The sequence below is a fragment of the Setaria viridis genome, chromosome 4, assembly GCF_005286985.2.
Source record: "Setaria viridis chromosome 4, Setaria_viridis_v4.0, whole genome shotgun sequence".
In the NCBI taxonomy this organism is placed as follows: Eukaryota; Viridiplantae; Streptophyta; class Magnoliopsida; order Poales; family Poaceae; genus Setaria; species Setaria viridis.
Window position 1 is genome coordinate 175,791 of NC_048266.2, and position 104,574 is coordinate 280,364.

General features: G+C 46.6%; 12 protein-coding genes across 16 annotated transcripts; 7 read left to right on the top strand and 5 right to left on the bottom strand.

The window, feature by feature from the left end:
• Window positions 1-33,660: 33,660 nt before the first annotated feature.
• Window positions 33,661-40,880, bottom strand: LOC117852531 (protein FERTILITY RESTORER RF2, mitochondrial). Of its 2 annotated transcripts, XM_034734650.2 has the most exons (8): window positions 40,765-40,880; window positions 40,559-40,666; window positions 39,870-40,465; window positions 36,558-36,578; window positions 36,379-36,467; window positions 35,164-35,237; window positions 34,478-34,556; window positions 33,661-34,331 (listed from the first exon to the last, which is right to left on the bottom strand). In XM_034734650.2, the coding sequence occupies exons 5-8, from the start codon at window positions 36,446-36,448 to the stop codon at window positions 34,099-34,101; spliced, it is 456 nt and encodes a 151-aa protein (XP_034590541.1). In that variant the 5' UTR covers window positions 36,449-36,467; window positions 36,558-36,578; window positions 39,870-40,465; window positions 40,559-40,666; window positions 40,765-40,880; the 3' UTR covers window positions 33,661-34,098. The 2 variants fall into 2 exon arrangements, with proteins under 2 accessions (XP_034590541.1, XP_034590542.1); XM_034734651.2 differs by lacking the exon at window positions 36,558-36,578.
• A 903-nt stretch (window positions 40,881-41,783) lies between these two features.
• Window positions 41,784-45,885, bottom strand: LOC117852529 (uncharacterized). Its single transcript, XM_034734648.2, has 3 exons — window positions 43,920-45,885; window positions 43,510-43,610; window positions 41,784-41,914 (listed from the first exon to the last, which is right to left on the bottom strand). The coding sequence occupies exon 1, from the start codon at window positions 45,689-45,691 to the stop codon at window positions 44,069-44,071; it is 1,623 nt and encodes a 540-aa protein (XP_034590539.1). The 5' UTR covers window positions 45,692-45,885; the 3' UTR covers window positions 41,784-41,914; window positions 43,510-43,610; window positions 43,920-44,068.
• A 2-nt stretch (window positions 45,886-45,887) lies between these two features.
• LOC117852528 (uncharacterized) lies at window positions 45,888-49,640 on the top strand. Of its 2 annotated transcripts, none has more exons than XM_034734646.2 (7): window positions 45,888-46,039; window positions 46,161-46,654; window positions 46,775-46,984; window positions 47,053-47,409; window positions 47,495-47,941; window positions 48,031-48,130; window positions 49,111-49,640. In XM_034734646.2, exons 1-7 carry the CDS (start codon window positions 46,018-46,020, stop codon window positions 49,341-49,343), a joined length of 1,863 nt encoding a protein of 620 aa, XP_034590537.1. In that variant the 5' UTR covers window positions 45,888-46,017; the 3' UTR covers window positions 49,344-49,640. The 2 variants fall into 2 exon arrangements, with proteins under 2 accessions (XP_034590537.1, XP_034590538.1); XM_034734647.2 differs by having other exon boundaries at window positions 47,056-47,409.
• A 183-nt stretch (window positions 49,641-49,823) lies between these two features.
• Window positions 49,824-51,124, bottom strand: LOC117852530 (bax inhibitor 1). The gene is made up of 4 exons (XM_034734649.2): window positions 50,872-51,124; window positions 50,360-50,788; window positions 50,119-50,274; window positions 49,824-50,035 (listed from the first exon to the last, which is right to left on the bottom strand). Exons 1-4 carry the CDS (start codon window positions 50,980-50,982, stop codon window positions 49,979-49,981), a joined length of 753 nt encoding a protein of 250 aa, XP_034590540.1. The 5' UTR covers window positions 50,983-51,124; the 3' UTR covers window positions 49,824-49,978.
• A 2,206-nt stretch (window positions 51,125-53,330) lies between these two features.
• Window positions 53,331-54,079, top strand: LOC117853145 (plastocyanin, chloroplastic). Its single transcript, XM_034735518.2, has one exon. The coding sequence runs from the start codon at window positions 53,414-53,416 to the stop codon at window positions 53,885-53,887; it is 474 nt and encodes a 157-aa protein (XP_034591409.1). The 5' UTR covers window positions 53,331-53,413; the 3' UTR covers window positions 53,888-54,079.
• Window positions 54,080-54,259: 180 nt separating this feature from the next.
• LOC117853143 (BTB/POZ domain-containing protein At2g30600) lies at window positions 54,260-59,343 on the bottom strand. Its single transcript, XM_034735516.2, has 13 exons — window positions 59,029-59,343; window positions 58,097-58,936; window positions 57,660-57,992; window positions 57,318-57,545; window positions 56,618-56,779; window positions 55,713-55,925; window positions 55,580-55,627; window positions 55,429-55,487; window positions 55,206-55,338; window positions 55,041-55,115; window positions 54,866-54,946; window positions 54,689-54,757; window positions 54,260-54,602 (listed from the first exon to the last, which is right to left on the bottom strand). The coding sequence occupies exons 2-13, from the start codon at window positions 58,877-58,879 to the stop codon at window positions 54,378-54,380; spliced, it is 2,409 nt and encodes an 802-aa protein (XP_034591407.1). The 5' UTR covers window positions 58,880-58,936; window positions 59,029-59,343; the 3' UTR covers window positions 54,260-54,377.
• Window positions 59,344-59,802: 459 nt separating this feature from the next.
• On the bottom strand, window positions 59,803-62,842 carry LOC117853144 (E3 ubiquitin-protein ligase RING1-like). The gene is made up of 2 exons (XM_034735517.2): window positions 61,569-62,842; window positions 59,803-60,095 (listed from the first exon to the last, which is right to left on the bottom strand). Exon 1 carries the CDS (start codon window positions 62,556-62,558, stop codon window positions 61,587-61,589), a length of 972 nt encoding a protein of 323 aa, XP_034591408.1. The 5' UTR covers window positions 62,559-62,842; the 3' UTR covers window positions 59,803-60,095; window positions 61,569-61,586.
• A 1,837-nt stretch (window positions 62,843-64,679) lies between these two features.
• On the top strand, window positions 64,680-71,303 carry LOC117852635 (uncharacterized). Its single transcript, XM_034734817.2, has 18 exons — window positions 64,680-65,878; window positions 66,261-66,332; window positions 66,410-66,614; window positions 66,721-66,832; window positions 67,090-67,173; window positions 67,245-67,320; window positions 67,407-67,466; window positions 67,556-67,608; window positions 67,684-67,850; window positions 67,953-68,157; window positions 68,632-68,689; window positions 69,054-69,110; window positions 69,261-69,506; window positions 70,052-70,116; window positions 70,195-70,263; window positions 70,334-70,427; window positions 70,534-70,674; window positions 70,759-71,303. The coding sequence occupies exons 1-18, from the start codon at window positions 64,832-64,834 to the stop codon at window positions 70,870-70,872; spliced, it is 2,925 nt and encodes a 974-aa protein (XP_034590708.1). The 5' UTR covers window positions 64,680-64,831; the 3' UTR covers window positions 70,873-71,303.
• Window positions 71,304-71,915: 612 nt separating this feature from the next.
• Window positions 71,916-74,595, top strand: LOC117852209 (U-box domain-containing protein 12). 2 transcript variants are annotated; one of them, XM_072292968.1, is made up of 5 exons: window positions 71,916-72,337; window positions 72,420-72,536; window positions 72,634-73,047; window positions 73,138-74,230; window positions 74,456-74,595. In XM_072292968.1, exons 1-4 carry the CDS (start codon window positions 72,128-72,130, stop codon window positions 74,197-74,199), a joined length of 1,803 nt encoding a protein of 600 aa, XP_072149069.1. In that variant the 5' UTR covers window positions 71,916-72,127; the 3' UTR covers window positions 74,200-74,230; window positions 74,456-74,595. The 2 variants fall into 2 exon arrangements, with proteins under 2 accessions (XP_072149069.1, XP_034590097.1); XM_034734206.2 differs by lacking the exon at window positions 74,456-74,595 and having other exon boundaries at window positions 73,138-74,443.
• On the top strand, window positions 74,477-82,485 carry LOC140222430 (uncharacterized). Of its 2 annotated transcripts, none has more exons than XM_072292970.1 (4): window positions 74,477-74,615; window positions 76,714-76,988; window positions 77,121-77,499; window positions 81,984-82,485. In XM_072292970.1, exons 2-4 carry the CDS (start codon window positions 76,779-76,781, stop codon window positions 82,001-82,003), a joined length of 609 nt encoding a protein of 202 aa, XP_072149071.1. In that variant the 5' UTR covers window positions 74,477-74,615; window positions 76,714-76,778; the 3' UTR covers window positions 82,004-82,485. The 2 variants fall into 2 exon arrangements, with proteins under 2 accessions (XP_072149071.1, XP_072149070.1); XM_072292969.1 differs by lacking the exon at window positions 81,984-82,485 and adding an exon at window positions 77,785-79,427.
• Window positions 82,486-84,989: 2,504 nt separating this feature from the next.
• On the top strand, window positions 84,990-99,822 carry LOC117852208 (uncharacterized). Its single transcript, XM_034734205.2, has 21 exons — window positions 84,990-85,249; window positions 85,434-86,001; window positions 86,438-86,679; window positions 87,289-87,380; window positions 87,499-87,556; window positions 87,672-87,811; window positions 89,187-89,356; window positions 89,435-89,583; window positions 89,690-89,977; window positions 90,371-90,526; window positions 90,775-91,026; window positions 91,194-91,334; window positions 91,408-91,725; window positions 91,884-92,057; window positions 92,694-93,696; window positions 93,771-93,859; window positions 95,629-95,733; window positions 95,816-96,919; window positions 97,712-98,281; window positions 98,370-98,565; window positions 98,781-99,822. Exons 2-21 carry the CDS (start codon window positions 85,458-85,460, stop codon window positions 99,572-99,574), a joined length of 6,585 nt encoding a protein of 2,194 aa, XP_034590096.1. The 5' UTR covers window positions 84,990-85,249; window positions 85,434-85,457; the 3' UTR covers window positions 99,575-99,822.
• A 509-nt stretch (window positions 99,823-100,331) lies between these two features.
• Window positions 100,332-101,852, top strand: LOC117852405 (uncharacterized). Its single transcript, XM_034734507.2, has 3 exons — window positions 100,332-101,133; window positions 101,233-101,473; window positions 101,559-101,852. The coding sequence occupies exons 1-2, from the start codon at window positions 100,424-100,426 to the stop codon at window positions 101,360-101,362; spliced, it is 840 nt and encodes a 279-aa protein (XP_034590398.1). The 5' UTR covers window positions 100,332-100,423; the 3' UTR covers window positions 101,363-101,473; window positions 101,559-101,852.
• Window positions 101,853-104,574: the final 2,722 nt, after the last annotated feature.

Sequence of the window (104,574 nt, forward strand, 5' to 3'; positions counted from 1 at the left end):
TCAGGCGCTTCGTTGACGACTTGCAGCTCAAAGACATCTTCTTACACGGTCGCCGCTACACGTGGAGCAATGAGAGAAACACTCCGACGATGGAAAAGTCCTTGTCACAGTTGATTGGGAGCTTAACTACCTGTTCTGCTATCTCCAGACATTTCAGACCACTGCCCTTTACTCCTCTCAACCAATGCTTCTTTCCACATTAAACGGCGCTTCCACTTTGAAAACTGGTGGATCAAAATCCCGGGGTACCTGGATGTGTGCAAGGAGGCTTTTGCCGACCCTCTTTGCAGGATTGACGCTAAACTTAAGAACATGGCAAAGCACCTCCAAAGCTGGAGCCAGTGTACTGTGGGGCAAATTAAGTGGCAGCTCCTTATTGCAAAAACAATCGTGTCATGGCTTGACAAGGCTCAAGAGGCAAGGCAACTCACGCAGGAAGAAATTCAGCTGCGGAAAGAGCTCAAACTGAAAGCTCTCGGTCTCTTCTCCTTAGAAAGAACAATGGCACGCTTACGCTCGCATATCTTATTCCTGAAGGACGGAGATGCCAACACGAAGCTATTTCACTTGCAGTCTAGCAACAGAACGAAGAAGAAGTTCATAGCCCATTTACACATAGAAGACAGCGTTGCAGTGACACAGCAGGAAAAAGAAGAGATGATGTTCCAGCACTTCACCAAAATCTGCATAAGAGTCTCGTTGCTCCGATTGCTTGCTCTCAATTGCAGATTGAAAGGATCACTAACATCCTATCGGCTCGGCTATCAGACTTCCCAATTCAGTACCTTGGCTTGCCATTGTCGACAGGGCGGCTGCGAAAGGTGCACTTTCAGCCTCTCGTGGACAAGATCTCACACAGCATGCCTGCCTGGAGAACGCCTCTTATGAACAAGGCAGGGAGGATCACCACTGTTAAGACTGTTATGACTTCAATTCTAATACACACCATCATCTCCCTAAAGCTGCCAGAATGGGTAATTCACGAAATAGACAAGCGTCGTCGGGGTTTCTTATGGGCGGGGAAACAAACTTGTCATGGAGGACATTGCGCGACAAGGTTTGGAGGTTTGGGGATCCAAGATCTTAAACTGGCTTCCTATGCACTACGCCTGCAACGAACCGACGCCAACAGGCCATGGAAATACCTGCAGGTGCAGTTTGCAGATGATCCCCTCCTTCGCCAGATGTTTCAGGCGTCAATCACTATACGTTTAGGGGATGGTAACCTAGCGCTGTTTTGGAAAGATAGATGCATCTGGCTATCAGTATATGGAATGGTGATGCTTCCCCATGCGACATTGCACCTGATCTCTGCAGGTTGGTAAGGCCAAAGTCACGAACGGTTGCTGACGCACTTCTGGACAGATGCTGGGTCTCTGATATTGTCGGACAGCCAACAGTACAAGCCTTGCTTCAGTATCTTCAGCTATGGCATTCTGTCGATTCAATTGCCCTTCAGTCGGGGGTCGAGGACATTGTCTCATGGAAATGGGAAGCAACAGGCACTTACTCGGCCAAATCAGCATATAGATTCTTATTCCTCGGAGCTACGGTTTTCCTGCAGCCAATGCAATTTGGAAGGCGTGGGCACCTTTGAAGATCAAGTTCTTCATGTGGTTAGCTGTCAAAAATCGATTATGGACTGCAGCAAGGAGGCACAACCGAGGTCTGCAAGCTAATCCAAATTGAAAATATATTGAAATAAAAGGTTGATCAAAGAACTCGTATAGTCGTATGTGAGGAAGAAGCCTTGTGCATTTACAGTTTTTTTTTATAAAATACTGTATTAGGAAATTCAAGCTTTTTCAAAAAAAAGATAAGATGAATCAATACACGTGAACAGCCTTTGTAGATCATGGTGAGATTGCCAGCATCTCTTCTCTGCATGTGAAAGGAAACAAAGGCCAAAGGGGAGAAGAAAAAAAAGGAAAGTGCACACGAAAGCAAGCACGCCGCTTTTGTCCATGGGTCCGGGCCAAAAGCTTGTTTTCTCGCAGCGCAGGCCATCTCTTTTCTGGCTTTTCCTCTCTTGATCGACTAGCTAGAGCTAGAGAGGCAGAGACAGGGGGGTAATGGTGCCTGCTGCCCGTCACCCGTCCCATCCATCCGTCGATCAGAGGTGAGGAGCCCTCTGCCCTCATCGCCTTTCGCATCAGGCCCTGTGCTGGCGGAAATGGTGGAGAGCATCCTACAGTATTCAATTTTCTCTTCTGAGCGCGCAGACACCGAACTCGCTGTCCTGGACTCCTGGGCGAGCTCCTCGTTATCCTGTCCACCAGCAAGAATCAAATGTGCCTCCAGCCCGAATCAATTCAACCATTTCTACATTCGGTTGTATAGTCCCGTACTCCATTTCTCTTTCCGAACTTACCAGAATCACAGAGATCCCCAACAAATTCTCCCCCATCGTTCATCCCCCTCTCCCCATTCCCATCGACGCAGCTCCACGTCCATGGCGACGGCGCCAGCGCTGCCTCCACCTGCATCCCGGATGAGCTCGTTGTTGCGCTTGACCGGGTATCCATTGGGAACCCCACCCGTCGCGTCAGGCGTCACCCCCGACTTCATCCGCGACGGCGCCCTGGTGGCGTTTCGCAGCGTCTCCACTGGGAGCCGTAGCCGTAGGGGCACCCCGCCCTCCGGCGGCGATGGCGCCTCCTCCGCCCGATCAGCTTGACCGCGCCTCCATGGGGAGCCGTAGCCGTAGGGGCACCCCGCCGTCCGGCGGCGATGGCACCTCCTCCGCCCGGATACCGATGACCTCCTCGCGCTCAGCCGCCTCTCCGCTACGAGCCGTACCGGTGGGGGCACCCCCTCGTCCGGCGACATCCCTGACGAGCTGGTCGTGGAGCTTGACCGCGCCTCCACTGTTGGGTAATCCTTGCCACACACAGTAGTTAGTTACAGTTTTCAGTTTAGCTCAGTAGGGTTTTGTTTTCAGAATGCATGCGCATGAGCTCCGAGCTTTGTGGACGCCATGCGCGCGTGTATGTGACCGTGGCGAGAATAGCTCGCGCACTACCGAGAGTGCCGAGGTTTCAGGGGCGTCGTTGAGCGTGGGGATGGACGCGCTCTTCCAGCGGCGTGTGGCCGGACTTGTAGGCCACTCGTTTGCATTGTAATCACCAATAAAAGGAGAATGAAAAAACAAGAAAAGGCTGCTGGTTGTTTGCAGCGCAATGTTCAAGTGTTCATCGCGTTTGCATGTGTATGTGTGTGTTCGAGCTCAAGTAGCTCTCAGGACCCTCGCCGGCATTCTTGTGCGCCACCTGAGGTCTAACAATTGGCATCAGAGCCGCTGTGCCATGGCCACGTCAAGGAGCGCGGTCGTTCCCAGGTACTGAAGACCACCAGCCCGTCGCAGCCGCCATTGAAGTCGTTCGAGAAAGGCGGTGGCTCAGGCAAGGATGAGGATGAGAAGACCTTGCAATGCACCCTGTCCCCGAGCCGCTCGCCATCGCGTCGTCCACGCGATCGTGACGGTCGTCGGCCGCACTTGTGTCGCCCACGGGAAGTTGTGGTGGAGCGCGTCATGCGCGAGTCCGACGGCGACGGAAATGGCCGCAACTGATGAAGATGAACTACGACACGTGGTCTCTCCTGATGAAGCTGAAGTTGGAGGCACGCTGTCTGTGGGACATCGTCGAGCAGTGACGCTGAGCGACACGACGACCGCACGGCGCTCGACGCCATCTGCTCCAGAGTCCCGTCGGACATGATTCCCACCCTGGCGACCAAGCCGTCTGCCATGGTAGCATGGGAAGCCATCTGCGCGATGCGCATCGGCGACGAGCGGGTGCGGAGCAAATTGTGTTCCGCGATGGTGAGTCAGTCGAGGATTTCGCCCTGCGTCTGACTAACATCGTGGAGCGTTTGGCGACCTCGGCGACCCGGAGCCGGAGCTGAAGGTCGTTGCCAAATACCTTCGCGTGGCACCCCCCCGGTTCAAGCAACTGGTGGTGTCCATTGAGACTCTACTCGACATCGAGGAGCTCTCAATTGAAGAGGTGATGGGGCAGCTCAAGGCGGCGAGTGATGACGACCCACCGCCGACGACGAATGCCGCCGGCAAGCTGCTACTCACCCAGGAGCAGTGGCTGGAGATGTACAAGCAGGGCGATGGAGGCAGTTGTAGCGGCTCCAACTCTGGCGGGCGCTGGAAGCCGAAAAACAGGGGATGCGGCCGCGGCCGTGGCTCCTGTGGTGGAGGAGATACACGGGCCGGAGGAGACTCCCGGGCTGCCAGCAACACAGCCCAGTCCAGCGACGACGAGGGCTGTAAATACTGCAGCAAGAGAGGCCACTGGGCCAGAGAATGTCGAAAGACGAAGCGCGATGAGGCAGCCCAGGCCCACTTGGCTCAAGACGACGAGCCTACCCTTCTTCTCGCGGTGAGTGACGAGCGGGATCTAAAAATCCAAAACTTTTCCCCTGTTTCCGCTCCACTGGCGGCCCCTCTAACGATTCCCTGCGACGGCGAGGTTCATCTCGTCGAGGACAAGCTCCTTGCGGCACTCGACAACGGCGGTGAACAGGACCTGAAGTGCTGGGTCCTAGACACCGGCGCATCCAACCATATGATGGGCGTGCACGCGGCGTTCTCCAACCTCGACGCCGGCATCACCGGCACTGTCCGCTTTGGGGATGGATCCGTCGCCAACATTGAAGGGATTGGCACCATCCTACTCGCCTACAAGAACAGCGAGCATCGACCCCTTGCCAACGTCTACAACCTCCCTCGACTCACTGCCAACATCATCTCTGTCGGGCAGCTCGACGAGAACGGCTACCAGGTGCTCATCGAGGATGGTGTGATGCGGGTGCGGGATGAAGAACAAAGGCTGCTCGCCAAGATCCACCAGAGCCCAGGCCGGCTCTACGTGCTCGACATCTACATCGCACGGCGTGGGTATGGCATGCCAGATTCGGCCACATCCACTTCGCCGCCCTGCGCAAGATGGCAAGGGACAGCCTTGTTCGTGGGCTGCCACAGCTGACTCAGGTGGAGCAGCTCTGCGACGCTTACCTCGCCGGCAAGCATCGGAGGGCGCCGTTCCCACAGCGCGCGCTGGGACGATCTACGGAGGTGCTGCAGCTACTCCACGGCAACATCTGTGGCCCTATCTCACCCCCAACACCGAGTGGCAATTGGTATTTCCTCTTGCTTGTCGATGATTTCTCACGTTATATGTGGCTCTGGCTCCTGCCCAGCAAGGACGCCGCTGCAACGGCGATCAAGTGTGTGCAGGCTGCCGCTGAGCAGAAGAGTGGTAGGAAGCTACTGGCGTTGTGCACCGATCACGGCGATGAGTTCACCACCAAGGACTTCATCGAGTACTGCGCCGAGCTCGGTGTTCACCGTCAACTCACGGCACCTTACACGCCTCAGCAAAATGGGGTCATGGAGCGGCGGAACCAGACCATGGTCAGCACGGCGCGTAGCATGCTCAAGGCAAAGCACCTCCCCGGCGAGTTCTGGGGCGAGGCGGTCACCACTGCTGTGTACTTGCTCAACCGCTCATCGTCGAAGAGCATCGGAGGCGAGATCCCGTACAAGCTCTAGACCAGCAGCGCTCTGAACGTTCAACACCTGCGCACATTCGGGTGTGTCGCGAACATGAAGGTGACCACTCTGCACCTGAAGAAGTTAGATGACCGGAGCAGGCGCACCATCTTTGTTGGCTACGAGCCCGGGTCCAAGGCCTATCGCCTGTACGATTCGGAGGCACGACGCGTCCACATCAGACGTGATGTCGCATTCCAGGAGCAGGAGGAGTGGTGCTAGGGCGAGGAGCAGCGCACCACAGCCAACGACTTCACCGTCAAACACATGGAGCCGCCTATCGTCATCACCACTACGACGACGACAAGCATGCCTGGAGCCTCTGCCAGTACATCGCCAACACCATCGAGCCGGTCTTCCCCGACAGCACCCGCGCTCACCACTCAAGTGCACAACGCTGTGAGCGCAGCGCCGGAGACAGGCCCACCCCAGAACACGGGCTCGCCCCTATTCGTGTCACCGCCCGGAGTAGGGGCCTCCGAGCTGTTGGATGCAGACCACGACGACGACGCGCCCCTTCGGTACCGCCACATCGACAATGTGCTCGGCCCGGCCACGCCGCCAGGGCTCGCAGCGCGTGAGCTGGAGGAGCAACTGATGCTCGCCAGCGAAGCTGAACCCACGTCATTCAGGGAGGCGATGGAGCATGAGAACTAGCGGCTGGCAATGCTCGATGAATTCACTTCAATTGAGGACAACAACACCTGGTTGCTCACTGATCCACCATCTAGAGTGAAGCCAATTGGGCTCAAGTGGGTGTACAAAACAAAGCGTGATGAATCCGGGATCGTCACCAAGTACAAGGCCAGGCTCGTCGCTAAGGGGTATGTACAGTGTCATGGTATTGATTTCGATGAAGTGTTTGCACCTGTTGCTCGACTTGAGACAGTTCGACTTCTACTAGCACATGCTGTTGGTGAGGGCTGGGCAGTACATCACATGGATGTGAAGTCTGCATTTCTGAATGGCGAGTTGCTGGAGGAAGTTTATGTTGAGCACCCACCAGGATTCGTGGTGAAGGGGTAGGAACACAGGGTCTTCATCTAGTGAAGGCACTCTATGGACTTCGACAAGCATCGCGGGCATGGTATTCCAAGTTAGATGAATCGCTTCTCAAGCTTGGTTTCTGCAGGAGCAAGTCTGAACATGCAGTTTACATGCGTGGCACTGGAGCAAGGCGTCTCATTGTGGGTGTGTATGTAGATGATCTTGTGATCACAGGAGCTGATGAGTCTGACATCGACAAGTTCAAGTCAGAGATGAAGCACACTTTTCAAATGAGTGATTTGGGTCTTCTCAAGTATTATCTTGGGTTGGAGGTGCACCAAGGTGAGGAAGGGATCACTATGTGCCAAAGAGCCTATGCTGCAAAGATCCTAGAGAGTGCAGGACTGATGGGATGCAACACCTACACACCAATGGAGCCAAGGCTGAAATTGAGCAAGGATAGCACTGCACTAGCTATTGATGCCACTCAATACAGGTCAATTGTTGGCTCACTCAGATACCTGGTGAATTCAAGGCCAGATATAGCCTATTCAGTGGGCTATGTCAGTAGATTCATGGAGAGCCCCACAACTGAACATCTACTGACAGTAAAGAGAGTGTTGCGCTATGTAGCTGGCGCACTCCACTTTGGCTGCCATTACAGAAGGGAGAAGGGGACAGAGCTGGAGGGATATAGTTATAGTGATCTAGCAGGTGGCATCGACACTAGAAAGAGCACTTCCGACATTTTATTCTTCCTTGGCAAGAACTTGATCACCTGGCAGTCTCAGAAATAGAAGGTGGTTGCACTTTCTTCATGTGAAGCAGAGTATATGGCTGCAACTACTGCTGTTTGCCAGGGGATTTGGTTGGCACGGCTGCTGGCTGAACTGAGAGGCAGCAGACCCAATGCCTTCAAGCTCAAGATCGACAGTTAGTCAGCCCTCCAATTGAGTAAGAACCCTGTTTTCCATGATCATAGTAAACACATTGATACAAGATTTCATTTTATCCGTGATTGCATCGAGGAGAAGAGGGTTGATATTGATTTGGTGGGGACAAAGCATCAGTTGGCTGACATTTTAACCAAAGCTCTAGGACGGGAGCAGTTCTGTGAACTTCGTTCAAGTATTGGTGTAGTCAATATTCAGAGTGTGCGCAAGGCTTAGGAGGAGATTTGTTGGGTGATCCTTGCCACACACTGTAGTTAGTTGCAGTTTTCAGTTTAGCTCAGTAGCGTTTTGTTTTCAGAATGCATGCACATGAGCTCCAAGCTTTGTGGACGCCATGCGCTCGTGTATGTGGTCGTGGCGAGAATAGCTCGCGCACTACCGAGAGTGCCGAGGTTCAAGCGGCGTCGTTGAGCGTGGGGATGGACGCGCTCTTCCAGCGGCATGCGACTGGACTTGTAGGCCACTCGTTTGCATTGTAATCACCAATAAAAGGAGAATGAAAAAACAAGAAAAGGCTGCTGGTTGTTCGCAGCGCAAACCACTGAGTTCGAGTGTTCATCACGTTTGCGTGTGTATGTTTGTGTTCGAGCTCAAGTAGCTCTCAGGACCCTCGCGGGCATTCTTGTGTGCCACCCGGGGTCTAACATCCACTAGGAACCGTACCCGTGGGGCCACCCCCGTGTCCAGTACCCTCAACACCGCTGCAGTCGCCACCTCGACGACTATCGGACCTCCCCGACCATCTCCTGCAGGACATTTTGAGGCTGCTGCCTGATTGGTCTTCAATCTTCAACGCGTTGTTCGTTTGCCATTCTTGGTGCAGGATTATCACTTCGCCCGCCAATTGGAGCTTCCTCGATGATTTTTTGGGCTCCCATCCGCCACCCCTCCTCAGGACCACCTGAGTACTTCAGGCATCCTCAAGGGGGTGACTTCCTTCTCGACCATGTTCCGAGACTACAGGAGGAGGAGGGACCCAACCCTGCAAGGTGGGAGGTCAAGGATAGTCGGGTTACTTGCTGTTGTCGTGGTCTGGGGAGCTGGCCGTCTATGAGCCCTTGAGCATGTCTGTTGCTTTTATTGAGACACCACAGTTCGTACATCATCATGCTCCTTATGGCCTGCATTTGGCTGTTCTGATGGAAGATCCAGTCCGTGTTGTTTGTGTCTGTCATATGGATGGGTCGATAGTGGAGATCTCCATGTGTGATGTTTCTGACATGCTCGGTTGGAGAAGAGTTGGAAGGGTCAACCCGAGGGGCAATAACATCACTTCTGCACGGCCGCGAGCCGTTTCACTTCGTGCCCACCCCTCCTCCCCCTTGAAGACTGCCTCCTTCCTAACATAGGGCACTTCACAGGTCACTTCGCGCCCTCCCCCTCCTTCTCCCTCGAAGCCTCCTGCCACTGCCAAGACGCACCCCCGCGTCGTCCGCACAAGGCGGCTCCTCGGCCGCGGCCCTAAGTATACTCGGGAAGCGTTGGGAAGAACAGAACAACTATGTGTAACAGAATGATAAACTTCATCTAAGCTGTTTCCGTGTTCCTACCTTCCTTCCGCCGAATCCTTGTTCTCCAAGTCCGGCTGCTAACATCCCCAGCGGGCGGCTGACAAACCCTAGGATAGCAGTCTTGCAGTTCCCTTGTTCATCGCCGCCGAGGAGCTCCTTGTGATGCCTGATCTGAACATCACTGATGAAGAAGCGAGGCCAGCCTGAAGATCATTGAAGAAGAAGCGACAACATCTCTGAAGTTGTGCGGGCAATGGTCTATAGCGGCATGTGCAGGTTAGTTATTTATTTATTTTTGTTTGAAAAGTAGCTTATAAAGTTTTATGCTCTGTTGCTTGTCAAACTAAATCTATCTTTTTTTCTTTGCAGAACTCTTTTGAGTGCCATTCTAAAGTGTTGTTGTTGGTTAATATCTGGACATGTATAGGTCGAACTCATACCTAAACAACATATTTGTGCTAGTTATAAATATTATCTATATTAGAGAAGGGAAGAATAACCAGACTGCTACCATTCTATTTAGTGTAGTTACAACTATACATAGTATGGGCCAACATGGGCCACAAAGGGAGAAACATAAATCTTACATATTAACAATCTATATATGGATTTTTTACATCTTGTAATTTATTTATTCACGAAAAGAGCATGTTGCATGAAGAAAATGAAGGACACGATGTTTTAGCATCCGCACACAAAATGTATGTTATAAATTTATTTTGGTGATAGACTAAAATTGAAACGAAATCTTGTTTTTTAATGTGTCTCAGCTGACTGTCTGGTCTTTATTAATTATACTACATTTTGCATGTATATGCTAATAATTGGTCTACTCACTGTTATTTAATGTGTCTCAGCTGACTGTCTGGTCTTTATTAATTATACTACGTTTTGCATGTATATGCTAATAATTGGCCTACTCATTGTTGAGAAATCGGCTAGGAGGGAGGGGAGCACCTCTATTTATAAGTGCTCATGATCATTATGGTGTTTCCATATGGCAATTTTCACATTTTTCAATACAAATATCCTAACTCTAGAACCCTCCTCATCTTTATCTATTTTCTTATATTTCTACCATGCTAAAATATTAGTTCTAAAATATTCTACATTTCACTATGAAACATGACAATTATGGCTCACGTATTCTCTCAAATTTTCTAGAACCTTCTTACCTTGCAATGATCTTATTCTTATACATGGTAAAGTTAGTCTCTTGAGATCTCCACAATCTTCTAGAATGTTCCAAGTATGCGTGAGGGACACCTCCAAAATATTTAAGAGATAAAAATACATATTTTCAATATTATTCCATAATTTTGTATATTATTCCAATATCTCAAGTCTCAAATATTGATGGATCCTTTCTTAGTTGTCTATTTGTTGCAATTTACAAAAGCAAAACCTTTAAATGCAGACCCTAACATTGCAATTTAAATGAATGAATCAGAATGTTGACCAAAGAAATTGAAACATTACATTATTACTTCAAACAAATTGGTTTGCACCCAAAACATTCGTGAGGAAATTAGTTGCATACCATTGAAATTTGGAGCAAAACAAGATTCCGTAAGGATGCTGTAGCGGAGAGAAAAAGAAAAGGAAACTTACGAGCAGCTTGAGGTCGTGGGCACCAATCTGGCGAGGAGGCGTGCTGCAGCAACCGGCGATGAGCGAATGATGCATCCCCATCTTTTGCAACTTGCAATTTGGAACTGGACGATGAAGTTTTTGTGTTTTGAGCAACCACAATTTCACGGGTGTCATTTTTTCAACTGGGACTAATTAGTCAGGACTAAAGGTCTCCATCTTAGTCGTGAATCTTTCACCGGGACTAAAAACCTTCTTTAGTCTAGGTTGGCGGACTACAAAATTTGGACCTAAGACTATCTTTAGTCCTGGTTCAAAAAATAACCGAGATTTTTGTTGAGGATGGAAGGTCGTTTTTCTACTAGTGCAACTCTTGCTCGTCATGCCCGCGGCACACTTGGCTTGTTAGCAAATAACTACTGGCCCGTCTGTGTGAGCTTTTTCTGATACAATAATTTGAACTACCCCGTTTGTTTATTGTGTTGTCCTGCATGCAAAGAAAGTATGCAAGCACAGCAAGTGTGGGCTGCTGGGCCAGATGGTGGTGCACGCATCGGAGTTCAGGGAGTGCACAAGTGGTGGAAATTAAATTCTAATCTCTGAAATTTATTTTTTCCCTAGTGCCTGTGCAGTCGGCAAGTCTAACTTAGCTTCGCCCCTGATTGTAGAACTAACGAGATGGGGAAGACCGGCAGATAGAAAGAAGATTGATTTCTGTACTTTCGATACATACGCAAGAAGAAATGAAGAATCCCACATTGGACGTAGTGGAGGCATTCCCCGTATGCTCCAGCCTGAACCCAACTTAGGGGTCGTTTGGGAGGGCTTCTCCCAAAACGGTTTCACCAGTGAAGTCAAAGCCGGTGAAACCAAAAAAACTGACTTCCCCTAGCTTTTAGTTCATTTTAGCCCCGGTTTACAAAATAACTTCACGCTACAGTGTCTCGATTTGCGCAAAATAGATGAAGCTAAAGTTAAAATGAGCCGTGCCAAAGAGGAACTGTCAGATATTTCTCCAGCTGCTCAAAGCTGAAAGCCTGAATCAGACAGGAGTCCGTTGCTTGATCATTTCGCAGACATTGGAATTCTAGAATGTCCTTTCATAGATAAAAGTATGTGCGCCATAGGGCCCGGCTGAATCAGGTAACAGAAGTTCTAATAACCGCATTTCTCCTGGCCTGGGGGTTGTTGGGGTTCGAAGAACCGAACCTGGCATCTCCCTTTGCATATCCGAACGACCTGCTTTCTCACTTGCATAGCACATCTTTCTTCAACTGCTTGCTTTGTGAACTGGGCCAAAAGGAAGCATAGAACTACAGCCTGTCCTGTCCAACTCGAAGAGTATTGGACGTGGTTCATGTTTTCTGGTTCACAAGCTGCTGATTCAGACTTTCAGAGATGTCACCTCTTGGTCTTCTTCCTTTAGCTTTTTGGCTGCAGTCGGAAGAAATGACGTCCTTCCAACGGTCATACCCACACCTCTCTTACGAGCAGCCCACGACCATTCTCCGTTCCGACCACAGGGTTCACCATCATCCTCCGCGTGCAGCTCACCGGAAACCAATCGCACAGAATCGAAGCTTCTCCGGTGGCCGGTGATCCATCCATGTCCAAAAGCAAAACGCATTGTTTTCAATTCTGAGCCCGTGCAGATCGCAGGCAGCCGTAGGCACGACAGCAACTCGCAACAAACGCAAGGCCACACCATCTTTGTCCACCGTGGCGCAGAAGGTCTCGAAAGTCATTGAACAGAGCTGTAGGCAATCCTTTTGTGGCGAATTGATGAGCACTTGGAACGTGATGAACGCGCAGTTCTCCAAGCGCTACCTTTTCACGTAAAAAATGTATGTGCTTGGTCCGCCGATGATGCACCAGGTTCTTTGACATGCACACCGATGAAATGTTGTTGTCGCAGTAGGCAATGGTTGCTTTCGGCGCGGAGCAGTGGAGTTCTCCAAGAAGATGCCGTCGCCAAGGCGTTGGCGATGGCCCTGTACTCCGCCTCCGCACTTGAACGTGACACAGTTGGTTGGCGCTTCGATGACCACGACACCAGCGAGTCGCCGATGAAGACGCAGAAGCCGGACGTTGACCGCATGGTATCCGGGCACCTGGCCCAGTCAGCGTCAGAGATCGTCGGGGACGCGGAGGACTCGCTTGAGCATGGCGGAGTGGCAATCGTGAGGCGCATGCATGTGTAGGCACAGCTGCTGGACGGCGGACATCGCGTGATGGTGAGGTATTGTAGAGCCCCGGCCATGCTCCGGTATGACGATGCGTCCTTCAGGGGTTGGCCGTCGGTGCTCGACGGCTTCGGCAGCGTGTCAATTTTGTCATGCCGGCGCGCTCAAGAAGGTCGACGTGTACTGACTCTAAGAGAGGAAGAAGCCGGCGCAGTCACGGCGAATGTCGATGCTGAGGAAGTAGTTCAGTGGCCCCATATCCTTGATGGCGAACGCCGTCTTCAGCCGTGCAATGATAGCTTGGAGAAGAGTTGTCGAGGAAGCCATGAGCACCATAGAGGAGGAGGTAGGCCATGTCCGTGCCATCTGTAGGATGAACAGCGATGAGCCCGATTGTGTCTGCCTGAAGCCAATGGAGGTGGCGAAGCTGGTGAACCAGGCTCGCGGAGCTTGCCATAGACCGTACAGGGATCGTGAGAGCAGGCACACATGACACAACGTCTGGTTGTTGAGGATCAACAAAGCCCGTCAGCTGTTGACAGAAGACTTGCTCTTTGGCGACGTCCAACTGCTTCGAGGCGACGATGGTGAGCACCGTCCGAATGGTCGCCGGCTTCACAACGGGCGTGAAAATTTCGGCAAAGTCGATGCCCGGACGTTGGTGAAACCACGCACAACCCACCTAGCCTTGTACCGCTCGAGTCTTCCATCAGAGTTGAAGCCATTTTCACATCTTCGGTCCACCCCCTACATTTTCGGTCCCGGTGGCTGGTGTCGCTATTTTTAAGGCTCCCGTGACCTATAGCACACGTTTTCATAGCCGAAAACGCGTCCGGAGGCCATTTTCACATCTTCAGTCCATCCCCCATGTTTTCGACCCAGGTGGCCGGTGTCACCGTTTTCAAGCTCCCATGACCTATACCACACGTTTCATGGCCGAAAACGCGTCCGAAGTCCATTTTCACGTCTTCGGTCCATCCCCCACGTTTTTGACCCCGGTGGTTGCTGTGACCGTTTTCGGGCTCCCGTTACCTATAGCACACGTTTTCTTGGCCGAAAACGCGTCCGGAGGCCATTTTCACGTCTTCGGTCCATCCCGCACGTTTTCGACCTAGGTGGCCGGTGTCACCGTTTTCATGCTCCTATGGCCTATAGCACACGTTTTCATGGCCGAAGACGCATCCGGAGGCCATTTTCACGTCTTCGGTCCATCCCCCACGGTGTCGACCCCGTTGGCCGGTGTCACTGTTTTCGGGCTCCCATGACCTATAGCACACATTTTCATGGTCGAGAACGGGCCCGGAGGTTATTTTCATGTCTTCGGTCCATCCCCACGTTTTCGACCCGGGTGGCTGGTGTGGCCGTTTTTTAACTCCCTCGTGACATATAGCACACGTTTTCTTAGCCAAAAACGCGTCTGGAGGCTATTTTCACGTCTTCGGTCCATCCCCCACGTTTTCGACCCAAGTGGCCAGTGTCACCATTTTCCGGCTCCTGTGACTTATAGCACACGTTTTCATGGCCGAAGACGCATCCAGAGGCCCTTTTCAAATCTTCAATCCATCCCCCACGGTGTCGACCCCATTGGCCGGTGTCGCTGTTTTCGGGCTCCCATGACCTATAGCACACATTTTCACGGTCGAGAACGGGCCCGGAGGTTATTTTCATGTCTTCGGTCCACCCCCCACGTTTTCGACCCGGGTGGCTGGTGTGGCCGTTTCTTAACTCCCTCGTGACATATAGCACACGTTTTCTTAGCCAAAAACGCGTCCGGAGGCTATTTTCACGTCTTCGGTCAATCCCCCACGTTTTTGACCCAAGTGGCCAGTGTCACCATTTTCCGGCTTCTGTGACCTATAGCACACGTTTTCATAGCCGAACACGCATCCAGAGGCCCTTTTCAAATCTTCAATCCATCCCCCATGGTGTCGACCCCATTGGCCGGTGTCACTGTTTTCGGGCTCCCATGACCTATAGCACACGTTTTCATGGCCGAGAATGGGTCCGGAGGTTATTTTCACGTCTTCGGTCCATCACCCACGTTTTCGTGCAAAAAATGCGTCTAGAGGCCATTTTCACATCTTCTGTCCACCCCCTACATTTTCGACCCCGGTGGCCGATGTCGCTGTTTTTCAGCCTCCCGTGACCTATAGCACCCGTTTTCATGGCCGAAAACGCGTCCGGAGGCCATTTTCACAACTTCGGTCCAGCCCCCACATTTTCAGCCCCGACAGCTGGTATCATTGTTTTCGAGCTCTCGTGACCTATAGCACACGTTTTCATGATCAAAAACGCGTCCGGAGGCTATTTTCACATCTTCGGTCCATCCCCCACATTTTTTACCCAGGTGGCCGGTGTCACCATTTTCGGGCTGCCGTGACCTATAGCACACGTTTCATGGCCGAAAACGCGTCCGGAGTCCGTTTTCACGTCTTCGGTCCATCCCCCACGTTTTCGACCCAGGTGGCAGGTGTCACCATTTTCCGGCTCCTGTGACCTATGGCACACGTTTTCATGGCCAAAAACTCATCCGGAGGCCATTTTCACGTCTTCTATCCATCCCCCACGGTTTCGACCCCGTTGGTCGGTGTCGCTATTTTCGGTCTCCTGTGACCAATAGCACACGTTTTCTTGGCCGAGAACGGCTCTGGAGGTTATTTTCTCATCTTCGGTCCATCACCCACATTTTCGGTGTCGCTATTTTCAGGCACCCGTGACCTATATCACACGTTTTCGTGGCAAAAAATGCATCCGGAGGCCATTTTCACATCTTCGGTCCACCCCCCACATTTTCGACCCCGATGGCCCGTGTCGCTGTTTTTCGGGCTCCCGTGACCTATAGCACACCTTTTCATGGCCGGAAACGCGTCCATAGGCCGTTTTCACGACTTCGATCCAGCCCCCATGTTTTCAGCCCCGACGGCCGGTATCGTTGTTTTTGGGCTCTCATGATCTATAGCACACGTTTTCATGGCCAAAAACGCGTCCGTAGGCCATTTTCACGACTTCGGTCCAAGCCCCACGTTTTCAACCCCAGGGGCCGGTATCGTTGTTTTCGGGCTCTCGTGGCCTATACCACACGTTTTCATGTCCAAAAATGGGTCTGGAGCTTATTTTCACGTCTTCGGACCATCACCCACATTTTCGACCCCGGTGGCCAGTGTCGCTATATTCAAGCTCTCGTGACCCACGTCTTCATGGCCGAAAACGCGTTCGGAGGCCATTTTCACGTCTTCGGTCCATTCCCCACATTTTCGACCCAGGTGGCCGGTGTCACCGTTTTCTAGCTCCCGTGACCTATAGCACACGTTTCATGGCCGAAAATGCATCCGGAGGCCATTTTCACGTCTTCGGTCCACCCCCACGGTTTCGACCCCGGTGGCCGGTGTGGCCGTTTTCGGGCTCCCGTGACCTATAGCACACGTTTTCTTGGCCAAAAATGCGCCCAGAGGCCATTTTCACGTCTTCGGTCCATCCCCCACGTTTTCGACCCGGGTGGCTGGTGTGGCCGTTTTCAGGCTCCCGTGACCTATAGCAGACGTTTTCTTTGCCGAAAACGCGTCCGGAGGCCATTTTCACGCATTTTTTCCATCTCCCACGTTTTCGACCAAGGTGGCCGGTGTCACCGTTTTCCGGCTCCCATGACATATAGCACACGTTTCATGGCCGAAAACGCGTCCGGAGTCCATTTTCGCATCTTCGGAGGTTATTTTCAAGCCCGGTGTCGCTGTTTTCGGGCTCCCATGACCTATAGCACACGTTTTCATTGCTAAGAATGGGTCTGGAGGTTATTTTCACATCTTTCGTCCATCACCCACGTTTTCGACCCTAGTGGCCGGTGTCGCTATTTTCAGGCTCCTGTGACCTATAACACACATTTACGTGGCCAAAAATGCGTCCGGAGGCCATTTTCACGTCTTCGGTCCGCCCCCTACATTTTCGACCCCGGTGGCCCTTGTCGCTGTTTTTCAGGCTCCCGTGACCTATAGAACACGTTTTCATAGCGGAAAACGAGTCTGGAGGCCATTTTCATGACTTTGGTCCAGCCCCCACGTTTTCTGCCTCGATGGCCAGTATCGTTATTTTCGGGTTCTCGTGACCTATAGCACACGTTTTCATGTCTGGAAACGGATCCGGAGCTTATTTTCACGTCTTCGGTCCATCACCCACATTTTCGACCCTGGTGGCTGGTGTCGCTATTTTCGGGGTCCCGTGACCTATAGCACATGTTTTCATGGCTGAAAACGCGTCCGGAGTCCAGTTTCACGTCTTCGGTCCATCCCCACGTTTTTGTCCCAGGTGGCCGGTGTCGCTATTTTTAGGCTCCCGTGACCTATAACACACGTTTTCTTGGCCGAGAACGGGTCCAGAGCTTATTTTCACGTGTTCGGTCCATCCCCCACGTTTTCGACCCCGGTGGCCGTTCTCGCCATTTTCGGGCTCCCGTGACCTATAGCACACGTTTTCTTGGCCGAAAACGCAGCTGGATGCCATTTTCACGTGTTTGGTCCATTCCCCACGTTTTTGACCCCGGTGGCTGTTATGGCCGTTTTCAGGCTCCTGTGACCTCTACCACCCGTTTTCAAGGCCGAAAACGCATTCGGAGTGGCTGTTTTCAGGCTTCCGTGACCTATAGCACACGTTTTCATGTCTAAAAACGGGTCCGGAGGTTATTTTCACATCTTCGATGCACCCCCCATGTTTTCGACACCAATGGTCGGAGTCACTAGTTTTGGGCTCCCGTGACCTGCACACGGTTCGGCGGCAATTTTCACTTGTTCGGTCCACCCCCTACATTTTCATCACGGTGGCCATTTTTGGCCTCCCATGACATAGAGGACACGTTTTCATTGCCGAAAACGCGTTCGGAGACCATTTTCACGACTTTGATCCATCCCCCACGTTTTCGACCCCATTGGCCGGTGTCGCTTTTTTCAGGCTCCCGTGACCTATAACACACATTTTCATGGCTGAACACATGTTCGGATGCAAATTTCACTTGTTCGGTCCAGCCCCTACATTTTAGTCCTCGATGGTCGGTGTGGCCGTTTTCGGCCTCCCGTGACCTAGTGCATAGGTTTTCATGGCGAAAACGTGTCCGGAGGCCATTTTCACGTCTTTAGTACATCCCCCACATTTTTTACCCTGGTGGCCAGTGTCGCTATTTTCGGGCTCCCGTGACCTATAACACACGTTTTCACTTGTTCAATCCAGCCCCTACAGTTTAGTCCTCGGTGGCCGGTGTGGCAATTTTCGGGCTCCTGACCTATAGCACATGTTTTGTTGACGAAAATGTGACCGGAGGCTATTTTCATGTCTTCGATCCATCCCCCATGTTTTCAACCACGGTGGCTGGTGTTGCTGTTTTCAGGCTCCTATGACCTTTAACAGATGTTTCCGTGGCTAAACACACGTTCGAAGGTAATTTTCACTTGTTAGGTCCAGCCCCTACATTTTAGTTCATGGTGGCCTGTGTGGCCATTTTGGGCCTCCCGTGACCTAAAGTACACGTTTTCATGGCCGAAAACACGTCCGTAGGCCATTTTCACGACTTTGGTCCAACGCCCAGGTTTTCGACCCCAGTGGCTAGAGTCGCTTTTTTCAGGCTCCCTTGACCTATAACACACATTTTCATGGCTGAACACGCGTTCGGAGGCAATTTTCACTTGTTCGGTCATGCCCCTACATTTTAGTCCGTCATGGCCGGTGTGGCCGTTTTTGAGCTCCTGTGACTTATTGCACACTTTTTTAAGGCCGAAAACTCGTTCGGATGCCATTTTCACATCTTCGATACATCCCCCATGTTTCCGACCCTGGTGGCCGGTGTCACTGTTTTCAGGCTCCCGTCACCTATAACACACGTTTTCATGGCCAAACACGCGTTTGGAGGCCATTTTCACGTATTCGATCCATCCCCCACGTCTCTGACCCCGGTGGCCAGGGTCGCTGTTTTCGGGCTCCCGTGATCTATATCACACGTTTTCCTGGCCAAACACACGTTCGGAGGTAATTTTCACTTGTTCCGTCTAGCCCCTACATTTTAGTCTTCAATGGCCGGTGTGGCCAGTTTCTGGCTCCCGTGACCTATAGCACACTTTTTCATGGCCAAAAACTCGTCCGGAGGCCATTTTCACGTCTTCGGCCCATCCCCCACGTTTCCGACCCCGGTGGCCGGTGTCGCTGTTTTCGGGCTCCCGTGACCTATAACACACATTTTCGTGGACGAACACGTGTTCGGAGGCAATTTTCACTTGTTCAGTCCAGCCCCTACATTTTTGTCCTCGGTGGGCGGTGTGGCCATTCTCGGGCTCCCGACCTATAGCACACGTTTTCATGGTTGAAAACGCATCCGAGGGCCATTTTCACATCTTCGATCCATACCCCATGTTTTCGACCACAGTGGCCGATGTTGCTGTTTTCAGGCTCCTGTGACCTTTAACACATGTTTTCATGGCTAAACACACGTTCGAAGGTAATTTTCACTTGTTCGGTCCAGGCCCTACATTTTAGTTCACGGTGGCCTCTGTGGCCGTTTGTGGCCTCCCGTGACCTAGAGCCCACGTTTTCATGTCCGAAAACGCGTCCGGAGGCCATTTTCACAGCTTTGGTCCAACCCCCACGTTTTCGACCCCAGTGGCCGGTGTCGTGGTTTTCGGTCTCCCGTGACCTATTACACATGTTCTTATGGTCGAACACGCGTTCGTAGGCCATTTTCACTTGTTCAGTCCAGCCCCTACATTTTCATCATGGTGGCTTGTGTGGCCATTTTTGGGCTCTCGTGACCTATAGCACACGTTATCATGGTCGAAAACACGTCCGGAGACCATTTTCACGACTTCGGTCCATCCCCACGTTTTAGTCCGCGGTGGCCAGTGTTGTTGTTTTCGGGCTACCGCGACCTATGCAACACATTTTCATGGCCGAACACAAGTCCAGAGGTCATTTTCACGTGTTCGGTCCAACCCCTACATGTTTAGTCCTCAATTGCCGGTGTGCCCATTTTCGGGCTCCCGTGACCTAGAGCACATATTTTCATGGCCGAAAACGTGTCCAGAGGCCATTTTAACATCTACGGTCCATCCCCCACGCTTTCGACCCCGGTGGCCGGTGTCGCTGTTTTTGGGCTCCCGTGACCTATAACACACGTTTTCATGGCTGAACACGCGTTCGGAGTCAATTTTTAGTTGTTTGGTCCAGCCCTTACATTTTAGTCCTCGGTGGCCGGTGTGGCCGTTTTCGGGCTCCCGTGACTTATAGAACACGTTGTTATGGCCGAAGACGCGTTCGGAGGCTATTTTCACATCCTCGGTCAATCCCCCACGTTTTCGACCCCGGTGGCCGGTGTCGCTTTTTTCGGGCTCGCTGACCTATAACACACGTTTTCATGGCCGGACACATGTTCGAAGGCTACAGTTTTAGTCCTCAGTGGCTGATGTGGCTATTTTCATGCTCCCGTGAGCTATAGCACACGTTTTAATGGCTGAAAATGCATCCAAAGGCCATTTTCACGTCTTAAGTCCATCCCCCACAATTTCGACCGCAACGACCAATGTCTCTGTTTTCGGTCTCGTGAACAATAACACACGTTTTCATGGCCGAACACGCATTCAGAGGCCATTTAAACTTCTTCGGTCCAGCCCCTAAATTTTCGTCACGGTGGCCCGTGTGGCCTTTTTCGGGCTCCCGTGACCTATAGCACACTTTTACATGGCCGAAAACGCGTCCCGAGGCTATTTTCACATCTACAGTCCATTCCTCATGTTTTCAACCACGATAGCCGGTGTCGCTGTTTACGAGCTCCTATGACTGATAACACACGTTTTCATGGCTGAACACGCGTTCGTAGGCAATTTTCATTTGTTCAGTCTAGCCCCTACATTTTAGTCCTCGGTAGCCGATGTGGCCGTTTTCGGTCTCCCGTGACTTAGAGCACACGTTTTCATAGCCGAAAACGCGTTCGGAGGCCATTTTCACGTCTTCGGTCCATCATCCACGTTTTCGACTCCGGTGGCCGGTGTCATTGTTTTCAGACTCCCGTGACATATGTAACACACGTTTTCATGGCTGAACACGCATTCGGAGGCAATTCCTAGTTGTTCAATCCAACCCCTACATTTTAGTCCCGGCTGGCCTGTGCGGCCATTTTTGGGCTCCTGTGACCTATAGCCCACGTTTTCATGTCCTAAAATGCGTTCGGAGGCCATTTTCACGTCAAAGGTCCATCCCCCCATGTTTCCGACCCCGGTGGCCGGTGTCGCTATTTTTGGGCTTCCGTGACATATAACACACATTTTCATAGATGAACACTCATTCGGGGGCAATTTTCATTTGTTCGGTCCAACCCCTACATTTTAGTCCTAGCTGGCCGGTGTGGCCGTTTTCGGGCTCCCATGACCTATAGCACACGTTTTCACGATCGAAAACTCGTTCGGAGGCTATTTTCACGTCTTCGGTCCATCCCCCACGTCTCCGACCCCTGTGGCTGGTGTCGCTGTTTTCACAGGCTCCCATGATCTATCACATGTTTTCATGGCTGAACACACGTTCGGAGGCAATTTTCACTTGTTCGGTCCAGCCCCTACATTTTAATCCTCAGCGGCTGTTGTGGCAATTTTCTGGCTCCCGTGACCTATAGCACACTTTTTCATGGCCGAAAACTCGTCTGGAGGCAATTTCACATGTTCGGTCCATCCCCCACATTTTCGTCCTCGGTGGCCGGTGTCGCTGTTTTCGGGCTCCCGCGACCTTTAACACACGTTTTCATAGCTAAACACGCGTTCAGAGATAATTTTCACTTGTTTGGTCCATCCCCTACATTTTTAGTCCTCGGTGGCCGGTGTGGCGGTTTTTGGGTTCCCGTGAACTATAGCACTTGTTTTCATGGCTAAAAATGTGTCTCGAGGCCATTTTAACATCTTCGGTCTACCCCCACGTTTTCAACCCCGGTGGCCGGTGTCGCTTCAGGCTCCCGTGACCTGTAACACATGTTTTCACGGCCGAACAAGCGTTCGGAGGCAATTTTCAAATGTTCGGTCCAGCCCCAACATTTTTATCACGGTGGCCGGTGTGGCCATTTTCGGCATCCTGTGACCTAGAGCCCACGTTTTCATGGCCGAAAACTCGTCCGGAGGACATTTTCATGTCTTCGGCCCATCCCCGCCATTTTCGACTCAGGTGGCCGGTGTCGTTGTTTTCTGGTTCCCGTGACCTAAAACACACGTTTTCATGGCCGAACACGCATTCGAAGGCAATTTTTACTTGTTCGGTCCAGCCCCTACCTTTTGGTCCTCGGTGGCCGGTGTGGCTGTTTTCGGGCTCCCGTGAGCTATAGCACACTTTTTCATGGCCGAAAATGCGTCCGGAGGCCATTTTTCACGTCTTCAGTCCATCCCCCACGTTTTCGACCCCAGTGACCGGTGTCGCTGTTTTCGGGCTCCCGTGACCTATAACTCACGTTTTCGTGATTGAACACGCGTTCTGAGCCAATTTTCACTTGTTCGGTCCAACCTCTACATTTTAGTCCTTGGTGGTCGGTGTGGCCGTTTTTGGACTCCCGAAACGTATAGCACAAGTTTTCATGGCCAAATGTGCCTCGGCGGCCATTTTCACGTCTTCGGTCCATCTTCCAGATTTTCGACCACGGTTGGTTGTGTTGTTTTTTTCTGCCTCCCGTGACCTATAACACACGTTTTCATGGCCGAACACGCATTTGGAGGTCATTTTCACTTGTGCGGTCCAGCCCCAACATTTTTGTCCTCGTGGCTGGTGTGGACGTTTTCGGGCTCCCGTGACCTATAGCACACGTTTTCATGGCCGAAAACGCTTCTGGTGGTCCTTTTCACGTCTTCGGTCCATCCCCCACGTTTTCGACCCTGGTGGCCGGCGTGGCCGTTTTCGGGGTCCCGTGACTTATAGCAGATGTTTTCATGGTCGAAAACGCGTCCAGAGGTCATTTTCACATCTTTGGTCCATCCCCCACGTTTTTGACGCCGGTGGCCGGTTTCGCTGTTTTCGGGCTCCCGTGATCTATATCACACGGTTTCATGACCGAACACACGTTCAGAGGCAATTTTCACTTGTTCAATCCAGCCCCTGCATTTTAGTCCTCAATGGCCGATGTGGCCGATTTGAGTGCCCGTGCCTATAGCACACTTTTCATGGCCGAAAACTCATCTAGAGGAAATTTTCACATCTTCAGTCCATCCCCCACGTTTTCGACCCCAGTAGCCAATGTTGCTGTTTTCGAGCTCCCGCGACCTATAACACACACCTTTTCATGGCCGAAGATAAGTTCGGTGGCAATTTTGAGTTGTTCAGGCCAGCCTCTACATTTTAGTCCTCGATGGCTGGTGTGGCCGTTTTCGGGCTCCCGTGAGCTATACCACACGTTTTCATGACCGAAAACGCATCCAGAGGCCATTTTCACGTCTTCGGTCCATCCCCCACGTTTTCGACCCCGGTGGCCAGTGTCGCTGTTTTCCGGTTGCCGTGACCTATAGCACACATTTTCATGGCCGAACATGTGTTCGGAGGCAATTTTCACTTATTCGGCCCAGCCCCTACATTTTAGTCCTCGGTGGCATGTGTGGCTGTTTTTGGGCTCCCGTGTCCTATAGCACACTTTTTCATGGTCGAAATCCCATCCGAAGACCATTTTCATGTCTTCGGTCCGTCCCCCACATTTTCGACCCGGGTGGCCGGTGTCGCTATTTTTGTGCTCCCGCGACCTATAACACACCTTTTCATGACCGATCACAAGTCCAGAGGCAAACTTTAGTTCCGGTTTAGCCCCTACATTTTAGTCTTTGGTGGCCGGTGTGGCTGTTTTTCGGCTCCCGTGACCTATAGCACACGTTTTCTTGGCCGAAAACGTGTACGGAGGTTATTTTCACGTCTTCGGTCCATCCCCCACTTTTTTTACCCCGGAGGCCAGTGTCGCTGTTTTCAGGCTCACGTGACCAATAACATACGTTTTCATGGCCGAACACGTGTTCGGAGGTAATTTTCACTTGTTCAGTCCAGCCCCTACATTTTTAGTCCTCGGTGGCCGGTGTGGCCATTTTTGGGTTCCCGTGAGCTATAGCACTTGTTTTCATGGCCGAAAATGTGTCTGGAGGTCATTTTCACGCCTTCGATCTATCCCCCACGTTTTCGATCCCGGTGGCCGGTGTCGCTGTTTTCAGGCTCCCGTGACCTAGAACATATGTTTTCACGGCCGAAGAAGCGTTCGGAGCCAATTTTCAAATATTCAGTCTAGCCCCTACATTTTCATCACGATGGCCGGTGTGGCCGTTTTCGGCCTCCTATGACCTAGAGCCCACGTTTTCATGGTCGAAAACTCGTCCGGTGGCCATTTTCATGTCTTCGGTCCATCCCCACCGTTTTTGACTATGGTGGACGGTGCCGCTGTTTTCGGGTTCCTATGACCTATAACACACGTTTTCATGGCCGAACACGCGTTCGAAGGCAATTTTCACTTGTTCGGTCCAGCCCCTACCTTTTGGTCCTCGGTGGCTGGTGTGGCCATTTTCAGGCTACCGTCAGCTATAGCACACCTTTTTCATGGCCGAAAATGCGTCCGGAGGCCATTTTTCACGTCTTCAGTCCATCCCCCACGTTTTTGACCCCAGTGGCAAGTGTCGCTGTTTTTGGGCTCCCGTGACCTACAACACATGTTTTCGTTGTTGAACACGCATTCGGAGGAAATTTTTGCATGTTCAGTCCAGCCTCTACATTTTAGTCCTCGGTGGTCGGTGTGGCCGTTTTTGGACTCCCGAAACCTATAGCACAAGTTTTCATGGCCGAAAGTGCGTCCGGCGGCCATTTTCACGTCTTTGGTCCATCCCCCAGATTTTCGACCCCAGTGGGCAGTGTCGTTGTTTTCTAGCTCCCGTGACCAATAACACACGTTTTCATGGCCAAACTCACGTTCCGAGGTCATTTTCACTTGTTCGGTCCAGCCCCAACATTTTTGTCCTCACGGCCGGTGTGGCCGTTTTCGGGCTCCCGTGACCTATAGCACATGTTTTCATGGCCGAAAATGCTTCCGGTGGTCTTTTTCACATCTTCGGTCCATCCCCCACTTTTAGACCCTGGTGGCCGGCGCGGCCGTTTTCAGGGTCCCGTGACTTATAGCATACGTTTTCGTGGTCAAAAATGCGTCCGGGGGCCACTTTCACATTTTGGGTCCATCCCCCACGTTTTCGACCTCAGTGGCCGGTGTCGCTGTTTTCGGGCACCCGTGACCTATAACACACGTTTTCATGATTGAACACTCGTTCGGAGGCAATTTTCACTTGTTCGATTTAGCCTCCTACATTTTAGTCCTCGGTGGACAGTGTGACTATTTTCTGACTCCTGTGACCTATTGCACACGTTTTCATAGCTGAAAACTCGTCCAGACGTCATTTTCACGTCTTCGGTCCATCCCCATGTTTCCGACCCCGGTGGCCAGTGTCATTGTTTTCGGGGTCCTACGACCTATAACACACGTTTTCATTGCTGAACACGCGTTCGGAGGCAATTTTCACTTCTTCGGTCCAGACCCTACATTCTAGTCCTCAGTGGCCGATGTGGCTATTTTCGGGCTCCCGTGACCTATAGCACACGTTTTCATGCCCGAAAACTCGTCCGGAGGCCATTTTCATGTCTTCCGTCCATCCCCCACGTTTTAGTCACCAGTGGCCGTTGTCGCTATTTTCGGGCTCCTGCGACCTATAAAACATGTTTTCATGGCCGAACACGTGTTCGGAGGCAATTTTCACTTGTTCGGTCCAGCCCCTACATTTTAGTCCTCAGTGGCCGGTGTGGTCGTTTTCGTGCTCCCGTGACCTATAGCACACGTGCGACCTATAAAACATGTTTTCATGGCCGAACACGTGTTCGGAGGCAATTTTCACTTGTTCGGTCCAGCCCCTACATTTTAGTCCTCAGTGGCCGGTGTGGTCGTTTTCGTGCTCCCGTGACCTATAGCACACGTTTTCATGGCCGAAAACTCGTTCGGAGGCCATTTTCACGTCTGTAGTCCATCCCCCACATTCTCGACCCCAGTGGTCGATGTCAATTTTTTCGGGCTCCCGTGACCCACAACACATGTTTTCATGGCTAAACATGTGTTCGGAGGCAATTTTCACTTGTTCGGTCCAACCCCTACCTTTTAGTCATGGATGGCCGGTGTGGCCATTTTTGGGCTCCTATAACCTATAGCACACGTTTTCATTGCCGAAAACACGTTCGGAGGCTATTTTTACGTCTTCGGTCAATCCCCCACGTTTTTTACCCCAATGGCCGGTGTCGATGTTTTTTGATCCTGCGACCAATAACACATATTTTCGTGCCCGAACCTGTGTTTGGAGGTCATTTTCACTTGTTTGTTCCACTCCCTAAATTTTAGTCCTTGGTGGCCGGTGTGGCCGTTTTCGGGCTCCCATGACCTAGCACAATCTTTCATGCCCGAAAACGCGTCCGGAAGCAATTTTTATGTCTCCAGTCCATCCCCCACGTTTTTGTCCTCGGTGGTCGGTGTTGCTGTTTTCGGGCTCCCGTGACCTATAGCACATTTTTTTCGTGGCCGAAAAGTTGTCCGGAGGCCATTTTCACGTCTTCGGTCCATCCCCCACGTTTTTGACCCCGGTGGCTGGTGTCGCTGTTTTTAGACTTTCGTGATCTATATCACACGGTTTCACGGCCGAACACACGTTCGGAGGCAATTTTCACTTGTTCAGTCCAGCCCCTACATTTTAGTCCTCAGTGGACGGTGTGGCCATTTCAAGCTCCCGTGCCTATAGCACACTTTTTCATGGCCGAAAACTCATCTGGAGGAAATTTTCACGTCTTCGGTCCATCCCCCACGTTGTCGACCCCAGTGGCCGGTATCGCTGTTTTTGGGCTCCCACGACCTATAACACACACCTTTTCATGGCCGAACATAAGTTCGTTTGCAATTTTCAGTTGTTCAGGCCAGCCCCTACATTTAGTCCTCGGTGGATGGTGTGTCCGTTTTCGGGCTCCCGTGAGCTATAGCACACGTTTTCATGACCGAAAACACGTCCGAAGGCCATTATCACGTCTTCGGTCCATCCCCGACGTTTTCGACCCCAGTGGCCGGTGTCGCTGTTTTCTGGCTCCCGTGACCTATAGACACGTTTTCATGGCCGAACATGTGTTTGGAGGCAATTTTCACTTATTCAGCCTAGCCCCTACATTTTAGTCCTTGGTCACCGGTGTGGCCATTTTTTTGGGCACCCGTGATCTATAGCACAACTTTTCCTGGCCGAAAACACGCCCGGAGGCCATTTTCACGTCTTTGGTCCATCCCCCACATTTTCAACCCCGGTGGCCGGTGTCACAGTTATCGGGCTCCCGTGACCTATAACACACGTTTTGATGGCTGGACACGCGTTCGGAGGCAATTTTCACTTGTTTGGTCCAGCCCCTACATTTTAGTCCTCGGTGGCCGGAGTGGTTGTTTTTGGGCTCCCGTGACCTATAGCACACTTTTTCATGGTCGAAATCCCATTCGGAGACCATTTTCAAGTCTTCGGTCCATCCCCCACGTTTTCGACCCTGGTGGCCGGTGTCGCTATTTTCGTGCTCTCGCGACCTATAACACATCTTTTCATGGCTGATCACAAGATCCGAGGCAATTTTCAGTTGTTCAGTCTAGCCCCTACAATTTAGTCCATGGTGGCCGGTGTGGCCGGTGTGGCCGTTTTTGGGCTCCCGTGAGCTATAGCCCACGTTTTCATGGTCAAAAACTCGTCCGGAGGTCATTTTCACGTCTTCAGTCCATCCCCACCGTTTTCGACTATGATGGACGGTGTCGCTATTTTCAGGTTCCCGTGACCTATAATACACGTTTTCATGGCCGAACACGCGTTTGGAGGCAATTTTCACTGGTTCAGTCCAGCCCCTACCTTTTGATCCTCGGTAGCCGGTGTGGCCATTTTCGGGATCCCGTGAGCTATAGCACATCTTTTCATGGCCGAAAATGCGTCCGGAGGCCGTTTTTCACGTCTCCAGTCCATCCCCCACGTTTTTGACCCCGGTGGCCAGTGTCGCTATTTTCGGGCTCTCGTGACCTATAACACACGTTTTCATTGTTGAACATGCGTTCGGAGGAAATTTTCGCATGTTCGGTCCAGCCTCTACATTTTAGTCCTTGGTGATCGGTGTGGCCGTTTTTGGGCTCCCGAAACCTATAGCACAAGTTTTCATGGCCGAAAGTGCGTCCGGCGGCCATTTTCATGTCTTCGGTCCATCCCCCAGATTTTCGACCTCGGTGGGCAGTGTCGTTGTTTTCTAGCTCCTGTGACCTATAACACACGTTTTCATGGCCGAACTCGCGTTCAGAGGTCATTTTCACTTCTTTGGTCCAGCCACAACATTTTTGTCCTCACGGCCGGTGTGGCCGTTTTTGGGCTCCCGTGACCCATAGCACATGTTTTCATGGCCGAAAACGGTTCCGATGGTCTTTTTCACGTCTTTAGTCAATCCCCCACGTTTTAGACCCTGGTGGCCGGCGTGGCCATTTTCAGGGTCACGTGACTTATAGCAGACGTTTTCATGGTCGAAAACGCGTCCGGAGGCCACTTTCACATCTTCGGTCCATCCCCCATGTTTTCGACCCCGGTGGCCGGTGTCGTTGTTTTCGGGCTCTCGTGATCTATATCACACGGTGTCATGGCCAAACACACGTTCGGAGGCAATTTTCACGTGTTCGGTCCAACCCCTACATTTTAGTCCTCAGTGGCCATTGTGGCTGTTTCGTGCTCCCGTGCCTATAGCACACTTTTTCATGGTCGAAAACTCATCTGGAGGAAATTTTCACGTCTTCGGTCCATCCCCCCACGTTTTTTACCCTAGTGGACGGTATCGCTATTTTCGGGCTCCCGCGACCTATAACACACACCTTTTCATGGCCGAACATAAGTTCGGTGGCAATTTTCAGTTGTTCAGGCCAGCCCCTACATTTTAGTCCTCGGTGGCCGGTGTGGCTATTTTCGAGCTCCCGTGACCTGTAGCACACTTTTTCATGGTCGAAATCTCATCCGGAGACCATTTTCATGTCTTCGGTCCATCCCCACATTTTCGACCCTAGTGGCCGGTGTCGCTGTTTTCGGGCTCGCATGACCTATAACATATGTTTTCATGGCCGAACACGTGTTCGGAGGCAATTTTCACTTGTTCTGTCCAACCCCTACATTTTTAGTCCTCGGTGGCTGGTGTGGCTGTTTTCGGGCTCCCGTGACCTATAGCACACTTTTTCATGGTCGAAATCTCATCCAGAGACCATTTTCATGTCTTCGGTCCATCCCCACATTTTCGACCCTGGTGGCCGGTGTCGCTGTTTTCGGGCTCGTGTGACCTATAACATACGTTTTCATAGCCGAACACGTGTTCGAAGGCAATTTTCACTTGTTCTGTCCAGTCCCTACATTTTTAGTCCTCGGTGGCCGGTGTGGCCGTTTTCGGCCTCCCATAAGCAATAGCACTTGTTTTCATGGCCGAAAACTCGTCCAGAGGCCATTTTCACATCTTCGGTCCATCCCCACCGTTTTCGACTCTGGTGGCCGGTGTCGCTGTTTTCGGGTTCCCGTGACCTATAACACATGTTTTCACGGCTGAACAAGCGTTCGTAGGCAATTTTCAAATGTTCGGTCTAGCCCCTACATTTTCATCACGGTGGCTGGTGTGGCTGTTTTCGGCCTCCTGTAATCTAGAGCCCACGTTTTCATGGCCGAAAACTCGTCCGAAGGCCATTTTCATGTCTTCGGTCCATCCCCACCGTTTTCGACTCTGGTGGCCGGTGTCGCTGTTTTCGGGTTCCCGTGACCTATAAGACATGTTTTCACGGCTGAACAAGCGTTCGTAGGCAATTTTCAAATGTTCGGTCCAGCCCCTACATTTTCATCACGGTGGCTGGGGTGGCCGTTTTCGGCCTCCTGTAATCTAGAGCCCACGTTTTCATGGCCGAAAACTCGTCCGAAGGCCATTTTCATGTCTTCGGTTCATCCCCACCGTTTTCGACTTCGGTGGCCGATGTTGCTCTTTTCGGGTTCCCGTAACCTATAACGCACATTTTCATGGCCGAACACGCGTTCGAAGGCAATTTTCACTTGTTCGGTCTAGCCCCTACCTTTTAGTCCTTGGTGGCCGGTGTGGCCATTTTCAGCTCCCGTGAGCTATAGCACACCTTTTCATGGCCGAAAATGCATCCAGAGGCCATTTTTCACGTCTTCAGGCCATCCCCACGTTTTCGACCCCAGTGTCCGGTGTCGCTGTTTTCAGGCTCCCGTGACCTATAACACACGTTTTCGTGGTTGAACACGCGTTCGGAGGCAATTTTCACTTGTTCGGTCCAGCCTCTACATTTTAGTCCTCGGTGGTCGGTGTGGCCATTTTTGGACGTAAGATTCAAAATATTATTTAAAATATATTCTTAATACGTGTCATTCTTTCACTTAATTTATTTTTGTACAACAGCGACTGTCGTGTCGGCTACGCCATGCGGCTGCTCGTTGTGGTTGCAGGACAGCCATGACGCGAGACGTGCACATTCCTTCCTCATGCCGAGGAGGCGTAGGTTCGTCTGGCCAAGGCCCGTCAGGGTCCAAAGCAATTGCGTACGAGGATGACGACGACACGGACTTGAGGCACGAGGAGCTTGGTCCGTCTCAGCTCCAGGACGCTCCCTTGACGCTGCCTACACAACCTATAGGTACTAGGCGACATCGTCCACCTTCCCCTTACACTCCAGGCACCGACGCTCTTGGTCACAAGGGCAAAGGTAAGACTAGAAGGCAGTGAGGGTTTGTGGTAGATGTTAGTGTACAATTGTGTATATGGACTTCCATTATGAACAATTGAGAATATGAATTAATGTGAACTTTCATTATAAACTATTGTGGACTTCGATTATGGACTTTGTGAACTTTCATTTTGCACTTTGCATGTTTTAACATGTTGTGGACTTTCATTATAAACTATTGTGGACTTTCATTATGGACTATTGTGGCATATATTTGTATGTTTGAACATGTTGTACTGAGGTTAAATATTGATCTTATTTTTGTGTATGGATTGTATCAAAAATAGGGGAAACTTTGCTGAAATTTCACTAAAGAATACCCTTTTCATTTTCTGCTGAAATTTCACTAAAGAGTACAACTTTAAAGCATGTGCTGCTTACAAAATTTGAAGCACGTGCGTTTAATTTATCGATGCCAACGCAACCTGTTTGCGTTTATTTGATCGATCCATCGCTTCCCCAAGTAAGCTAGCCACGTTTAGTTTACTTTGTGCTCCGTTGCGTGCATATCATGCCTTTTCTTCCCTACCGCAGTGGCATCGCCAGGCAACAAATAAAATGAAAAGGGATGGGCTAATTCTGTGCTAAAGCGTTTCACCACTTTAATTCGTGTTTCTTTTGGAAAGTGAAAGTAAAAAACATAAAAATAAAAGATCGTCATCAAAAATGCCTCACCATAAACAGACATCGTCTACCACTTGCATACACATACTTAAAGTGCATTACATGACAAGGCAATAAAAAGTCCAACAGTAAACAACATTGTTCATGAATAAACCATAGAACTAGAGAGTAATGGAGACTACTGAGTGCAACGAGGCCACTTTCCCTTCCTCAAGGCATCGGGATTCTCCTCAATCGCTGCTTTCGCTCGGCGTGCACGCTCAAGCTTCTTCTCCCTCTCCTTCCTGTCCGCAGAAACACACCTCCTTTCCTCCTCTTCCTCGTGCTCCTTTTCTGCAGCCTCCTCTCTGCGTCTCTTCTCCATCATCTCCTTCCTCTCTGGCTCCCACCACAACATTTCCTGCATCTCAAAATCATAGAGCAGTGGAGGGGTCTGCAACAAATGCAGTTGTTACAAAACAAAAAAAATCATGCAAAATGTTATATGACAAAAAATAATTATTACACAGCATCAATTCCTCACCATCTTATTAATGCGGCGCTGACGAAGTGTAGGCTCAGACTCAAAATTAGAACACATCCAATACCTCTACCTATACGTGTCCTCTGCATCGGACTTAGCTACCTTGCAAGGATTGCTACAAAAGCACATAGGCACTGGAACACCACTAGGTAGAGGCAATGGGTCGAAGGCATTTCCGGTCAGTTTGGCGCCATAACTACAATTTAGTTAATTTCCTTATAAAAACCGAAAGCAACTAACATTAAACCTACACCTAGGGTTTCCCATTCGATCAACAACAATGAACCCATAACATAACAACATGGGCTCACATTATCTTGGTTTCCTAGCTTTTCCACGCCTTGGCATCCTACGGTTGCATGAAATCCTAAATTCAAAAATCCGACTAATATATAGCGAATCGATGTGAAAAAAAAAACTAGGAGGGAGAGAGGATACCTTGCTCTCGAAGATTCACGGATCAAATCAAAGTCTCTAAGGTCCAATATGCCGATTTGTGGTGTAGGGCGACGTGGGGAGAGGAAAAACCCAAGAGGGAGGAGAAAGAAGATGAACAAGCCTCGGGCAGAAAGAAGGGGCGCGGCCTTATGTCTTCAGGCTTGGCGCCAGCCATCCTGGCGCCAAGCCCCCGCCACGTTCGCATCCACGTCAGCTTCTGCGTGAAGACCTTGGCGCCATAGATCTTGGCGCCGAGACATGTAAGCTTGGCGCCAGCAGGCGCCAATCCTGATGCTAAGCTATGGGTCCAGATTTTGAAATAGTTCTGCTAGGGGCGTATTTGTGAGAATCTTTCAGAAAAAGGGCTAAAAAACAAAAAAAGTCAGGCGGGGGCCACCAAGGTGAGGCTACCGAGCCACCGGCCGGGGTCCAGGGACAGCCGGCCGCGACGCCCGCACGTGCCTCGGGGAGGTGACGGAGGGTCGTGGGAGAAGTGGCGGGGGAGGCGGCGGAGGGCGTAGGAGAAGTGGCAGGGGAGGTGGCGGCGGAACGAAGGACAGGAAGTGAGAAAGGTATGGTTTGGGGGTGGGGACTTTTATATGCGGGCCGAGCAGGCTTTAACAGGCTGGGCCGCCCACTTAATCCTGACGGGCCTAATGGGCCAGGCCGTGCCGGGCCAGTACGCGGGCTGAGATAGCGGCCTAGGCACAGCCCGTGGTGTGGGTCGAGCCAGCACAAGCACGACGCCACCGTGCCGGGCCGTGCCTGGACCGGGCCAAAATCCCGTGCCGTGGGCCAACCCACGGGCCATGGGCTAACCCACGGGCCATGGGCCATATGGCCAACTATACTTGCAGGTGGTCGGCGGTCCACCGGCCACACTAGTGCGGAAGCGCGGCACTGCGTGCACACCGATTGCACTTTTTTTTTCTTTTTCAATTTTTTCCATTTGATTATTTCTTTTTTATATCATTATTTTTACTCAAGTTAGTATCGTTTACATGTATAAGTTAGGTAGATAAGTTATTTAACTGTCTGTAAAAGTTGTGATACACGTTATGCGTATAAATTGTTTGTATCATGAAAATTATATACAAAACGGGGCCCAGGGAAATCACGGGGTAGAAGATGCAGTGGAAAGAGAGAAGACCAAGACGACAGACCTCATGACCTTCAGGTCAAGTCCACCAAATTCATACGAGCAACAAAGCCATTATGAAACTGCATCGGAATGAAAACCCAGTTGCATACCGAACGACCGGGCCAACTTGGGGCTGCGTGGTTCTGTCGACCGGTCATGGCTGGTTCAGGTTCGGCTTTCACAAAACACATGTTGGTGATTGCAACTTCTGCACTCGCTTTCACAAAACACTGGATGTTGACTCACCACAGAAATTTCCCCGTAAACCAACCAGAAATGATACACAACTTGCTCTGCCAGCTTACACCTCAATTTCGACAGTCACAAACCTCAGCGAATAGGAAAGCAAAAGTCACCGTAGAGAACGGCGGCCAAATTTCCAGTCAACTGATTCTACATTTCAGTCGGCAAGCGTTCCACACCAATGACGATAGGATTACATCTGAAACAGGCACGCTACGTTACACTAGATTCATATCTCCAGCTCAGCAGCCTACTTGAAGGAACTTTCGGCATCTCCGACGCAGTCCTGTAATTTGAGTCTCAAGTCCGACATGATCTTTCTCAGAACTCCATCAGAAAGTCAACATAAACTACCCACAGTCCTGTAATTTGAGTCTCAAGTCCAACATGATCTTTCTCAGAAGTCCATCAGAAAGAGAACATAAACTACCATGACAGTCACATGTTATGTTCCAAATGGCAGCCACAACCAGAAGCCTTCTTCATTACAACAGAAACGAGTAGCTAGTGCTAGTGAGACTGGCGAAGGGTGATCATGGTTGTAGCAGCCCGTTGCTGGCGTCGTCTCCACCTCGGTGCTTCCGAGTAAGCAGGTACTTCTCAAACTCCTTCAGGTAATCCAGGAGCAACACACAGGAGAAGAGAAGGAATCCGCCGAAGTAGTTGCTGCCACCCCCGCCACCTCCACCACCGCCCCCACCTTTGCCGAAGCGGAACGGAGGGAACCCACCACTTCCATCGTCCAGCTTCGGCCCTTGAACTTTCCCTGGAACAGTTGTAAATCATCATACATGTGAATTTAAGCAAATGTGGTGAGTTTGCCTGCTTTCTTTGAGCAACTTCAGTTACATCCTTCAAAGACAAATGAAATTGAGTTCAATTATATGCAGCATGATAATTCTAAATTCCAACCTTTCTTATCACGTTGAACAGTTGCACTTGAAGATTTCTTTTGGACGCTTTGGGTTTGAGTAGCTTTACACCTCATACTCTGTAGCAAAGAGTGGTCACAGGAAAGGTAGTCAAACAAGGGATCTGACAGTGAAGTAAATCATAGACAAGATAAGCAGGTTAACATTTTTGTATTCAATTTTTGAATTTCACAAGTTCAGATTTACTATGTACTTAACAACTCACACAGTTAACGCTTTAGTAATCATTCCTGGTATGATGGTATCTAAGAAATTATGCCCATCACAGACAAGTGATTCACCAAAAAGCATTGCAAATCCATGATCCATTCATAATTGAACTAAGCCATTTTGAACATGCAAACTTTTTATAATACACACTCCTTTCAACCTAGGCAAAAGTTAGAATGAGGTCCCCCATTGGCACATTTATCTCAAAGTAGCAGTGGGTTTATCTAACATAATTACCATAGCTAACGATTTAGAAAATTTAAAATTACAATATGGAGACAATAACAAAATGCTTTTAAGATACACTGATGTTCCACTATGCAATAGTTTGTAAAATGTACAAATCTTAGAATGTATAGTTTGATACAAGGCCTGATTTCTGATTAGTTTTTAATCCCATAAACTTCAGTCTACACGTAGTAAGATCAAAATAGACAACAACTCATTAATACGTACTCTCAATGTTGTTTTAGCAGACACTTTCTGTTCAAATGAGATGCGATTAACCTTAGGTTGCTGAAATTGTGAACCTGCCAAACAGCAAGACAATAATGAGAATTATTCAGCAATACATAGTATAAGCATTGATGTGCAAAAGAGGAACAGCAATGCCAAAAATCAGAAGAATGGTGATTCATGAATCACAAAACCCAAGATCAATCCTCAATTAAGAGTTGGAGACTTTTCGGCCCACTTGTACAAATCCATAGAATTCTCAAGCTTACAGATGTGCGCAATTTTGGGGACCTACTGTGCAATTTACTTTTTAACATAATATAATGAAACATTTTAATTGGAAACAACCAGTTACTCTATTTATCTATAGAGAGAATTTACACATGAACTTAATGAATATCTCATATAAAGGGACTGCGATATGACAGATACTCTTTAAACTAATAAAAAGATATACATGGAAACAACCAGTTTGTTCTTTTTATCTTTTTTCAGATAATGGAAAATTCTATTATTCAAAAAGAGTATTTGTACATACTTTTTCTATTCATCTAGAAAGAGTATTTACACATGAACATAATGTCCGTCTTGTAAAAAGGGAAAGTGTGCTATCATAGATTATCCATGATGTATCTAAATTGCATCTGCATGGGATTCATCAGTTTTCCTGGCTTAGGTTGAGCAGTGGTGAATCTCCAGAGCAAAAGACAAGCTGGTAAGAACTATGCTACCATTGAAATTCTTTACTTGCACCTCTACAGTAGACCAAATACGGACACCACCACTGCTTTCTTTTGGTTTTCAATGCATTTATAAGGCAACAAGTTTTAAGGATAATTATAAAAAACTAATATAGATTTAATAGTACTAGTACTACTATGCTGACAATGAGTACAGGAGACAAAAAAAATGTTCAGAGTTATAGGATAGTTTCAGTACAGCCTTGGAAAACATAATGGCTGAGTGGCTAGCTTTTGCAAGAGGTCCAGCGATTTCATGATCTGTCTTGATTCTAGATGTATCGAGACAAATCTACTTGTTTGCACCTGCCAACACTTTGTTATTGTATTTGAGGCTCAGATTAACCTTTTATTTCCAACTGCACCTTAAATCCCACAAGATTTTTATGTATGATGACAAAAGGACACAACCCTGATCAAAAATGAAAAAAAAAACAAAAATAAAAACATACAGAAACTTGAATCCAATAATTACCTCCAAACCTCCTAGTTGAAGTGCCATAGATTGCAGCTCCAGGCAATGAACATGTTCCAAGTTGGGACATTGTGGATGCAACTCAATGCCTACGAAGCCGAATATATATCACAAAATCAGTACACATAAAAAAATGAAACACCTCACTGAATGATTCGAAATGGAATATGCCTCCCTACCTGCTGCATAGTTCATAATACCTGAAACAATTTATTTGGATTAGCTATCTAAAGACATAAAAATGCAACAAGGATGGTACTATATCATACAAATAAGAAGTACAAGATAAGCCCGCAATGCAGGTGTACCCATGTATGTATATACTGAAATATAAAGCACGATAGATAAAAGCAAAATATCCTATTACAACACAACTCTACTTACAAACAGTGGACATGAGTTTGAAACAAATAATTTCGCAAAAGAATTAACCATTTGGAAAGGGCATCGCGGACTGGAATTTGTACCAGATGACTGCAACAGGTTTCATTCTCCCATGATCCCAGCGGATCGCAATAATATCAACCGAATTTGCACACGGAGCAAAACGAATGGAACCCTAGAACAGATAAGAATTAAGTTTGCGTGTTCTTGACGCACCTATCTCCTCGACAGGTGAACCCCCAAACTTTTGAAAAGTAAATAGCCGTTCGCGATGAAATCCACAACAAAATGGATGGACAGATTGAAGAACACATCCCAGGAATGAAGATATGGATTTGATCTCACAGAGGAAAAAAAGCAACCCGGCAAAACAGGAATCAGGCTCATAACAATCCATCCAGACGCACCAGGGATCCCTTACCAGCCAAAGCTAAGTCGATCAGGGAGACACGGCACAGGAAGGACCGAAGGAGACCCAGGCAGAGCGCGGCGCGCTTCGATCCGGCGCGGGGGCACTCGCCCGGCGGCCGTCAGGGTCAAGCGAGGAAAGGGATCGGAATTGCTAAACAATGCTTGGCTATTTAATTATTCGCAATTCCTAAGGTGGTGTTTGGATAGGGTATGGGAAAGGGAAAGGGAAAGGGAAATCAGATTGGTGTTTGGATCTTTAGTCCGGACTAAAATTCCTATCACATCGAATATTCGGAGGCTAATTAGGAGGACTAAACATGAATTAATTATAAAACTAATTACACAGATGGAGGCTATTTCACGAGACGAATCTATTAAGCTAATTTAATCCATCATTAGCACATGTTATTGTAGCATCACGCTGTTAAATCATGGACTAATTAGGCTTAATAGATTCGTCTTGCAAATTAGCCTCCATCTGTGCAATTGGTTTTGTAATTAGTCTATGTTTAATACTCCTAATTAGTATCTAAACATTCGATGTGACAGGAATTTTAGGAGGTACTAAACAACCAAACGGGCCCCTTTCCTTTGTTTGTTTTTTCTTTGGTTTGAGCAAGCAAATAAAAACAAGAATGTCTTCCATGCCCTCCTAGCTCCTGGCACCCAACTCCATCCGCCTATCGATTGCTTGCTAAGTCAAAATCTCAGATGAAATGAAAAAAATGGTCATCTAATCCAATCGGGTTCAGATCCCCTCAAGTGGCTAGATTATGCATGGCAAGCGGCAGCTCTGAACCCCCACACGCGTGGGCATGGCGGTTTGCGATTCAAGTGGCAGCTCTGAGCCTTTGCGTGGCAACGGCTTGCGATTCGTGTGGCGGCTCTGGTGACTTGTGCAACTAGGCAAGTTAGGAACTTACGAGGAGTCGCAAGATGATCCTCTTGTTCCCGCTAGGGCCGATGCCGGCAGCGTTTCACCCGTTCGCACGACAGATGCCACCATTCCCAAGCGGCCACGGCAAGCGATGAGGACACGACGAGCAGTAGTAGCCGTCGATGGAGATCGGCAAGAAGGCGATCCGTGCCCGACGGTCTGCTCTGAGAAGATAAATAATAAGTCAGATTCACCCCTCCTTGTTTCCCAGCCAAAACCCACCCCTCCTGCTGGGTATGTAGCGGTGGGAAATAATCTCATTTTATCCCTATCACATACCCATTCTTTTCCCATTCCATAAATCCGAACAAGGGATATGTTATCCTTCTTCCCTTATTTCCCTATCCCATTCTCATTTCCCAGTTCCCAAACGCCACCTTCTTGACATTGCCAAACGTGTCAACTCCCCATTTACCAAGTCCATCCGATAAAGCACCCAGTTTGCTTTTAACATCTCCAACAATTGTGGCCACCATAGTATGCCAACACGTTGCAACGGTAGGCTTTAGCTCCGGGTGCCTGTCCTACATGGCTTCGTAACGGAACTGTCGACGCGCACCGTTTTGTTCTAACTCATCATCAGTTAGTTTTAGCAGCAACCCACGATGATCAGACATTGCTGCGTTGATATGGCACACATTTGCAAAGGGAAACTGCGCACTCCATTCAGCTGAACCAAGGGCTCGATCCAGTCTGACTTGAGTATAAGTACCCCCTGCCACCTTCTTCTCCCAGGTCCAGAAGCTACCACTATAACCGAGATCAATGAGGCTGCATACATCAACCATGTCGCGAAATCCCTGCATCTGCGATAGCGCGCGGTGTCCCACTCGAAGGTGCTCCTCAGGTCGCAATACTTCATTGAAACCTCCTAGGCAAAGCCAAGGTAAGGTGCTAGTACCACATATGTTCTTTAGAGTATCCCAAGTTTGAGATCTCAGGTTAGTCTGGGCCTCTCCATAAACTGTTGTGATTCTCCAAGGTAACTCACCGATACCCATAACTGAAGCATCAATGTGATACTTAGAATGACCCAAAATATTGATATCCAAATCATTATTCCAGAAAATACAAAGACCACCACTCCTGCCTTCACTACCAACCGCAAAGGCTCTATCAAAACCCAGCGTACCGGCTAGCTATGCAGCACGGATACGGATACGCGTATCGGTATCGGAAGGATACGGATACACGGATACGGCAATTTCTTAAACAACCCGATACGCGGATACGTTTTAACTATTTTTTTAATAAATAAATAACAATGCATATTAAATTGCAAAATAGATGTTCAAATTCAACATAGAGACATTTAAGGTCTATTACACTGAGAATAACATGATAGCAGGTTCTAATTTAGGAGAGGATGGGAGCCTGGGACTGCAATCAATCAATATAAACTCATATCCAGATTCTGGAGATTGGCCAATTATCATCACGACCTCCTACTTGCAATCTATATGGTACTATTCTCCAAGCAATTGTATTTGAACCAGTTAAGTATTGAAAAGAAAGGATAATCAACAACTGTGCAATAGCCAACATTATAAAGATCACACTGCCCCTGAACTTAATCCACCATCCATGCTTGCATGGGCCCTTATTCTGTAGACTATGGATTATACTTCCAAATTGCCTGGATACACTACACAGAAAATGTAAATCTCTATGCACTTTACGGATGCTATGCTACCATTACTGGGAGGAACTCACGGTTCACGGGAGGCCTGCACTACCACTATCAGAGGAAGTCACGCACCTGAACAGGGGCTGGGGCTCCTTACGCCGGAGGCCGACGGGAGTAATCACGGGCGGACGGAGGCCGACGGGAGGCAGCCTGCGGCCGGCGGGAGGCGGACGGCGGCTGGCAGGAGGCGGCCTCACGGACGGCGGCCAGCGGACGACGGCCGACGAGAGGCGGAGGCGCTGCGTCAGCCGTCAGGTCGAGCGGGAGAATGCGACGATGCGCTGCGTGAGGCGGCTGCGCGTGGGAGAGCCGACGCCCGACGGGTCACGGGAGTAGGGCAGGAGGTGGGATGTGCTGTGATGTTGGGCCGCCTGGGCCGAATCCAGGCGCGGAAACGTTTCCGATCCGAAGTTTTCAGCCCATTTAATCGGGGATACGTGGATACACCACGGATATGTATCCGGGGCGTATCCGTATCCGATACGGGATACGGTCCCCAGGTGGAGTATCCGTGTTTCGTAGACCTACATGTTCAACATTCAAGTACTGCAACTTTTTCTCAAGTCCAGTTATTTTCTCAGATATGGCAAGCTCCTTTCTCTGCAACTCCCTGGGAGACCCAAGCTCTGACATTTCAGATTCCAGCTGATTTTTTTTCTTCTTCAAAGCTGCAACACAAATTGCATGAAGAGCCAGTAAGACATTAGCACATAGCACACATCAGTTTATATGATGTAATAAGATGATAGGGCAATACAGACATTCTATTCTGCTATCATCCCATTTGTTTGATCTTGCTTCCATTCTCCCACTTATTCCACCAGTCATAGTGCCAGATTTAGTCAGCAGAATCCCATCAACGGTAACAACTAAATGCAACACAAGATAGCACAAATAAGCATAAAAATAGCCAAACAATGAAACAAGAAAAAAATGATGCTTCTTAATAAGCAGAAGATATCCTTACCTTTATACCTTTCACCACTCCAACTTAAGGTTTTAGCTTCATCAAGTTTATCACAGACAAGTGTATTTCCAACAGCATACAGAACTGCTTTCTCCAAAGCTCGGTCAAACGTACAATGTTAAGACACAAAATATAGCATGACAAAAAAAATAGTACAGTTTAAAGAGCAATTAACTTTTCTCCACGAACTATTATTGCAAAAATGGCAACGTGAGCAGGCAAGCATGCACGGCGAAATTAAAAAGCAGGCAAGACTTAGTGAATGGCTGCAATCATGTCCTTTCACCCAAAAAAAACGGATGTTTATCTAGGAGGCAAAAGACAGAGAGTGCATTTGATGGAAGTGACCAGGTGGGAAGTAAAATGTGGCAACAGCTTTCTATCTCTATCATACTTATCATGCCAAGAGATTGATTCACAATAGTATGATAATACATTTCATGCAATAGTAGGGAATAATGTACATGCTTGAAGGATTGCACAAACACACATGTCTCTGGTGACAGATGCATCTACTTCTTTTTACGGAAACAGCAGAGGACCTTTATCTACAAAGAGGGGGTGGAGGTGGGGGGTAGGGAGTATAGATGGCCAAAAGATGGATAGCACATCTAATGGAATGACCAAGTCGGGGGCTAAAAACAGTAGCGCTTTTTTAATAATTGGGCTTATGCTTGCAATGCTGAGAGATTGATTCACAACAGCATTACTATTTTAGGCAGTGGTAGTGGTAGGGGAACAACTTAATGTTTGAAGGGTTGCATGGAAACACAACTGTGTACCTACTGTCGGACATGCACCATTGAGCATGAGCATGTGTATATGAATTTCTTGATGATATTAAATATAATCTACTAAACAAAAGAAAAAATAAGATGCATAGCTTTAAGACTGCAGCATATAATCTATTGCACATAAATGTATGTACATATCAAAGTTAAACAAGATTTGACCAATCGAAAGAAATCATCTGCAGAATTAAATAAATAAAATAATTTGTGTGGGGCAAGAAGACAAAAGGATATTGAATGACATCAAAAACCAACTGCGCAGATCCACCAAGGGTTCGCAGCTTCTCAATTATTGGCTTCACGCGAACTGATTGCAAGGGAATAAATGTCTGAGGAGGAAGCCGCTGCTCCTTCAGGTACTGTGGCACAGAAAAGAAAAGGTTACTTTGCCTATTCCAATAGATAATGTGGAAACTAAAGAACCAGATCACATGAGTACCATTATAATTTAACCAACATAAGTTGCATAATGTGATCAAAGCTCCAAAAGCATGCCTTGTCGAAAAGACATAACCAAACTAATAACTGCAAAACAGCAGGTGGAAGAAGGAAAAGAAAAAAGGAGATAGAATAAGGGGGACGTAGCCCAGCCCACATGCCAGACCATATAGCCTCCCCTCCCTCCCTCCCTCCCTCCCTCCCTCCCTCCAGATGTGCTGCTGCCGCCCGCAACCACTCCTCCCTGCCCTTCTCTTTCCTCACTGCTCAGCGCCCTCAGATTGACTGCTGCTGCAACCCCCCCTTCCATATCAACCATGCCACAACTGACCAGAGCAAGTCCTGCACCAGCCACCAGCGCCAGAGCCAGCGAGGACGGCAGCAGATGCAGGTTCTTAGCCTTGCTGGCCAGCTCCCCACACGTTCTCCCTCTCTTCTCCCTCCCTAACTCTCTTTTGCTGGTTTTTTGGTTGTGGCGGCCGGGACCCCCAGAATCCCAGCACGCCTCATCACCTAGGTTACGCCTTCAAAACCATGTCTGATCCAAATGGATATGAAGATGCATGCCAGCACAGCAGGAGGAAGCGACGCGAAGAGGTGGCCACTGGCCAGGACGCCAGGGCATAGGGGCGCAGGCTCTGCAGAGACACAGTCAGCAGGTCTCCAAGCTAAGGATTATTTTATTTGATTATTTTGAATTTGGGATATTGTTCTGTAGTAGAGGCTATTGGTCTATTGGAGCAGCTCCTGCTGCACTCACAATTCTACGAGCAGCTCTCCACAGATACGTAATCGTTGGTTTGACCATATGAGTGACTTCTGACAATTCTTAAATCTTACGTTTGCTAATACTATCAGTGTTTCCCTATTTTGCAATTGCAATATTCTTTCTGTTATCAGGCTACAAAGTCTTGTATCCTTGATATTGTTTACTTTAACCTGACAAATTCACAATATATCATTTAGATATCAGGTCACCATTGATTGACAGCCATGAATTCATAATTGACTGGGCTTGATTTTTCGCATTTGCTATTATATTGTTAGCTATGCAAGTTTTTAACTTATTTGTTGAACTAAAGATATTATAAGATCCTTTTACTTGCATACCGAATTGAATGAAAAATTTCATTATCGTATACCGAATTGCTTGGTGAGTTTTATAGTTGTATATCGAATTGTATATTCGAGTATTGATTCAGCATAACCTATGTTGAAATCCTAGCTCCGTCACTGGTTGGGGCGTTTGGGATCTGGGATGGACAATTTATATAGTTTGGGGGACCCAAGAAAGCATTTTAGAAGTTTAGGGACCTTGTTAACCCAATAGAAAAAGTTTGAGGACCTTTTGTGTATTTTACTTAATAAAAAATGATACAACTAGCATTAGCATTGAATTTTGCAGATGTCATGTATACCCTCCATGTCGAGATACGCCAGATAACAGATATGGAACTGTCTGCTTCGATGTAAAATTTTGAGTTCAAGTAAAAAAGATATAGGATAAGATGCTAACCTTCTCAGATACAGGGTGCTACTTCCTCTGCAACATCCCGCGGGGCCCAAGTTCTCAAAATTCAGGTTCCAGCTGTTTTTTTCCTTTTAAATTTAGAGCTCCTGCAGTTTCAAATCACGCAATGTAAGAAACAACCAAATTCAGTGCACATTTGTTATGGTAAAAAAAACCATTCTATTTTACTAATGCTCTGCTTTTCCCATAAGTCATCTTGTATGCATACGCATAGAAACCATCAACAACAATATCTTAATATCTCCTAGAGAGCCACTAGATCATCACATTCGGACCTGACAGGTAGGTTGAATGCATTACTCATGACTGAGACACAAGCTGGAGATGTACATACATAGTAGCATTGCTTAAAAATAGTCAAACATGTCCCAGAAAACCTGAAGCAAAATACTTACCCTTGAACCGTTCACCATGGTTATTTAGAGTTTTAGCTTCATCACAGTTGTGACAGAAAGGCATATGAAGCTATCTGCCTCTCACCAGTCACCAGCAAGCGGAATAGCAAAGATCCACCATTCAAATACAAACTTATTATGCTCAGAATTCAGGAATGCCAACCATTAGCACGACAATAATTGCGTGAGTTAGTAAGTGCTCGTGCCTCTTTGACTTTCTTGAACAGATTATATGCAGTCTCAACTTTGTCCATTTCCAACAGTTTGTTGTTCAGTTTGCTGTAAACAATTCTCCCAAGACAGAAGCCATTCCGAAGTGATTCCTCCATCACAGACACAGCTGCATCAACCTTGCCCACATTGCAAAGCCCATTTACAATAAACTCATAAATATCTTTATCGGGTTGATATCCACACTCTTGCATCTCTTCCCATATGTTCAAAACAATTCCGCTCTTCCCAAATTTAGCAAGCCTATCGAGCAAAAGCTTGTAAGCTTTCAAGGATATTACACAACCAGCCTTCCTACTCTTTTTGTAAATCATCAAAGCAGCATGAGGCGGTCCAAATGTACACAATGGCTCGATAAATGATGTTATCACCCCAGTATTTGGCAGAACGCCTCGAGCCAGCATATTCTCAAACATTTGAAGTGCATCAGCCACCCTGCGCTCTTTCAGAAAGGCTTTAATTATCTTGAAGTATGTGTTGATGTTTGGCGGACAATTCTTGTCCAACATATCTTTGTAGTACTTGATGCACCTGTCCAAATCCCCAGTAGAGATAAAATTGAAAATAAGTGCATTGTAAGTCATCGTAGTTGGACCCAATCTCTCACTTGCCATATTCTCAAACACCCTGAGTGCATCTTCAGTCCGCCCTGCTCTACCCAACGCCTCAATTAGATGGCAATGTGAAACCTCATCTGGCACCAGACCATCCTCCTGCATCTTTGTCCAAACCTCCTGCATCTTGTCAACACTCCCAAGCCTCGCCCAGCCACCCATCACATCATTGTACACATGGTTATCAAGACCAAGCAACTCCTTTCGAGCAGCCTGCAAGAGCGAATTGGCAAGGCCTACATGTGACCTCCGGCAAAGGCAACCGATGAGGATAGCAAATGCTTCCTTTCTGTGGCAAGCTTTCCCAATTCCAAACCCAAATTGGTCAGTACTAAGCACTTCAACAGCCCTGCTGACATGCCTGGCGGCAACTAGGCTATCCACGATGATCTCCAGCGTGGTCAGGTCTGGAAAGACGTTGTTTCTCCGCATGATCTGCAGGGCGTCGTCAAGGAAATCGAAGAATTTCTTCCTCCCTAATGCCTTGATGACGATGTTGCAGGTGTGGATAGACGGCGGCGGATCAGAGTTGGTGACCGCCCAGTCGAAGAAGGCGACGGTGGCAGCGCCGCCGAGGTCGCCAGCGTTGACGACATCGGCGAGTACCTCCGGCGAGAGCGCGGTGGTGGCATCAAGGCCCGTGGAGGAGAGCGCCCGGTGGAGCGTGGCGCGACCCAGGGGCTTGCGGAGGAATACCCCACGGAGGCGGTCGGCGGCGGAGAGGAGCAGGGCGGTAGGCGGCGGCGGAGGTGGGGGATGGGGCCCGGGAGTGGGGTAGATACATTGGGGACGAGTGGGGGGTGGAGGTGGGTTGGCAAGGGGAGTGGAAGGGAGACGGCGGAGGGAGGAGATGACCATGTCCTCGGCGGCGGGGAAGGCGGAGGCGGAGTAGCAGCGAGCGTGGAGGAGGAGGACGCGGGCCGCCATCCGCGCGCCTCCCCTCCTCCTCGACCGTGCCGAGCTGGAGTGGGATACCCAGTCCGCCGGAGCTTCCCGCGGGATCACAACCACAACTCGGGTGCGCCTCGTCGTCCTCGACGACGACCTGGTCGGAGCTAGGAACCGAAACCAACGGGGGCGACTGCGGGCTGGGGGTGGAGGTTTGGCAGAGGGAGAGACGAGACGGGAGAGTCGGAGATGATGATGAATTGATGATTGTAGGGAAGAGGTGGAAGGGGAATCACACTTGCGCCCAGTGGGCTATTGCCCTGTGAGCATAAGAAATATCATGTTGTTCCCTTCACATTGTTGGAATGGCAGCTGCACAAGCACACGGTAACTTGCGGCCCATCAGGCCCATCATATCTTCTCCTCACTCAGGCCCACGGGCTGCCGTCGTATCAGGCCTACGCGCCCAAGGGAGCCCATAATTCATCCCCTGTCCTCTCTCTGCCAGCGCAGGCGCAGCGCCGCGGGGAAAGGAAAGCGATGCCGTCTCCTCCTCCTCCTCCGCCGCCGCCCGGGGCTCTGCCGGTGGGCTTCCGCTTCCGCCCGACGGACGAGGAGCTGGTGTGCCACTACCTCAAGCCCAAGATCGCCGGCCGCGTGCACCCGGACCTGCTCCTCATCCCCGACGTCGACCTCTCCGCATGCGAGCCCTGGGAGCTGCCCGCCAAGGCGCTCATCAGGTCCGACGACCCCGAGTGGTTCTTCTTCGCGCCCCTCGACCGCAAGTACCCCGGCGGCCACCGCTCCAACCGCTCCACCGCCGCCGGCTACTGGAAGGCCACGGGCAAGGACCGCCTCATCCGCTCGCGCCCAGCAGGCACCCTCATCGGCATCAAGAAGACGCTCGTCTTCCACAGAGGCAGGGCGCCGCGAGGCCACCGCACCTCCTGGATCATGCACGAGTACCGCACGGCCGAGCCCCAGCTCCAGCAAGGCCAAAACGTACCTATTCTATTTCACTCCTCTTCCTCTTCCTCCTGCTACCTTCTCTGCCCCTGGGTAGGCTGCTTACAATCCTTCCCTCTTTCTCTCTACTTTATCATATGTATGATAATCCACCAGGGTAGCTTCGTTCTCTACCGCCTGTTCGACAAGCACGAGGAGGAGGAACCGGAAGCCGCAGACGCCGCCGATTCACCGTCCACATCGTCTGCCGCCGACCCGCCACCCATCGCGCCAGCAGTGAAAGCTGAGAATTTGTGCCAACCCGCTTCTGCGAAAATGGCTCATCTTCTTACAACTCTCAGTAACAATGAGCCAACAGCCGCCCAGGTGCACTAGAGTATTCTTGGTCCAATTCTAAATGCACGCTGTGTATTGATTCGTGGTGTGCCATATAGCAGGAAGGCGATCCTCTTCTGGATGTGTTAGCCCAGCTTCCAGACCTACAGCCTGAGCAAACATACGATGGATTCCCTACCATCACCTCTCCGATGCGTCCTTACACTGACCATCCTTTTCTTGGCAATGTTGGTGGGCAAGATCTTTCGGCGTATATAGATAGCATCATTGCTCATCAGGATCTGGAAGACTTGTTGGTCAACCCTTCTTTGGCGAAGACGGTGGAGCACCCCACTGGAAATTTTGAGCCCATTCCTACTTCTCTACTTGTTCCAAGCAGCAGCTCCTCAAACAACAACAGATCACCTGAAAATAGCTGGGCAAACCTTGATACAGAAAGGTTGCTCCTAATCCAGGTTAGAATCATTTTGTCTTTAGCTTTTTATCCATTGTGAAACTCGCGTCTCAACTTATGTTCCTCGTTTCCTTTTCCAAACAAAGGGTGCAGATGGCACAGATGCTGCTGCTTGCTGTTCTTCTGCAACCAAAATACTACAATTTGATACAGGTGATGCTAATCATGACACGGGACCTCAAACTGACTCGGCCTCTGGTGTGTCAGCTGAAGCATCCCACTTATACAACCAATATCAACTTCAATCTGCATCCATTCCTCAAATGGAGCTGGCCAGGAGTGACATGACAGATTCAGACGCCTTTAATGGTCTTGAAGGTTCGGCACCAGAACCTTTGATGCAGCAATTATCAGTTTCAAACTTCACGGATCCACACCAAGGGACTGCGTTAAGAAGGATCCGCCTTGTGCACTCTATTCAGAGGGCGTCAGTCACTGAGCCTGTACTAACTTCAAATTCGGAGGGTGAAGATGAAGAACGGTCATGTTATAGCACAGACAATTCATCAACCAACAACGAGGATTATGCCAATGTGATCTCCCAAACTATAGTTTGACTCAAGCTTCCCATAATTCTATTTACTGACGCTAGTATTAACTGGATTAATATGGTCTTGATCAGGCTGGAGGAGCAATGCATAGTCAAGGTGGAGGGGTGATACCTACTCAAGTAGTTTCTTCGACGGAAGTTACAGGAGAGCTACAGGATTTCATATTTGATGGTACTAAAATGAAATTTCCATTTAAATCAGTTCTAGTGCTCCCTGGTGTTAGTATATAATATTAATCATAAAAACTATGATTAAAGTAGTGAGGTGAAAAATTCTATGTATATTCCATGGAGCTGTCATTCACACCTTGGGGTGGCATTTTCCTCTCATTTATTTTTCTGCCAATCACAAAACTGTAGGTCTTATCAGTTGCTTATCTTAGACAGTTTGGGCAGTGGGATCGCTTCTGTTTAGCAAAATTTCAGTTGGTCGCCTCTTCATACCATAGAGTCAAAAGGTTAACTTTTCCGTGGTTCACTAATACTGATGGGCATGTGACCCAACATGGATCTGCCCATCAATCTGTGTTGCGCTATTAACACCAACTTCATGAAGCCTGCCCTTGTCTAAAGAATTTAAAGTTGGCTCCCACGTGCTAAATTTTAGCACCTGTCACATCGGATGTTTGGATACTAATTAGGAGTATTAAACATAGTCTAATTACAAAACTAATTACACAGATGGAGGTTAATTCGTGAGACGAATCTATTAAGCCTAATTAGTCCATGATTTGACAATGTGGTGCTACAATAACCATTTTCTAATGATGGATTAATTAGGCGTAGTAGATTCGTCTCGCGAATTAGCCTAGGGGTTCTGCAATTAATTTTATAATTAACTCATGTTTAGTCCTCCTAATTAGCATTCGTATGCAAACAGCCCCAAATGTACAAGGGAGGTATGCTTGTATTGAGTGCCCTGAAATAGTGGCGGCAAAGGCTGAATGCAGGTGTTTGTTTGGTACATGTTCACTTTAGAATGTAGTGTCTTAGTATTTGAATTTTCCTACTGTATGCCCAACAGAGGCGAATGCGGATGTTTGTCTAGGATAACTATGCGTTAGTAGTGTTGAGCCATAATTTGTTGGAGCAGATGAACATTGCACCTGCATCCTGAGCTGTCTTTGAGGTTTTGACGATTTTGTTGTGCAGAAGGTGCATCGTCGCTCCATGGTGTGGTGCGTCATGGAGGCAATCTCAAGCGGAGGCTCAAAGAGGAATATATGGAAACCAATCAGGATGCCGGTGAGATCCTGCAGCACAGCATCCGTGTACCTAGAGAGCCATCCCTGAGGAGACGACAACGGATCAGTTCAGTTGTGCGGGTGCTTTGCCTGGCTCTGGTGGTCATTCTCGTATTTGTTGGCCTATGGAAATGTATCTAGCTAGTCTAGCTTACATAAGTCACTGCCTGCATTATTAGGTACGACGAGCTATTATTCAGTGTGGTGACTGCATCAGTAGATATTTGGCTGGCTTAACAAAAGGTTGGTTAGAAAACCTTGAAGAGTTGTGAGCCCGTTGATAGAGATAGAATGAAGCTAGCGTGTGTAGCTGAGTTAGGTTCCATAGAAGGAAAGTTATGATGTTTGACATGGTTGTGTATATTTAGTAGGTAATTCCGTTGCTGCTTGTGGTCAGTTATATGGATCAAGCATATATCCCAGTCGTCTGTTTATGTACATATTTCGTGAAGTAGCTGGTGGTATGAAGAGAAGTAGTAGATGAGTTTGATGCAGCCCCTGGCCGGCTTTCCTGCCTTGCATGTCGTCTAAGGGTACGGGATGACCTTCCTTTTCCTTGGGGATCATGGCAGATGATGTTGCCCTGCCAGCACGGCGCCAAGCAGGAACGAGACAAGATGGTTGCAAAAACAGATGCTCTAGCATTTGCAACTCAAGATACAGCAAGCAATTTCATCGTCGACAGCAAATCAACAACCAAGCATTCACTTACTTACAACATACATCGAAACAGAGTAGCAGTAGAGTAGTACATAGTGGTAGAGAGAGTTGATAGCTCAGCGCTTCTTCCTCTTCTTCTCCTCCTCTTCAGATCTCTCCTGCGCATTCTTCAGCTGCGACACCAGCAGCCACGCATAATATATCATCATCATATATCATACAAGACGGACGGCAACAACAAGGAGTGGCAACTCACCATGATGACAAGGACTCGAACAAGAACGGCAACAAAGTCGGTGAAGAGGGTGAGCGCGTGCTTGATGTAGTCCATGTCCCCCTGGTGTGCCCTCTCGATGATCTCCTGGGTGTCAAACACCATGTACCCCAGGAAAACCAGGAGGCCAAAGTAGAGCTGCAGAGCACCATCCATGGCGGTTTAATTTGCTTTGCTTTGCTGCAGGCCAGTAGTATTAGGTAGTAAGAAGATATCATATTACCTCAAACGTGAAGGTGGCGCTGGAGTGTCCAAAGATGGATGCAGCAAACTGCAGCCAGAGAAGAATGGAGAGTGCAGACGAGAGCAAGCCCCCGAGGTACAGGTACTCCCTGCGCTTGGCGATGATGGCGGCGCCCGAGAAGCATCCAAAAGCAATTGCGGTTCCGACGAACGCCGTCACCAGGATCCTCGGATCGAAGTGAAGAACCAGGTCGACGAGCGGTCCTACGGAGGCCCCCTGTAGGAACGCGGCGGACATGAGCAAAGCGAAGCGGTTCCTCTGCTGATCCTGGGAGGGCGGCAGGGAGATTAGGAAGGCGATGGCGGCCAGGCATCCGACGGTGGTGAGGGTGCCGCCGACGTTGAGGAGGATGTGGAGGTAGACGCCGAGCGCGGAGAAGGCGAGGGCGAAGCACAGGGTGAGGTACACCTGCAACCAAGAAATTGGAGGTGAGGTGAGATGGGAGATGGAACTTGGAAGCAAGGGAGGGATCGGAGCAGGGGGGGACTTGCGTGCTTGAGGTGCGACTGCACGGCGGGGGAGATGTGGCCCAGACGCTTGAGCGAGTCGAAGCCGCCCGTCCTCCTCCTATGCTGCGATTGGAAGCCGAAGAGGGACTCCATGGCCCGCTCCTCCGATTGAAGGTAGAGTAGGATGAAATCGATTGCTGAGAAGGAAACCCTAGCCCTAGCCAATCGATCGATCCCCAAATACTTATTCCCTTCCCGAGACCGGAGGAGAGGGGAGGTAGACGACGACGACTCGTTGACTGACTTGCTTCTTGCTGCTGCTGGTGGCCCGCTCCACTACTGGCCCATTGCTGATGCTTTCAAGGAAGGAATGGAGGAGGAGGTTTGGCCCAATAGGATATTGGGCCGCATGCTTGGCCCATTAGCTCATTCCTTCGTTATTTTTCTTCACAACTTTTTTTTATTTTTTAAAAGGAAAAGTCTATCCGCTGACCGGTCGCGCTAGAGTGCGATCGCGCGACTGATTCGGACCAGCAGGCCCCCGCGAGCAAACCGACTTCCTCTTTTGGTTTTTGGCCCGACCAACCGCCGCCCTCTCATTTCTACAGTCCGGTTAGGGATAAGTTGTCCTAACCCACATATTTTGTTTCGTGTTTTGCTTTGAAAAAATGGGTTAACTTTCCATTTTTAATTTCGTTCGTACCATTATATTCCTTGTAACAAGATCTATAAAACAAGATTCATGATGCATATGTTTTAAATATTTTTTATAAATTAACAACAGTAGCTACCTATATATTAAGTGTGTAGCAACTTATATGTAAAACTATCAACAAATTATGTATATAAATTGCTACAGAAATAATTTTACCATTCCTCGTATAGTTTACCTCTATAAGTTGTTACGTATCCACACAAGTTGCCACATTATCTCCATATAAGTTACTATTAGATACTACGTAATACTTTTGCACACAATTTGTTATCCAATCTTTATATAACTTGGTACATTTGCCTCTATATAAATTTGTAGCATACAACATAAGTTGCTATATGTAATCGATGTAAAATTTTCAAACATTTGCATCTACATAGGTGTTTAGACCCGACAACCTACCGGGACTGCCTGAGGTAGTGTTTTGGTTAGTGAGGCTCGTTGAGATCAGAAACTTGAAGGTAAACGTAGACACATGATTTAAATAGGTTCGGGCCGTTGAATAGCGTAATACCCTACATTCTGTGTGTTGGTCGAATTAAATTGTTTTGGAGGGGATTCCTGCCTCGCCTTATATTGTCGGAGGTAGGGTTACACGTTGGTTGGTTATAAGAATACTAATCGGATTCGACTAGACGAGTTCTACTCGAGTAATTTTCCTAATCCTCGACTAGTACCTGTCTTGCCACGTAGACTACGCCGTCCTGCGCCATAGTCTTCATGTTAGATACGTCTCAGTGTCCAGCCCATATTTAGGACCATCCAAACCTTTTGGTGGATCCATAAATGTATATACGACACAATCTATATAAGTCGTTGTCAGATTTAGTGATAGTCCACCAAGGGGTTACCCAGGTGTTAGATTTGTAGGCGGGAGAGATCACAAGATCAAGAATCTCGAATGGTAACATAGTGACGCAAGGTTTAGATAGGGTCGGGCCTCCTAAGTGTAATACCCTACGTTCTGTATTCCAGTGGATTGTATTGCGAGCGTTGGGTTGAGTTCCCGTACCCTCGGGGGGGCATCCCTGGCTACCTTATATAGGCTGACGACCTAAAGCTACAATCGGATAGGATCTAGTCGGTTATTACATGTAAAGCAATCTGAGTTGGACTATAATAAGTATCCCGCAATATCCGAGCAGAATCCATTCGCTCAGCCTCTGAGCTTGTGCTTCACGTATCTTCATACCTTGACCCACACGGCGTGGTCGGGCGAGCCCACCTGTTAGGGCCAACCAATATTCTGGTCGGTGGGAACCCGTGGGTATTCTTATCCCTCAGTTGTTTATTAATCCGTACATAAGTTCATGCATAAGTTGCCTTGTACATAAGTTACTACTTGCGATCAAGATAACTTGACACGTCGTATATAAGTCTTTAAAATATATTGATCATGAATCTCATTTCGTAAATCTCGTCAAAAGGGATGTAAATGTGCATACGGATTTTAAAACGGAGCTATGGCAATTTGAAGAAAATGAAACCAATTTTACTTGCGCCATGATAGTTTTGCCTAAACTAATTGGTGGACACATGGTAGCATTAGCATGGGGTGCCGGCATGATTTGGGGGGTCGGCCACACCCACACACATTGGGCTTGGGCAGGCCGGACATTCATTCAGGAGATGGCACGAAGGAGTTGATGGACGAGGAGGGAGCGAGGGAAGGGAAATCCATGGGCATGCACGCTCAGCCATTCGATGGGATAAGGATGGCTCCCTGGCCACCCGTTGCGGCTGCCTCATCCTCCTCCTATGCTATTTCTCCCTCCTCTCCAGCTGCCTGCGCCTGGCTAAAGCTTGCTTGCTGCTCGACCTCTCTCTTGCTCCTCCATAATCACCACCCACCTACCACTAGCTACCAGCATGGCCTCCCTCTCCTCTGCCGCCGTGACCGCCCCTTCCTTCGCCGCTGCCCGGCCCGCCCGCGCCGCCGTTGCCAGCCGACGGTCGTCTGTGGTGGTGCGCGCCTCGCTCGGCAAGGCCGCCGGCACCGCCGCCGTGGCCGTGGCTGCCAGCGCCCTGCTTGCCGGCGGCGCCATGGCCCAGGAGGTGCTCCTGGGCGCCAACGGAGGCGTGCTCGTCTTCGAGCCCAGCGAGTTCTCCGTCAAGGCCGGCGACACCATCACCTTCAAGAACAACGCCGGCTACCCGCACAACGTGGTCTTCGACGAGGACGAGGTGCCCAGCGGGGTGGACGCCGCCAAGATCTCGCAGGAGGAGTACCTCAACGCGCCGGGGGAGACCTACTCCGTCACCCTCACCGTGCCGGGAACCTACAGCTTCTACTGCGAGCCGCACCAAGGAGCAGGGATGGTCGGCAAGGTCACCGTCAACTAAGCAATCCATTGTTCGTTCATCATCCAGGATACTGTACTACTGTACCATGAGAAGCGAGAGCTTGAGCCTAGCTTGCCATCTCCAATATGATTCTCCTCCATCCTCGATCCATCGTCTCTTGGCATTTGCTGCTGCCATGTACTAAATCGCATGCATGCGTCCACCATATATCATCATCTTCTTTCTACTTCATCCTTACTCCTTTTCTTTAGCGAATTAAATTTGTATTTCTCATATGGGTATGCATATGTTTGTGCTGTGTATGTCATTTCTAGAGATTATATATATCGTTTTTATTCCTTTATAATAAACAGGACAAGGTTCCTGCAGCAGCATGCGTACGTATTACATAATTTATCTTGAAACAAATAATTAATAAGTATGTTTTAATTCAAGCAAGCTGCAAGCAATATATAATCTCGTATACACGGTGAGTAGAGTACAGATCGAGCAAATAAAAAGGTAGCATAAAAGGAGTAATATAATCTAGTTAGCGCAAGTAGCCGTAGAGCTCCAGGAAGCAAATGCAGAGGTTCCACGCGTTGGAGACGCTGCCGCCCGCGGCCGGGCCCGTCAGGGCCACCCTGAAGAACCGGAAGGGCAGCAGGGCCGGCGGGCCCACGACGGGCCACGACGCGAACTGCCCGGGATGGCAAATGGTCGCGTCCTCCTCGTGGACGCGGAGGCTCGTCCAGTTCCGACCGTCCATGGATCCCTGCCATGCCATGCATGATGGCCATCAGCTGCTTCGCTAATATAACTACCTAGCTAATTCAGCCAGGAATTGAATCCAAAGTGTACCTGAAGAACCCAGGACCTCATGAAGGTTGTGGAGCCATCCTGCCTCACCGTGTAGTAGTTGCACATCAGCTGCACAAACAAGGCAATTCATCACTTCACTACTGTATATCTTGTAGTAGTATTAGCAAGCAAGCAAAGCCAACTGAGGAACCGAACCAACAGATCCCAGAAGCTAACCTGGTGGTCCTGTCCGATGTCTACCATCCACCAAGAAATCTTCTTGCCATCTTCAATACAAGGCCCAGCAAAGCAAGTCCCCTAGAGTCGCCACATGCATATATATCATGCTTCATTTTGTTTGACCACCACAAAAAAATGTGCTCTGTTTATCAGCCCAATGCTGTCATCATACCTGGTAATTCTTTGAAACCAAAGCCTTCGGATCTGTGTGCCTCGAATTTGGGCTGCTTGCCACCACAGTGATATTCTGATTGCACGAATAGATAGATGCTCATGAGTGAATGAACCAGCAGGCTCATTAGTTACTCCACTCAACAGCCTCGGACACCCCTTTTACCTTGGCTAATACAGGATTCATCCACTGGTGTTTCCCAAATGATGTTCCGGCATAGTAGATAACGCCATTGCTATCACCATCAGAGATATACTGGAGCTCTTTATAGCTCGAGCGCCTGTGCTGAAATCTCTCGCTGAAACATTTATGGTTCACGTACAAATACCAGTCAGCCATCTCGTCGATCCTTGCTCCAGTCTGATGATCCAAGTCAACACATACTCACCACTCATATGATGTCGGTGTCCATTGTCCGGCATGAGAGAACTCAATTGCTTCTGCAACCTGTTGTCCAACAAGTAATCAAATTGTACACTTCCAGTCCAGAAGCATGCACCAACTGAAAAGATTAAACTCTTGAGCAAGCAAGCACTAACCAGCTGTCTGAATACTTGTATGTGGTTCGCCAGATTACTTCTCTCCATCTGCAGTGAAACAACAAGAGTATAAGAACCCAAACAAATTATCGGCACAGGTTGCTTCAGGTATACCAAGAAAAGCAACACGTACCCTCTTTAGCATGGACAGCTGCATCAAAGGGAACCTCACAAACGGTAGTAAAGTATCGATGGGGGAAAGCCTCTCTCCAAAGAGTTGCTCAGGTGTTGAAGTTCTCAAGAGCTTATCTACTGAAGTCCAGTAAAAAGTTTCACAAGTCCCCATACACCATGTTAAGATGGCATCCAGAACCCTCTCTTCCGATGTTACCGTCATATCGCCATGCTGCAAAATTACTACTAGTATGACCAATGCCAAAAGAAATGCCTCACTACTATTTGCAGTGTTTGGCTGTACTTCCACACAGATTCATTTGTTTATGTAAAATAATAGCTGAAATCGTAATATATAAACCAGAAACTCTTAACAATATCAGAACCAAAAGAACTGGAGAGCAAATTTTACTTCCTGGGAGAACAATATCTGACGAACTTAAACTGAAGAAAATCCTTACCATTCCTATCAAAACTCATATTCCTTTTAACCTAACATGTAATGAATGTATAGGTTCATCAACAGAGTACGCATGAAGACATATGCAATTATTAGTAAGGAGATATCTGCATAATTAACTGGCAGCCTTGCAACCAGAAAAGGTTACCGAGGGCTAAAGCCAAAAACTACGAAAGCCACATTTGTTGTCAGGAAAATGCAACAGCATAACTGATAAAACTGAAGGGCTTCAGCAGATACAACTATAAACCACATAAAACTGCCAAGCTTATGTGAAGCGGCTCCTTACAATCTACTATAGCTTTAAGATATTATACACGTGCAATTTAACATTAGACCACTAATATCTTGATTATCTGTTGATGCTGAATCTTGATAGACATCTTAGTCTATGCTCTAAAGGACATTATTTGTATTTAGTGACTGCAGTAGGCTGATGTACCGAACACAGTTATATCACTTGCCTGAAGAATATCCTTAAATGTTGCCTCATCTAACAACACAAAGTCCGTGCAAGCAGTTGTGCAATAATCAAAGTGCGTAGCAAAATTCCTCTTGCATACTTCTTCAAGCAGTTTACAAGATGGGATTGATGAAACTGCCTGTAAGACTGAACATACTGTGTCCTGCAATAAACTTTCAGGGGTCAGCCTACTCTGAACCAGCAACAAGTTCACCCAAATTTGCAGAAGCCATATCCCATAAATTTGGAATAAAACTAGAAACTAGTCTTGTTGGATGAGCTTCTTCCAGTAGGACACGCGAGCCCTGCATGTATAACGCATGTGGAACGTATTAATATCTCATATACTTTATTTCTGAGGCTAATGGCCCCGCTATGTATTGTCACGACTACCACAGGCCACTGCAAGTCTTGAGTAGCCAAGATATAGCTTTTAGTAATTGCAAAACAGACAATAGAAAGGCCTGAAACGGTAGCAGAAATATACAACGAGAGATATTGCACAAAAAAAACATTTTCCTTTTGTCAATATACGGACATCACTGCATGCAGATCGAAGTGTCACAAGTGCTGTTTTAAGAACAACACAGCTATACAAACTGGTGAAAATGAATTACTCGTCATAAGCAGTCTTTAGTTCCACTAAGTTGTACCAGCAAGTTTTCTTGATGTAGTTTCTATATGAAAGAAAACATAGGTACCTCTGAAAGGCATTCCATTATTCGTTTACAGCATTCAAACTGAAGAACAGTGATGGCGAACTGATCTGATAATAGAAGCAGCTGCACCAGCACTGATGTAATATCCTGGGTATCCACCTTAAGTTCCCCATTGTACATAAACTGAAGGAGGAGAAAGAATGCTTCAGGAGGAACATCTTTGAAAAATACATCGGAGGCACTACTTTCCTTCATCCCGTTTGTGAACATCTGCATATTTGTGCTCATACTTTATTTATGCAAAAATACGCATGATGCCTATTACTCAAAATGATCCCAAAGTGGGAATATGGTGCAGGGAGTGAAAAGGGAAAATAAGTGTACCTTTGCAAACGGCACGCTCCACAGGCTAAGGATAAGCTTGTGAGCCTTGGCAACAAGACCGTGTCCATTAACATAGATATTTATATCACTATGTTTGCCATTTGCAAGGAACTGTCCAATTTTCTGCGCATCCACTGGGTCCTTGAGAGGGAAGGAACCAAATTTATGATCTTGCTGGAATCCGCTACTTGATAATTTTAAGATTTTGCCGGACTCTGAAAGTTTCTTATCCACTCCCGAACAGTCGATGATTTCTTCACAACATTTGATCAATGGTTTGACTTTAAAATGCGAGCTCAACTCCAGCAGGGAACTTAGTAGACATTCAGCAATCTAGACAGACAAGGAAATGAAGGCTTTCCAGTATCCAGACTTTGGTAGGTTGTATTTATGGAAAGAGCTGAATGTAGGATACAAAATGAAAGCAGCTTAATTACCTGTGTAGAACCTGTGTAGATATACTCAAGAAGGGAGTGGAGAAGTGGGTAGGATACTGATGGAAGTTGGATGGTAGCTCCATGGTCCGCTATTTGAAAAGGGAAATCTCCAGAAGCACAGAGGACAATTCTGTGTGCAGGGACAAGCTTCCTTTCGGTGCCAACCACAAATACAGCATCAGACAAGTCCCAGCTCTCGAGAAAGTCTGCAAGCAGCCTCTGGTCGGAGTCATCTGCCGTGCCTGGTTTCCCACAGCATAACAACTTTTGGGTCCAAAGTATGCTGTACTGGGGAGCTGCTGGGAGAATGCTTATGTTCCTATAGCCTACGTGCTTGTCCCAGCTGGATAGGCCGACGTACTGAACATCTGGGTTGGGATCGGGATCGAGCCACTGGAAGAGGAGGTTGGTGTTGGGGTGCCTTCCTTGGCCGATGGTGATTAGGCCGTCGCAGATGGTGATCCAGAAGGCCTGGAAGGAGTTGGAGCAGCACAGGCCGGGGGCGGCGACATCAGCAACGGTGGCTCCATCGACCTGGATCCTGAGGCGCTTGTTCCTGTGGCTACCCAGGATGACAGTGTAGTGGCGGCTGGTGTCCATCTTGTAGTGGTAGTGGTGGCTCCCGGGGTGGTGGCGGAACACCAGGGTGACGTCGTTGTGGGCGGATGCCTCGAAGGAGACGCAGCCACGGCCGGGCTCCCGGAAGCGAAGCTCCTCGCCCCAGGCGCACTCGAAGGGGGCGACCGTCAGGGATCTCTTCTTGGTCTCCTCGACGAATTCCATGGCTCCCTCCCTCCCTCCCAATCTCGATGCTAACGGCGGCGTCGAATTGCTTGCTTGCTAGAAGAAACAAACACGAATGAATGGGCGATTTGGTTGGATCCGATTAAGAAGCAAGGCGGGAATTGCATCGAGGCAGGAAGGTCACTTACCAAGAAGATGAAAAGAAGGTCCGGATGGGAGAGCGGCGCCGGAAGGAAGGAGGTCAAAGGAACTGAGTCTGATTTGCAGGTGGAACTCGATTCCTCACTCACTCAACTGCCTTCAGTTTCAGTCCATACTCCACTGATTTGTTTCCTCCGTAAAATAAAAATAAAATGGAGAAAGAAGAAGAAGCAGCAGCTACTGCTATGCAGTCAAGATCTCATAATCCGGCTGAAAAGCTGAAACGGTTGATTTGTTGTGAGAGAAAAATATTGTTTGGTAACTGATAAGCTGGCTGAATAAACTGAAGCGAACAGGTCCAACAAAGTCTCCTCCAATAATTACCGTTTAGCTGGCTCAGAATATCACGTACGATGTCATTTATATTACGAGCTTTATGCTAAAAACTAGATCATAATTGAAAGGGACTAGAATATTACATATGGTGTCGTTTATATTGCGAGCTTTGTACTAAAAGTTAAATCCTCGGAAGGAACAAGACGACGTGTCGTGCTGGAAGAATCCAGCGCTACCAACCAATGGTGCTACTTCGTCTTCCTCCCGTTGGCAGCACGTGAGCTTCCGAAATATCCACAAACACCGGAGGTCGAGAGTTTTTCTTTTTCCAAGTTCTGGAAACAATAAACGATTTTATGAAACATAAAGATTTGTTTTTTATAAATAGTCTTATAAAATTATCCTATATATATATATAGCAAAAATCGAGACCGTCGCCGGTTGAACATCGATGCGAGAGGGACGAAAGAGAGAGACAATGGATCTCATAGCGAACTGTGTTGCTCTCTGCTCATAGAGATAGTAGCATACAGGCTCCGGGCCCAAGAGGCAACCACTCCTGCTCATACACTAGTCAGGTCTCAAACTAGTCATGCTCCTAACCAACCACCCCAAGGAGGAAAATCCCTACACCAACAGCCAAAGTAACAAAAATCCCATCTTTCTCTTCTTTACATCCAAGTACCAATGACAAATTAAGCAAAAGCCTTCTTTTCATCATTCAGGCAATCCTTCCTTGCATCGCAAATGTCCCCCTACCAAGCCCCGTTGCCTTGCCCTGAAATACAAACAGCCCGTCAGTCAGTAAAGCACCCACCTATGTACCACCCAGAAATTCACAATGCACTTCCTTTCAAAAAAGAAAAGAAGAAATTCACAATGCATATTTCAAAATCCGTACCAAACATAAAACATTAGACAGCATTGAGCAACATCTAATAGTGCGCACAATTCAGCCAAGCGTACAAAAGCAAATGTACATACAAAAGATTCTGTTTCCTCCCTGTTCCTCCCCAACAAAAAAAATTCCTAGTAGTGATTGCAACTCTGAAACTAACTGGCTCTCCAAGAGACACAGTTTACTTAACAATATAGGGATACAAAGTTCCAAGCTTGATAAAAACAAAGGAACCCACACAACAAGAAGTAACAGCTATAGATGCCTCCGGACTTTAATCTTAAGGAAAATAAATAGCCCAACTGATTGGTGGTTGAACAAACCAATCTGAAACGCCAACAATAAATAGATAACAGAAAGTAAAAACAAGACCATGACATGATGCTAACCTACAAAGGGAACTTGATTAAGACTTGATAATAAAGCTGGCAGTTCAAGAAGCATAACAGGGCACCGGGTAAACTCAACCGTGTGAATAAACTATCCTGGGTAGTGGGGTCCTTGATTGTTTGCCAATGTATCGGTAACACATACAAAGCTCAAGACATACATGTCAGTTGAGCTGTATACCTCCTAAATGACTCCACACTTTTGATCCACATTTAGTTTGGTTCACAATGGATATTATCTCTCAACTTTGATGTACATTTTGGCCTAGTTACAACATCAGTCCGTGCAGAATTACTAGACCAAAAGGAAGATATTTTTCAACATCTATGATATGACATGATACAACATTAGTCTATGATATAAGTATAGCGGTCAATAAATGGCAACCAACTACTTGCAATGTCCAACTCCTTTCAAATCAAGCACTATACCTCAATAGAGTATGAAGGTTCAACCAAACCAACTAATGTGAAACAGAACATCCATCTTAATCAACAGCGGTTCCATAGACACCGATAAACAAAAAGAAAAAAAAATGCAGTCTGACTGCTTAGTAAACCATTTTCCCGTAGGAGGGTCCATCGGCAGTTGTATAATGGCCATCGGTTCCATCCTATGTGTACTGGCCGTCGGTTACTCAGACCGGTTCATCCTACGTGTACTGGCCTTCGGTTACTCAGACTGGTTCCATCCTATGGTTTCCACTAATCTAGACTCCGACTACCATCCACAGCTCCATGTCGGTACTCACCAAATATAGAATGCAAAGGAGCAGTTACCCACGCTAATATTAGATAAAAAATAGGAAAACGATGGCATAAAAGAAATGAGATAACCACCAGTAACTGCTAAACATAACCAAACACAATAGTAGATGTAGCATATTACTTCCAAAACTAGGCACTGCGCAACACCGATCATAGCAACGGACCCTAATAGCAAAATGTAGATTTATCATTGTACCTCCAGAATGGCTCGGCCTCAGTCGAGATCATCATATCCGCCCTGCGTTTGAGGACCACCGCCACTTGCCTCATGGTCGTTATTGTTGCCATCATCGTTGATAGGATTGCTGGACTCAGCCTGTGCCGCACCGAATGCGGCCCTGAGAGGCCAAGGCAGCGATATCCTGAACCTCCTCTCGGCCACCCTGGGGGAGGAGGCAGCAGCGGGAGCGGGAGCGGGAGCGGGAGCAGGAGCCGGAGCTGGAGCGGACGCCGCGCGCTGCTGCTGCTGCTGATGGTAGTCCGGGTCGTCGGTGGGTAGCTCGTAGCGGCAGACTGGGCAGGAGCTGTGGAGGTCGAGCCACGGGAGGATACAGTCCTTGTGGAAGACGTGGTTGCAGGGGAGCTGCTTGGCGGCGGCCCCTAGGTGGAAGTCATCCATGCAGACGGCGCACTGCGCCCCACCGTCGGCCTGCATCATGTCGGCGGAGACGGCGACGTCGGGGAGCGCGGCGACGGCGGACTTGGCGGCGGGCGGGGTGCCGTAGCGGTTGGGGTCGTTCTCGGCGAGCTGCTGGATGAGCTGCTCGAGGCCCGAGGGGCCCATGAAATAGTCGGCGAGGCTGACGCCCGGGGCGAGGAGGGGCGCGGCGCCCCCGCCCTCGAGGACGATCTGGATGGTGGCGCCGCCGGAGAGGAGCCCGCCGAAGTGGTCGTGGAGGAAGTTGGAGGGGTCGAAGAGGCCCTGGCCGAGCGGCTCGGGCGAGGGCGGGCCGAAGAAGGCGGAGAGGTCGCTGGGGTGGCGGAGATCGAAGGAGGGCAGCTGGGCCTGGGGGAAGAAGGCGGCGGGGCTGGCATCTTGGCCTTGGGGAAGCTCTAGCACCTCGACGAATCCGCCGGCGCAGTGGGGGCAGAGGACGTCGTCGTCCTGGGATGCGGGCGGGGCGATGGAGACGGTGCGGTCGCACTGGTGGCAGTAGTAGCGCTGCGCCGCCGACGAGGACGACATGGCCGGCCGGAAGGATTTAGGGTTTGGTGGGATGCGATTGGATCGATCGATCGTCGATTGCAATCCGATCCGATCTCTCAAGGATGGGATTGGATTGGATTGGATTGGTGGCTTTGGTTGGGGAATTGAATTGGTGAGAGAGGAGGAGGAGGATCCACGGATGGGAATTCTCCTCGCTCTCTTCCTCCCTTCGAACGAAACGAGTCCTCGGATATTTTCTTTCGATGTACGTCTCTGCCTGTGGGCCCCAGCTGGACTGGCCTGCTGCGGTCTACTCTCAAGTCTGGCCGTCTGGATTCACCGGGAACTCTCTGCAATCAACAAGAAACATGATCAGCGTCGGTTATTCGATTATTAAATGTATACTATTTTGCATAGGGTACTATATAATTGTAATTTAATTTCAAATTTTAATTTAATTTCAAAAAAGTTAGTATTTTCTCTAACATAACAAATGGACATTGGCTATTTTTCTTGTAGTGGAACCTGACCATCTCGTGGTAGGCAACCTATCCTTTCTGTGGCGGGCGTCATGCCCGTTGATAGTAGGACGTGAGTGCTGTCTTCATCAATCTCATGGATCTAGTGGCTCGATCTCTCGAAAGTACTCATAGAGAAAGTATTCAATCCCTCAGCATTATAGTCGCTAAAGGCCTATTCAGAAACACCTATTTACTACCTCAAGGCCAGGAGTGGATCTAACAGTGGGGCGGGTGGGGCTCGAGCCCCCTACGGTTACTCGGACAATGAAGGAGCCCCCAGCCCCTCCATGATTTTTAGGAAGAAGGAATAAGAAGAGAATGGGAGGGAAGGAGGAGGAAGAAGAGGGAGCTCCTCCTAAGCTCAGGGGTCGCATCCGCCACTGGATATAGTGTATGTCTAGATGCAAAAGCTAAAATGACATATAATTTAGAACGCACGGAATATAAACATCACCTGAACGTACTTATCGGTAATTCCGATCCGAGTAGTGTTCATGTTGCTCATGCTATGACTGCATGCTACGAGTGCAGGGAATATCGGAGTATTTGTATGAAGATCTGATGGCTTCTGTCAATATGGTAGATATGGTAGAATAGGATTAGTAATTTCCACCTCTACCTCTAGGACTGATTGAGAACCAAGCTGGCCACCAATATCGCCTTGAGGATATTGAGGGACCTTTCATATACCCACCAAGTTAGCTATTCAAAAGCTAACAAATTAGTTAATCACTTATTTTTAAAAGTTTGCCATCTAATTTTGTAATATTTGTTGTAATAATATTTTTTTTAAAAATATAATCCTTGCGATACTACAATCCTACCAAGATAAAATGATTCCGAACACACCTTATATTATTATTATCATTGCATCACTCAAGGTCCTATGTATTGATTAAATGACTAATATGTTTGACTTGTATAATGCATCGTATCATATTGTTGTTTGCTATACCATTTAACATAAATAATAATTATTTTTGGCATCATAATATATTTTATAATGGATCTAATTATACTCATTTGGCATCGTAAATATTAGCGATCTTTTCTAACCCAATCAAATATACACCCTTCATTTCAAATTGTAAGTCGTTTTAGTTTTTTTTCATAGATATTATTATGCATATAGATATAGCGTATGTGTTCAAAACGACCTACAGTTTGGAACGGAGGGAGTAGAATAGTTTGACTTAGAATAAATAAAAAATGTTTATATTTCAGACTAAGGGAGTAGATCTAGTGATTTGATCTAATCAAGTTTTTTTTTGCTATGTCTCCAAATATATTTTGTAACAAAAAGACAGTGAAAGTAATGGTGTGGCCACATATCTAAAACGTTAGCACTATGAAAAATATTGATCAAACAATAAACCATTGCAAAATTTCAAATCATTTCGGAATATGTTTGCAGAAGAGGAGGCTAAAATGCTGATCTTTTTAACACAAATACAAAAAATAGTTTTCCCGCACAAAGCAAAAGGGACAACACCACATGCATGGTCTTTGATCGAGGAGGAGGAAAAGAAACGAAACGGTGGCGAGAGGGAAGGGACCACCAAGTAAAATAAAAATAAAAATGGCACTGTACTGCCACTGCTATAGTAATTAAGAAAGGTAAACACGGCGGGCGACGCAATTGGTGGGCCTCATCGTCGTCTTCTCCGATCCCTCCCATCCCATCCCATCCCATCCCCCCGTGCTCCAAACCCTAGCAGGCAGCAATCCAGACATGGGATCGTAATCGGCTCCTGGCCTGGCCACAATCCCCTCCCTCTCTCATCTCATCCGATGCCCGCCTCCTCCTCCTCCTCCGTTGGCAGCGCCTGCGCCTCACCCCCGGCGGCGCCGCCACCGCCGCCGCCGCCGCCGCCGCGGGCCATGAAGCGCGAGCTTGCGTTCGCGCTCCGGTCCCTCTCCGAGATCTCCGCCTCCCCCGGCCGCACGCGCTCCGGCCGTCCCATCTCTTCCCTTCCCGACCCATCAGCATCAGCATCTCTCAAGCGGCGCAAGAGATCCGACCCACCGGCCGCCGCCGCCGATCTCGTCTCCCCGCCCACGCCGCCCATCGACGCCGAGCCGCCTACCCAGCCCCTCCGCGACATCATCGAACCAGTCGATGGATCCAATCCTCCCACTGCTGCAGATCACCAATCCAATTCCAATGCTGCCCAAGAGGTCATCGCGCAAAAGATGCTGGATACCCCCCAGCCATCGCACGCTGAGGCTGAGCCTGAGGCTGCAAGAGAGGACTCAGTGATTGCAACGCCGAATGTGCCCATGGAGAATTGTGTTGCCCTGGATGCAGCATCAACTCTGCTGGAATCTGCCGTTGCTGATGGTAACGACCATTGTGATAACTCGAACTCAAATGGAGCAAGTCTACAGCTGCAGGCCGTGGACAATGCATCAGTCCCCAATGCTCTGCTAGTCGAGGACACTGCCACACCCGTGGCCGCTGCCGGGCTCAAGCCTGCAAGGCGCTTCACACGGTCGCTGCTCAAGAATAAACCAGACAAAGAAGAGTCCACAGCTACTGAAGGTCACGCTATACCAGATGGCAGCAAGGATGCCTCATTTGATTTGGCTTTGCTGATGGAGAAGCCTCAGAGAAGGTTCACAAGGTCGCTGCTCAAGACAAAGGTTGAGAGCAGTTTAGTTGAATCTGATGATGCGCTTGACAGCGCATCTGACTCCCCTCCATCAGTGAAGAAGATGGAGATGAAGATGTCAAAGAAAGTTGCCTGCCTCACAAAGCACCCTGGAAACATTAGAGAGCTGCTCAACACCGGCCTGCTTGAGGGAATGCCAGTTATGTACATCATTCCTCATAGCAAGGTATGTGAGAATCAGCCATAATTTCTTACAAGCAGTTCTTTTTAAATCTGTGATTGCTGCCACATAATCGCTCACAAATTCATTGGTTTAGCATAGTCTAGTGATATTTAGATAGAGTTTTCCTTTGTTGAGGCATGAATCATGACAAAATGGTTGCACTTTGAGGACTAGTTCTGTCATCCATACCCCAAGGATTGCTTTCATTTAGTATTGTGTTATCTTCCTAAGAAAAAATAGGAGGTCCATGAGGCCCCTTGTTTTTCTGTTGCCGTGGCACGGTTGGCAGAACTCAAGTTGCTTTGGTGACAGATTACTTTGGATTGTGGTCTATTTTGTTTTTGTATCTCATGCAATTAACATAAGTTCTGCTTGCAAGTTGCAGAAGGCTGTGCTAAAAGGAGTGATTACTGGTTGCAATATACGCTGCTTTTGTCCGTCCTGTAATGGCTCCAAGGTTGGTGCTCCCTAGTCTATAAACCATTGAAGGACACAAACTGCTTACATTATGCCATTCTCCCTTTTGTTTTACAGGCTGTTTCGGCTTATTACTTTGAACAACATGCTGGAAGCACCAAAAAACACCCTGCTGACTACATTTACTTAGGGAATGGCAATAGTTTGCGTGATGTGCTGCGTGCATCTGAAAGATCTCCCTTGGAGGCTCTGGAAAAAACAATTCGTTCCTCCATTGGTCCAGTGGCTAAGGGGAGCCGCATTAATTGCCTGAATTGCAACGGTATGGACGTCACACTTGAGCATTTTTTTGAAGCGCAAGTCCTATATGACATTTGTTTTTTTTTTGAAAAATCTTGATACATTTGACTAATCTCCTAATGCTGCAGAGGATGTTCTTCTGTCATCACAAATTGAACACGTACTGTGTCAACATTGCCTCGAGTCAAAGCAACCTCAAGATCCTCCTACCCCATCATATCCATGTAAGAGCAATTCCAGGTAAGCAGTTTCAGCAAATAATGTGCTACATCTTCTCTTGTGCCCAATTAACCACGACCTCACCACCAGTTGGATAATTAATTTGTTCAAGAGATATCTGCCTAGCATGGTTAGATACTTAGATGCTACTTTTGGATGTTCTATCTAAGTTGTAGTTTTGTTGAGTTCTGATTGTAAACTTCTTGCTTTTTTCTTAAATCATCTTTAGGTTCTTGCATTTAGATCTTAGTTGCTTACCTGTTTTTTTGGGGCTGTAGTCTGACTCCGAGTTCCAAGGAAGCTTTGCTAAAGAATATATCATCAAGCAAGAAGGGTGGTAGTGCTGGCAAAGTAACAAACAAGTAAGTGTGCTATTTTACCTTCTTTTTATGTGTGCACGAGCTCATTGATATTTGTTTGGCACTTTCTTCAGGGATAATGGACTACACAAATTGGTCTTTAATGTTTTGCTTGATGGCACAGAAGTAGCTTACTATGTTGATGGGCAGGTTGTGTTAGGCCAAGGGCTATCTCTTGATTTTCTTCAATTCACCTTGTATTTTCTTTGGTTTATAATTTGCATTGCATGATGCAGAGAAAGGTTGATGGGTATATCAAGGATCAAAGAATCTACTGTAATCACTGCAACAGAGTGGTCTGGTTCTTTTCTCATCCAATTTATCTCTTCAGGTTTATCATACATTTTATGAAATAATTGATCTTTTTTGCGTGTGGAATATTCAGGTTAGCCCGTCAGCATTCGAAGCTCATGCGGGTGAGGGGTCAAGGCGCAAGCCGTAAGTATTTACGTTCTCCTGTTTTAGTTGTGCCAACACTATCATGGTTTCCCTTATTGTGTTACATGCTGCCAGGTATGATAACATCTTCACATCAAATGGAGTATCCTTGCATGAACTGGCAATGAAAATATCAAAGGATATGGAACAGTCGGAACGTGAAACAGATGATCTGTGCAGAGAATGCGGTCACGGGGGAGATATTTTCCCATGCAAAATCTGTCCAAGGTCATTTCATCCAGGTAGTTTTGCAAGTCCTTAATGACAACTAAATTTTCAGAACTATCTTGTTTAGTTATTTGTTTATAGCGTGTTAACAACCAGATCACTTGTACCAATTGCAGCTTGCGTTGGACTGCCTGAAGCCCCCTCAGAATGGTATTGTGATAATTGCAGGAATCTTGTACAAAAAGAAAAGGCTTTGGCTGAGAACAAAAATGCTAAAGCTGCTGGGAGGCAAGCTGGAGTTGATTCCATTGAGCAGATACTGAAGAGAGCTATACGAATTGTCCCGCTCTCTGATGATCTTGGAGGCTGTGCTCTATGCAAGTGAGTACTTTTGTCACAGCTGGTTCTCTTATTTTATATGAGCTATGTATTATAACAAGTCATGCTCATACCTGATTTTTTTCTCGAACACTGCTCATACCTGATTAATTAATTGCAGCATGAAAAGGGTAGTTTTAGGAACCAGGGTTCTTCTGTTTTGTTACATTAGTGGGAACTAAGTGTTTGATTATGAACATACCAGTGCAGTTAGTGAAGCACTGTAGCCTGCAAGTATCCTGAGGTACAAATCAATAAACAAATAGTCTGTGTTAGCTAGGTGGTTTTAGGCAGGAAGGTGTGGTGGCTGGCGCATAGGCATTCTTGGCGATTATCTCTTAGAACAATGAAATATGCCATTGTATTTTCTAATGTTTGTTGTTATCAGTAGGCTAGCCTCCAGATCTGCTTGCTGTGCTCTTTTCTTTATGCTTGTTGCATTCTTGCAGCATTCTTACCGGTAAAATTTCTCTGCAGAAAGAAAGACTTCAACAATGCTGTATTTGATGACCGCACTGTGATACTCTGTGACCAAGTATGAATGGCTAGATACTTCTGCCTGTACATTGTAATTTATAATCAAAATACTAGGACATGATCCTTATTCAGCTGGTTTGATTTCCTCTTAGTCTTTAGCACTATGCTAAAGTGCAATATACATGTACAAATTTACTGTTATAGACCCTCCGTCCCAAATTACTATTCGTTTTGGCTTTTCTAGGTAGATAACTTTTGATATGCACCTAGATATATACTATGTCTAGATACATAGCAAAAGGTATGTCTCTAGAAAAGCCAAAACGAATAGTAATTTGGGATGGTGGGAGTACTTGACTGACATGCTTCTGTTAAATTTACTGTTATACTTGACTGACATGCTTCTGTTTTGTGCTGCTTAGTGTGAGAAAGAGTATCATGTAGGATGTTTGCAGAGTCAATGGCAGGTAGAACTAAAGGTTAGTGGAGAACAACTTTATTATTCGATTGAAAAAACAGTCACCGTACCCTTACGTTTGATGTGCATGACATATTCACTTCAGATAAAGAATGATGTCTTTTGCCTTGATGAATGCTAACATGATGCAATGCCTTTTCTTTTTATACAGGAATTGCCAGAGGGGGAGTGGTTCTGTTGCGGTAGTTGCTCTGAGACACGATCTTCATTGGAAAAGATAATCTCTGATGGAGCTCAACTTTTGGCGGAGCCAGATATTGAAATCATAAGGAAGAAACATGAGACAAGAGATTTATGCATGGACACTAGTACAGATCTCAAATGGCAATTACTCTGTGGTAAAAGAGCTACTGAAGATGGAAGAATATTGCTCTCAGCCGCGGTGCCGATTTTTCATGTAGGTCTTGTATTATTTGATCTAATTCGTTCATCTTCTGCATAATTTTCTTGGTCAAGTGTCTTTGTTTTGTTTCCTCCTTTTGATGTGTTTTCATATGGCCATCTGATGGTAATCTGTTCTGATGTATTTGTTCTTATATTGGGTGGATGCATTATATCATGTTAGGAAAAACAAGCTGTTCATCAGTAGCAGAACTGTGTGTTAGCCAGTGTTACTATTGAGCTTGCCAGCTTTGGACCGAGTTGTTTTTGTTCTACTTTGATATCACCGTAATGTCAAACAGTGACCTTGATGGTGGTTTCTTTCTTCCTTTTTTTTTGGGTGGGTGGGTGGGTGGGGGGCTGGTTGTGGATTCGGTATGCAGTTTGGTCCACACCGATTTCAAGTGTGTGGGCAGTGTGGTGCCGGTGGCCTTGTGATCTGTGCACATACCATTAAAAATACCTGATCAATCATGGTATTATAGTGGAGAGACATTAATACTTCTTCGCAAAGTATCTTAGCATTGAGACTTTGGTTTCTCACTAAGTGTTCTCTTGCAGCAATCCTTTGATCCAATCATTGAAGTTCACACCAAAAGAGATCTCATTCCTGAGATGGTTCATGGGTAAGATAACCAAACAACTATTTGCTTTAGAGGTCGCCTGTGTAAAGATTCTTATCTCTGCTCGTCTAAATCTACCAGGAGGGGACCAAAGGAAGGAATGGCCGGCCAAGATTACAGTGGAATGTATTGTGCATTGTTGACTGTGGGGTAAGAGCTGTTTCTGTAAATTGAAAAACTTTTGCATCCAATGATACTGAATCCTAGTTGCTTGTTGCAGCTCTACTGTGGTGTCAGCAGCACTTTTGCGTGTCATGGGAGGTGATGTGGCCGAGCTGCCACTGGTTGCTACAAGTCGGGATGTTCAAGGGCTGGTGGGTATTCAATGGTTGGCTGAGCAGCACTAGAATTTGATCGTTGGGCATCCTATTGGTTCTTTTTTATTGTTGGATTAATGTTTGACCCATTACTCTGATGCAGGGCTACTTCCAGGCCTTGTTCTCATGTATAGAGAGGGTGCTAATCTCGCTGAAGATCAAGCACTTTGTGCTTCCAGCTGCCCATGAAGCTGAAGGAATCTGGATGAACAAATTTGGCTTCTCTCGGATCCCTCCAGAGGAGGTGAGCTACGAGTCAGCCATTCTGCTCACGGTCGGGGCTGAGCGCTGTATAAATATCGATCTGATTGATGTTTCTGTTTTGCAGCTGGAAGCTCATCTTAACGGGGTGCACCTGACTATATTCCAGGGGACATCATACCTGTACAAGGCTGTTCCTCTGCCATCATCACAGGAAAAGGAGAGTTCGGCGTTGGAGTAACTAAGCTAGCAGGATTTGTGTGTCTTTGAGGTCGAGATGTACATAAGATGATGAAGCATGGCAAGACGGTATACAATCAATACAAGAGGAAGAAATGAGAAGGATACTAGACAGGCAAGCTGGGTCGTCAGCGTCGGATCTGAAATTGATTTTTAGCAATTTAGCATGCTGTGGGGGGGGGTCTGACGTTGCCTTTTTTTTCTTTTTTGTTTCTCTTCCTTGGAGTCGCAAGTGGTGGCACACCTGTTTTTGATGTAGATGCAGCCCCATCCTCGAGACGAATTTGCCAATTTTGATCTGTCTGGCTGACAGGTGGGGCGTACTTGTAATCGGTGTTGTCGGTTATAAATTTGAAATATCCAAACCCACCTTTGATTGAACACATATCCTCTGCGGAAGTGCGGCAGGGATATGCCTTCCCTTCGTTTCCATTCTGGTTCTGGCTGAAGGTTACGTTTTTTTTCTTTTCCTATAATAAGACAAGTTGACGTTGTAGCAGTATATTTGAATAATAATTCATTCGTACCATGCCGCCTCACAACGAGGTCTACGGATGGAATTTGGAAAAACAAGGCTAGCATCTTAGGGCGCGGTTGGCAGGGATTAGCAGGAGGAGATTTTCCTTAATAAAAATGATTATGTGAAGTAGGGAGGTGGGAGAAAAAACTTCCTAATTCACTTCTCTCACGGAATCACTTTCGATCGTAAAATCAGGAAAATTAGTCCCTACAGAGAATCACCTCTCTCGGAAAAATCAGCTCCTATCTCGGAAAAATCAGCTCCCATAGAGAATTAGTAAACAGAGTTCTACTCAACATGTCCTTAATACAAGGAAACATGAAGTTTGGAACAAATAAAGCGGTCAAAATTGTCAAAAATGTCAAGTATTTGGAAAAAGAAGGTTAGTATCTTAATAATTTTTATACAAAATTTCGTTATTTTCAGGATGGTGTTAATAGGTATGATTAATTGATTGATTATACTATTTGGTCAAAGCAACGAAATGAAGCACCGCAAAGTTGACCCCTTCGTTTCGGTGGTCTCCGGCCATTCTTCTCATCTCCCTCCGTGCTGTCCTGCGTTTCCTTGCGTTTAGAGGGGAGGGGAGGGGAGGTTGGTGAGGGCGGCGGCGGTGGCCACCGCGTTCGTCGTCAATTCAGTTGCATCGGATCGGATCTCGGTTGGAGATTGATTGATTTCGTTCCCGCACCGCCGCCAATCCATCACCCACACCACGGCTGCTGCGGCGGAGGCCATGCCGGCGCGTTTGGCGGCGGAGATCGCCGCGCTCCCGGAGCCGCGCGGGCCCATGCGCCGCCTCTGCGGTGACCTCGCGCGCCGCATCCGCCTCCTTGCGCCCCTCCTCCAGCAGGACCAGCTCCAGGACGCCTTGCCTCTCGCCGACGCACTCGGGGCCGCGCGCGACCTCCTCCGCGCAGTTCACGACGGCAGCAAGATCTACCAGGTGCCTTGCTCGTCTCTTCTCTCTCTTCTCTCTCTCCAAAGACAACCATCCAACCTAGGAGTATGATTCAATGGAAAACCAGGCGATGCGAGGGGATGGCATGCTCGATCGCTTCGCAAGCGTCAACAGCCAGATTCAGCTGGCCCTGGATGCCTTGCCCTACCACACCTTCGACATGCCTGAAGAAGTGCAGGAGCAGGTGCTCCTTACTGACTTAACTCCTCTTCCTTCCTTCCTTCCTTCCTTCCTCATGTCCTGGCTCACTGAAAACGCCCACTCGTACCGTATGGATTCAGGTCGCGCTTGTGCATTCTCAGTTCAAAAGGGCTGCAACCAGAATGGATCCACCAGACGCGCAGCTCTCAAAGGATATATCCTCCGCTCTCGCTGACAAGACCTTTGACCCTCTGGTCTTCACAAGGATCTCAGAGAAGTTGCAACTGCAGACTATGGCCGATATCAAGAAAGAATCCGTCGCCCTGCATGAGATGGTCATCTCCAGTGGCGGCGAACCTGATGGATGTGTTGAGGAGATGTCTTCCTTGCTCAAGAAGCTCAAAGACTGTGTCATCACTGAACCTCCCGCACCAGAGGCGCTCGGTGCCAGCTTTGCCTCCATAAATCACAGATCTCCTATCATCCCCGATGAATTCAGATGCCCGATATCCCTTGAGCTCATGCAAGACCCTGTCATCGTTTCTAGTGGGCAGGTATGCATCCATAGGGCAAAGTTATAGCTACTGCTCTACTCCTTGAATACATTGGTTTAATTAGTACAACTTCTCTTGTCTTCTTTTCAGACATATGAGCGACCGTGCATCCAGAAATGGCTTGATTCTGGACACAAGACATGCCCTAAGACGCAGCAGCCCCTCTCACATACTTCACTGACACCAAACTTTGTCCTCAAAAGCCTAATAGCTCAGTGGTGTGAAGCCAACGGCATTGAGCTTCCGAAGAACAAAGCAAATTCCCGAGATAAGAAAGCAGCAAAAAGCTCTGACTATGACCATGATGGTCTAGTCTCACTGATGACAAGGCTGAGGGGTGGGAACCAAGATGAGCAGCGGGCTGCTGCTGGTGAGATACGTTTGCTTGCGAAGAGAAATGTCAACAACAGGATATGCATTGCTGAAGCAGGAGCAATTCCCTTGCTTGTCAATCTACTCTCCTCTTCGGATCCAAGAACGCAGGAACATGCTGTCACAGCGCTCCTTAACCTCTCCATCCATGAGAACAACAAGGCAAGCATTGTGGGCTCTCATGCTATCCCTAAGATTGTGGAAGTGCTCAAAACTGGGAGCATGGAAGCCAGAGAGAATGCAGCCGCCACACTATTCAGCTTGTCAGTTGTAGATGAAAACAAGGTTACAATTGGTGGTGCTGGCGCAATACCTCCACTCATTAATCTTCTGTGCGATGGGAGCCCACGAGGCAAGAAAGATGCAGCAACGGCAATTTTTAATCTGTGCATATACCAGGGAAATAAGATCCGGGCAGTAAAAGCTGGAATCGTCATCCATTTGATGAACTTCTTGGTGGATCCTACCGGGGGAATGACTGATGAGGCGCTCACTCTTTTGGCTATTCTTGCTGGTAACCCTGAAGCCAGGGCTGTAATTTCGCAGTCGGATCCGATCCCCCCACTTGTGGAGGTAATTAAAACAGAGTCTCCTCGCAATAGAGAGAACGCTGCAGCCATTCTGTGGTCGCTTTGTTGTGCTGATGTTGAGCAAACGAAGGCTGCAAAAGTTGCTGGAGCAGAGGATGCACTCAAGGAACTGTCGGAGTCTGGCACGGACCGTGCAAAGAGAAAATCTTCTAGCATTCTGGAACTCATGCGGCAAGCTGAAGAAGCATGAAGCTGACCATAGTAGATTTGCTGGAATTGAGGTTGTGGCTTTGCTATATTGTACACATAAATCTAAATGCCTCTGAATAGTGTTGACATTTGAGATATATCTGTAGGCAGATGTGTTAAGATTTTAAGAATTGTCTGTAAACATGTAAATTGGTGGTATAATATTGAAAGTCAGCCCAAGATGTACTTCTTGATTAAAAAAAAGGATAGTAAATACATCTATACGTGATTCAGTTTGGTGGTTATTATTGTTTCAGGTTTCATTCTTGCAAATCAATTCCCCTTTATGGAACATTTCAATACGTTAGAACCGGGAAATTACGGATTGAAGCTTCGGCTGCATAATAAGAGAAAGGAAACCGTTAAGTTTTTTGATGGCTCTGCTCTTTGGTTGGTACTTTGGTGGCTTCATTTGAAGTAAGTTTGCTCCCAGCAAATTGTTACTGAACTGTAGAAATTATTTTAAATTGTTTCATGAAAGTTTAAGCATTCATTACAAGGCTTAATGTAGCTTGGTTTCCTTAGAGGCCCACATCATTTTGCTATTATCAAAATATCTGATTTGTTGAAAAAGTTGTGCCCATTTTCTAATTGATTTCTAGATTCTGATAAGGTTAACATTGTATCCCTATTAACACTGTCTTTTTGTATCTTCCATCCTCTTTTGAATGTCGTCTCTGAACTTTTATACCATGGGCATATGCACATAACCAACCAGGAGATAGGTACTGTTGCTGTTGATGTTACTCTTTACTTGAGGGGATCAAGTAAGATTTGGATCGGGTCATAGCACATGTAGCTAAATACTAGATCTATTTTCTAATCAGAAGGTTCTGAAAGTTCTTGGTAACTATGGCGGCTATGCTGAAAGAATAAGAAAAATAAAAAGTGAAGAATCCGGAAACTCAAATCATCCTTGCACTTGTTTATGGCTCTGATTTCCACGTCACTAGACCACATACAAAGTTCAGATGCAATATGGAAAAGCAGATGACAAACCAAGTAGACAAGATGGTTATGCTGCACATGGATCATCACTTGTTGGTAGCTACTTGCATGATATTGTTATTCTGGAACAAACTACAAACACATACACTGACTATTTTGATATGAAGATGACAAGGGAAAAAGGCATAAAGAAACATTTTAATAGCAAAGCTGAGCCCACTGGACCAATAGGTCATGAACCATCACTACATTGTGGTATGCCAAACACACAACACGTTGATACCATACCGAGATGTCGAGAAAATACTGTTCACAAATTCTGGTCTTGTTGGACCATGTCAGTCATGTCTTGGTATCCTTTTTCTTTTGGGTGGGACTTAAGAAGATCTGTTGTTCTGCCTAGACAATGAGATTAGAGTACATCTCAGGCAGGCTGCTCATGTGATGACAAGTGTCCCTCTGCTGTGTATCGTCTGCAATTCTGGCTAACTCTAGCAGGAAACCATTTCCACAACCTAGAACCATATATAATAGATTATGTGTAGCTCACAATGGCCATATAACTTCAGCTTCATGAGCCACCGTGTTTCTCTAGTGAGAAACTCACCAGGATGAACTGGTTGGCATTTGGCAATACAATTTGTGTTCAACCGTAATGTCTGAAACATTTTATTTCAGAGAGGGGCTCCTTTTCTGTTTTCTTGGATGAGGTCCGGGAAATGCTTTTGGCGATATATACTTTTAGAATATGTCAGGCTTTGGCGTATCTCTCTTGCTTCTTGATCCATGAACTATAGCGTACTTTTCGGTTCAATAAGAGCTGAGCTATCTACGCACCACGCATGGTAAATAGCAAATACGACATGCATACACTTACATTAAAGCCTCGATATAAAGTAGCTAGTGAGACAAGAGGTACAGAAGTATAACAATAAAAATAAGCCTTCCCCTGCAGTATGTCAGTACACAGTAACATGCCGCATCCCAGGGGCACAGTTCCTCTGCATGCATCACATGGCCAACCTAAGCAGCGCAAAGGACAGCGTTCCAACTAATCATGCATGCCCATATCATTTGCTTGCTTAATCTGTCTCATCTCATCTGTCTTTGTTCCCTTTGCGTCAATAATCAAAAGGATGCATCTAGCTAGTGTGATGACACAGCTCCTTTCTAATCCTTTCGCTTATAAACTGCTAAACAAATAGGCAAGTTGGTTGAGGAGATCTAAAATGCTGCTGGCCCTGTAGTAGTAGTGTTCGACTTTGACCGCAACTGCACGCACCTAATCAAGATTCTTATACTTGTTACAACCAGAACATCCATTGTGATATTATTCTATCTCCACATGTGATGTTTAACTAAGGCAAATTCCATCTTAGCTTATGACGTTGCCCACTATGTTGTTACAATCATATGATAGATGATACTGATCCATCTCTTGGGATCCTATGCCTGATACAATCACAAGCGTTGGCTTATCCCCACTTGTTTGATCTCAACCGTTGATTGCCTTACCAAATGGACCTGCTTCTGCTTGTAACGAATTATAAACACTGCCCATATGCAGGGGATGCAATAAACTGAGGTGTTTGGGGTTGCAGCAGCGAGCCTCAGCCCTGAGGTGGCATTAGGATGGGTCATATTGCCGAGCCTGCCGGCGCTGTAGTGATCGGCTGCAAAGTGCTGCCGATCTTCAACGAGCATGGCATAGTTGAGGGTGCAGTGAAGAAGATGGTGCACAGGATCGACGGCAAGAAGGCAGTTGCACGGGTGAAGGAGCTTCTGAAGCTGGCTGCTCAGGCCAGACCTCATGGCGCCACTTTCAGTGGCAAGAAATGGAAGGTATATATATTGTTCAATTTGTTGACCATCTCCCCACCCTGGACCCAGATTAGGAGCTAAATCAAGATTTGAAGGTTTTGATCCAGCAAATACGTAGATGCCCGTATGATGAAATCAAATTTGTTTTTGCAGAAGGTTCTGAGTTTCCACGCAAGGGACGGTGCTGCAGCTGCAAAGGGAGGGCGGCACCAGGAAAAGAAGCAGCAGCAGGAGGCGAGCGACGAGATGAGCTGCAGCTCGAGCAAGCTGAGCTTCAAGTGGGACGCGGGCAGCTGCTCGTCAGCGTCGTCGGTTGCATATTCACCGTTGTCGTTGATGTCGGCGCCGGCAAAGGCGTCGGAGCAAACGCCATCGAGGAAAGACTACTACGCGTCGAGGCTGTCGTCCATGAGCCAGCAGAGTATGCTGTGCGGCGGCAGCCCAAAGAGCATGAAGAACATGGAAGGAGAGGAGGTGGAGGAGGACGCGTGCAGCTGCAGGATGGGGCAGTGGATCACCACGGATTCAGACTGTAAGTTCTGTTTGCTATCTATTATCTTAATACAATGGTGAGGGTCAAGAAATTACCACGTTAATCTAAAACAGAGAAGAATATGCACCGTTGGATCTAACGGGCTAGATTAATCCAAAAGTTCATGTCAAATACGATTAAAAATACATTAGAAGAGAAAATTCCTTAACTCACCCCTTGAGTGCCGTCAGTTCCTGCATTTCCATCCTACGTGCCACTGCCGTTATATTTGAAGGGAATCACTAACGCCGTTAAAACATGTTGGTCTGGCGCTGGCCACTCCAGCCAACCAAGGAGTAAACGCAGGCGCGTTGATTCAGGCGAGAAGGCGGCGGAGCTCGGCGATGTAGGCGGTGGCGTCAGCTAGGAAGGAGGCCTTGTCCATGCGCGACACGGTGGAGACGGCGGCCCTGAGGTCGCAGAATCGGCGGTTGAGCTTCTCCCGGCGCTGCTGCTCGGCCTCTGCGCTGCTGTCCATGGAGTATTCCGGCAGCACGCAAGACATTCTTCATGTTTCAGTCACCAAACATTAGCACAGCCATCCATTAGTGCCCGCCGCGTGCTAGCCCCGTTGATGCAGGCACCAAGCTATGAGGACGGGTTCATGGACATACGGATCGTAACAGGAATCCAAGTACTAATCTCCTCCAGAAACTAGGAAACAAGGCGGTCTGCCTCCGCCGTGCCGTGGGGCTGTGCGCCGCCCACCCAACCGCTGCGCTGCCGCTAGCCCCTGCACTGCCCCGTTCATCGAGCTGCTGCGCTCCGCCGCCGCCACCAACCGCTCGCCGCGGGGACCTGAACCACCTACCGCGCCGCCTCCGGCCCACGTCGCCGCAGGCCGAGCTGCCAAGCGCCGATTCCGCCGTGGGGAACTGCGCCGCTTTCAGCCCCCGTCACCGCAGGCCGAGCTGACGCGCCGCGCCTTTGTCGTCGCGGGCCGTGAGCTGCGTGCCGCGCCCTGGAGCACGGTTTGTTGCCGACACGAGGCCGGGACGCGCTCCCGCTTGCTCTGCTCGGCGCGTGACGCAGAATCGGCCGGACGACCTCCATTGGAAGGGAAGAGGAAGGGGAGAGGAAATAAGAAAAGTTTATTCGTCCCCTTCCACTGACGAGCGGGTCCACAGTGACTTCACGGTGTGCTTCTGGCAAAACTACCCGCAATGGCACTCAAGGGATGAAAAATTGTAATCAATGGTAGTGAGGGGATGGACTAAATTTGAATATGAGTTAAATTTTGAATGGCATACATAGAATTTTCTCTAAAAGGAAAGGAAGAGTATAGAAAAGGAAAAGAATATACAATAAACTCTTTAGTTATTTCTATTCGCATCTACAGTCTTAAAAAAACATCAACAACCAGATGTATATAAAAAAGGAAATTTTAGAACTTGATTTTGCTTTCCTTTTTACAAGGAAACAATAGGGATGCAAATGTCCCACCTAAACTAATTACATTGGCCGAATTGACCTTAAGTCAAAAACAAGTTATAGGGTACAAATCGCAAAAAGCCACCGGGAGAGGGGAGAGAGAGGTTAGAGCTAACTGTTTTTTTGGGAGAGCTAAGAGCTTACTGATTACTCTCCCTCCGTTCCAAATTCTAGTCATTCTAACTTTCTTGAGAGTTAAACCATTTTATATTTGACCAAAATTATAGAGAGAATTAAAAAGATTTATGGTACCGAATAGATATACTATGAAAATGTATTTAATGAAGAATCTAATAGTGATTATTTTGTATCATAAATATTAATAGTTTATTGTATAAATTTGGTCAAACTTGAGATGGTTTTATTTTCCATAAAAGTTGAAATGATTTACAATTTGGAATGGAGGGAGTACATGACTTGTGCTCCAACACCAGTCCAAAGCACATTATTTGCGATTGTACAATACTAAAAGGATACAAAAGTTATGTTTCTTGGAACGTGCAACCTCTCAGCATAACTTGAATGAATGCAACTCTACCTGGTAACGTATTAGTTAAAAAAAAGGGGAAAGCTAAATATATGAGTGTGTGTGGGTGGATGTCCAGCCATGGAGCATCCTAGATTATTATTTTTTGAATCAGCACCTCCCTTCGCCATTCACGTCTTTATGGGGGTATTTAGGAGGTATTTGATCATTGAGCTAAAGTTTAGTCCTTGTCACATCGAAACTTCGGATGCTGAGCTAATTATAAAACTAATTACACAGATGGAGGCTAATTCGCGAGACGAATCTATTAAGCCTAATTAATGCATAATTAGCACATATTTACTGTAGCATCACATTGAAATCATGGACTAATTAGGCTTAATAGATTCATCTCGCGAATTAGCCTCCATATGTACAATTGATTTTACAATTAATCTATATTTAATACTCCTAATTAGTATCTAAACATACGATGTGACAGGGACTAAACTTTAGTCCGTGGAACTAAACGGGATCTTAGTCTGTTTGTCTGATTCTTTACTTTGAAATAGTCCTTGGTTAGATGGTTAGAGGAGACGAGGTCGAACCAGGCAAGTGGAAATCTGAGGCAACGAGATATAAGTCAATAACAGGACAACCAACAAGAGAAAGGAGGGTGTGGAACTTATCCCGTTACTGCTCAGAGAACATGTATACAAAACAAATGCAAAATAAGAAGATGTGACTTCGGTTGATAGATTTAGAGAGTCTGAACTCGATTTCAGCTAGACGTTGGTTCGATTTATACCCATTAAAAAGAGGGGTAACTGGGATGGAGTAGGAGCAACAAGAGTAACATCTACACGAAGAGGGCAAAGATGCCGTGCAGCTTTATAGCCGTGGGCCGCTTTGCTCCCGTGGATATGGGAAGTGAGGGATGGATAGCGACAAGCAGTACAAAGAAATGCTTCTACTTGATCATAACACAAATTGGCTCTTGAACTGGATAGGAACAAAAGCTGGAGAATACAACCAATATCCACATAAAAAAGAACATAGTAGACATATACCACTCCTGATCGTTCAGTGCATAAATTGAACACGGGAAGTGTGGATGTCGACATCAACAACTTGCACCACGAATGCTTGCTAACTTCATGCAACATTAAGAGCTAGAAGATGCAAGCCACTTCTTTGCAAGTAACTAAAAACCATAGTGTACGCGAAAGATTAGAAGGAGAAAGAAACAAATAATGGATCCTAAGACAAAATCACCGTGAAAGAGGGTCTGCCCGCACTAGCGATAGTGAGGTATCCACATGGTCATAAGGACACGTGAGAATTAGAACCCTCGAGAGACATGATGGCCGCCCAATAATGAGGCCACCATGCCTGATCTGACACAATTCTAATCACGACAACGATCATCATTAGAGGGAGGGAGGGAGGGAGAGAGCCAGACTAATGGGAGGATATTTTCACCCGCCAAGTGGTTGTTTATCCTCCAAAATCCAACAGTTGTAGTTGTTTCTGATGATCAAAATAGGGTGATAGTGGGAGGTATAGAGAAAATCGGGTAGATGAAGTAGCTATTGGTTCCCGCAGCAGAGCAATAGAACTGGTACGTGATGGGGCAACTTGAGGGTAGCGGCAGCCACAAGATGGTCAGTCAAATGTTGGAGAGGATGTGGAGGATAAAGGAACCGAGACAACCAACGTATGCAAGAGCTCATGAGGTATCGTCGTGTACAAGAGGGCTGCGGCAGTCAATAGTGTCATGGAGATGATATGCCATAGAGAGGAGGTGTGCAACCACATCCACATGCATGGACGCAGAGATGAGACAGAGGGACATATATAGATAGATACCTGAATTTGGCAGTAAGAAGTGGCTTGAAAGTGTCGAAGTTGTGGCTTTCACCAAATTGGCTTAAAACTACTACAAAAAAGTTTTGTCGGGCCAGTTGAAACGGCATTTACTGGGGCGGGCGCACAGTCAGCTTCTTCTTTTTGCAGTTAAAAATAGCTATTTGCAGGAGCGAACCGTCGACCGTTCTTGCTAAAGCCATTTCTAGGGTGGCTCACTCCATGACCCGGCATGCACATGGTTCTCTAGGGCCGGCCAAAAGCTATAGCAACCTCTCTCTTTTAGGAGGAGTGAACTTATTTCCATCCTTTATTTTGAAATAATACATCCAAATATTGGCTAAAAAAGTTTACGCGTAAATAAAAATACTAAAAAATATATTCCAATGAAAATATATAAATATTTATATTGTTTTAGTAAATACAAAAATGTTTCTATATCATATATTCCTTTTTACTCTGAAAGATACGCATTGAGAATATGACAATTAAAAAACATAGATGATGCGACCATGACACGATTAAACACAAATATTTGTATCTATTTATTTTAAAATAAAATGTCAAAAAAATGAAATAAAAATCTAGCTACCCACGCTATTTGCGCGGGCCACCTTCTAGTTATTATCTATAGTATAGTAGCCTTCGGCCTTCCTAATCAATATATAGCTGAGCCTGTCATATGCATTGGCACCTCACCTGCCTCTCGATTGACTTGCAGTTGTGGTGTTGGAGCTGTAACCCGATGTTCATCCATCAAGGAAGATGTAAGCAGAGGAAGGGAGGCAGCAATGGTTGGCTCAGCAACATCAAGCCTCTCTCTTTCTCAGTTTCTCGTAAAGAGGATGGATGGATTGAACAGCTGCTGGGCAGCGCGGTGCTCAATCTTTTCATTCCGCTGCCCCCATTTTCGTACTCGGCTAATCTATTGATAGATATTTCCTTGCCAATTAGGGATTGATTGATTGATTGAGCATGCAACAGCAGCGCAAAATTCTGTGACGGGTATAGTACTGTATATTTTGTTGCCTTCTCTATGCAGGGATGAAACCGAAATTCGGATGGTGGTTTGTGTGTGTGTAGGGATGCATTGCTACTCATTTCCATGACTGTGATCACTGTTGTTAACAGTCGCTGCGTTACTTACTATTATATGTGAACTCCGTATTCTGGTTTTGGGTTCTTCCCAAAAACCAGTTTAAAAAAACTAAATTTGCACTCCACGAGCCATTAGTGGGTCCAGAATGTATTGGGCATGTATTTTGGGAATTGCTAGAGATACGTGATGTGGAAACAATGCATTTTGGATGGTGGTTTTGCTCCACAACCAAAGTTTCTTTTAGGGAAGGTGTATTGGGAATTGTTGGAAATTCGTTGAAATATAATATATTTTGAATCTTTTTCTATCATCTTAAACATTTTTGGGTCGGACCATGCAACTAAAAATGGTATAATAAGAGCATAAAATTTCGAGTTTGAGTTTTCATAGATGCAATAAAAGCCATCAGATCAGATTCAACAAGCAAAACATCATGTCGCATACAAAGAAAAACATTATGGCGCATTTCATATCGGGCAAAGCTTTATCTGACCTTCTATCAAAGCTGGTGATGGGGACGTTCGTGGACGTACATCGATTTCCCTCTTTCACTTTAGGAATTAGGATGAAGATTTAATTTCACTTTAGGATGAATGATGGTGGTATCTTCAATGCCTTGCCATGGTTGGAGGTGTTGCCTTGAAGTTTCCTCCATACGGTGGCATTGGTTTGTGTTGGGCTGTTTACCTCAATTCGGAGTCTCCAACAACCATCAGGTGTCTTTAGGATCTTAAAGGGGCATGAGATTGGTTAATATGGTGGTTGGTTTGGTGATCCTAGATAGTTTCTCTTCACCTATGTTTGGATTTAGCTCATCCTCTAATTCTGATTTCACCTAGTTGAGGCGAAGTTGTTCGTTCAGAGTTAACATTAGAGTAAAATTCACCATGTGGGTGCAAATTGGTCCAACAACTTATAAAATGCTCAATTTAGTACAATAATGGGTGCACGTTGGTTCAACAACTTGTAATATACTTAATTTAGTACAATAACTAGGCAAATTAGTGCACCTGCAGTCCGAATTGTGCGCGCGGTGACATGCGACAGGTGACATGTGGGCGACGGCAAGGGAAGCGCGGGGCAGCGGGAGCGGTGCAACAGGAACGATGGTGCGTGGTTGTTGGCGGTGGCGGCGGATGGAAGTTAGGGTTGTGGGGAGAGGGCACATCCAACAAATGAGGTTTGTTGCACCAATCTTAAAAATCGGAAACCCAATAATACAAGAAAATAACGAGAGCATGCATATATTCCTCTTAAGTAGCACAATCACGTGGGAGAAAGAACCCACATTATACATGGGTCGGGTCGACTCTTTTTCTTATATAAAACCTGTATGCATCCTTTTCTCTTTTTAAGTGTTACATGTATGAACAAACGATGCACACCACTTCACTAGTAACCAACAGGTCGATCGTTGTCAGTTATTATTAGGAAGCTGGCACATGTATATCCATCGTCCGTGTATTCCTTTCAAATATCTATTGCTAATAGCCTAATATAGTAATATCATATCAACATATCCCGTTAAATCTCTAATGCCCATGAGACGGCACTAGAGATACATATATATGGTGCTGAAATTGCTGATAATTGTGTAGACACTGCACTATCACATATGTAGTTTACCGAGATCACTAAACTTGAATAAGAATTTTTGTCGGCTAGTATGTGATCATTTGAAATTATGTTTTTTCGTGTGAATAAATAAAAAAACTTTAAAGCCACCGAATTTTTTATGATAAAGTACAAAATATAAACTGTAGGTGTTCTAAGTTGTAATTTTTTTGAAACTTAATTAGAGTAGTCTTTTAGATAAATTTCCACCATTTTTAATGATCTGCCGTTTTAGACTGGATGGTATTATAGGAAAAAATAATTATCTCTAATCCTCCCTATTTATAGTGGAAAAAGGCACGTATGGCTTTGTGCTTTGTTTTTACTACTTACCTGGCTTAGTTGCTTGATACTTGGTCATGCTAATGCGGCACATAGCCACCTAACCAGCACCCGAAACCCTAAACCTAGCACTTGAGGGCATTTCAAGAATTTTGGATGGCATGCTTTTGTCATATATGGAGTGATCACGGTCTATTGTAGTTTTTTTTTCGTTTGGTATGGATGGATAATCAACTATTTTGCTACATTAGGTTATAAACCCGTCGAGAAGAGGATATCTTTATGGAAGAAATTGAAATATTTGTAATTGTTAAGCATAATTTTAAGTACTTTATTAGGGTTGTGTCTATATTTATTATTAATATTAGTAAGTGAGAGTGAGAGCAATTCCAAGAGGCTGCTAATCTTACCCTTAATACCTTTTTTAGGAAAAAGAGAGAAAAAATGAACTCCAATAATCTACCTAAACCTTACCTAATTTTTTAGCGATGCTAAAAAATAGCCTGCCACCGCGTATATTTTAGCGTTTGCGTTCCTCCCCCAATCCTGATTCCCGCACGCCCGCGCGTCCCTTCCGATGGGCCCAATACAATGACGTAGCCTGTGTTTGAAATATTGGAGGCTATTTATTAGTGATCTGCTGTGGACTGATATGTTTTTGAGGAAAATTTTTTTAGAAGAACCTCCAATATATAGTTTTGAGGAAGAATTTTTAGATACTCGTAGAGTTTGCTCTGAGGGATTCTCTTCTTCCCCCTTCCGTCCTCCTCCCGTCCCCGCAAAACCCCTCGAGACGCCGGAGACCTCGAGGAGGCGGCTTGGGGGGCTAGGGTTTGGGCACTCCGGTGCCAGTGCGCGGGCTTCCTACCTCCTCCATCGCCCCGCCCCGCCCCGCCCTAGGTCTGTCAGCTAAGCTGCCCCTGCCGCCGGAGCGGATTTCAGGACCGATTTCTTCTGCTTCTTCTTCCATTGCCGCCTCTTCGCCCCGGCTGGTAAGTACTTCTCTTTCGCTCGTCTGTTTTCCTGGTTGCGTTCTATCCAAGGACGCGCGGGATGGGGTGAGGGTGCCTCGATCCATCCATCACATCCTCTGCTTAGAATTGGACTGAATCGAATTTGCGCATCGGAGGATTTCTTTCCCAACCAAACGGCTAAACCATGCTAATATGTCCCCAGGTGGTGATGCACTGCTACTGATCCATGGCCAATACCCGATCAGGAGGAGGAGCTGCCGGGTCAGGGGCACCCAGAGACGGACACACCCCTCCTCCTGCTTCTGCAGCTGCCACGGGGAAGCTTGCCAATGCCAGGGAGACCAGGAGCACCACAGCTGCCGCTGCCAATGCGCATACACCAAATCTCAGGAGGTCCACTCGAGAAACCAAAGGCAAGAACAAATATAAACAAGTTCCCGCCACGACTTCCTCCCACAGATCTGCCACAAGGCCCACCAGAGATGCCACTGCCATTGCTACTCCCATATCTGCATCCTCGCCAAACAAGCCAAAAGACTCGACAAAAAAGTCCACGAGAGTTAGGAATACAAGCGTTTCACCTTCTCCCCCGTCAAACCAAGATTCTAACGGAACCTCAACATCCGCCCCAACGCCTGCCTCCGCCAAAAGAAAAACTGAAGATGACACTCAGACTGTCACCACGCTGTCCAAGAAGCAGAAAAGGCACATGAACGCAAAGAGCTATATCGCATTCTTCAGTACACCGGGGAAAAGCCCCAAATCCCCAGGTACGGGATGTCCATGCCATTTCATTGATCACGCATTCTAGTTTCATTATTCCAGCTCATTACTTGGTTTCTTTGTTATAAACATTGCATCTGTCAGATTGCTTCAGAATGTTCAGGGTTACGTAAAAGAAAAACAATTGCACCGTCTAGGCTTCTTACTTGTTGAGTGCAATGTACTGACACATCCTTAGTGTGCTGCACCTTCTAAAACCAACAGATATCATGGTACACTATGCGTAGCACTCTTGATTAACCACCCTTCCATTGTAATTCCAAGAGGGCTAATAGCTTTTTTAGAAATCAGTTTTAGGCTTAGTATTTGAGGGCGGAGATTTCGATCACCTCTATCCCTCTGGATGCTGATTGTGGTATTCCTTTTCTATGCTTAGTTTTCATCCTATCCTAACTTCCCTTATCCATAATTTTCGCGATGTAGTGCTTGCTACTCCTCTCAGGGAGGACGAGGAAAATGCTTCCAAGGTGCAAGCGGAAGATGATGGTGCTGTTTTGATGGATGAAGAAAGTAATGCGCAGGAGCAGGTCAACTGGGAATCTTCAAGTGTGGCTGCTAACAAGGTTTTGGAAGCTCACTCTACTGACTTGCATGAAATACCTGAGGTGATATTGGAGGGAGATGAATTGAAGACCGAATCTCATCAGCCTGATCTTGTTTCAAAGGTTTGGCTGCCATTTCATTCTCTATAATCTGAGATTCAGACATGTCAGCACTGTGCTTCTGCTGCTGATGGAACCAGTGCAGTACGCAGTAGTTGGGTATCCACTGACGAAATCAATGCACCAATCATTATGGAAAGTAGTGGTGTTGCCTTCTTTCATCCTTCGTCCCTCCAAGTAGCATGAAAGAATTACATACATGTTCCAGTTAGGCAGTTATCCAGTAATACCCTCTTTGTTCACACCTGCAAATGTTATACTTCTTCCAGTGCTACTAGTACATAAAGGATGCGGTATCCATCATGCACTCTTTTACCACTTTACTTCTTATGTTTGTTAGCTTTTTTACAACATCCTTGTACCTTTGAGTGTTGTATTTGTTCGCACCTGAAAATGTTATACTGCTTCCAGTGCCACTTGCTCTTAATGGATGCAGTAACGATCATCCACTCTTTTACCACTTGACTTCTTATGTTTGTTAGCTTTTTAGGACACCCTGGTTCCTTCGAGTGTTGTATTTGATATTTTCATAGAAGTCTTGATTCTTCTCTTATTATCAACTCATGTGTATTGGAGGCCTAAAGCAATGTTGCATTTTTTTTTTGGGTACAGTCATGTATGCCTGTTGAGATGTGCTCACTAAATAAGGCAGCGGAAAGCATCTCCACTTTGGAAATTGGAGAGCAAGCTGCTGGTGATTCAAAGTACTTCAACTATCCTTTGCAAATTATTTATGCTATTTAGGTTTATAGATTCTCTTTAATGCCACTGTACATGCAGTTGGCATATCAACTGATTAAGTGTTCACCTTCTGTATTGCAGCCAGAACTCTCTACCAGAATTGCAAAATAGGGATTGTTCTACTGCTCATCATGAAGAGGTAGTAAATAAGGCTAACGCGATTTCTCATGCAGCATGTGTGCTTTCATTACTTGTTTTATTTGATGGAATATAACCGTATGCTTGCAGTTAATGTTCTTTTTATCTTGCTCTAGGCCAGCAAGGCAATTGAAGATGGTGATTCCATTGGGGCATGCACTTCAAGGCATTTTGAAGCTGTGCAATGTGATGAAACAGATTACAACGACAACATGTGTGTTGGTTGCAAAAGTAGGGAAATCTCAGATATTCTCAAGTAAGTTACTCTGTAATTTATTTAGTTGTCTTTTTTGCTTCAGTTTTATTTTCTTATTAATACTGAAATTATAGAAATATCGATCTAGAATCAGAAAGGGAACATGGTCATGCTAAATTAAGTAGCTTCTGCACATTTGCAATCTTATTTATTTCCCATGCCTTCAGTAGTAGTATTCACATCTTTTCATTTTCTTGAGTTTTACTAGTAATCTAGTATCTGGTTATTTCACTCCCATCATTGGCTGGCATTCTTATAAGTGATGAAATATGCTCTTGTTACTATGCCTATGACCAGTATATTTATCTATTTACCCCAGATGTCATGCCTTTTATAATATACCGTTGAAAATGCTGTGCGTACAAAGTCAGAAGTGTTCAGAGTTTGATCGTGAGATTAAAAATTATGTAGTGCTTTTACTCCCGCTGGTCACAAATAAGTATTATTTGGTATGGTTATATGGTCTGCAAAGTATAACCTTGACAACAATTCTTCTGTAGCATATTTTCAGACGATGCAATTAAGGTGTTATGAACATTTTTTGACACATCTCTTCGGCTCTATTGTTTTGATAAAATAGATTTAAATCACAAAGATGCTGTTAGTCAAACTGGAGGGGATGAAGTTATAGGTTATTGCTGTGCTGAATCCTGGAAGAATATGAAGCTATATTTAGAGCTGTTTTGATTATTGAAACATGGGACTTATGATACTAGCTCTGTATGTTCTGCATCTACCAGTACCAGACTGGGTTCTGTATAATGCCCCGGTCGCTGAAGCATGTTTATACTTCAGCAGCACTTTTGGTGTTTGGATCTTGATTTCACCTCCACATTTGTATTTTTTTTTGTTGTTAAAGACGCACTGAAATAAATAGTTATTTGAACCTGGACAAGAAAGGGAAAGCTTGGTGAACCCTGAATTTTATGGAAACAAAAAAAAAGAATTTATAACATAGAAACAAGTAAATGTAAGCAAACCCTAACAAATGCAAAAATAAGTGGTACAAAAAAAATGCAGTAAAGCTTTCATAAACTTGTATACTACTTGCTACCACAATTTTAGACTAAGGGCCTTATTTTTAAACGGATAGTAGGGTTCATTGATGAACGTTTTTTCAATTGACTAAGCAGTTTTTAGGTGACTGAAAGATGCAATTTCAGGTGATGGATAACTAATGGTTTAGTATCTCTCAACTCGGCACCGTAGAACTTGTCACCTTATAGTCCTTGCAGTTAATGCATCTCTCAAACATATGCTTTGTGGAACAATTTGTCTCTAATACTATACTGCAAATGTGAAAATTTTGTTCTAGAGCTCATACTTGATCTGCAGGGAAAATAAAAACCAAATGCCATTTCTTATTTGGTGACAGGTTTTGTGATGGAAAAGGATGTAAACGGTGTTATCATCTTTCTTGTATGGATCCTCCCTTGGGCGTGTCCCTAGGAATATGGCTTTGCATCGTATGTACAAAAAAGAGGCTCCAGTTTGGTGTATATTCAGTCAGCGAGGGAATTGAATCTCTGTGGGATGTCAAGGAGGGTAATTATCAAATTAAACGCATGACAGTTTGTCTTCGTTTGCATCATATGAATTAATTGTATTACCTGTCCATCTTAGGAGCTGATAACAGCAAACAATATTTTGCGAAGTACAAGAATCTAGCTCATGTACATAATCGGTGGGTTTCAGAAAGTGATATAGTTAATAGCACCCTGCAAGGTCGTGATCTTATCTCCAAATTTAGTAAGAGGATTCATAAAGAAAAGGTGATTACTCGTGTGATGAATACCCTTGTTTATCTTTTTTCAGAGACTGATAGGTTCTGCAAAAGTATGCCCGCTGATGGATTCCTTTCTGAATGTGATTTCTTAGACAATAAGGTGGAAGCAGGAATGGGCTGAACCACACCGTCTGTTGAAGAGAAGACCACTTATGCCTCCAAAAGAAGCTGAAGCTTTTATTAATTCACTAGGTGACAAAATTGCATATTGTAACGCCGAATGGCTAGTGAAATGGAAAGGTCTGGGCTATGAACATGCTACATGGGAACTTGAGAGTTCATCTTTTTTATGTACACCTGAGGCTGAGGAGCTCAAAAGGGGCTATGAGAACCGCCTTGAAGCTGCAAGAAGAGCGTCTGATCCTGCAAAAGCAGACAAGGTATGTCACAAAACATTTATTCGTATTAACTGGCACACTGCAACTTCACTTGACATGGGTAATGATCGTGGTCTATAATTTTGATCTGTTGGGCTATATGCACATTGCTTTGCTAGCCCACCACAAGTAAATGAGCTTTATTTGTTCCAAGCTAGTTTGTTTTTCTGCAGTCATCTGTACACATTGCTTTGCTAGGCCACCTCACTGAAATAATGAGCTCTCTTAGCTCCAAGCAATTCTGTTCCTTCCACAATTGTCTGGACATTAGACCATTTGAAATATGGGTTCAGATTTCATGTGAAATGCCTGTCAGTCTTGCATTCTAAACAGTCCCTAGATTGCTTAAAGATTTCACAGTTTTGAATAACTGCAAACTATTCCTGGTCTATACAGGTTAAGGGAGACATATTTAAGGGAGACATATTTCAGAAACTCCAGAGACTACCAGATGGTTGCCCCCCTGGTTTAGATGATGATCATTTGAGTTCGCTTAATCAGCTTCTTGAGTTTTGGCACAATTCTCGTGGTGCTGTTTTCATCGACGATCAGGTAGAACTATCTAAGTATTTTAGCCACCATACATGAAAAAAAATATTGAAGTGTTTTATTGGCACCTTCAAGTTGAGTTCTTAGATTCTCACTGAATTTAGCTGTGCTTGGCTACCGGTGCGACTAATTCTGCTGGTGCCCTTGTATGATGGCTGTTTTTTAAAAGCAGTATGGTGGATGTTTCCATTGTTACATCATTGTATTTCTCACATATCATGGTTTAACTAATTAATTTGTCTATTGTACAGGAGCGAGTAATTAAGACCATTCTTTTTGTGACGTCCATACTGCCTTACATCTGCCGACCACTTCTCATTGTCTCTACTTCTGCTTCTCTCTCGTTGTGGGAGACTAAGTTCAGTCGCTTGGCAGCATCCATCAATGTTGTTGTGTACAACGGGGAGAAAGATGTACGCAAATCAATTCGAGATCTGGAGTTCTATGAGGATGGTTCTGTGATGTTGCAAGTTCTCTTGTCCCACCCTGACGCCATCTTAGAGGTAATATTATTCTGCTTGTCTCAGCTCATCTAGCTTTCCAATTAAAAGAACGCCAGTGCTATCTTTTGATGCATTTTGCATCAATATTATGCAACCATGAAGCTTACTTGACAAGTAATTGTAATTGTATACCCTTTTGTTTCCTTTTTTACTCTATTATTATACAGGATATTGAAGCCATTGGGCGAATTAGTTGGGAGGCAGTTATGGTTGATGATTGTCAAAACTCAAGAATTTCGAAATGCCTTGAACAACTTAAGCGTCTGCCTACCAATTTTAGGATGGTTCTATTGAGTTCCTCACTAAAGGTGCTGCCAACAACCTTATATAGAATTTCTTTTGTACCACAAGTGGTTCATATTGTCTTGTTTTGTCTTGCAGGAAAATATTCCTGAGTACATCAATCTGCTGTCTTTCCTCAACCCTGAAGAAAATGGTATATTTAGTGTTTCAAATGGTGTTTCTTTTGATACAGCTGGCACCCTAGGGGTGCTGAAAGCAAAACTTGCACGTTATGTTGCATTTGAGCGGAAGGCAGATTCTTCGAAGCTTTTGGAGTATTGGGTTCCTGCTCACCTATCACCGGTGCAACTAGAGATGTACTGTTACACATTACTCTCAAATTCCCCGGCACTTCGATCGCATTCGAAAACTGATAATGTTGGTGCTCTTCGCAACATTCTTGTATCCCTCCGGAAGGTTTACTTTCTAAACTCCTTTGCGTGCAGCATGCATGATACAACTTTTAAATTAGCGATTTAGCTGGACGAGATGGAATCTGCATGTACAATTGCCTATCGTGTATAGCTATTAGCTGCAGACAATCCTAATGATCTTCAACTAATCTTATGCAACAGTGTTGTGACCACCCTTATCTCGTTGATCAAATGCTGCAAAGCTCTCTTACCAAGGGTCACCCTGTAACTGATATCCTTGATATTGGAGTACGTTCATGTGGCAAGTTGCTGCTTCTTGATAAAATGCTCCAAAAGATCAGGATTGAAGGTCTTAGAGTTCTTATTCTTTCCCAGGTGAGACGTCCATATCATGCTTCGTTATTTTTTTACTTGCATTATTTAATTTTGGTACAATTTATGCATGTTGATTCCAGTAAGAGCAAGTCGCTTCTACTTAAGCCTGAAATTTTGGCAACCCTTAGTAATTTTTAAATTTTTTACCTACCTTATGCCCCGTAAAATTTCTTTCATTTTCCAAGTTAGTTAATCTTCTGAGAAGGTTCCTATCTTATGCACATTTTAGCATTTAAGTGTCGGTGATACCGATTAGTTTTCTGACTTGCATCAGTTACAAAATCAAGAATAACAAAAAAGACATTGGTGATGTTCCAATTTATCACTGACCTGCATCCAAGAACTCCACAGCATGGATGTTCTTGACAATGTTCTGTTGAGTGTTTTGCGGTGCAAGAGAAATAAATAATTTCTACCAGTTCTAAAAAAAATTCTAACATGCATATGGTCTACAATGAGTATTCTGGTCATTTGTTTTGATTTTCTCTGATTTGTTATTGTGACAATCGATTAAGTATGCTTATGATGCCTTATCCAGTTATTGTATTGACAAAGCTTTTGACTTGCCTTATCCAGTTATTGTATTGACAAAGCTTTTGACTCAATTTTATTCTACTTTTTTTTTTCATGTGGCAGTCTGGTGGTGGGTCTGGTAACCCTATGGGTGACATTTTGGATGACTTTGTTCGTCAGAGATTTGGTTTTGAGTCATACGAACGTGTTGAACGTGGTTTGCTACTGCAAAAGAAACAGGCAGCAATGAATATGTTCAATGACAAAAGTAAGGGACGATTTATCTTTTTAATTGATAGTCGTGCATGTGGTCCAAGCATTAAGCTATCATCTGTTGATGCCATCATCATATATGGTAGTGATTGGAATCCCGTGAATGACTTGAGAGCTCTTCAGAGGGTCAGCATGGAGTCACCGTTTGAACGTGTGCCTATTTTTCGGTTGTATTCGTCTTGTACAGTGGAGGAAAAGGCTCTTATTCTTTCAAAGCATGACCATATTCTGGATAGCAATATTCTGAATGTAAGCCCTAGCCTGAGCCATTGTCTGCTTAGTTGGGGTGCATCATTTCTCTTTAATAGACTTGAGGAATTTCAGAACCCTAGCTACTCATGTAAAGGCTCTGATGCTGCTGAGCTTTTCGTGGATAATGTAGCTTCGGAGTTTTCAACAAAATTACCCAACAAGGTTGAACTCAGCACCGAAATAGACAACACAGTCATATCACAAGCTTATTTGCGTGGATCTTTCTATTCTAGAAACATTGTCGTAGTAGGTGAGAGGGAGGGAATCACATCAGTTGATGGTGATCTGCCGAAGTTCTGGGCCTACTGGTCAAGTTTACTTCATGGGAGGTCTCCTCGTTGGCAACATGTATCTGAGCCATCACAAAGAAGCCGTAGAAAGATACAGAATGTAGAAGATCAATCGAAAAACACAGAAGAACAGTTGGAAGTACCTAGTGAAGAAACTGATGAAGCTAGAATAAAACGTAGAAGAACTGGTGAAGTCATGGATTCATCTCCAAAAGTCCCACCTTGCAAGAACAAGGACACTATATTGTCTGGAAACAATACCCCATCAAGTTCTCATCAAATATCAGTTGAAGATACATGGCAGGAACTAGGTATTACAACTGTAGTAGATTTGCTGTCTTTTAGGTGTGGATACTGCATTTTGCTAATACAGTTCATTATGTAGAGAGAAACAATCTTCATGGCACACAGAAAGGTCTACATGTTCAACTCAAGCCAGAACTGTCAAAGTTATATAAGTTGCTGCAACTGCCGGTACTGCTAAACATATTAACTTTATTTCTCCCTCTATATGATTTTATGCTTTCTCTTTTTAATTGTTTAATCCTGTGTAAAATCATTTAGATCCACAGAAAATACAAGAGAATTTAGCTCTTTTAGTTCTGAACCATGTGTACTACTTTGCCAAGAGTCATTTATCAAGTTGGCTCTTGATAAACCTTGCTCTTTATGACGGGAAAGTTGACTCATTATTAATTATATTCTTAATGGATCATATGGAATCCATTAAATTGACAGTTGCTACTAGCTAGTTTATCTTAAGCTTATGTGGTTGTATTCTTAATTTATTATCTTTGATCCATTAATGTTTGCTAGCTCCTACTAGCTAGTTTGCGTGACAGGTTCACGCGGCATTCTAGTTGTTAAAGCCAGTAGTCTCGAGTTGGTCCTGGGACAAATTGAGTTCTGTAATTCTGTTGCTTACCTGTGGTGGAGGCATGAAGCTATGCATCTGCCAATACAAAGGCCAGCATCTATGCGCCTAAACTATCCATATGGTTTCTACTGTAGCAGCAATCATCCATACATATATGCAAAAAAAAAAAGTTATATATGATAAATTCCCAAGGTTTTGAAAGGTGCTGGGTGCTAGGCAGTAGATTAAGCATAGATTAAACGCGATTAAGCTTTCTTTTGGCTGCTAGGAGCAAGATCAGGAGGTACTAGCACAAATATATGCCAAAATGATGGGTTCAGAATATGTGATTCATACATGCTCCTGCACAGTTATTAACTTCATGTAATCAGATATTTGAGACTAAGCGTCTTGCATAGACAACAACAGCTACAATCAAGTAGATAAAGAGTTAATAAACTGAAAACCAGTATATAAACAACAGATTGGAATATCCAGTGCTGCACATGCACATCCAAGGTTCCAAATAGATTTCGTAATCCCTACTGATGTACATTTGTCAAGTTCAGTTTCAGTCATTCAGAGAATCACATATTGAGAGCATAAGAGTGAGTAATACAGGGCACACAACCAGTAAAGCAAAGGTTCAGAAGAAATTGAACTACTGGTCTAACTGTCTAGCTTGCAGGTTCAGAACAATTCAGGGCACTAGCTGTCAGCACACAACCATTAAGCCTTACAGGTTCAGAAATCAAAACATTCAAGGCACTAGCAATCTAGCACAACAACAAATCAAGGGTCAGGTGTGATGGCCAAAATTACAGTCTTCCATTTAGGCACTAAATGCTTAATCTAATACTGGAAAATTAAAATTTGCACAATTCGTACTTGCTTGAGACCCTGATGCCTTGCTGCTGAGTGCTGATCTGCCGTGTGTGCGTCCGCGAGTGAATGAAGGCAAGGTGATGATGCGCAGCCCGGCGGCTGGTACCCAGCAGCTCTTCCATGGCTCGTTGCTGCTCTACCAGTTCGTCCTCCCTTGGAGGTTCTGAACTATTAAGGGTTTATACTCTTGCTTGATTGAATAACAGATGTGCCGGCCATGTAGCCAGATGTAGTACAAGACACTAACAAACCTCTCCTAACAACCTTATCTCTAATTAACCTTATCTGTAACTTAACTTAATCTCTAAGCAAGCCTAGTCCAATCTAAGCAAGTCACGGTAGATGCTGAATGTTGTTGCTGCCATGCGGGTGGTCCCATGAAGGATGCAACCAGATTAAAGATCCTTTCCTAAAAATTTATGTGAAATTGTGAAAAAACTGAAAATAACTACTTCATACATTTCAGTCTAAGCTGATTGCTTTCATGGATGGATCATTGCAGGAGAACGTGAAATCCTTATGTGAGGAATTCCTTGAGTATATTTTGAAGAATCACCAAATCAGCCAGGAGCCTAAGGGCATTCTGCATGCATTCAATATAGCTCTGGTTAGAGAAAAGACCCTTTATTTTGTTTTGACTTTATACATGTTTGCTGCTAAATGCTGATTCTCGTAATGCTCTGCTACAGTGTTGGCGTGCTGCGTCTCTTTTAAAGCATAAGATCAGTCGTACAGAATCACTCACCCTTGCTGCAAAAAACTTAAACTATGAGTGCACTGAAGAACTTGCTGAGTATGTCTATGCGAAGCTAAGGATCCTAAAGAAGAAGTTTGCACGTAGAGCAGGTGAAACGAGCAAGCGAAATCATACGACTTCAGTAAGCAACATATCAACTTGTGAACAGGAGACTTCAGTTGAACTGAGGAATGATGAATTGATCCCTAGCACTTCAATTGATAGTAACTTTGAGACTGGTTCAAACCGAGAGGCTACAGGTGATTTTTGGACTGAGGACATGGTTTCAGGAGAGAAAGAGTTGCTATCTGACCCAGGAACCCGTAGAGAGGAATGCTTATCGAGGGATGAGCTTCTTAGTAGAATAATGGACAATAGAATTAAATTAGTTGATAAAGTTTTCTACTTGAGAGGAAAGAGCATTCAGGATAGGCATTCAAATGAGGTCTCGTTTTTAGACAGGCACAGGCAAAAGGAAGTGGCAAAACTCAGAGAAGCATGCAGTTTAGTCGTGGAACACCTTCGTAGAAGTCAAAATCACATTGTTCAAGAGGACAGGGATGGGAAAATAAAACAAGTAATTAAATGGTTTACTATGCTTCTGTATGCATTTTTGGAGCACATGAAATGCCAACGTAACAGGCTTGATACACAGCAATCAGCTACCTGGACCAAGGAGTCTCATTTGAAGGAGGAAACCCTTCAGGCAGCAAAATCTGGCCAATTAGATCATACATTTGATCAACACATTCCTTTACCAGATTCAGAATTTGCTATGGAGGAATTTAGTCACTTTAGGGAAGTTGGTGGCAGCTGCCATGTTCATGCGGCTGCTCCAACACCACCGTCTTTAGATGATAATTCAGCAATGGAAATTACATTTGTTCGAAGTGTAAATACATCTGAAGTCAACGAAGAAGAAGCGCGTAATAGACCTGCTGAAGTTCTTATTCAAGGTCCAGCATCAGAAGTTGTCGGTCTGTCAGTGAATGGGATCTGCGATGTTTCTGATGGCATCGACTCACAAAGAGATGCATCTCTGGCTGTTCATTCATTGGTTAGTAGTCCTTTAGCTGAAAATTCAGTTAATACATGTATTGATGGTTTATTCACATGCAAAATGCTGACAGTGCTTACTTTTTAGTAGTTTCCAAGTGACATATGATCATTTTTTAGCATAGAAAATTATCACGTTCATCCTGTAAATTATAACATATTTCCTAAACAATGTCATGCGTATATAAGATCATTAGAAGGAAATGTGAGATCTCATTATCTCAGTTTTCATGGCCTCTACTCTTTTTTTCCTCTGAGATTTTGCTCATTTAAGTTAAGCTCATGTCTGTTGTGATATGTACACCTTCTAGTACCCTAACCTGGTGTGTGTGGCTTTTTTTCTTACTCTTTCTATGTAGCAATGCAAAACATATATTTACCTAGTAGTCCTGTTAGTCTGTTTCCCCAAGGCATGAAGAGCTAGAACTTTATGTATTATGTTGCCTTTAATATAGAACAGTCCTGAGTGTTTCTAACTCATTTACATGAATGTACTTTATTAGCAGATATCCCTATCATTCCTTTTCTTTTTATGTATTTTGTTGCCTTCCATATGGAGCGCTCTTGAGTGTTTCTGTACAATTTACTTAAATATACTCTAAAAGTGGATATCCGGCTTTTTCTTTGCATGGGGGTTGTTGCTTAGCACATTGTGTTCCTTTTATAACTAATGGTATTTCGCTACTTCCTCGTGCTTTTTTTTTTCTTGTGATGTCTTGCGCTTACACATAACATCATTGTCTAGGATCCTTATTTTCATTGTAACTCATTATGTGCCCGTATCATATATCAGGAACCTCCAGGTGGCGACAATAGAAGTACACATGTTGAGGAGAGTACTCCTGGCGTGCCACTACAGGATGGTACCAGTGAACATTTAGGTGATGCTGCAGTGGAAGTTGACACTGAAAATAGGAACACTGCTTTGACAGATTCACCTCAATTTGACACACCAGCTTTGACTGCTACTTCGAGGCAGGCCACATTGCCAGTTTCTGGAGAAGTCGAGATACAAAACAATCTTGTGACCCAGTGTGCGCAACAGAGTTTAGTGTCATCACAACTTTCGCAAGGAGAATCAGAGCAAGCAGACTTGTCTGGTGTACCATCAGCTCAACCTTTGCAATCTGAGAGGCAACAATCAATCCCTGTGTCCAATAATCTGCATGAAAGAGCACAGCCTGATCAGAGTCAACCAAGTCATCAGACAGATGCAGCACCTGGTTCTGTGCAGTCTGCGGAACTCTTTCCAGTGACATCAATGATGTTTAATCACCCACCTATTGATGCTGAGCCACTGAAAAATGAGCTGCACAGATTAAGATTATACATGGACACAGTCCATAAAACTCATGAGCTGAAGGTTCTTATTTTTCATCCTTTTTTGTGTACCTTTATTTTTTTATGCTTGCTCCCATATCGCCATGTCTTATCTGTTCCACTTTGGATAGAAAACACAACTTCGGATGGAGTGCAGCCAAGAAATAGAGAAGGTAAAACGAAAATATGATTTGTTAATTGAAGAACACGATTCCACCCATCTTCAGCAAAAGAAGACACTTGATAATTTTTACGAGAAAGTTCTCTGCAACCAATCACTGGCTGAGGATTTTCGGGCCAAATTCATATCACCATCGGCAGCACAAGGTATGGAGCGTATTCATTCATACTTTGTGCTTTCGCAGTTGATGTTTTCAACATGATTAGTGTTTGGTATGAAACACTGATAAAATTCTGCTTCATTAAAATTTCTGAATATGGACGTGCTGAAAATAAATGAAAAAACAGGCTCCAAAACTCTGTTAATGTAGCTGGTTCTCAGAATTTTGCCATTAACATCCATTTATTTCTTTGAGCTGCAGCAAGAGCCCATACCCCTCCAATTCGTCAGACTGCGCAGGCTTCTCAGCAAGTACCGATGAGGACTTCAGTGGGGGGACCCTCAGCATCATCAATTGCCTTGTCATCAACCTGTCGACCATCAGTGCCAAGGCTTAGAGTCCAAGCACCGCAGGTGGAACAATCATCGTCACTGTCGCAGTTGTCCCGTTCATCATTGCCGTCGTCGCAAGTGGTCCAACCTCCCCCCTTGATACCTGGCAATCTTTTCAGAACAACATCAGCGACTCTTAGTCACATGCCTCCACCACGTGGGAGTTATGGAGGTCAGAGTGAATTGGCTCCTCGAGCACCTGCTCCTCATCTCCAGTTCAAGTCACCACGGGCAAATTCCATGCCACCTGGAAATCAGCAGCAGCTTCCGACAACTAGGGTGGAGGCGACGTCCCCTAGGACACAACCAGTGTTGGCAGCAAATTCATCCCCACCAGATTCACACCTGGGACCTGTGGCAACCTCAGGCATGTCAAGTTTACACTCGGCCCTCCCAGCAAGCTCATTGCCCTCAAGCTCACATACTAATCACCTGGTGCAACGTGTGCTACCAGCTCCAAACCCAGCTTTACAAGTGGTAGCACCGCCAGGCCCGAGTACAGCAACGCCTTCCATCACCGCAGGCATGCAGGGGTCATTATCTCTGGATGCATGGCTTACAGCAAGGCTGGGGTTGAGCGGCGATGCGCCTAGGGCGACAGCTCCTGCGACAAATGGTTCTGATATAGATGTGGTATGCTTGTCTGATGATGAATCAGAGTAGCAGATGCACAAGACTGACAGTTAGTTGACTGCTTGAAACAAATAGATTATAGGTGCGCGCACTGAAGGCATTGGTGATTCATTTTAGCCTCACTGTAACCTCTGAGAATTTTTAACCTGTGGTGTGGCGTAATGGTGGTGGGCTTCTTTCGCCCACTGTTGTAGCCTGGCGCTCTCTGATCGAGCATGCAAGGTGTACATGTCACTCATATATAATGCATAACCAGCTAGAGTTGTTGGTTGGTTGTATGCCCCGTCACTACCTGCTGAAGAGTTTGGTTGCTTTCGTGACAAGAGCATCGAGAGTGCTTCATAATCTAAGTGTATATATCATGCGTTATATATATAGTACTCCCTTCGTTCTTATATATATAGTACTCCCTTCGTTCTAAATTGTACGTTATTTTAGCAATTCTATAGTCATAGCTTTTACTTATGTATTTAGATATATATTATATATTAAAATCTATGAACCTAGAAATGTAAAAATGACCTACAATTTGGAATGGAGGGAGTATAACATATGTAGAAAGAGATTTACCACATATGCAACGTGTAATAATTTCTAAATCAAATTCTTGGAACGAGTTCATTCCACTCTAATCAAATTCTAGAATCAAAACGTTTTATGCTTGTTTTTGTGTTGTTTGAGAGGAAATATAATTGAATTAATTCAAAGCAAATCCATTTTTATATATATCAGTAACAAGAGCCTAACAGGGTGGATCGGCCGGCGGCATCGTCGGGATCGGCTGCCCTGCCGGCGATCCAGTCCCACAACCACAACCAACTAACTAACCTAACCGCCATTTCGTTGGTTCATCCTCCTCGCCGGCCGCCGCCGATCCAGATGGCCATGCCGCTGTGCGACTGCCACTCGTGCGCCACGGGTGACGCCATCGTCTTCTGCCTGCTCTGCGGCGCCAGGCTCTGCCTGCACTGCGACGCCGCCCTGCACGGCGCCACCGCCGCCGCCGGGCTCCACCCGCGCGTCCCTCTCTGCGACGCCTGCCGCGCCGCACCCGCCGCGCTGCGCGACCACCACTCCGGCCACACGCTCTGCTCCGGCTGCGCCGCCCGCGTTGCTCCCGCCGGCGCCCGCACCACCGTCACCCAGTACACCGGTTGCCCCGAGCCCGCCGAGCTGCTGCGCCTCATCTCTGCTGAGGCGCCGCAGTCGCACGACGACTTCGAGGTCTGGCTAGCCAACAAGCTGCCGCACCTTTTGGACGACGACGATGGCCAGCTGACGGAAGGATGGGACGTCGCATTGGAAACCGCCAAGCTTGAGAGGATGCTGGCCGAGTGCCACGCCGCCGACCTCTCGCCGGCGGCTTCATGCCAGCTGCAACCTCAACAAGCAGTGACCATGCCTGCTCCTCCTCCTGTGCAGCCATGGCAGAGCGACGCCGCTGCCGCCGCCTTACCTTTCTGCACCATGCCGCTGCCGGAGAGCCCACCGCAACCGCCGCCGCAGCAGGATGCGAGCGCCGTAGCCAAGAAGCGGGAGGAGAGGGAGAGGGCCAAGCTCCGATACAACGAGAAGAAGAAGAACAGAAGGTCTTTATTTCATTTGCCTAATATAATATACACTCTAGTTAGTCTATGATGATCCGATCCATCATCTCGATCGTGTGGATGATTGCATTGTTGTCGCAGATTCTGCAAGCAGATCATGTATGCTTCCCGCAAGGCCAGAGCCGACACAAGAAAGCGAGTGAAAGGCCGATTTGCAAAGGCTTCTACTTCTCATGATCCCCATCCCATCATCCACGACGATGACAACTGACACACAAGGCTTTCCGCTTTCATAAACAGATCGAAACAGAGAAAGGAAATAAACAACACATGATCCAGCTGCATACTACATTCAGAGTCATGCTAGCTTATTCTTCATCAGGTGCGCACGTGCACACTGCACAATCTCCTTGCCATACAACTCTGCATATCTGACAATTTCTCTTTGTGCTGTCGTCATCTTGCAGTGCTACGTACGGTTTGCTCAAAAGGCATGAACAGGCTCAGAGTTAGCAGGAGATGTGGCCTACCAGATTACCGAGTTCCTCTTTGGTATTGTTTCCCCGAAAAGGAACGAAATATCAGGATGAGTTAAAGAAGGTTAATGATTAGTTTATTTTTCTAGTTTGAAACCTTGCTTTGAACTTGTTGTCCATTTACATGTCTAAATAACCCTTCCCGAGCGAAATATTTAAATGCATTGTTATTGGAGATGTCTCGCTTTTTGACCGACAATGCCCATAAAGACCCCTTGACGTGGTCATCTGATGGTGAGAAATTTAGAATTTTGCCATCATCGAAACTGGGTTTCGCTGCACATGGATTTCGCCAGTTCGCCATTATCAAACGGTGTCGCACCGCTAGAATGCCTTTTCGGCTTTTTCCAATTCATTTTGTATTTTCTCCAACATTCAACCACGTGACCTGACCATTATGCCCTTTGGGGGTCCCACAACCTTATACATTCACCTCAGTACTCATTCTCTCCTACTCTGCCCGCCGCCCCTTGTCTCCTTCCTGCCCGCCCGCGCGGGTTGGGGGCCAGCTAGCTCGCCATGGCGGCCGTCTGCTCCACCAAGCCCCACCGCCGCCGCCGCGCCGAGGCGTCGTCCCCGGCAACCTCCCTGGCCGGTGCGGCGGCGAGGGCCCAAGACGCCCCGCGCCACCGGCCGCGGGCGTCGGTGCAGGTCCAGGAGCCGCAGGACTCGCAGCAGCACAGGAGGAGAAGGGAGCTGGAGGAGATGCGTGGCCACGCCTCTTGCCAGAGCTGCTCACGGAGATGTTGCGGCTAGTGGACAACGGCGAGCCCGGCAAGTAAGCTGGAGAAGATTCTGCAACATGAAAACGTCGATCTGGATTCAAGAGCAACAGCTCTCTACTCCTCCCTTTCGATCTGCTGCATGCCTACCTCATCCGAAACTCTAAGCACCAAATCCATCGAATCCACCAAGCTGCTGCCCAATTCAATTGCCTGCAGATCCACCACCAACGCCTCCCTTTTCTCTCTCCAGCGCACGCAGCAAAGCAGCAGCGAGCAGATCAGCGGGCAATGCTGCGCGCTGTTGCCGGCTTGGCCGTGCGGGCCAACCGAGGAAGACGTGCGATGACGCGAGGGTGCGGTGGTGGCGGCGTGAGCAGAGCCAGGCGCGACACAACCCGTTTCTCCTCCCAAAGAGTCATCAGTGCAGCCAGGGGCATGAAGGTCCGCTCACATCTCAAAATATGAGAGAAATCAGAAAACAAATTACAAAAGTATGAAAAGGCATTTTAGACCGTTTCATAATGAAAAACAAACCATCTGTTGATCTCCGATGATGGTGAAGATCACCTCCCAAAGATTTCCCTGGTTAAGACCAGGATGATGCCATGTGTGACGGACAAGACTCTGACCATGTACTAACGAAACAAGCTAATCTATTCAAAGCCGCCACGAGCGTGAGCAGAGCAGGTAGCTATTGTTGAATTAAGCACGTGCCGGACGATTAAGCACAGCGCAAGGAGCAACAGCATCGTATCTAACGGAGAATTTTATTTTTGTATTGCAATAGATAATTTAATTGTTGATTGAAATAATTTACCAATGCACTACTTCATTGTTTTTTTCTATTTCATAGACATCATGAGTAAGGGAGTATTTGGTGTTTCAATTAGATAAAACAATTTTCTATCTCATTTAATGATTCAAAAAGTATAACGCTGACCGGACAACTTATTTAATAATCAAAATGAAGCCGTCCTTAGAGTTGGCTCGAGTGCTCACCGAGTCCTAATGCGGGATATTTAACTATTTGCCATCCTAACAGATGGCATTTTTTCAGTTGCCATCCTTACGAATGCACCTACATATTCTTAGGTTCAAGTTTGAATCTATTCGCTCCGTCGTCTAGTTATCCACGAGCAAGGTCTCCCTACTTGAATGTGTGATGTTCGTAGAGTATTATTGGAGTTCAAGCATGTAGGTGCCTATGTCTCATTGTGTTAAGTCAAACACGAGAGTATAGCCTAGATGCTAGGAAGAGGAAGACTCTCCTCGGGGAGGAGAGGCTTTCTCGGAAGTAGGGTATTCTAGGAACTGTACCTGTTTTCGAACCTGAACCCTTAGCCGCCTTCCTAGGAAACGGACTAGCTTCGCTCGAGGATAGGAATAGCTCTTGTGCTAGGAATTGATCGCCCCTCGCTATGGTACGAGACCTCCACCAAAAGTATTGTAACCTTAACTTCAATGGGAAATCAAGGAAAAACAGATACGAATCTTTGAACGGAAGCTGAGTAAAGGCAATTCAGCTTTGACCTTTGCTTTGAACTGGGGTTAGCATTATAAAAAACCATTGCTCGTAAAAGGGATCTCTCTCCTAAGGCTAGTCCCAGCGCAAGGTTTTATTACACTGTTTCCAAGGATGCCACATCATCTCATAAGGTGTATTCTCATGAATGAAACAGGGAGTCCCAGTGCACAGTTTCATTTCACGATTTCATAGGATGCCCATGACATTTAGGCATGTGATTGGATATGGTTAGATGAAATGAAACTCTATAGCCCCCAATGTAAGTTTCAATAGGTTTCATAGTCTTGGAAACAGTGTATACACAGTTTCATCCTGATGAAACTCCTTCCCTCTCTCACTTCATAACTACCATGCCATGTTATCACATATGCTGATGTGTCACCGTATTTAATGTGCATGAAACCTCTATGAAACCCCCACTGGGATTAGCCTAAAAGGCATATCTTGTACGCTAGGGAATGTGCTTCGGCTTCTGCCTTGTCCCGAGCGCACCCTAGAGAATTTATCTAAGCAAGTATTGGCATAGGAGGAGATCGTTAGCGTACTAGTCTTGGAGCAAACCCTTTGCTTCAATTGATGATTCGTATTAACGCTCTAGCTCGTCTCTATCGCTAGATCTAGGAATAGCTCTAGCGCAATCTGATCTGTTTTGGAGGGGTGTTCCGTTATTTCTGTTAAGCCGTGTAGCAATCCGATG

Excerpts from the sequence above, each read along its gene's own strand:
- LOC117852531 (XM_034734651.2), bottom strand. The coding sequence starts at position 36,448 with ATGTCCCAACTTGGAACATGTTCATTGCCTGGAGCTGCAATCTATGGC. Across the intron at positions 34,557-35,163 it reads CTGCTAAAACAACATTGAGA|AGTATGAGGTGTAAAGCTAC; the intron begins GTACGTATTAAT and ends TCTTTGCTACAG. Across the intron at positions 34,332-34,477 it reads TGTTCAACGTGATAAGAAAG|GGAAAGTTCAAGGGCCGAAG; the intron begins GTTGGAATTTAG and ends CAACTGTTCCAG.
- LOC117852529 (XM_034734648.2), bottom strand. The coding sequence starts at position 45,691 with ATGGCGGCCCGCGTCCTCCTCCTCCACGCTCGCTGCTACTCCGCCTCC.
- LOC117852528 (XM_034734646.2), top strand. The coding sequence starts at position 46,018 with ATGGCAGCTGCACAAGCACACG. Across the intron at positions 47,410-47,494 it reads AAAGGTTGCTCCTAATCCAG|GGTGCAGATGGCACAGATGC; the intron begins GTTAGAATCATT and ends TTCCAAACAAAG. Across the intron at positions 47,942-48,030 it reads ACAACGAGGATTATGCCAAT|GCTGGAGGAGCAATGCATAG; the intron begins GTGATCTCCCAA and ends GGTCTTGATCAG.
- LOC117852530 (XM_034734649.2), bottom strand. The coding sequence starts at position 50,982 with ATGGAGTCCCTCTTCGGCTTCCAATCGCAGCATAGGAGGAGGACGGGC. Across the intron at positions 50,789-50,871 it reads TGCAGTCGCACCTCAAGCAC|GTGTACCTCACCCTGTGCTT; the intron begins GCAAGTCCCCCC and ends TCTTGGTTGCAG. Across the intron at positions 50,036-50,118 it reads TTCGAGTCCTTGTCATCATG|CTGAAGAATGCGCAGGAGAG; the intron begins GTGAGTTGCCAC and ends CTGGTGTCGCAG.
- LOC117853145 (XM_034735518.2), top strand. The coding sequence starts at position 53,414 with ATGGCCTCCCTCTCCTCTGCCGCCGTGACCGCCCCTTCCTTCGCCGCT.
- LOC117853143 (XM_034735516.2), bottom strand. The coding sequence starts at position 58,879 with ATGGAATTCGTCGAGGAGACCAAGAAGAGATCCCTGACGGTCGCCCCC. Across the intron at positions 55,926-56,617 it reads CATTTAAGGATATTCTTCAG|CATGGCGATATGACGGTAAC; the intron begins GCAAGTGATATA and ends GTAATTTTGCAG. Across the intron at positions 55,339-55,428 it reads ACACCGACATCATATGAGTG|CGAGAGATTTCAGCACAGGC; the intron begins GTGAGTATGTGT and ends TAAATGTTTCAG.
- LOC117853144 (XM_034735517.2), bottom strand. The coding sequence starts at position 62,558 with ATGTCGTCCTCGTCGGCGGCGCAGCGCTACTACTGCCACCAGTGCGAC.
- LOC117852635 (XM_034734817.2), top strand. The coding sequence starts at position 64,832 with ATGCCCGCCTCCTCCTCCTCCTCCGTTGGCAGCGCCTGCGCCTCACCC. Across the intron at positions 69,111-69,260 it reads AATGGCAGGTAGAACTAAAG|GAATTGCCAGAGGGGGAGTG; the intron begins GTTAGTGGAGAA and ends CTTTTTATACAG. Across the intron at positions 70,675-70,758 it reads CTCGGATCCCTCCAGAGGAG|CTGGAAGCTCATCTTAACGG; the intron begins GTGAGCTACGAG and ends TCTGTTTTGCAG.
- LOC117852209 (XM_072292968.1), top strand. The coding sequence starts at position 72,128 with ATGCCGGCGCGTTTGGCGGCGGAGATCGCCGCGCTCCCGGAGCCGCGC. Across the intron at positions 72,338-72,419 it reads ACGGCAGCAAGATCTACCAG|GCGATGCGAGGGGATGGCAT; the intron begins GTGCCTTGCTCG and ends ATGGAAAACCAG. Across the intron at positions 72,537-72,633 it reads CTGAAGAAGTGCAGGAGCAG|GTCGCGCTTGTGCATTCTCA; the intron begins GTGCTCCTTACT and ends GTATGGATTCAG.
- LOC140222430 (XM_072292969.1), top strand. The coding sequence starts at position 76,779 with ATGGGTCATATTGCCGAGCCTGCCGGCGCTGTAGTGATCGGCTGCAAA. Across the intron at positions 76,989-77,120 it reads TCAGTGGCAAGAAATGGAAG|AAGGTTCTGAGTTTCCACGC; the intron begins GTATATATATTG and ends TTGTTTTTGCAG. Across the intron at positions 77,500-77,784 it reads GATCACCACGGATTCAGACT|CCAACCAAGGAGTAAACGCA; the intron begins GTAAGTTCTGTT and ends TGGCCACTCCAG.
- LOC117852208 (XM_034734205.2), top strand. The coding sequence starts at position 85,458 with ATGGCCAATACCCGATCAGGAGGAGGAGCTGCCGGGTCAGGGGCACCC. Across the intron at positions 91,726-91,883 it reads TTCTTGTATCCCTCCGGAAG|TGTTGTGACCACCCTTATCT; the intron begins GTTTACTTTCTA and ends CTTATGCAACAG. Across the intron at positions 93,697-93,770 it reads AGATACATGGCAGGAACTAG|AGAGAAACAATCTTCATGGC; the intron begins GTATTACAACTG and ends TTCATTATGTAG.
- LOC117852405 (XM_034734507.2), top strand. The coding sequence starts at position 100,424 with ATGGCCATGCCGCTGTGCGACTGCCACTCGTGCGCCACGGGTGACGCC. Across the intron at positions 101,134-101,232 it reads GAGAAGAAGAAGAACAGAAG|ATTCTGCAAGCAGATCATGT; the intron begins GTCTTTATTTCA and ends TTGTTGTCGCAG.